The 144,179-nt window shown below is 46.2% G+C and overlaps 1 protein-coding gene across 1 annotated transcript; it reads left to right on the top strand.

Annotated features, from left to right (window-relative positions):
* The first annotated feature begins 23,865 nt into the window (after window positions 1-23,865).
* LOC142302843 (peroxisomal membrane protein 11C-like) lies at window positions 23,866-135,701 on the top strand. The gene is made up of 6 exons (XM_075343986.1): window positions 23,866-23,882; window positions 24,105-24,219; window positions 27,963-28,151; window positions 42,628-42,806; window positions 56,278-56,328; window positions 135,538-135,701. Exons 1-6 carry the CDS (start codon window positions 23,866-23,868, stop codon window positions 135,689-135,691), a joined length of 705 nt encoding a protein of 234 aa, XP_075200101.1. The 3' UTR covers window positions 135,692-135,701.
* Window positions 135,702-144,179: the final 8,478 nt, after the last annotated feature.

Here is a 144,179-nt window from a genome sequence, read left to right as displayed (position 1 = left end):
CGTGGCCCTGGTGGGTGTCAGTTAAAGTGGCTGGTGACTTGGGAGTAATTAAAGTTTTTATTTCGTGACGCCACCTGTGGTTTGCGGCTATTAAGCCGCCGCTGCTGTGTGAGGCCTCCGGGGTGATGATATGGCAGCAATGGTGGTACGGCTCCCCACAGGTGGAGCGGTGCCCCGGGGACACTGTTGGTGCTCGTGAGAGTCTATGGTGTTGTGTGGATAACACGGTGCAGGGCCGACAGGCATGAAAGAAACAGGCACAAACAACAGTCTCTTTACCTTCTCCTCTTTTACTCCACAAACGGTTAGTCCTGGGAGACCGTTACGGGTGGTAGAGGGCTCCGGCCGGCCTGGAAGTAACTGAGCTGTCGTTTTGGCCAGATGAGTATGAGGCCTACTCCTGTTCTTTTTCCTTGCTGTGATAGAACCCTGCTCTCTGGATTTAGCAATGGCCCTCTTGCTGCTGGGACCGGTGGTACGTCCCTTTCCCTCTGTGGTAGGCTGCGCAGGCCCTCTCTGGTGCTTCTCTGCTGGAGTCCACACCGGGCCCTGATGATGCAGCTGTACCTTCGGGCTGTTTATGGGCCAGGTGCTTGCAGCTCTCCTGCCCTTCGGATTCGGCTACCAGGGAATGTTTTAGGCCCTGGAGGCTACAGACTCCGATGTCCGAGTCTCTTCTGTGCCTCTCTGCTCCTCCTGCTTCACTGAGCCAAGCTGCTCCAGCTCTAGGCCCCAGTTCCACAGGACAGCACACTCTGCATCTGCACTCTCTGCTTTCTCCTACAGACTGAACACTAACTCCTCCCTCAGGTCAGACTTAAGGAATGCTCCCTGAAAGTTCAGGTTCAGAGCTCCCCCTGCTGGCCTGAGGGAGAAACTGCGTTGGATGTTAAACTTACTGGCCAATAGACCTCCCACTTACCTCCAGGCTCAGCATTAACCCTTTGGAGGGGCAATGCTGTTGTGACGACCAGGTCCTGGGGCGCCACAGTACCTACAATTATTATGAAATAAAAAAATAACCTCCCCGAAAAGCTGCGGGCGACACGGAAAGTAACAACCTGTTACAGAACTGTAAGTGTTAAGGTCATGTAACTAAGGGAGCCAATCACTGCTTCTAATAGTGTGAGACCTCAGCACATAAGTGTCAGGTGAACAGCATTTCTAATATTGCATTTACATATTTAAGGAGAGTCTGTCAGCAGGATAGTGTAGGGATAGAGACCCTGATTCTTGCTATGTGTCACTTACTGGGCTGCTTAGTGTAGATTTGATATAATCACTGATTAATCAGCAGCAGATTACCATTAAAAGACTACTTGGCATGCTGCCACATGGCTCAACATATTTAAGAGCACTGAATAATCGCACGACCACCACTGATTGTCAGCTTTCTGTATACAGTGCACATGGGCAGAAAGCTGCCATTCAGTGATGTGGGCAGGGTTATACAGAGCTCGGCATTCAGAGAACTACAGCAAACAGTACAGTACAGCAATCAGTAAGTGACATAGCTGGAATCAGGGACTCTGTCTCTACATTATACTGCTCTCAGATGGGGGTAACAAATTCTAGTGACTGATTCCTTCCACTACGTCCAGTAATCCCACTTTCTGCGTTTTACTAGAGCACTGAGCAGCAGCTTCCTTTCTCCATTAAGTACACACACACACACACACACACACACACACGTACGTTTTCTAGGGCACACCTGTTAGGCCATGTGCACACATTGCGTATTTTGTCAGTATTTTACCTAATTTTACACTAATTTTCTTGTTCTCATGAACGGTACCGGTAGAACATAATCTAATACTCTGCCTATAATCCACTCCCATATTTCCCATGTACAGGTATAACACAATCTAATACTCTACCTATAATCCACTCCCATATTTCCCATGTACAGGTAGAACACAATCTAATACTCTACCTATAATCCACTCCCATATTTCCCATATACCGGTAGAACACCATATAATACTTTTCCTATAATCCACTCCCATATTTCCCATGTACCGGTAGAACACCATATAATACTCTACCTGTAATCCACTCCCATATTTCCCATGTACCGGTAGAACACAATCTAATACTCTACCTATAATCCACTCCCATATTTCCCATCTACCGGTAAAACACCATATAATACTTTTCCTATAATCCACTCCCATATTTCCCATGTACCGGTATAACACCATAAAATACTCTTCCTTTAATCCTTTCCTATATTTCCCATGTACCGGTAGAACACCATATATTACTCTACCTATAATCCACTCCCATATTTCCCATGTACCGGTAGAACACCATATAATACTCTACCTGTAATCCACTCCCATATTTCCCATGTACTGGTAGAACACCATATAATACTCTTCCTTTAATCCTGTCCCATATTTCGCATGTACCGGTAGAACACCATATAATACTCTACCTATAATCCACTCCCATATTTCCCATGTACCGGTAGAACACAATCTAATACTCTACCTATAATCCACTCCCATATTTCCCATGTACCGGTAGAACACAATATAATACTTTTCCTATAATCCACTCCCATATTTCCCATGTACCGGTATAACACCATATAATACTCTTCCTTTAATCCTTTCCTATATTTCCCATGTACCGGTAGAACACCATATAATACTCTACCTATAATCCACTCCCATATTTCCCATGTACCGGTAGAACACCATATAATACTCTACCTGTAATCCACTCCCATATTTCCCATGTACCGGTAGAACACCATATAATACTCTTCCTTTAATCCTGTCCCATATTTCGCATGTACCGGTAGAACACCATATAATACTCTACATATAATCCACTCCCATATTTCCCATGTACCGGTAGAACACCATATAATACTCTACCTGTAATCCACTCCCATATTTCCCATGTACCGGTAGAACACCATATAATACTCTTCCTTTAATCCTCTCCCATATATCGCATGTACCGGTAGAACACCATATAATACTCTACCTATAATCCACTCCCATATTTCCCATGTACTGGTAGAACACCATATAATACTCTACCTATAATCCACTCCCATATTTCCCATGTACCGGTAGAACACTATATAATACTTTTCCTATAATCCACTCCCATATTTCCCATGTACCGGTATAACACAATCTAATACTCTTCCTTTAATCCTCTCCCATATATCGCATGTACCGGTAGAACACCATATAATACTCTACCTGTAATCCACTCCCATATTCCCATGTACCGGTAGAACACCATATAATACTCTTCCTTTAATCCTCTCCCATATTTCCCATGTACCGGTAGAACACCATATAATACTCTACCTATAATCCTCTCCCATATTTCCCATGTACCGGTAGAACACAATCTAATACTCTACCTATAATCCTCTCCCATATTTCCCATGTACCGGTAGAACACCATATAATACTCTACCTATAATCCACTCCCATATTTCCCATGTACCGGTAGAACACCATATAATACTCTACCTATAATCCTCTCCCATATTTCCCATGTACCGGTAGAACACAATCTAATACTCTTCCTTTAATCCACTCCCATATTTCCCATATACCGGTAGAACACCATATAATACTCTACCTATAATCCACTCCCATATTTCCCATGTACCGGTAGAACACCATATAATACTCTACCTATAATCCACTCCCATATTTCCCATGTACAGGTAGAACACAATCTAATACTCTACCTATAATCCACTCCCATATTTCCCATATACCGGTAGAACACCATATAATACTTTTCCTATAATCCACTCCCATATTTCCCATGTACCGGTAGAACACCATATAATACTCTACCTGTAATCCACTCCCATATTTCCCATGTACCGGTAGAACACAATCTAATACTCTACCTATAATCCACTCCCATATTTCCCATCTACCGGTAAAACACCATATAATACTTTTCCTATAATCCACTCCCATATTTCCCATGTACCGGTATAACACCATAAAATACTCTTCCTTTAATCCTTTCCTATATTTCCCATGTACCGGTAGAACACCATATATTACTCTACCTATAATCCACTCCCATATTTCCCATGTACAGGTATAACACAATCTAATACTCTACCTATAATCCACTCCCATATTTCCCATGTACAGGTAGAACACAATCTAATACTCTACCTATAATCCACTCCCATATTTCCCATATACCGGTAGAACACCATATAATACTTTTCCTATAATCCACTCCCATATTTCCCATGTACCGGTAGAACACCATATAATACTCTACCTGTAATCCACTCCCATATTTCCCATGTACCGGTAGAACACAATCTAATACTCTACCTATAATCCACTCCCATATTTCCCATCTACCGGTAAAACACCATATAATACTTTTCCTATAATCCACTCCCATATTTCCCATGTACCGGTATAACACCATAAAATACTCTTCCTTTAATCCTTTCCTATATTTCCCATGTACCGGTAGAACACCATATATTACTCTACCTATAATCCACTCCCATATTTCCCATGTACCGGTAGAACACCATATAATACTCTACCTGTAATCCACTCCCATATTTCCCATGTACTGGTAGAACACCATATAATACTCTTCCTTTAATCCTGTCCCATATTTCGCATGTACCGGTAGAACACCATATAATACTCTACCTATAATCCACTCCCATATTTCCCATGTACCGGTAGAACACAATCTAATACTCTACCTATAATCCACTCCCATATTTCCCATGTACCGGTAGAACACAATATAATACTTTTCCTATAATCCACTCCCATATTTCCCATGTACCGGTATAACACCATATAATACTCTTCCTTTAATCCTTTCCTATATTTCCCATGTACCGGTAGAACACCATATAATACTCTACCTATAATCCACTCCCATATTTCCCATGTACCGGTAGAACACCATATAATACTCTACCTGTAATCCACTCCCATATTTCCCATGTACCGGTAGAACACCATATAATACTCTTCCTTTAATCCTGTCCCATATTTCGCATGTACCGGTAGAACACCATATAATACTCTACATATAATCCACTCCCATATTTCCCATGTACCGGTAGAACACCATATAATACTCTACCTGTAATCCACTCCCATATTTCCCATGTACCGGTAGAACACCATATAATACTCTTCCTTTAATCCTCTCCCATATATCGCATGTACCGGTAGAACACCATATAATACTCTACCTATAATCCACTCCCATATTTCCCATGTACTGGTAGAACACCATATAATACTCTACCTATAATCCACTCCCATATTTCCCATGTACCGGTAGAACACTATATAATACTTTTCCTATAATCCACTCCCATATTTCCCATGTACCGGTATAACACAATCTAATACTCTTCCTTTAATCCTCTCCCATATATCGCATGTACCGGTAGAACACCATATAATACTCTACCTGTAATCCACTCCCATATTCCCATGTACCGGTAGAACACCATATAATACTCTTCCTTTAATCCTCTCCCATATTTCCCATGTACCGGTAGAACACCATATAATACTCTACCTATAATCCTCTCCCATATTTCCCATGTACCGGTAGAACACAATCTAATACTCTACCTATAATCCTCTCCCATATTTCCCATGTACCGGTAGAACACCATATAATACTCTACCTATAATCCACTCCCATATTTCCCATGTACCGGTAGAACACCATATAATACTCTACCTATAATCCTCTCCCATATTTCCCATGTACCGGTAGAACACAATCTAATACTCTTCCTTTAATCCACTCCCATATTTCCCATATACCGGTAGAACACCATATAATACTCTACCTATAATCCACTCCCATATTTCCCATGTACCGGTAGAACACAATCTAATACTCTACCTATAATCCACTCCCATATTTCCCATCTACCGGTAGAACACAATATAATACTTTTCCTATAATCCACTCCCATATTTCCCATGTACCGGTATAACACCATATAATACTCTTCCTTTAATCCTTTCCTTTATTTCCCATGTACCGGTAGAACACCATATAATACTCTACCTATAATCCACTCCCATATTTCCCATGTACCGGTAGAACACCATATAATACTCTACCTGTAATCCACTCCCATATTTCCCATGTACCGGTAGAACACCATATAATACTCTTCCTTTAATCCTGTCCCATATTTCGCATGTACCGGTAGAACACCATATAATACTCTACCTATAATCCACTCCCATATTTCCCATGTATCGGTAGAACACCATATAATACTCTACCTGTAATCCACTCCCATATTTCCCATGTACCGATAGAACACCATATAATACTCTTCCTTTAATCCTCTCCCATATATCGCATGTACCGGTAGAACACCATATAATACTCTACCTATAATCCACTCCCATATTTCCCATGTACTGGTAGAACACCATATAATACTCTACCTATAATCCACTCCCATATTTCCCATGTACCGGTAGAACACTATATAATACTTTTCCTATAATCCACTCCCATATTTCCCATGTACCGGTATAACACAATCTAATACTCTTCCTTTAATCCTCTCCCATATATCGCATGTACCGGTAGAACACCATATAATACTCTACCTGTAATCCACTCCCATATTCCCATGTACCGGTAGAACACCATATAATACTCTTCCTTTAATCCTCTCACATATTTCCCATGTACCGGTAGAACACCATATAATACTCTACCTATAATCTACTCCCATATTTCCCATGTAACGGTAGAACACCATATAACACTAGCTATAATCCTCTCACATATTTCCCATGTACAGGTAGAACACAATCTAATACTCTACCTGTAATCCACTCCCATATTTCCCATGTACAGGTAGAACACAATCTAATACTCTACCTGTAATCCACTCCCATATTTCCCATGTAGCGGTAGAACACCATATAATACTCTTCCTTTAATCCACTCCCATATATCCCATGTACCGGTAGAACACCATCTAATACTCTACCTATAATCCACTCCCATATTTCCCATGTACAGGTAGAACACAATCTAATACTCTACCTATAATCCACTCCCATATTTCCCATATACCGGTAGAGCACCATATAATACTCTACCTATAATCCTCTCCCATATTTCCCATGTACCGGTAGAACACAATCTAATACTCTACCTATAATCCTCTCCCATATTTCCCATGTACCGGTAGAACACCATATAATACTCTACCTATAATCCACTCCCATATTTCCCATGTACCGGTAGAACACCATATAATACTCTACCTATAATCCTCTCCCATATTTCCCATGTACCGGTAGAACACAATCTAATACTCTTCCTTTAATCCACTCCCATATTTCCCATATACTGGTAGAACACCATATAATACTCTACCTATAATCCTCTCCCATATTTCCCATGTACCGGTAGAGCACAATCTAATACTCTACCTATAATCCTCTCCCATATTTCCCATGTACCAGTAGAACACCATATAATACTCTTCCTTTAATCCTCTCCCATATTTCGCATGTACTGGTAGAACACCATATAATACTTTTCCTATAATCCACTCCCATATTTCCCATGTACCGGTATAACACAATCTAATACTCCACCTGTAATCCACTCCCATATTTCCCATGTACCGGTAGAACACCATATAATACTCTTCCTTTAATCCTCTCCCATATTTCCCATGTACCGGTAGAACACCATATAATACTCTACCTTTAATCTACTCCCATATTTCCCATGTAACGGTAGAACACCATATAACACTAGCTATAATCCTCTCACATATTTCCCATGTACAGGTGTGAAGGAAAAATATACTTTTTATATTCATGCTTTTATATGCTTTATGCTTTCATACGCTTTGTGTTTATTTCTGCAGAAACATAAGTTTTTCCACTGAAGCTATTTCAACATGGAAACTAGACCAACAGTCAACGGACTATTTTGACACAGAAACTATGCTAACGGCCGACATCCTGTTTACTGGAAACTACGTGACATACGAGAAGAATAATTCCATTTATAGAAGAATAATTGGACCAATGACGAACGACCGGAATTAGACATATATGACTTTAACCCCTCCCTGCTGTTCCTTTTTCTTTCCTCCTCCACGCCTATACATTTATGTATATAAGATTGTGTTCAGGAAATAAAGGGCAGTGTTGCTGAGTGCTGACGCCCGCGTGCACTGGGATTGAACCAGATTCCTTGTCTGACTCTTTCTTATATTGGTACCACACGCTATTAGACTAATTCGGAGTGACGGTGGACGAGGGTATTGTCGTAACGACCCCGACAATTTGGCGCCCAATGTGGGGCGTGGCCAGTGATCCGAGACCCCCCGGACCCATCCTGAGACCTCCACGGACGATCCCGTAGTGGCTGACTTCGAGGACTGATCAACCTCTTTAAACACGGTAAGTGGAGATCATATACCTTGTATGTGTCACCCTTACTCGTGTCTCAGCCATTATTGGTCTAGTTGTGGTGTTTATTGGGTCAGGAGAGTGATTGGTCGAACAGTGAGACCAAGCGTGATCCCGTGCCACGCTCCGAACCAGCAACTGAGAAGCGAGGTGTCGCGTCCCTGCGCGAACTCGTGTGAGCACCGTACTTCCTCCTCCACCTGTCACTGATCAGCCCTCCCGTAGACTCTGACTCCAATAAGTATTTTGACTGTCTAATTGAGTGAAGTAGAAGAAACGTAACCTCTGTGATACTGTGTAGTAGGCTGACAAGTAATTTGTGCTGTGATACTGTGTGGAAATTCTTGACCAAGCTTTAGAAGACCAGTGACCCATTTCTTTGGGAAGACCTGTGACTAAAGTTGTAGGACCAAGTTTTGGAAGATCAGTGCTCTAATTTTTGGCGAGAACTGTGATTGATTTTTGTCGAAAGATCAGTGAGCTAATTTTTTTAGAAACATCTGTGACCAAGTTTGAAAGAGCAAATTCGCCTGGGGAGTGTTTATATTGTGTAGTAGGCTGACAAGTAATTTGTGAAAGGTTCGAATTCGCCTGGGGAGTGCTTCGAGATAAAGAGACGGTTCATTAGGAATCAGTCCTGTTGGTATACCGAGATGGGTCAGTCGTAAGGGAAACCGTCCACGTAGGAGAGGGAAGGGATTGGTCATCTAGTACTCCACCCGTAGTAAAGAGTGAACGCGAAGTTCTGATACTAGGGACGGTTAGGCTGACTGACGTCACCAATATTCTGAGCAGCTGCAGAGTATAGTATACTGGGAGTCATGTTACGTCTTTTGAAGAAGTCGAGGGGTGAGACCCATAGATTAGAGGAAGGAGCAGTTACAGTAAAAGAGATAATGGAGTCACGAGAAGGAAAGAGAGTGTTAAAGAATGTTAACAAGTTGTATAAGTACGTAGGATTGCCTTCGACAGGGAGATTGCAGCCCACTATGTGGACTAATTCCATAAAGGAAAGGAAAGGCAAGTTGAAAGATAAAGGATTGTTGGAACAACCTGAGGCTCACTTGAGAGTAGCTTGTGATTTGAAGGAAGAAGGTAGGAAAGAAGTGTGTGCGAAGGGAGGTTCAGACGGGACTGAAGAATTGTTTGGTTACATTTGTGCAGCCGATTGCAAAATGGCCGCCGCGCCACTAATGTTGAACAACCCGCCACCGCCCTATAATGGCAGCAACACCGGGTCCCCGGAAGCGTGGACATGCCCTGTATGTGGTGTGCAAAATCCACCCTGGGCGGAGACATGCCGCAATTGTGGGGCGGGACGCCCTTGGCACCCCGCCCAGACCTCCCACGGAAGTGGGGCAAGCCCCGTTTCCGTCGGCGGCCATCTTGGTACCCCCGGAAGAGGTGGCCAACCGGTATTTCCGATGGTTACATCTTCCGGCGAGTACTATCAGGGCCCTCCTGCTTCCGCCCCTGTTGTTCCGGTTTCCGGACAAGGCCCGAGCCTGGGGCCTACTACTACACAGGCCCAACCCATATACCCATCACTGCCTGCAGGCGAGAACAATCCTTTCAACTCTCCGGAGTGGCAGGAGACCCTGCGCAGGTGAAGGCAGGCGATCACAGGAGAAAACACGTCTGCCTCGACTACAGCCTCCACCCCCGCCTATGCTCCTGAACCAGAAGAGCTGGGCGCTCCCGAAAGCCAGAATAACCCACCTCCACTCACGCCCCAGATTCCGCCCCCTACTCTCGCCCCAAGGCCCTTACCCAAGAGACCCGCCCCACCGCCCAAGCCTGAAGTGTGGTTTCCCCATCATTCTCAGTACTATCCCACAGCCTCCGGTGGTCAGACACTTCTCAGTGTGGGGTATGGTGACCTTCTTACTCACAAGGTCGGAGCCATAGTTAACCCTGCAAACTCCCGTATGACACACCAGGGTGGGGTAGCTGCCTTGATTGCCCGAGCTGCAGGTCCTGTCCTGACCCAGGACTGCGATGCCCATATAGCCACTCATGGAGAGATAACCACCGGTCAGGTCATGGGGTCTAGACCTGGACTTCTTCCCTGTGATGTGGTCATTCATGCCGCAGGCCCCATCTATAACTACGCCCACCCAGAAGAATCCCGAAGATTACTAAGAGAAGCTCTGGAGAACGCCCTCACCTATGGTGGAAACCTATCCAGAACCCACATGCCTAGACGCACTATATCTTTCCCCTTGATATCCTCTGGCGTCTTTAGGTACCCATTAGGCCCATGCATGAGAGAACATGTCACCATACTAAAGGAAGCCATTCAAAACCTGACCCACGACTTACAGGAAGTTAGGATAGTATGCTACCATGAAGCTGGAATAGAGACCGTCATGCAACTGGTCTCACAACACATGACTCCTCTGATGCACACTAAGACTGAGTCCAAGACGACACCAGCTTCACAGGTTTCACCTCCCCCATCCCCACCTGTCTCTATCCCAGAACCTCAACAGATAGACCCAGTGCCTGAACTGAAGGGGGACCCAGTACCATCACACAAGCTTTTTAATCCAACCCAGACGGACAGTATTGTATCCAAGATACCCGACCCAGACAAGTTTCCCATGCAGTATGCTAGAAGATTGGAACAGATTAGACAAATCTACGGGGCCACCTGGTCCGATCTGTCCGGTATCACTTCCATCAAAGCCTCTGAGTACTTCCTGCCCACCATTTTAAAGGAGATCGATTCCAGTAAAGTCGGACCCCTCAATACATACCAATCGGGACAGGCTTTTATGACCCAACTCACAAAATGGGCGCAGAATCGTCTATGTGACCAGTCAGGATCCATACAGAATGTGTTACAAGAAGCTGGAGAACCCGTTGACAAATATGCTGCACGACTTACTATGCAGTTTGAGGACCTCGGATACTCCATTCACATAAAGACTCAAGCAGCCCTACTCGTCAAAACATTCATTGATGGCCTGGAAGACAACCTTAAAGACCGTGTAATGAATTTGAGGCCTGAGTTGCCTGATGGCCCCATGGATCAGGCACTGATTATTGTCAAAAGCTATCAGAAAGCCCTAAACAAAGAAGAAAAGGAAATCAAGGACAAGGCAAAGAAGAAACCATCCATGTATCTGGCCGAAACGACGGAGGAACCCCCCCTTATGGTATATCAGGCCCAGGAACGATATCAACCACTTCCTCGACCTAGACCCACCTACTCGTATGATCCACAAGGACAATATGTCCCCAGACAGGTTACCCAAGACAGGCCTGATCATGGCCAGAACAGGACCTTACTCTGCTGGGATTGCGGAAGTCCTAACCATCTCCTGAGAAATTGCCCCCACAAGAATCGGGACCGTCATCTCAAATATGATAATCAAAGAAGGAGCATGCCCCCTCAAAGACAATGAAGCTTAGGCCCTCCAGTGCCCACCTTCCCCACCACACATTCCTCCCCATCATGTGGCACAATAATCATGGAAATTGATGAACAACCTCTGAAGTTCCTGGTAGACACTGGAGCAGCCACCTCTGTCATATCCTCCTCCCAGCTGCCACCCACTGTATCTTTATCCACGGATTACCTTACCTGTATTGGAGTAGAAGGGAAAGCCAGCTCATCACCCCTCACTGTACCTGTGCCTGTTGGACCTTTCTCAGGAATTATGGCTAAATTCCTTGTTTTGGATACCTGCCCAGTGAATCTCCTTGGAGCTGATCTGTTGCAAAAACTAAAGGCCACTATTTCCTTTGGAGAGCAAGGTATGGAACTCCTCCTACAGGATCCCTCGTCACAACAAGGGAAGGAAGAAAGATGTCTCCTCAAAGCATTACCTCTAATGATGATGGTGACCCAGGTTGCGCCCCCAGCAGACTTACTTGACCATCTGGATCTGCCAGACACCTTGTGGTCCATGGGACCTGAAGATGTGGGACTTCTCCGAGTACCCCCAGTGCAAGTCCATCTTAATCCTGGACATCCTTATCCAAGACTACCTCAATATCCTCTCAAAGCCATACAAGAAAGGAGCTTGGGAAGCCAAATCGAAGCCCTTCTGAAATCAGGTGTCCTAATACGATGTGTATCTCCCTGCAATTCTCCGCTATTCCCTGTGAAGAAGAAGACAGCTCCTGGAGAACCGGTCAAGTTCCGACTTGTTCAAGACCTGAGAGTAGTTAATCAGGCCACCATCCTGGAGACCCCAGTGGTTCCTAACCCTAACACTCTGCTCTCCCAAGTTCCAGCAGACGCCTCACTCTTCACAGTAATTGACTTGGCTAACGCCTTCTTCAGCGTTCCTCTACAAGAAGACTCCCAATTTCTGTTTGCATTCACCTTCCAGGGAACCCAATTAACATGGGCAAGGACACCACAAGGAGCCCAGAATTCTCCTAATCAGTTCACTAGAGCTATGAAAATGGTTCTGGAACCATGGATTGCCGGAAACCCAGGAGTCACCTTGCTTCAGTACGTAGATGACCTCTTGCTCTGCGGAACCACAGAAACCTTGTCAGCTGCCTCTGCCTCACTACTCTGCTTCTTGCATGGAGCAAACTGCAAGGTCTCCAAGTCTAAAGTCCAATGGTGTCAAGACAAAGTCATATTCCTTGGAAATTGCATATAACAAGGAGCCCGCCATCTCACAGAAGATAGGAAGTCAGCCATCAAAGATATACCTTATCCAAAAACCCATTCTACTATGCAATCCTTTTTGGGTCTTATCACCTACTGCCGTCAATGGATTCCTGAGGCCTCCAGACTTATGCAACCCCTCTATGACAGCCTTAAGAAAGGAGCTCCAGATTGGGATCATGCTGATAACCCTCATATATATATCGGCAGCAGAAACTCTGTTTTGAAATTCTCAAAGAAGCAGTTATCAGTGCCCCTGCTCTGGGCATCCTGGACTACACTCAACCCTTCCATCTTTTTGTCTCGGAGTCAGAAGGCCATGCTGCTGGAGTCTTGGCTCAAAAGTACTCGGACAAATTCCGTCCTCTGGCCTATTACTCTGCAAGACTTGACCCAGTTGCCCAGACGGCACCGACCTGTTTAAAAGCCGTACATGCGGCCCATACACTACTAGATCGATCGGCAGACATTGTACTCGGACATGATGTGATCATCCAAGCGGGACACGATCTCTCCGCTGTCCTTAGCCAGACTGCCCCAAGGCACCTGTCTAGTCAAAGACATCTCAGACTCCAGTGTTCACTGTTACTACCTTCCAATATAACCTTCAGAAGATGTTCCACCATAAACCCTACCACTTTGCTTCCACATTCTGGTGGGGATACAGAAGAACTGAACGAACCTGACGATCCACATGACTGTTTAGCAGTCTTGGAACAAGACAATGTTACCCCTCACAATGTAGTGACTCAACCCATCGACAACCCGGATCTGGAATTATGGACTGATGGGTCAAGATTCGCAGACGACCAAGGGAGGTTCCACACCGGATACTCTGTCATCACCGAGACAGAGACCCTGTTGGCAGAAGCCCTACCAACCCATATGTATGCCCAGGAAGCCGAACTGGTAGCCCTCCAACAGGCCTGCTACCTCTCAGAAGAAAAGATGGTTAATGTCCATACAGATTCAAGATACGCCCACGGGATCTGCCAGGACTTTGGTCTGCTCTGGAAGTCTAGAGGGTTCATTACAGCCACGGGTACTCCTGTCAAACATGCCCTGAGAATCAAAGCCTTGATGAAAGACTTGGAGCTACCTACACGGATCGCAGTTATCAAAGTGAAAGCTCATGGAAGATTGAATTCAAAGGAGGCCAGGGGAAACCATATGGCAGATCAAGCAGCCAGATTAGCGGCATTGAAGAATGTGTCAGCAAAGTGGGAAGAAGAGGAAGAAACATTATCTTCCAACGACCTACCACAGATGTTGATGCCAACCATAACTAGGAGACAAGCCAAGATGCAGGACAAAAAGCAGCTTCTTGAAGACCTGGAAATGGAATACCCTGCGCCTACCTATACTGGCAAGGTTGCCAGACCTCCAGAACAATGCCTATACGAAGAACAAGGAATGACTCCTAGTGCTGAGATTAAACAGTGGAAAGAGGCAGGAGCTACCCTAGAAGGAGATGAGCAGACCAAACGAATTGGGCGATATCTCAGCCTCTACAAGTTAGAAGGAAAACCATGTCTACCCAGAAGCATGTATCCCGCTGTCGCTGCATGGGCCTACCCACAGAGGAAAGAATCAAGCCCTTGCCTGTATCAAGAAACTCTACTGGGCACCAGGGATCTCAACTACGGTCACGGCTTATTCTCAGGCTTGCCCGGTGTGCGCTACTTGCAACCCCACAGCGACAGCTCATGTCCCTGCGCAACACCTTGCTAAACCAGACTACCCATGGCAAAGAGTGCAGGTGGATCATATACAGATGCCCAAGGCTGGAAAATATGAATATGTCCTTGTGGCAGTGGACATGTTCTCCGGATGGCCAGAAGCCTACCCTGTGACCAACATGACAGCCAAAACAACAGCCAAGAAACTGATCACTGAAATTTCATGTAGATTCGGGATTCCCGAGATTCTGGAATCGGACCAAGGTCCAGCTTTTACTGCTAGCATCTACCAAGAACTCATGCACATGTTGGGCACGGGTCTGGGACTGCACACGCCCTACCATCCATCTAGCTCAGCTAAAGTAGAGAGAATGAATTCCACTCTTAAAACTCAGTTGCTAAAAATGACCCAAGACCATCCCTTACCATGGCCAGACCTACTCCCCATTGTACTGTATCACATCAGGCACACCCCACAAGCCAAACACGGGCTGACTCCATTCGAGATCCTTTTTGGAGCTCCTCCCAAAATAGGGGAAATTAGGCCACAAGAGTTATCTGAAAGCCATGATAAAATTGTACAGTTTGTGATTGCTTTGTCTAAAGAACTGTCTAACACGCACTCTACAGTCTCTGCTTCTCTCCCAGAATCCACAGGTGAAGTGGTCCACGACTTCGTACCCGGTGACCTGGTGTACGTGAAGAAGTTTGTCCGCAGAGACTGCCTACAGCCCCGATTTGACGGTCCTTACACTGTAATCTTGGTGACTCCCACGGCGGTAAAACTTGAGGGAAAGAACACCTGGATACACGCCTCTCACTGCAAAAGGGACAAGACTGGAAATGGCACCCGTCATTAGCCTCATAATGATAAGCCTACTAGGGGCGCCTTTGATATTGCCCCTAGAGGGAAAGGTTACCACCTTCTGGGTAACTACGTCTGTATCCGTACAAACCTACAAATTTGATTTTTGTGATGTAGTTGAATGCAAAGGTCGTGGCCTCACTACCAAGAAGTGGTATGAGACAGCGACCAGGGGAGAATTTTACATATGTGTGACCTGCCCCGCTAATGAAAATTGCTACTACTGGTCCGATGTAGGGTGGAATACGGGAAATGACTGGGGATATAAACCCCAGGAGGGGAGGGACCGGAAGGACAAAAATGAGAGATCCCTACTTACCCGAATGACCATAACCAAAGCAAAGGTTTACCCCTGGGGAAGGTGCCATGCCGAAAGAAATTGCTTTCCCTTGTATATAAATATAGAGAACCCGTCATCGGGAGACCTGGGAAAGTATGTTTTGGGTTTACACATGGGAGCCATCAATTATGATGTTGGTCAGTTTGAATTTAAAGATGTAAAGGATAAACCCACTCAAACTCCGCCCACTATTATCCATAACCCGCGTGAGAAACTACAGGCTGCAGTAAACGAAGTAATCCCCATGCCAGGCCTCAGTTGGGAGGAAGTATTCTCCATAGAGACTCAAGCCAACCCCAGGAAAAATGTATTGATAGAATGGGTGAGGTATAATGTGAGAGTTCAAAACATCTCTGTGGGATGTATTGCTTGTGCTGCTGCCAACACACACCTATATACGCATGCTCTCCACCTCCCTGACGACAATACCACCACATGCCTAATGAGTATGTTGAAAGGATCCGAGGTAACAGAGTGTCCAGACTACGCCCCACTAATACATAAGAAACTTAGAACCCGAGTACCTGGAGGAGTAATAATCATAGCAGACAATTACACTTGTTACAATAGGAGTGACACAGGTACCCAAGTAGGGACATTCAAGCCAGGGTTCTGTAAATCCGACCATGCAGTGAACACTGATCTACTCCACAACCACACACATTATATGTATGACATCTATTGGTTATGTGGAGACGATAAGCTCAGGTCCAGACTACCCTCCTCCTGGTCCGGCCAATGTACTCTGGTAATATATATAAGAATAAGGCTGCACATCAAACTTAGATAATGGTATAATGCCTCAAGCATATGGAAAAATATTGGAATATACAATGAAAAATGCTACTTGTTAATTTGAACATGTGAATAATGAATTGCATACCTGCCATGAATATAAGGAAAAAGGAGATATTTAGCAATCGCATTGATCAATGTAACTGAGCCCCAAGGCCTCGTCAAGGCATATCTCTATCTTGGGGTCCCTAGCTCTGTGACCCTAACTGTGTGTCATCTCATTGCAATTAAAAACTGCTATGGGTGGAGAGGGGTAACTAAGGACTTTCTTATATAGGAGATGGAAAAAGCATGGCCGAAAGGGGCGGAGCTGTGTTCACATTCAGAAAAAAACTACATATAACTGAATAGGATAACTGAAGTGAGCACTAATATATATATATATATATGAGTGCAAGCCAAAAATACATACTATATATAAGAATAAGGCTGCACATCAAACTTAGATAATGGTATAATGCCTCAAGCATATGGAAAAATATTGGAATATACAATGAAAAATGCTACTTGCTAATTTGAACATGTGAATAATGAATTGCATACCTGCCATGAATATAAGGAAAAAGGAGATATTTAGCAATCGCATTGATCAATGTAACTGAGCCCCAAGGCCTCGTCAAGGCATATCTCTATCTTGGGGTCCCTAGCTCTGTGACCCTAACTGTGTGTCATCTCATTGCAATTAAAAACTGCTATGGGTGGAGAGGGGTAACTAAGGACTTTCTTATATAGGAGATGGAAAAAGCATGGCCGAAAGGGGCGGAGCTGTGTTCACATTCAGAAAAAAACTACATATAACTGAATAGGATAACTGAAGTGAGCACTAATATATATATATATATATGAGTGCAAGCCAAAAATACATACTATATATAAGAATAAGGCTGCACATCAAACTTAGATAATGGTATAATGCCTCAAGCATATGGAAAAATATTGGAATATACAATGAAAAATGCTACTTGCTAATTTGAACATGTGAATAATGAATTGCATACCTGCCATGAATATTAGGAAAAAGGAGATATTTAGCAATCGCATTGATCAATGTAACTGAGCCCCAAGGCCTCGTCAAGGCATATCTCTATATTGGGGTCCCTAGCTCTGTGACCCTAACTGTGTGTCATCTCATTGCAATTAAAAACTGCTATGGGTGGAGAGGGGTAACTAAGGACTTTCTTATATAGGAGATGGAAAAAACATGGCCGAAAGGGGCGGAGCTGTGTTCACATTCAGAAAAAAACTACATATAACTGAAGAGGATAACTGAAGTGAGCACTAATATATATATATATATATGAGTGCAAGCCAAAAATACATACTATATATAAGAATAAGGCTGCACATCAAACTTAGATAATGGTATAATGCCTCAAGCATATGGAAAAATATTGGAATATACAATGAAAAATGCTACTTGCTAATTTGAACATGTGAATAATGAATTGCATACCTGCCATGAATATTAGGAAAAAGGAGATATTTAGCAATCGCATTGATCAATGTAACTGAGCCCCAAGGCCTCGTCAAGGCATATCTCTATATTGGGGTCCCTAGCTCTGTGACCCTAACTGTGTGTCATCTCATTGCAATTAAAAACTGCTATGGGTGGAGAGGGGTAACTAAGGACTTTCTTATATAGGAGATGGAAAAAACATGGCCGAAAGGGGCGGAGCTGTGTTCACATTCAGAAAAAAACTACATATAACTGAATAGGATAACTGAAGTGAGCACTAATATATATATATATATGAGTGCAAGCCAAAAATACATACTATATATAAGAATAAGGCTGCACATCAAACTTAGATAATGGTATAATGCCTCAAGCATATGGAAAAATATTGGAATATACAATGAAAAATGCTACTTGCTAATTTGAACATGTGAATAATGAATTGCATACCTGCCATGAATATTAGGAAAAAGGAGATATTTAGCAATCGCATTGATCAATGTAACTGAGCCCCAAGGCCTCGTCAAGGCATATCTCTATCTTGGGGTCCCTAGCTCTGTGACCCTAACTGTGTGTCATCTCATTGCAATTAAAAACTGCTATGGGTGGAGAGGGGTAACTAAGGACTTTCTTATATAGGAGATGGAAAAAACATGGCCGAAAGGGGCGGAGCTGTGTTCACATTCAGAAAAAAACTACATATAACTGAATAGGATAACTGAAGTGAGCACTAATATATATATATATATGAGTGCAAGCCAAAAATACATACTATATATAAGAATAAGGCTGCACATCAAACTTAGATAATGGTATAATGCCTCAAGCATATGGAAAAATATTGGAATATACAATGAAAAATGCTACTTGCTAATTTGAACATGTGAATAATGAATTGCATACCTGCCATGAATATTAGGAAAAAGGAGATATTTAGCAATCGCATTGATCAATGTAACTGAGCCCCAAGGCCTCGTCAAGGCATATCTCTATATTGGGGTCCCTAGCTCTGTGACCCTAACTGTGTGTCATCTCATTGCAATTAAAAACTGCTATGGGTGGAGAGGGGTAACTAAGGACTTTCTTATATAGGAGATGGAAAAAACATGGCCGAAAGGGGCGGAGCTGTGTTCACATTCAGAAAAAAACTACATATAACTGAATAGGATAACTGAAGTGAGCACTAATATATATATATATATGAGTGCAAGCCAAAAATACATACTATATATAAGAATAAGGCTGCACGTCAAACTTAGATAATGGTATAATGCCTCAAGCATATGGAAAAATATTGGAATATACAATGAAAAATGCTACTTGCTAATTTGAACATGTGAATAATGAATTGCATACCTGCCATGAATATTAGGAAAAAGGAGATATTTAGCAATCGCATTGATCAATGTAACTGAGCCCCAAGGCCTCGTCAAGGCATATCTCTATATTGGGGTCCCTAGCTCTGTGACCCTAACTGTGTGTCATCTCATTGCAATTAAAAACTGCTATGGGTGGAGAGGGGTAACTAAGGACTTTCTTATATAGGAGATGGAAAAAACATGGCCGAAAGGGGCGGAGCTGTGTTCACATTCAGAAAAAAACTACATATAACTGAATAGGATAACTGAAGTGAGCACTAATATATATATATATATGAGTGCAAGCCAAAAATACATACTATATATAAGAATAAGGCTGCACATCAAACTTAGATAATGGTATAATGCCTCAAGCATATGGAAAAATATTGGAATATACAATGAAAAATGCTACTTGCTAATTTGAACATGTGAATAATGAATTGCATACCTGCCATGAATATTAGGAAAAAGGAGATATTTAGCAATCGCATTGATCAATGTAACTGAGCCCCAAGGCCTCGTCAAGGCATATCTCTATATTGGGGTCCCTAGCTCTGTGACCCTAACTGTGTGTCATCTCATTGCAATTAAAAACTGCTATGGGTGGAGAGGGGTAACTAAGGACTTTCTTATATAGGAGATGGAAAAAACATGGCCGAAAGGGGCGGAGCTGTGTTCACATTCAGAAAAAAACTACATATAACTGAATAGGATAACTGAAGTGAGCACTAATATATATATATATATATATATATATATATATATGAGTGCAAGCCAAAAATACATACTATATATAAGAATAAGGCTGCACATCAAACTTAGATAATGGTATAATGCCTCAAGCATATGGAAAAATATTGGAATATACAATGAAAAATGCTACTTGCTAATTTGAACATGTGAATAATGAATTGCATACCTGCCATGAATATTAGGAAAAAGGAGATATTTAGCAATCGCATTGATCAATGTAACTGAGCCCCAAGGCCTCGTCAAGGCATATCTCTATATTGGAGTCCCTAGCTCTGTGACCCTAACTGTGTGTCATCTCATTGCAATTAAAAACTGCTATGGGTGGAGAGGGGTAACTAAGGACTTTCTTATATAGGAGATGGAAAAAACATGGCCGAAAGGGGCGGAGCTGTGTTCACATTCAGAAAAAAACTACATATAACTGAATAGGATAACTGAAGTGAGCACTAATATATATATATATATATATATGAGTGCAAGCCAAAAATACATACTATATATAAGAATAAGGCTGCACATCAAACTTAGATAATGGTATAATGCCTCAAGCATATGGAAAAATATTGGAATATACAATGAAAAATGCTACTTGCTAATTTGAACATGTGAATAATGAATTGCATACCTGCCATGAATATTAGGAAAAAGGAGATATTTAGCAATCGCATTGATCAATGTAACTGAGCCCCAAGGCCTCGTCAAGGCATATCTCTATATTGGGGTCCCTAGCTCTGTGACCCTAACTGTGTGTCATCTCATTGCAATTAAAAACTGCTATGGGTGGAGAGGGGTAACTAAGGACTTTCTTATATAGGAGATGGAAAAAACATGGCCGAAAGGGGCGGAGCTGTGTTCACATTCAGAAAAAAAACTACATATAACTGAATAGGATAACTGAAGTGAGCACTAATATATATATATATATGAGTGCAAGCCAAAAATACATACTATATATAAGAATAAGGCTCCACATCAAACTTAGATAATGGTATAATGCCTCAAGCATATGGAAAAGTTAGGGTCACAGAGCTAGGGACCCCAATATAGAGATATGCCTTGACGAGGCCTTGGGGCTCAGTTACATTGATCAATGCGATTGCTAAATATCTCCTTTTTCCTAATATTCATGGCAGGTATGCAATTCATTATTCACATGTTCAAATTAACAAGTAGCATTTTTCATTGTATATTCCAATATTTTTCCATATGCTTGAGGCATTATACCATTATCTAAGTTTGATGTGCAGCCTTATTCTTATATATAGTATGTATTTTTGGCTTGCACTCATATATATATATATATATTAGTGCTCACTTCAGTTATCCTATTCAGTTATATGTAGTTTTTTTCTGAATGTGAACACAGCTCCGCCCCTTTCGGCCATGTTTTTTCCATCTCCTATATAAGAAAGTCCTTAGTTACCCCTCTCCACCCATAGCAGTTTTTAATTGCAATGAGATGACACACAGTTAGGGTCACAGAGCTAGGGACCCCAATATAGAGATATGCCTTGACGAGGCCTTGGGGCTCAGTTACATTGATCAATGCGATTGCTAAATATCTCCTTTTTCCTAATATTCATGGCAGGTATGCAATTCATTATTCACATGTTCAAATTAGCAAGTAGCATTTTTCATTGTATATTCCAATATTTTTCCATATGCTTGAGGCATTATACCATTATCTAAGTTTGATGTGCAGCCTTATTCTTATATATAGTATGTATTTTTGGCTTGCACTCATATATATATATATATATTAGTGCTCACTTCAGTTATCCTATTCAGTTATATGTAGTTTTTTTCTGAATGTGAACACAGCTCCGCCCCTTTCGGCCATGTTTTTTCCATCTCCTATATAAGAAATTCCTTAGTTACCCCTCTCCACCCATAGCAGTTTTTAATTGCAATGAGATGACACACAGTTAGGGTCACAGAGCTAGGGACCCCAATATAGAGATATGCCTTGACGAGGCCTTGGGGCTCAGTTACATTGATCAATGCGATTGCTAAATATCTCCTTTTTCCTAATATTCATGGCAGGTATGCAATTCATTATTCACATGTTCAAATTAGCAAGTAGCATTTTTCATTGTATATTCCAATATTTTTCCATATGCTTGAGGCATTATACCATTATCTAAGTTTGATGTGCAGCCTTATTCTTATATATAGTATGTATTTTTGGCTTGCACTCATATATATATATATATTAGTGCTCACTTCAGTTATCCTATTCAGTTATATGTAGTTTTTTTCTGAATGTGAACACAGCTCCGCCCCTTTCGGCCATGTTTTTTCCATCTCCTATATAAGAAAGTCCTTAGTTACCCCTCTCCACCCATAGCAGTTTTTAATTGCAATGAGATGACACACAGTTAGGGTCACAGAGCTAGGGACCCCAATATAGAGATATGCCTTGACGAGGCCTTGGGGCTCAGTTACATTGATCAATGCGATTGCTAAATATCTCCTTTTTCCTAATATTCATGGCAGGTATGCAATTCATTATTCACATGTTCAAATTAGCAAGTAGCATTTTTCATTGTATATTCCAATATTTTTCCATATGCTTGAGGCATTATACCATTATCTAAGTTTGATGTGCAGCCTTATTCTTATATATAGTATGTATTTTTGGCTTGCACTCATATATATATATGTATATTAGTGCTCACTTCAGTTATCCTATTCAGTTAAATGTACTCTGGTAAAGCTGGCCATGAAGTCCCGGATCCTACCCTGGGATCCTGAACCCCCTGCAGACAGGCGTAGAAAAAGAAGCACTGAACAACTTCATCTGGGGTATGAGGAAGACCCCAAAGTCTATATTGATGCCATTGGAGTGCCAAGGGGGGTTCCTGATCAGTTTAAGGCTCAGAACCAGATTGCAGCAGGTTTTGCCTCCATTATCCCACAGGTACAGATCAATAAGAATGTCGACTGGATTAATTATGTGTATTACAGTGAGCAAAGATTTGTCAACTATAGTCGAGATGCCTTCCAGGGTATAGTGGAGGAATTAGGCCCTCACACCAAGATGACCCTGCAGAATAGACTTACGCTTGACATGATCCTGGCCGAAAAAGGAGGGGTCTGTGGAATGATTGGGGAAGAATGTTGTACCTATATCCCACAAAATTCAGGTATAAACGGTAAGACTACAGTGGCCCTTCGGAAGATCAATAAATTGGCGGACGAGCTTAAGAGCAACGCCGGAGTAGACACCTCCTTTTTCTCAGGTTGGTTGGGAGGCCTGAAGGGATTCCTACAACAGCTTTGTCTAGTTATAATTGGTATTGTGGCTTTCGGAATGATTATTCTATGCTGCGTTATTCCCCTTTATAAAAGGATAGCTACCAAAGCCGCCCCAACAGGCGTCTTCCTCTCCGGGGAAGTCGGCTCCCTCATAGCTGAGGTCGAGGAAATGGAACAATACACAGAGCTCAACAAATCCAATCTCACCCCCTATCATAATTTGAAGGATTTAGTTTAGGGAAAGATGGGATAACTCCATGCATTATCTGATAGTGTAGTGTTCGGTTCGTGTGGGGTACTCTACCAGGGAGTTATCCTGACGCGGACGAATGAAAAAGCCCAATTCATCTCCTTTCCCCATGCATGGACAGTCTCAAAGGATGATTTTCAGGGAAAAACTTAGTGTTTAGGGGGGATTGTGAAGGAAAAATATACTTTTTATATTCATGCTTTTATATGCTTTATGCTTTCATACGCTTTGTGTTTATTTCTGCAGAAACATAAGTTTTTCCACTGAAGCTATTTCAACATGGAAACTAGACCAACAGTCAACTGACTATTTTGACACAGAAACTTTGCTAACGGCCGACATCCTGTTTACTGGAAACTACGTGACATACGAGAAGAATAATTCCATTTATAGAAGAATGATTGGACCAATGACGAACGACCGGAATTAGACATATATGACTTTAACCCCTCCCTGCTGTTCCTTTTTCTTTCCTCCTCCACGCCTATACATTTATGTATATAAGATTGTGTTCAGGAAATAAAGGGCAGTGTTGCTGAGTGCTGACGCCCACGTGCACTGGGATTGAACCAGATTCCTTGTCTGACTCTTTCTTATATTGGTACCACACGCTATTAGACTAATTCGGAGTGACGGTGGACGAGGGTATTGTCGTAACGACCCCGACACAGGTAGAACACAATCTAATACTCTACCTGTAATCCACTCCCATATTTCCCATGTACAGGTAGAACACAATCTAATACTCTACCTGTAATCCACTCCCATATTTCCCATGTAGCGGTAGAACACCATATAATACTCTTCCTTTAATCCACTCCCATATTTCCCATGTACCGGTAGAACACCATCTAATACTCTACCTATAATCCACTCCCATATTTCCCATGTACAGGTAGAACACAATCTAATACTCTACCTATAATCCACTCCCATATTTCCCATATACCGGTAGAGCACCATATAATACTCTACCTATAATCCTCTCCCATATTTCCCATGTACCGGTAGAACACAATCTAATACTCTACCTATAATCCTCTCCCATATTTCCCATGTACCAGTAGAACACCATATAATACTCTTCCTTTAATCCTCTCCTATATTTCCCATGTACCGGTAGAACACCATATAATACTCTTGCTTTAATCCTCTCCCATATTTCGCATGTACTGGTAGAACACCATATAATACTTTTCCTATAATCCACTCCCATATTTCCCATGTACCGGTATAACACAATCTAATACTCTACCTATAATCCACTCCCATATTTCCCATGTACCAGTAGAACACCATATAATACTCTTCCTTTAATCCTGTCCCATATTTCCCATGTACCGGTAGAACACCATATAATACTCTTCCTTTAATCCACTCCCATATTTCCCATGTAACGGTAGAACACCATATAACACTACCTATAATCCACTCCCATATTTCCCATGGACCGGTAGAACACCATCTAATACTCTACCTGTAATCCACTCCTATATTTCCCATGTATCGGTAGAACACCATCTAATATCCTACCTATAATCCACTCCCATATTTCCCATGTACCGGTAGAACACCATCTAATACTCTACCTATAATCCACTCCCATATTTCCCATGTATCAGTAGAACACCATCTAATACCCTACCTATAATCCACTCCCATATTTCCCATGTACCGGTATAACACAATCTAATACTCTACCTATAATCCACTCCCATATTTCCCATGTACCGGTAGAACACCATATAATACTCTTCCTTTAATCCTGTCCCATATTTCCCATGTACCGGTAGAACACCATATAATACTCTTCCTTTAATCCACTCCCATATTTCCCATGTAACGGTAGAACACCATATAACACTACCTATAATCCACTCCCATATTTCCCATGGACCGGTAGAACACCATCTAATACTCTACCTGTAATCCACTCCTATATTTCCCATGTATCGGTAGAACACCATCTAATATCCTACCTATAATCCACTCCCATATTTCCCATGTACCGGTAGAACACCATCTAATACTCTACCTATAATCCACTCCCATATTTCCCATGTATCGGTAGAACACCATCTAATACCCTACCTATAATCCACTCCCATATTTCCCATGTACCGGTAGAACACTATATAATACTTTTCCTATAATCCACTCCCATATTTCGCATGTACTGGTAGAACACCATATAATACTTTTCCTATAATCCACTCCCATATTTCCCATGTACCGGTATAACACAATCTAATACTCTACCTATAATCCACTCCCATATTTCCCATGTACCAGTAGAACACCATATAATACTCTTCCTTTAATCCTGTCCCATATTTCCCATGTACCGGTAGAACACCATATAATACTCTTCCTTTAATCCACTCCCATATTTCCCATGTAACGGTAGAACACCATATAACACTACCTATAATCCACTCCCATATTTCCCATGGACCGGTAGAACACCATCTAATACTCTACCTGTAATCCACTCCTATATTTCCCATGTATCGGTAGAACACCATCTAATATCCTACCTATAATCCACTCCCATATTTCCCATGTACCGGTAGAACACCATCTAATACTCTACCTATAATCCACTCCCATATTTCCCATGTATCGGTAGAACACCATCTAATACCCTACCTATAATCCACTCCCATATTTCCCATGTACCGGTAGAACACAATCTAATACTCTACCTATAATCCACTCCCATATTTCCCATGTACCGGTAGAACACCATATAATACTCTTCCTTTAATCCTGTCCCATATTTCCCATGTACCGGTAGAACACCATATAATACTCTTCCTTTAATCCACTCCCATATTTCCCATGTAACGGTAGAACACCATATAACACTACCTATAATCCACTCCCATATTTCCCATGGACCGGTAGAACACCATCTAATACTCTACCTGTAATCCACTCCTATATTTCCCATGTATCGGTAGAACACCATCTAATATCCTACCTATAATCCACTCCCATATTTCCCATGTACCGGTAGAACACCATCTAATACTCTACCTATAATCCACTCCCATATTTCCCATGTATCGGTAGAACACCATCTAATACCCTACCTATAATCCACTCCCATATTTCCCATGTACCGGTAGAACACAATCTAATACTCTACCTATAATCCACTCCCATATTTCCCCTTGGACCGGTAGAACACCATTTCATACTCTACCTATAATTCAGTCCCATATTTCCCATGTATCGGTAGAACACCATCTAATACTCTACCTATAATCCACTCCCATATTTCCCATGTACCGGTAGAACACCATCTAATACTCTACCTATAATCCACTCCCATATTTCCCATGTACCGGTAGATCACAATCTAAGGGTGGCTTTACACGCTGCGACATCGCTAGCCGATTCTAGCGATAGCGAGCCTGATAGCACCCGCCCCTATCGTTATAACGATATGTGAAGATCACTGTCGTAGCGAACATTATCGCTACGGCAGCGTCACACGTACTTACCTGCTCGGCGACGTCGCTGTGACCGGCGAACCACCTCCTTTCTAAGGGGACGATTCGCTCGGCGTCACAGCGACGTCACTAAGCGGCCGCCCAATCAAAGCGGAGGGGTGGAGATGAGCGGGACGAACATCCCGCCCACCTTCTTCCTTCCTCATTGCTGGCGTGTGGCAGGTAAGGAGAGGTTCCTCGCTCCTGCGGCGTCACATGTAGCGATATGTGCTTCCGCAGGGACGAGGATCAACTTCGCCCAAGCGACAGCAGCGATAATTGGGAGAGGACCATGTCAACGAGGAGCGATTTTTGGACGTTTTTGCAACGATCCAAAATCGCTCCTAGGAGTCACACACAACGATATCGCTACAGCGGCCAGATGTGCATCACAAAATCCGTGACCCCAACGAGATCGCTGTAGCAATCTCGTAGCGTGTAAAGCCCGCTTAATACTCTACCTATAATCCACTCCCATATTTCCCATGTACCGGTAGATCACAATTTAATACTGTACCTATAATCCACTCCCATATTTCCCATGTGTTTTTGTTGGTTTCTGACGTGCTATGTGACAGGTTTCTTCCTTATTCCTTCTCGTTGTTAGATACGGACACTGTGCTATAGCTGTCAGCTGCTTGGAGGCGCCATAACACAGAGACATGGAGAAACACAGCCGTGTGGAAGGAGTCTTCTTATTGTGGCCTCTCAGCTGAGTCACTGCAGGACAGTCCTGAGACTCTTTGATGACCTGTCCATGCTGGCGTACTCTCTTCAGTACGGTCTAGGAAACCAGGTCAGTTGGATCAAGGTTCACTGAACCGCTGCTTACAATCCCATAAGTCTCACATATTCTGCTCCCCCCTAATATTAGACTCTTCAAAACATAATATAAATCTTACCACTGACAGCCAAAGCCAATGTTCTTATCTGTTCAGAGGGTTCTTAACCCCGTCAGGTACCATGAAATAAAATCACTAGTTGTACCAATCTGCATGGGGTCACATTGACCAGACAAGTGTGACGCCCTGGGCAAGCCAGGGGTCACAGGTCACAACAACACACACCCCACATTCCCTGCAGGTACACCAGCTAACCCCAAAATCCTTGTTGCCTTCCTCCAGGGGCTGTTGTCCACACCAGGGGGTGGGCCAGGCGGTTGGCTCCGCCCACCGAGGAGTTCACAGCCCTGGAGGCAGGAAGAACCAGGCAGTGCAGTTTAGGAAGTGAAAGTAGAAGGAAGTGAAGTGGTAGTGGAGCAAAGGAGAGGAGCTTGTAAGAGGAGTAAAGAGGTGGAAAGAAACAGTAGTAAAGCCTGAAGTTGGTCCGGGTGTGTGCCCCGGACTGTGACAGCAAGGTCAGCAGACGGCGGTGATAGTCTGCAGGGGGAGAGTGGGGAGGTGCACAGCGCTGCCCCTGCACCTCCACAGGCCCCATACCCGCCTGTCCACCATCCCAACCCCATCACTGGGCCCCGGGAGCACCACAACCCCTACCCACGGAGGGGCACATCAACAACTGGCTGCTCCATACCATCACTCCCGGGCTCCCCATACAGAGCAGCGGTGGTGTTAACAAATCACCACAACCGTGGGTGGCGTCACGGACAATAGACTATCCCAAAACACCCAATCCCCTTTTCACTCACGGGCGAGGAGCGCCGCTCGAGTCCCCGGGATCCGGCCCATCGCTCGAGCCACCGAGCAGCGGCCGCAGCAGCCGCGGTGCCAGCCGGACCAGACCAGCAGCAGGGAGAACGCGGCGTCCCCTCCTCCGCCCGCGACAACTTGGCGTCACGAACAGGATCTTACCGCTCTGCCGTTGGGTAGAGGTGCGCCTTGTGACCGCCGGAGGTATCCGGCCGGAAAATTTCAGAAGTCGCCATCTTTGGCGCGAAAAGTTCCCGCTCGAGCGTCTTCTCGAGTAGTAGAGGCGCGAAGGCCAAAACTCCGCCCCGATAGAGGAGGGGCCGGAAAGAAGCTAAGGGGGACGCGGATGGAGAAATGGCGGCGTCCTCGAATTGGAGTGCGGGAATACCCGCCACCGGAGTACCTAAGCTTTGGGGGAAACGAGGCGGAGTAGCGTTTGAGGACTGCGGCCCGGGTGAACTCCCCGCCGGGACCGCTGCGTGGCTGGAGCGGGAGTTGGGCCGGTTCTGCGTGAAGGTGAGGGCGCAGAGCCTGCAGCAGTTGATGGACTGGAAGGCAGAGATGCGCAGGATGGTTGCCGTAGTGGGGGCCCGTGAGCAAGGGGCGGCTGCGGCCGTGCCGCGTCGCGACCAGTCCACCCAAATCCCAGAACCAGCCCTGATTGAGTGGGAGACGGACGTCAGCGCCGCGGCCAGGGGGCCGGAGAGAATGGCGTTGATGGAGGAAGAGGTCCCAAGTGTGCTGCTTCCGCCGCCGTACCTAACGGCTGTCAGTGGGTCGGGGTTGAACTGCCGATGGAAGGAGAACCCCATGTACCGTTCGGTCCCTGAGTGGGCCGACCCCCTGCGGTGGTAGCCACATCAAGGTCAGCGGAGCACCGTTGCACCGTCCCCGTTGGGACCACCAGTCTGAGGATGTTAAAGTGTGTTTGTTTGTAAAGAATGATAAGAAAATGATTATCGTGAAAGTCACCTGATTCAACCGTGATTTGGAAACCGGCCGTGCTGGCACCGTTGTCCCCGTGGGGACTGTTTAAAAAGGTTGCATGGAGAACTTTCCATGGACAAGCCCGTGAACTTGCAGGGCAACCACAGACGCTAGTGGCTTGTAAATAAAAATCTTTTGTTGCAGCTGACCGTTACCGCCTCCGGAGAGGCAGGTTGGAGGGAGGGCCCGCAGCAGAGCAGGCTGGGGCCCAGCCACCACAGGAACCGGTGGCTACCCTCTGGAGGGGAAGGACAGATCCCGCTCGGGTGACTTGGTGCAGGACTTGGGTCAAGGGGTGCTGCCTGGGTTTTAGGGGCAGCATCAGGGCCAGGTTACTTGGGTGGGAGAGAGCGGCAGCCGCAACCGTTTAAAACCGTAACGTTTAAGCAATGAACCTCCCGCTGTGGGATGATGCCATAATTTGTAAATATGTTACCGTTTTACCGTTTTTCTATTTTCAGAAAACAAAAAGGAAAATAAAACCGGTGTTGGACGGGCAGCCCGAGGACGGTCTGCGTTTTGCTAAGGGGGAATGTGACGCCCTGGGCAAGCCAGGGGTCACAGGTCACAACAACACACACACCCCACATTCCCTGCAGGTACACCAGCTAACCCCAATATCCTTGTTGCCTTCCTCCAGGGGCTGTTGTCCACACCAGGGGGTGGGCCAGGCGGTTGGCTCCGCCCACCGAGGAGTTCACAGCCCTGGAGGCAGGAAGAACCAGGCAGTGCAGTTTAGGAAGTGAAAGTAGAAGGAAGTGAAGTGGTAGTGGAGCAAAGGAGAGGAGCTTGTAAGAGGAGTAAAGAGGTGGAAAGAAACAGTAGTAAAGCCTGAAGTTGGTCCGGGTGTGTGCCCCGGACTGTGACAGCAAGGTCAGCAGACGGCGGTGATAGTCTGCAGGGGGACTGCTCGGAGGTTGCTGGAAGGACCGCGGACGGGTGGTGACCCGGCGGTCTGGAGCAGTATACGAAGAACAGTCAGCACCAGGGCAGGGGCTTTTCGGATCCCAGCAAGGCTAGGAATCGCCATAATTTGCCAAACCCGTCAGTGAAGGGGACGCCTGTCTCCTAACAACCAAGTCCCGATTGAAGGCAACAGTCCGACCATTGAGGGGAGACACCGCCACCGCCAAGGCACCAGTTTCCCAGGGCCAGCGCCTGCGGGCAAGAGAGAGGCTCCTCCGGCCCAGATTGAAGCCGGGGAGCGAGTAACCGGTGGGGACCCATCGCTACCAAATAGACATTCCATAGGTGCAGGGAAGAGACCGTCACCGATAACTGCAGGGAACCGCAGCACCGTGAACCGTCCGAGGGACCCGTCCAACCAGCCGTTTGTTTACCGAGAACTGTGTCGTGGTTACTGGCTGAGTGAGTACCTCCGTGCCGTGCGGCACAGCGCTGCCCCTGCGCCCCTGCACCTCCACAGGCCCCATACCCGCCTGTCCACCATCCCAACCCCATCACTGGGCCCCGGGAGCACCACAACCCCTACCCACGGAGGGGCACATCAACAACTGGCTGCTCCATACCATCACTCCCGGGCTCCCCATACAGAGCAGCGGTGGTGTTAACAAATCACCACAACCGTGGGTGGCGTCACGGACAATAGACTATCCCAAAACACCCAATCCCCTTTTCACTCACGGGCGAGGAGCGCCGCTCGAGTCCCCGGGATCCGGCCCATCGCTCGAGCCACCGAGCAGCGGCCGCAGCAGCCGCGGTGCCAGCTGGACCCGAGCAGCAGCAGGGAGAGCGCGGCGTCCCCTCATCCGCCCGCGACACAAGGGTTAAGAAAGATGTCTTTATTGAAACCAGCATGATTTAGCGTCTTCCTCCATAAAGCCCAACATCCAGCGGAAATCATCCTTCAGTACTACAGTATTTTTATTGGACAAGGAGCCATGCGACCATAGGGGAAACAGTCAGGGTCACTTTATTAACCCTTTCCAATACGGCAATTTTTCATTTTTGCGCTTTAATTTTTTCCTCCTTTTAAGAACCATAATATTTTCTCTAGTCCCTTCCACGACAGCATAGGAGGTTGTCTCTCCATGCCCTAATTAGGACAGGAAGCACAAGAGGTTAAAAGGACCCTCCCACCTCCCATAGCCAGTGTCTTCCTGTCCCCATGGGGCATGGAGAGGTTTTATTTTTTCTCCTATGCTGTGGTGGCCGGCGAACTGCAGTATATGTGTATATTTGTTTTTTTTTTTTCCTTTTCCCCTACCTTAGCTGGGCAGTATCGGTCGGGCCTTCGCCGCTCCTCCCATACTGTTCCCTCACTCTGTGAGGGACCGCTGCTCCAGCCTTCCGGAGCTCCTCTGGGGTGATGCGGGCTGTGTAGCTCCCCGGCCGGCGTCCTCCCTGAGCCGCCAGCCGCCTCCTGTATGCACGCTGCAGTACGAGCCGGAAGTGCTGCCGCGGGCGGGACTTCCAGTCTCGCGACCTTCCGGTATGGGCACTTCCGGTCGCGGAGGCAGCGTGACGGATACGCCGTCGCTTCCACGGCCTGTCAGGGACCTGATGCGGGAGGCGGGGAACGTTCCCTGTCACTGGGGGGGGCAGGCCCTTCTGCATAAAGGCCACCCTGAAGACTTCAGAATCATGGTAAGGACTTCTACTGTGCTCCCTGACATGTCTTCCCCTGCATCTGCATCTGCAGAGCCCAGTGTTCCCCCTGCCGCAGTAAGTAAGGAGGGGGGTGGTCCCTTATGCATGGTCTCAGGCTGGTATTTATGGCTCCTTCTGGTCTGTGTTTTCCAGGAGGACAAGCCTGCTAAGAAATCTGACAAATGTGACAAGTCAGAGAAGTCTGAGAAGTCAGAGAAGTCAGAGAAGTCTGAGAAGTCTGAGAAGCCTGATAAGCCTGACAAGCCTGACTGCTATGAAAGGACTGAAAAGATTAAAAAGTGTCCAGTCTGTATAAAAAAGCTCCCTGCAGTCTGGGATAAGAAGCTTTGCCAACAGTGTACGGACCAGATTGTTAGGGCTGAACAACCGTCCCTGGTTGACGAGCTGCGGTCCATGATGAAACAGGAGATTCAGGCCTCACTAGCCTCCCTCCCTGCTCCTGGCCCTTCTCCCCCAAAGAAAAGGAAACTCCAGTCAGCCCCGTCTGATCATGAGGATGCTGATTCCGCCTCGGAGGGTCCCGATGAAGGTTTTTCCTCCGGGAGGTCTGACCAGTCCTTCCTTTTCCCCTCAGAAGATTTGGGGGATCTTATTGGGGCGGTTAGCAGCACTATGGGGTTAGAGGACGTACAGGTTCTTCCCTCGGTCCAGGATGAAATGTTCGCTGGCCTGAAAACCGTCAAACAATTAGGGTTTCCTGTTCATGCCAATATTCTGGATATTGTCTCTAAGGAATGGGAATTTCCTGAGAAGCGTTTCCGGGGTGACCCCAGGCGCCGATTTCCCCTGGAGGCTTCTGGGTTGCATTGGGAGGTCCCCAAAGTGGATGTGCAGGTGGCCAGGGTCGCTAAACAAACGGCGCTCCCCTTTGAAGATACTTCCCAGCTTAGAGATCAGATGGATAGGAAGGTCGAGGGCCTCATGAAGCGATCCTGGGAGGCATCGTCTTCTACCATTCAGGCCAATATTGCCTCCACTTGTGTCTCCCGGTCCCTACTTAGGTGGCTCGACCAGTTGGAGGCTCATATTTCCCAGGGTACCCCTCGGGATGAGTTGCTAGAATCCCTTCCCTTACTTAGGAAAGCTACCAGTTTTATGGCGGATACCTCGCTGGAGTCGGTCCGCCTGGCTGCCAGGACCTCGGTCTTGTCTAACTCTGCCAGACGTGCCATCTGGCTTAAGGCCTGGAGTGGAGACTCCACCTCCAAAATGAGACTTTGCTCCCTTCCGTTTAAAGGGGATTTGGTGTTTGGGCCTGCCCTGGATGACATTCTGGACAAGGCGAATGATCGTAAGGCCTTGCCGGATCCTAAACCCTCCAGGAAGCGGTCCTTTCGTCCCTCGATGCCTCCGGCCTCCCAGTCCAAGGGGAAAGGGAAGTCGGGCTGGTGGAGCTACCCTAAGGGAAGAGGGAGAAACATTCTCATCCCTTCCCATCAACAAGGTCCTCAGCAGGACAAACCATGACTCGGCTCGGGTAGGGGGACGACTCTCGGCCTTTCTTCCCCAGTGGCGGTCCATCCCCACCTGCCAATGGGTCCTGAAGATCGTCTCAGAGGGTCTATTAATAGAATTCATCTCCCCCCCTCTACCGGGTCTCCGAGTCACGGCTCTGGTATCGCAGGGTTCGCAGGCCCTCCTGTACTCGAAGATTCAGGAGCTAATGCACTCGGGGGTCGTTTCCCCAGTCCCGAGTCGGGAAGGAGGGGTAGGCCACTACTTCCGTCTCTTCCTTGTCAAAAACCCGTCTGGTGATGTCCGGATTATCATCAATCTGAAGCGTCTCAACCGGCAGGTCAGATACCGGCGTTTCAAGATGGAGTCTGTGAAATCGTCTATCCCGCTGATAGGTCTGCGCCACCATATGGCCTCAATAGACCTGAAGGATGCCTACTTCCATGTGCCCATCCATCCGTGTCACAGGCAATAACCCAAGTTTGCGGTTCTGCATGGGGAGGAGGTGCTTCATTTCCAATTCAACGTGCTTCCCTTCGGGATCTCCTCGGCTCCAAGGATCTTTTCAAAGATCATGGCAGAGGTGGTCGCCTTCATACGATTGCAAGGTGTCTGTCTGGTTCCATATTTGGACGACTTTCTTCTCGTGGCTCCCTCCGCTCAGACCCTCCGGTGCCATGTGGAGAAGTCATTAAGCATTCTTCGTTCCTTGGGCTGGATCCCCAATCTCAAGAAGCCCCAGCTGCAACCCTCCTCCACTCTGCGGTTTCTCGGGGTGCTGCTGGACTCCGACAGACAGGCATCCTTTCTCCCGAGAGACCACAGGTTGACCCTGCTAACCAAAATCTCAACGCTTCGCCGACAGGCTCGCCCGACCCTTCGAGCGGCTATGTCGGCTCTGGGTTCTATGACGTCCTGCATTCCCTCAGTCATGTGGGCTCAGGCCCACTCTCGCTGTCTACAGGATCATATCCTGGCGCATTGGGACAGACTCCCTTCCTCCCTGAACAAACGGTTTCGCCTCTCAGGGACCGACTCCTCTTCCCTTCTCTGGTGGCTGCGTCCCAACAACCTGAAGGTGGGGGTTGCCTGGACTCGGACGCCCCTGGTTACACTAACAACCGATGCCAGCCTGCGGGGATGGGGTGCTATGGTGGCAAACTCCCCATTTCAGGGGGTCTGGAGTCCTTATGTCAGCTCCCAATCCTCCAACTACCGGGAACTCAGGGCGGTCAGGGAAGCTCTCCTTGCTGCTCAGGATCTCGTCCGGGACACTCACGTCCTGGTCTACTCAGACAATGTCACCACAGTGGCACATCTCCGCCATCAGGGCAGTACAAGATCGGGCGCCCTGAAGTCTGTGTCCTCCCGGATCTTCCACTGGGCAGAACGGTCCCTGCTATCCCTTTTTGCAGTCCATATAAAGGGATCCCTAAACGTTCAAGCAGATTTCCTGAGTCGTCAGGATGTTCACCCAGGGGAGTGGAGTCTGGACCAAGCGGTGTTCTGCTCTCTGGTGGCAAGGTGGGGTACTCCAGAGGTGGACCTCTTTGCTTCAGCAGGAAATCGCAAGGTCGCAACATTTTTCTCCCTGAACCCTCGGGACAATGCGTTGGGGGTGGACGCCTTCTGCCACAATTGGTCCTTTCGCCTCGCCTACGCCTTCCCACCAATTCCTCTTCTCGCACGAACCCTGAGGAAGATCAGAGACGACGGAGCCGCAACTATCCTGGTAGCTCCTCTGTGGCCTCGGCGGAGTTGGTACAGCCTGATCCTGACTCTCGGGATCGACGGACCGGTCCTCCTGGGTTCAGACCCCAGTTTACTGTCTCAGGGTCAGATATTCCATCCGGACCCCCAGAAACTCAAGTTGGCTGCTTGGCTTCTGAGGCCCGGGCACTGAAGGCCCAAGGACTTTCTGACAAGGTCGTGGCTACTCTACAGAGCAACCGTAAACCGGTGACTAATAGTATTTACAATAAAATCTGGATGAGATTTTCCTCCTGGTGTGGTTCTCGGCCTCCTGACCCGCTCCGGCCTAACATTGCGCAGATTCTCGACTTCCTCCAGAGTGGATTGGACTTAGGCCTTCGGCCCAGCACCCTGAAGGTGCAGGTCTCGGCACTCAGTGCAGTCTTTGACACGGCTCTAGCAGATCATCGCTGGATCCGCCGTTTCTTCGTGTCTGCTAGTAGGCTCTGTCCGCGGCAGAGGGTCCTGACACCTCGCTGGGATCTCAATGTGGTCCTTACCGGACTGTCTCAGTCGCCCTTTGAGCCTCTGTCCTCCTGTAGCATCCGTTCTCTCTCTCACAAGACTGCCTTTCTCGTGGCTATTACGTCCGCTCGGAGAGTCGGGGAACTTCAAGCATTGTCTATTCGGGAGCCTTACCTGACCGTCAGAGATGACAGCATTGTCTTTCAGCTGGACCCTTCCTTCCTTCCCAAAGTGGTTTCGGATTTTCACCGTTCTCAGTCCATCGTCCTGCCTTCCTTCTGTCAGCATCCTAGGACTCCGGGGGAGGAAGTGTTCCATTCTTTGGACGTTCGTCGGATGGTGTTGCGCTACCTAGATATTACTGCACCTTGGCGTATTGATCATAACCTATTTATACAGCCCTTTGGTCAAAATAAGGGCAGGAAGGTGGCTAAGAGTACCATCGCCAACTGGATTGTGCGGGCCATTAGAGACGCCTACCTCGCTCAGCATCTGTCTCCGCCTACCGGATTTACGGCGCACTCCACCAGGACTACCTCTGTCTCCTGGGCTGAACGGGCAGGGGCTTCTCCTGAGCAGATCTGCAAGGCGGCTAAGTGGTCTTCCCTCCATACTTTCACGAAGCATTATCGTTTGGATCTGGATTCCAACAGGGATTTGGCTTTTGGCAGGAAGGTCCTGCAGGCTGTGGTCCCCCCCTAGGTATCAATTCGTTGGTATTCCTCCTATGCTGTCGTGGAAAGGACTAGAGAAATAAGAATTATTCTTACCGTTAATTCGGTTTCTAGAACCTTCCACGACAGCACGTAATTCCCTCCCTTATCCTCGAGATTCCTGGATGTGTTTGTACTTCTCATATGCTATGGGTTCCGAATTAACGGTAAGAATAATTCTTATTTCATCAACAGACGTATGATTGCTTGTTTTTTGCTGGAGGAGTTTTACCATTTAATGTGCTATTGTTTTTTGTTTAGGTTTTTTTTTTTTTTTTTTTTTTAGCTCTTTGTATTTACAGTGTTCATTGTATGGTAAAAAGGACTTGTCAACATGATTCTCCAGGTCAGTACGATTGGAGCACTTCAGAATATATATATAGGAAAGAAAAGGGTCGGCACTATGAGAAGTAAAATCTTCAAATTTTATTAAGAATCCAGTAAAAGTATTCCACCGCAGAGGACAAGTAACATCTTACATGTTTCAAATGCACACTCTTAGCGCTCTTAGTCATAGGCACAGCCATACCAAATATTTGTTAAAAAAGAAAGTATGTATGTATGTATATCTATCTCTGTGTCTGTCTCTCTATCTCTGTATGTCTGTCTCTTTCCCCTGCTGTCTCTATCTGTCTCTCTCTGTCTGTCTCTTTCCCCGTCTGTCTCTATCTATCTGTCTCGATCTCTCTCTCTGTCTCTCTCTCCGTCTCCCCACCGACATCTTATTACCTCACACATAAGCTTATTATACTAACACTGTCCTTTGTTCCTATAGCAAACAATCACAGCTCCTATTAGTAACCTGTAGTTCCAGGCTCCATTCACTTTAATGGAGGCAGGTTTTTGGAAAGTAACTGTAAAGCGCGGGGTTAAATTTTCCTGACAAAACAGTCTACGACGTTCCCTGGGTTATATGAGGAGTGTGTGCAAAATTCCGTGATTGTAAATGCGACGGTGCGTATTCCTTTCGCATACATATATATACATACATACAGTTAGGTCCAGAAATATTTGGACAGTGACACAATTTTCGCGAGTTGGGCTCTGCATGCCACCACATTGGATTTGAAATGAAACCTCTACAACAGAATTCAAGTGCAGATTGTAACGTTTATTTTGAAGGTTTGAACAAAAATATCTGATAGAAATTGTAGGAATTGTACACATTTCTTTACAAACACTCCACATTTTAGGAGGTCAAAAGTAATTGGACAAATAAACCAAATCCAAACAAAATATTTTTATTTTCAATATTTTGTTGCGAATCCTTTGGAGGCAATCACTACCTTAAGTCTGGAACCCATGGACATCACCAAACGCTGGGTTTCCTCCTTCTTAATGCTTTGCCAGGCCTTTACAGCCGCAGCCTTCAGGTCTTGCTTGTTTGTGGGTCTTTCCGTCTTAAGTCTGGATTTGAGCAAGTGAAATGCATGCTCAATTGGGTTAAGATCTGGTGATTGACTTGGCCATTACAGAATGTTCCACTTTTTTGCACTCATGAACTCCTGGGTAGCTTTGGCTGTATGCTTGGGGTCATTGTCCATCTGTACTATGAAGCGCCGTCCGATCAACTTTGCGGCATTTGGCTGAATCTGGGCTGAAAGTATTTCCCTGTACACTTCAGAATTCATCCGGCTACTCTTGTCTGCTGTTATGTCATCAATAAACACAAGTGACCCAGTGCCATTGAAAGCCATGCATGCCCATGCCATCACGTTGCCTCCACCATGTTTTACAGAGGATGTGGTGTGCGTTGGATCATGTGCCGTTCCCTTTCTTCTCCAAACTTTTTTCTTCCCATCATTCTGGTACAGGTTGATCTTTGTCTCATCTGTCCATAGAATACTTTTCCAGAACTGAGCTGGCTTCATGAGGTGTTTTTCAGCAAATTTAACTCTGGCCTGTCTATCTTTGGAATTGATGAATGGTTTGCATCTAGATGTGAACCCTTTGTATTTACTTTCATGGAGTCTTCTCTTTACTGTTGACTTAGAGACAGATACACCTACTTCACTGAGAGTGTTCTGGACTTCAGTTGATGTTGTGAACGGGTTCTTCTTCACCAAAGAAAGTATGCGGCGATCATCCACCACTGTTGTCATCCGTGGACGCCCAGGCCTTTTTGAGTTTCCAAGCTCACCAGTCAATTCCTTTTTTCTCAGAATGTACCCGACTGTTGATTTTGCTACTCCAAGCATGTCTGCTATCTCTCTGATGGATTTTTTTTCTTTTTTTTCAGCCTCAGGATGTTCTGCTTCACCTCAATTGAGAGTTCCTTAGACCGCATGTTGTCTGGTCACAGCAACAGCTTCCAAATGCAAAACCACACACCTGTAATCAACCCCAGACCTTTTAACTACTTCATTGATTACAGATTAACGAGGGAGACGCCTTCAGAGTTAATTGCAGCCCTTAGAGTCACTTGTCCAATTACTTTTGGTCCCTTGAAAAAGAGGAGGCTATGCATTACAGAGCTATGATTCCTAAACCCTTTCTCCGATTTGGATGTGAAAACTCTCATATTGCAGCTGGGAGTGTGCACTTTCAGCCCATATTATATATATAATTGTATTTCTGAACATGTTTTTGTAAACAGCTAAAATAACAAAACTTGTGTCACTGTCCAAATATTTCTGGACCTAACTGTACATACATACATACATACATACACTCAGCTTTATATATTAGATATATATATATATATATATATATATATATATATATATATATATATATATATGTGTGTATATATTTCCTAATTTCTAATGTGCTAATGTTTTTATAATATTTATTAATATACTTTTTTTTCTACTTTTCACTATATTTAATAGTTCCGTTTGGGGGCTTGTGCTATACACATCAGTGCTGTATGTAGCAGAAATCATGGTCTCCTTTTGAACGCCATCCACTGGCTGGTTTTCACAACGGTACTGTCATTACAACCTATCAGCGTCCCATGATCGCTCCCCTGCCACATGTTAAATGCCGCTGACAGAGGTTGACAGTGTTATTTAACAGTTTTAGGCCCTGTGCGCACTTGCCTGTTTTTTACGCGGATTTCCTGCGGTTTTGCTGTTTCGCTGCATGTTATGTTCATAACATCTCTGCAGTGATTCACCAGCAAAACCTATGGGGAAAAAAAATGCTGTGCACACTATGCAAATTTTGACAGCTGCATGTTTTGTCACTTCTTTTCCGAACGTCGCTGCGGCATTTCATTCCATTGACTGCAATGTAATCGTGAAATCCCGCAGGGAGTAACGCAGGCAGCAAATTCTGTGCGTTTTCCTGCATTATTCCCTGCGGTATTTCACGGTTTCGGGGCATAATGTTCATCGCTGCCTGCGGTTTGCAGGGAAGTGATGTCATTATGACAGGAAGAGGAAGCGGAGCAGAGAGTAAACACACACACACACACACGCATCGCACTCACACACATCTCACTCATACACAGACATATAGAATACACATACAAATCAAACGGACATGTAGAAAAAAAAACACGTGGGCTCCGCCGTATTTTTACCGTCTAGCCGTCTACACAGCGGCGGCCCGGTATTCTCAGGCGCGGGGGGGCAGGGTTAATGTCCCCCCCCTCCGAGAATATCAGCCCACAGCTGCCCCGGGACTGTCGCATCCATTATGCGGCAGTCCCGGAGTGTCCCCGGCTCTTCCTGTTGCCAGGATGCGGTGGCAATCCAGGGTAATATAAGGAGTTAATGGCGGCGGATCGCCGCCACTAAGTCCAGGCTTGATCATGGCAGCGTCTATGTGACAGCTGATATGATCAACCCGTAAGTAAAGTGAATAAACACAAACACCAAACAATCCTTTATTTTAAATAAAACACAAAAAAGCCCCTGTTTCATCCCTTTATTAACCCCTCCCAAAACACACAGCTCCGGCGTAATCCACGTCCTGCGATGCTTGCATCCAGCCGCGACTGACACACTACTGAATGCAGCCTCGCAACGAGACAGACTGCAGAGAGGTAACCACAGGGTATTTCCCACGGCCGATAATGTGAACACACATTACCGCTCGGGAGAAATGCAGCGTGTGCTCACAGGGAGTCTATCTATCTATCAATACGTGAACAATACCGCGGTAAAACCGCGGCAAACCGCATGCAGTTTTTGGGTGCGGTTTGCTGCGTTTTTGTACCGCGGGTGCGGTAATCTTTCAGACCCTGCAGAATTTTCTTAAGAAAATTCCGTTTTCCAGTGCGCACAGGGCCTTACTGCCACAGTCTCCACGCTGCTCCACCCATGGCTGTTAGAGGCAGATGATGGCTGATTAATTCAGCCTTCATCTCGGTGTGCATATCAAAGGTAGGGAGACTGCTTACAACGAAGATAGTACATCATAAATCATTAAGGGGTTAAAGAAGCTCAGGCTCTACTGAAGTTTCCAATCTCATAATGGTTACCCCACGGGTACTGAACGCTTGTTCCTGTGGCAGTGACCTCTAAAAGCAGGACCCCGACAGGTAAATTTGCTCTTGGAAGGGGAGTAAAAAAAATAAAATGGCATATTGCGCAGGGGTAAAGAGGTGGGGAGCCCGCGTGCTTGTGCCCTAAGGACATTGCCAGGAACCCTGTGTGACGTGCACAGACCCTGGAGTGTGGGGACCAAAGTAGGAGCAGGGGAGCGAGAAGGCCAGCAGTGAGTACGTCGTCGTCCCTGCCAGGTGGAGGGAGCTGGACAGTGCAGGGACACCGGCGTTACATGCGTCATTGCCCACTTGGAGGTATCGGCAGGTTTTGAGCATGCCTCCTCATAGGACTGGTGCATGATACCTGGTGGTTCTGCATTAACTGGCAGCCAACCAATGGGCACCACACTGGCAGCACCTTTTGTCTCCCAGTATGTTAGATTGACCATCAATGTATATTCTTGAGGACCCCTCCTTAGGCCATGTATTCTTCACACTTTATGAAACTATATTAACTACCTACATGCAGAATGTATCCATAGGGCCCAAGTGACTTGTCAGATGATGAGTGTGTCCTAATATGTATTTTTCTATATTTTGAGACTGATTCATAAAAGTGCAAAATGTTATTTTTTGCACAACGGCAAAGCCGGAGAGGGGGTGGAACAGAGAGTGGCTATGCCCACCCGTCAAATTCAGCTAAAGAGCTGCCGTCTCTTCTGCTAGAAATACTGGTCCAGTCCTTGCCTGGAGTAAGATTTCTGGCGAGGTGCGTGCCACTGAGAGGACACGTCCTTAATGAATTTGGCACAGCATACTCCAGCGAGCCTTTAATGAATCGGCCCCGTAGTGTCCTGTATATAGAGGCTGAAATATGTGTTTATGTGTGAACATTTCAGGCTTCATTTCCTCTAATAGACCAATTATAAGATATTTACAGATCTAATAGTGACCATTAATCCTTGTGTTGCACAAGTTACCATTGTTCTTGTGTATGTGCCTTTTATACTTTGCAGAATTTCTCTCTCGATGTGAACTGTTTGTTGGTGATCTTTTCTTTACGCTTATGCATCTTTTTTCCATCGCATTTATTAGGCATATTTTGGTTATATTACAACAACTTATTAATTGTAATAAAACCCATAAATGACCAGTAAATATTTTATAAATCTCCCTGTGTGTTAGGAGAAAGACTTTCTCATCAGGTGGATCTCTGTATTGGGCAACGTATTTGACCAGCTGTACTATCCATGTGAGCATATGGCCTGGGCAGCAGATGCTGGCGTTATTCACATTAAGTCTGACACGTGGTGGACTGCCAGCACAGCCCTTTGGGGTCTGTCACTCATGGTGGGAATCATACGGTAGGTCATCTCCCAATCTATTGCCTTTTGTGTATGTGTGCTTCTTTCTCCTCCAGGACTGGTCATTCACTTTCAATTCACATGTAAAATCTGTATTCAGTGAAGACACACTTTCCCATTACTGAGATCAGAGATGACGGTCAGTACTTGTAAGAGGCAGTAGCCAGAGTCAGATACAGACATTCTGCTGCAAGTTCCCCTAAAATGACAGTTACGTCTCCATAGAAGTTTGAGCACTTACTGCCATCTCCTATTTCTGTAATGGGAATATCTGTATTCACTGAAGACAGATTTTACCCAGGAATTGAGCATTCTGCGAATATATGATCAGGCCAGAAAGGGAGAGAAGCAGATTTCTCTGATAAGATATATTACAAAGTTTCTTATTTTCACATGTACTATTGATTTATGACATAAAAATTAAAATGACAGTTACTCTTTAAAAGACGTGTGTCATCAGAAAATAACCTATTATTTAACCAGTTCAAGACCAGTCCATTTACTACCATTCCTTATAAAGCACTTTTTATTTTTTCTTAAATCTGCATGTAAGTAATTTTTGCGTCTTTTTTTCATTATGCATGAGGCTTCAATTTTAGGTCAATGTAATGTTCTCTTTCTTTTTTATGCTGAGATTGAGAGATAAAATTAAGAGAAATAAGTGTATTAGGCTCATCTGTTGAGGTGGATCCTCCAAGCCTAAGGTCTGGGTGGGCACACTGGCCACGTGCAGCAGGCAGGTTAGGCACGGGAAAATGGGTAGCAGAAGTACTGGAAGCCACAGGCAGACAGAAGGCCAGTAGCAGAGGCACTGGAAGCTGCAGGAAGGCAGGCGAGAGGTACTGGAAGCCGCAGGAAGGCAGACGAGAGCTACTGGAAGCCGCAGAAAGGCAGACGAGAGGTACTGGAAGCCGCAGGAAGGCAGACGAGTGGTACTGGAAGCCGCAGGAAGGCAGGCAAGTGGTACTGGAAGCCGCAGGAAGGCAGACGAGAGGTACTGGAAGCCGCAGGCACGCAGGCCAGAGGTACTGGAAGCCGCAGGCAGGCCGGCCAGAGGTACTGGAAGCTGCAGGTGTGAAGCCCCACGGGTGTTGTGTCGGTGTCGGCGCGTTACCTTCAGGGACTCCACGTTGCTGGATCTCCGTCACTGGTAGGAAATCTTCTTGTTTTGATCGTGACGCCACTCTCAGTATTGCGGCCAGTAGGGACCGCCACTGCAGGTTGAGGGTCGCCTGGGGCTGATGGTATGTGCAGTTAGATGTAGTAGCCTCCTGAGAGTGAGGCAAGCCCCAGGGCCCTGTGTAGGTTTGTAGTACCACAAGTCGCAGAATGACCACACAGGCAGGATGTCTTTCAGGGTTTTTACTCACATTAGATGGCAGGGTGAGTAGCCCGGGCGTAGCTGAGATGAACCAGATGGGAACCAGGTATCCTTCAGGCTGACTTTATGAGGGTGACTACTGACTCGCCTTCCTTAGCCCTTGGTGGTTTGGGGTAACCCCGACTTTGAGTCCCTATGGGGGTCACCCAGGGAAGATGCTGCAGCCTCTCTCCCCTTGTTGTTTGCCGTGTGCTTGTTCCCCGGACCAGGCCACTCCAGCCTCTTGCCTCCTATGACCTATGGGCCCAAACTTGTGGTTACGTGGCTCCGGCTTTTGTAGTGTTGTGGTGTGGGCTGTAAGAGCCCCACACCGGCAGGTTTAGCAGGGAAAGGTGAATCTATCCTCGCTTCGGGATCTGCCGCCCGGTTGGGCCTGGTGCTCTCTAGAAGTCTCCTTACTTCCCACTCCGTGCACTCTCTAGCTGAAGCTGGCTTTCAGGCAGCACTCCTAGTTGACCGTTCTCCCCCGTCTGTAGTCACTGCGCGGGCGCTGTTAGACAGCAACAGCCCCACAGGTCTGCTCCTCACTGAGCCCTCTGGAGTTCTGCTCTAACCGACTCACTGGTGGGTTTTTCCATCTCTGCTCTTTCTGCTGACATCTCCTCAGTCCGAGCTCCAAGCTCTAACTAACTCCTCCTATCTCTCTTTCCTTCCCCACTTGTGTCTGCCTACGCCACCTAGCAACCAGACTCTCTTACCACACCCCTTGAGAGGAGATGGAAGCTCTCACCCCCTCCACTATTCCAGTGAAGGCGTAGGCTCTGCCCCCTCCTGGGTTCCCCAGGGGTCCTCTCTTAGGTACATGTGTGAGGCCTGATCACTATGCGCCTGTGTTCCACACCCCAGCCAGCCATCTGGATTACCTGTATTGTACTGTCCCCAGCATGGGTGCAGTACTCAGTGGTGCCTGACCAGGTCAGGGGCGCCACATTCCCCCTTAGTTATCACCAGCACGTCCTCGGGCTGCAAGACAACATTTTAAAATGCATAAAACATTAAAACATGTAAAACATTTTTAAAAGCACCAGGTATCAGACATCACCACCCTCCACCCACAAGTCCGTTAACCCACCCAAAACCCTCTCACGTTGGCCGCAACTTCAGCCACTTCTGGCAGGATGTATAGGCGGCTTTCATGGGCTGGTGGTTTCAGGGTATACCTGGCCTGGTGGATCCGCGCCGTCAGCCTCTTCTGGCAGGATGCAGAGGCGGACTCCACAGTTGGTGCTGACCAGGTACCCTCTTTGTGGTGGTGAGCCAAGGCCCCATAAACAGGCGTGCTCTCTGGTCGCAGGTGAGCCAAGGCCCTTTTCTACGGACGGGCCCCCCTGGTTGCAGACGAGCCAAGCCCCTAAACAGGCTGGCCCTGGTGGTGGTGCCACTGGTGTAACTATTTACACTGCGAGAGTTTGTGGCTATAGCAAGTTCATAGCCTTAAGTTTGTTTCTCACAATAGTTTTTGTGGGCGCATTTCTTAAACGTTGCAAACAAAACCTTTCAAAACTGGTCAAAACAGGAACTTCTCTTCTTACTTTACTTTACTTTACTCCTCTTTTTCACTAGGGCGAGGGCACGTTGGGCACTGGCACCTGTGACTTTCCTGCTCTTTGTCTCTGTCTTCATCTGTGGTTGCCTCATCTATAGGTTCCGTGTCTTTCCTTTCTTGGTCTGCATCTGATTCCTTTTCTGTATCTGTTTCTTTATCTCTGTCTTGTCTTTCTTGTCTTTCTTGTCTTTCTTGTCTTTCTTGTCTTTCTTGTCTTTCTTGTCTTTCTTGTCTTTCTTGTCTTGGACATGGTGCTACATCGAGCGCATACAATCCCCTTTCACCTTCATGCAGAGTGAACTGTACTGCTTCTCCAATTTTCAAATTTCTGCCGGAATGTCCTCTGGGCAGGTGGGCTTGAACATCTCTCCTGTTAACAAATATGCCCTCTTTTATTCCTTTCACTACAATGAAGCCGTATCCACTTTTCAGGTTGAAGTCCTCTACTATTCCTCTGTAAAGGGGTCCTCTAGCCTGGGCTTTGGACCTTCTTAGGCACCTTTTCTCCTCCAGATCTCTGGCTGTAACCTCTTTCTGTTCTGGGGACTGTGGTGTCGGAGGACGCTTTGATCTGCTGCGCCGTGTCTTGCGGGCTGGGTTCATGCCTGCAGGCTCCCAGGTGAGGTCTTTGGGCTGATCTTCGTCTGCTGACGGTGTCAAGTCTTCCTCCTCCCAGCGGGAATAGGGCAGCATCTCCGGCTCTGGGTAGGGGTCTGCTGCGGCTGGCGTCGGAGTTAGCCCTTCTGCTTCCTGGCCTCCTCTCCCCCTTAGTTCTTCCTGGCACTCCTCTGGTGGCAGGACTGGGGATGGACTTTCTTCTGCTGGCCCGGGCGGGGGACTCTCCGGCGCGGCTGCAGGGGTTGCCTGAATCTCCTCAGGGGTGCATGGGGGGCGCAGGTACAGATCCACCAACCACTGGGGAAACTTGGCCTCCATGTCAGCCCTCATCTGCCAGTATTCTTCCTCCAGCGTGGGCTTCCTATCAGAGACCTCCGTGGATTGGGGAGCGGTATCAGCTCTGGCCTTGCAGGCCGGGGTAAATGGTATGTCTCTTTTATCTTGGCGGGCCGCGCCCTGTATGGCGGCGGCCTGGTCTTGGCGGGCCGGGCAGGGCATCGCTGCGGCGGCCTGGTCTGTGCGGGCCGGGCAGGGCATCGCTGCGGCGGCCTGATCTGTGCGGGCCGGGCAGGGCATCGCTGCGGCGGCCTGATCTGTGCGGGCCGGGCAGGGCATCGCTGCGGCGGCCTGGTCTGTGCGGGCCGGGCAGGGCATCGCTGCGGTGATCGGAGCTTGGCGGGCCGCACCCGGCGGGGCTGCGGCCTGGTTCAGCATATCACCTGCGGCGCGGACGAGCGTCGCTGCTGCGTTGGAGTCTTGGCGGGCTGGGTTCAGCAGGGTGGCAGCCTGGGTCAGCGTCACACCTGCAGCACGGATGAGCACTGCCGTGGTGGTCGGAGCCCTGCGGGACAGGCGGGGCATCGCTGCAGCGGCCTGGGCTTGGCGGGCTGCTTCTAGCGTGGCTGCGGCCTGGTCCAGCATCGCCGCGCCGGGCGCCTCTTCGGGGACCGCGGGCGTGGCTGCAGGGGTCGGGGCACTCGCGCTGGCCGGGGCATCACTTGACTCACCCACCGGTGGCAGCATCGGGGTCTGCGTCGTCGCCGCTCGGTCTGACATGCGTCGCGCGGCTCCCTCCTCGTAGGTCCGCACCGCCGCAGCCATCCCCAGGAACTCCGCGTACTCTTCTCTGACCTGCTCTATGACCCGGGTCTCCAGTCGATCACAGAACTGGGCCAGCTCCCGATACCACCAGGCAGCGGAGCCTGGTTCTGGGTTCCTGCTGTCAGACGCCATTCCTTCTGCGCCGTCTTCCGCACGATCTCCCAGCGGTGGCCTCGTCGCTGCCTCCTGTAGCAAGCTGTCCAGCTTCTGTTCTGCCTCTTTCAGCAGCTCCTCTCCCAGCAGCAGGCTTGTGGCTCCCCTTCTGCTCCGCCGTTTCTCGACGCTTCCACTCTCATAGCTGGCAAGCTCAGAACTCTGCAGGGGATCTCTGGGTAGCCACACCTCTTCGTGGGCGGTAACTTCTTCCAGCGCGGGCTGCTGTTGTTTTTCAGCGCGCTTTTCATGGTGGCAATATGGCGGCGCTTCCAATTTTTCAAGCGGACCGCCCAGGCACATGGTCACCTGTCTGAACAGGTCTAGTCCTTATCCTGTTCGTGACGCCAGATGTGAAGCCCCGCAGGTGTAGTGTCGGTGTCGGCGCGTTACCTTCAGGGACTCCACGTTGCTGGATCTCCGTCACTGGTAGGAAATCTTCTTGTTTTGATCGTGACGCCACTCTCAGTATTGCGGCCAGTAGGGACCGCCACTGCAGGTTGAGGGTCGCCTGGGGCTGATGGTATGTGCAGTTAGATGTAGTAGCCTCCTGAGAGTGAGGCAAGCCCCAGGGCCCTGTGTAGGTTTGTAGTACCACAAGTCGCAGAATGACCACACAGGCAGGATGTCTTTCAGGGTTTTTACTCACATTAGATGGCAGGGTGAGTAGCCCGGGCGTAGCTGAGATGAACCAGATGGGAACCAGGTATCCTTCAGGCTGACTTTATGAGGGTGACTACTGACTCGCCTTCCTTAGCCCTTGGTGGTTTGGGGTAACCCCGACTTTGAGTCCCTATGGGGGTCACCCAGGGAAGATGCTGCAGCCTCTCTCCCCTTGTTGTTTGCCGTGTGCTTGTTCCCCGGACCAGGCCACTCCAGCCTCTTGCCTCCTATGACCTATGGGCCCAAACTTGTGGTTACGTGGCTCCGGCTTTTGTAGTGTTGTGGTGTGGGCTGTAAGAGCCCCACACCGGCAGGTTTAGCAGGGAAAGGTGAATCTATCCTCGCTTCGGGATCTGCCGCCCGGTTGGGCCTGGTGCTCTCTAGAAGTCTCCTTACTTCCCACTCCGTGCACTCTCTAGCTGAAGCTGGCTTTCAGGCAGCACTCCTAGTTGACCGTTCTCCCCCGTCTGTAGTCACTGCGCGGGCGCTGTTAGACAGCAACAGCCCCACAGGTCTGCTCCTCACTGAGCCCTCTGGAGTTCTGCTCTAACCGACTCACTGGTGGGTTTTTCCATCTCTGCTCTTTCTGCTGACATCTCCTCAGTCCGAGCTCCAAGCTCTAACTAACTCCTCCTATCTCTCTTTCCTTCCCCACTTGTGTCTGCCTACGCCACCTAGCAACCAGACTCTCTTACCACACCCCTTGAGAGGAGATGGAAGCTCTCACCCCCTCCACTATTCCAGTGAAGGCGTAGGCTCTGCCCCCTCCTGGGTTCCCCAGGGGTCCTCTCTTAGGTACATGTGTGAGGCCTGATCACTATGCGCCTGTGTTCCACACCCCAGCCAGCCATCTGGATTACCTGTATTGTACTGTCCCCAGCATGGGTGCAGTACTCAGTGGTGCCTGACCAGGTCAGGGGCGCCACACAGGCAGGCAGGCCAGAGGTACTGGAAGCCGCAGGCAGGCCGATCCAGAGGTACTGGAAGCCGCAGGCAGGCCGGCCAGAGGTACTGGAAGCCGCAGGCAGGCCGGCCAGAGGTACTGGAAGCCGCAGGCAGGCTGGCCAGAGGTACTGGAAGCCGCAGGCAGGCCGGCCAGAGGTACTAGAAGCCGCAGGCAGGCCGGCCAGAGGTACTGAAAGCCGCAGGCAGGCCAGAGGTACTGGAAGCCGCAGGCAGGCAGGCAGGCCAGAGGTACTGGAAGCCACAGGCAGGCCAGAGGTACTGGAAGCCGCAGGCAGGCCAGAGGCACTGGAGGTCGCAGGTAGGCAGACTGGAGACCCATACCAGAAGTACTGGAAATCCGTACCAGAAGTACTGGAAACCGCAGGAAGGCAGACCAGAGATTGGTAGCAGAGAACCTGGAAGCCACATACAGTACTCTGGAACACTAAAGTCTTAATACCAAGACATGGGTGTGTGTTTTGGTGAGCCTTATAAGGGCCCATGCAGAAGATCACTCTGGCCTATCTGCAAAACCCGAACACAACATAGTTTAGTGGACTGGGGTGAGGACGCACAGACCGGATTTGGGAAAAGTGCATAACTGTACTCACCCCTCATAGGGCCCCTCCCAGAAGAGTCCATTATGGAAGAAGGTGGATGCTTTGCATGAAATTTTCTGAGCAATATTGGAGCATTTAAGTCCTTCTTTGGCACCCAACATCCCTCCTCAGGACCGTATCCCTTCCAATCAAGTAGACGAGATTACCGCCAACCTTCTTGCAGCCCAGAAGACTAACCGGGTTTACTTGCTCATTAATTGGGAAAGGACCAATAAACTTGGGTGACAGTTTTTTTTGCAAACATATGTTTTTTTGGTTTGTTTTTGTTGAAAGCCATACCTTATCTCCGGTTGGGAACAGGTCGATGGTGTCTATCAGCATTCTTCTTTGCTCTAGCAGTAAGTACAGCCAAATTACGGTAGCTTGTACCTCAGTCCAGATGTTATGGTGGTCCTGAGAGACGTGGTCACAGCAGGAAGTATGCTTTTAGCTAGAATAGGCAAGGGGATATCGAGGTTCTCGGCTGAACACTGTAACTAATGGTAATCTCCCAGAAGACTCCTAAAATATAATTGTTATGGGTGAATTCGGCCCAAGGAAGCCAGTCTGGCCAGTTATCTTGGTGGGAGCTGGAGAATATTCGTAAATACTGCTCCTTGAACTGATTAATTCTTTCAGTCTGCCTTTTTCTTTGGAGGTGATAGGCTGAGGAGAAGTCCAAGGAAATTAAGTTCTTGCAGAGTGTTATCCAGAACCTGGAAACAAATTGAACCCCACAGTCACAGACTATACGAGCTCAAGGGCCAGGGAACCAGAACATTGGGTAACGTCTGGTCACAAAAGCAGAATGCAGCAGAGCCTTTCCATACCTGCTGACATTATGGGACATACCGTATTTATCAGTACTTTTACTATACCATACCCAATAAGTCCATATAATGCAGAATGTAAAACTGTAAACGTATTTATTCAAGGCACAAGACGGAGGATGGCGCTGCATGACACCAATATGTAATGTTCTGAGGTGAACACTAGGTGGCAGTGAGGTGTCACACTGCAGCACAGCTTATGTTGTTCAATCCAAAGTAATACAGTGTAACATCATTCTGTAACTATTACTATTGGACAATCACCCTTAGGCTACATTCACATGACCGTTCCGTTTTTGCGGGCCGCAAAAAACGGTCCTTTTTTTCACGGATGCATCCGTGTGACTTCAGTTCCGTTCCATATACGGTCCGTGTCATCCGTGTGCCTTCCTTTTTTTGCGGACCACAAAAAACGGAAGCAGCAAGAAAGATAAATAGATGAATAGATATAGAGATAGATAGATAGAGACAGAGAGATAGAGGGATGGATGAATGAATAGAGGGATAGATAGATAGATAGATGAGAAAGAAATATATAATGTCCCACCCTCCTGCATATTCTAAGCTGGCATCCTTTTGTGACTTTCATGTGGCACTAAACGGTGCTTAGCCTTGTATTTAGCGAAAAAATAAATAAATAATTTAAAAAAATAACATGGGGTCCCCCCTATCTTTTGTAGCCAGCTAGGGTAAAGCATACGGCTGCAGCCTTCAAACCACAGCTGGCAGCTTCACCTTGGCTGGTAATCCAAAACAGAGGGCACCCCACGCTGTTATTTTAAATTAAATGAATAATTTAAAAAAACAAAACGGGGTCCCCCCCCAAATTGGATCACCAGCCAAGGTAAAGCAGACAGCTGTGGTCTGGTATTCTCAGACTAGGGAGGTCCACTGTTATTGGACACTCCCCAGCCTAAAAATAGCAGGCTACAGCCGCCCCAGAAGTGGTGCATCCATTAGATGTGCCGATCCTGGCGCTTCGCCCAAACTCATTCCGTTGCCCTGGTGCGGTGGCAAACGGGGTAATATATGGGGTTGGTGCCAGATGTGTAATGTCACCTGGCATCAGGTCCTGGGGTTAGTGATGTCACGCGTCTATCAGATACCCGACATCACCAACCCAGTCAGTAATAAAAAAAAAAAAAATTGACAACAAAAAAAGTTTTATTTGAAAAAACACTCCCCAAACCATTCCCTCTTTCACCAATTTATTGAAAAGAACAATCAAATCTGGGTCTGGCGTAATCAAACAAGGGGGTCCCACGACGATCCATACCATAGTCACTGTCCCAGTCAATGAAGAACAGAATGTTCCCCATTGGCTGGGAGAGTAGTGCAGTGACCTGAGCTAACATCAATAGGTCAGCCCAGGTCACTGCAGGGGATGACGAGCGCTGCCATCAGGAGGTTAGATGAGATCATTACCTGCTGTGACAATCACCTGCACTCCTGACGTCAGCGCTGTCACTGACTTCTATGCCTGCCGCGTTCTCATCAAAGAATCGCGGGAGCCAGTGACGTCACCGCTAATGACAGTCTCGGGCCGCCCGTGAGACGTGACGTAAGACCGCGGCGGGAATAGAAGGCAGTGACTGACGTCGGGAGAACAGGAGATCGTCACAGCAGGTAATGATCTCATCTAACCTCCTGACAGCAGCGCTCGTCATCCCCGCGGCTGCCCGCACTGCTATGTGAGAAGCTGCTGACACTATAGTGCGGGCAGACACTGACACACTGCAGTGCGAGCAGCCGCGGGGCTGGGGCGAGACACAGACTGCACAGGCACCCGACGGAGGTCACACGGAAGTGATTCCATGCGGCTTCCGGGGATTTTGCGGGCCCATTGACTTGTAATGAGTCACGGTCCGTTACTATGGAACAGAATAGGACATGTTCCTAAAAACGGAACGGACATCCGGCATCCAGTGTGTTTTTTTGTAGGATTGGATGCACACAGAAGTTTTTCCATGTGCCATCCGATCCTACACAAAAGACATTGAAAAGATGGTCCTGTCCGTGGGTCCGTAAAAAAACAGGAACTGACCAGGACAAACTGAACGGTCATGTGAATGAGCCCTTACCAGGGGATTCCTTCATGTACAGTATAGCTACATACACAGTGCCTTGTGAAAGTATTCGGCTCCCTTGAATTTCTCAACATTTTCCTACATTTCAGGCTTCAAGCATAAAGATAAAAATGTTAAATTTTATGGTGAAGAATCAACAACAAGTGGGACACAATTGTGAAGGTCAATGAAATTTTATTGCTTATTTTACATTTTTATAAAAAACTGAATAGTGGGGTGTGCAATAATATTTTTCCCCTTTAAGTTAATACTTTGTAGCACCACTTTTTGCTGCGATTACAGCTGCAAGTCGTTTGGGGCATGTGTCTATCAGTTTTGCACATCGAGAGACAGAAATTCATGCCCATTCTTCCTTTGCAAACAGCTCGATCTGAGTGATGTTGGATGGAGAGCGTTTGTGAACAGCAGTTTTCAGCTCTTTTCACAGACTCTCGATTGGATTCAGGTCTGGACTTTGACTTGGCCATTCTAACACCTGGATATGTTTATTTTTGAACCATTCCATTGTAGATTTTGCTTTATGTTCGGGATCATTGTCATGTTGGAAGACAAATCTCTGTCCCAGTCTCAGGTCTTTTGCAGACCTCAACAGGTTTTCTTCAAGAATGGGCCTGTATTTGGCTCCATCCATCTTCCCATCAATTTTAACCATCTTCCCTGTCCTTGCTGAAGAAAAGCAGGCCCAAACCATGATGCTGCCACCACCATGTTTGACAGTGGGGATGGTGTGTTCAGGGTGATGAGCTGTGTTGCTTTTACGCCAAACACATAGTTTGGCATTGTGCACAAATAGTTTAATTTTTTTTTTTTTTTTTTTTTTTAAATCTGTGTTTGAAGCCTGAAACGTGGGAAAATGTTGAAAAATTCAAGGGGGCCGAATACTTTCGCAAGGCGCAGTATATGTAATGTTTAGACAGCAAAAACATGGACTAGACAATCTTAAAATGCACCAAGTTTAACATTGTGATTTATACAGCGTGATACATTTGATTCCTCTTTACACTGTCTCGTCTCAGTTTACACCATCTATTGACTGACTTTGTGCAAAAATTATGATGTATTTTTGGCCCATAGTATTGTATGTTAGACCATACCCTTTTTGCACTAAACCCTTTTAGGCCCCCTTCACATACGTGTGGCGTTCATTTTCACATGTTCACACCCATTATAACGTGTTGAATTTCACACCTCTGTGTTTTCACATGGATCGTATGTCCATGTGACCCATGTCCTCTTTTTGTTTTTGTTTTTTTCCTTGAAGCATGGATCACGCAGATCCATACAGTTCAATGGGTCCATGAAAGACACATACAGCACACAGATGGCATCCATGTGCCGCCCATGTGACACATACTAGAATTCAATGCATTCAAGAAATTATTGATTTTTATGTGCTACACATGTACAAAGATAATAGAGGATATATGATAAATAGATTGTACTAGATGTTAATCAAATAACTGGAAAAACCACATAGGGTACCCCCAATTTGTGAGAACCAGCAAAGGTAAAGCAGACAGCTGCAGATTGATGTTATCAGGCTGGGAAGGCCCATGGTCGTCATGAGACGCTCCAATTCTGGCGCTTTGCCTGGGCTCTTCCCTATGCCCTGGTGCGTGTGCCATTAGTGTAATGGTTTATGGCATTGATGTTAGCTTTGTAGTGTCAGATGGCATCAAGCCCTGGTGATGGTAATGGAGAGGTGTTTATCAGATACCTCCATTATTCACCCACTAATAATAATAAAAAAAAACACAAAAAAGTTATTTATTAAAATAAACACTTCCCAAAACTTTCCCATGTTCTTTACTTTCAAAGAAATGAAAAAAAAAATATGTATCCACACAGGTCCGCCATAGACCATCGAATCCATTGTAGTTCACAGAATCCACTGTAGTCCACAAATGGAAACCTGAAACCAAAACCAGAAACATATAAACACAGAGAAATTACACCAGGCATTTATACAAAAAAAACCATGCAGGTCTAGTGATGCCATTGAAAGTCTTTGGAGCATCGTTCTGACACTCCATAGACTATGCTTACAGACACTTAGGCTGTGTGCCCACGTGTGCGTATTGGATGCAGTTATGCTGCGTTCTGCACCGCAGCGTAACTGCATGCGTCCTGCGTCCCCGGCACAATCTATAAAGATTGTGGATAATCCATGCGCACGTTGCGTTTTAGAACGCTTCGATTTGCATGCTGCCAAATTGCTGCATTCTAAAAAGCAACATGTCACTTCTTTCGTGCACTTTGGATGCAGCCCCCGCTCTGTCTATGGTGGGGGCTGCATCCAGAGCGCATGAAATCGGCTTTTCATTACGCAGTGTTTCTGCAGCGATTTGAAGCGCACAGTGCAGTTCAAATCGCTGCAGAAATGTCTGCAGGTACAGAATGCAACGTGGGCACATAGCCTTACGGGTCCCGCTGCGCTGTTTATGGCTCTGCGTCTCTGAAAAGTGATAACGTTACTAATGTCACCGCTCTTCAGAGGCGTCCGGTTTCGCACAGCATGACTCAGAATAGCCCGTAAGCAAAATCTATGGAGTGTCAGAACGATGCTCCATAGAGTTTGTTCGTCTGAATCCCTAGACTACGTCAGAGCTGCGTGCTTTTTTTAATGTTTTTAATAAAGTAGTGAACACGGATAGGTGTCTTGTTTTATTTCTCTGTGTTTGTATGCTTTGTTTTTGTGTTTCAGGTTTTTATTTGTGGACTGCGGTGGATTTGGTAGACTACGGCGGACCCGTGTGAATTTCTTGGGGAGTAATCAAGTGGGGAATGAGGGAGAGTTTTGAGGAATGTTTGTATGTGTGCGTGTCATTTTTTGGGGATTACTGGGTTAGTAATGATGGGGTCTGATAGACGCCTCTCCATTACTAATCCCTGGGCCTGATGGCAGCTGACATTACACAGCTGACATCAACCCCAACTACTATTACCCCAACTGTCAACGCACCAGGACAATCGCAAAGAGTTGAGCAAAGCACCAGAATTGGTGCATCTGATGTGATGTGTCACTTCTGAGGTGGCTGTGGGCTGCTATTTTTAGATTGGGAAGGGCCCAATAACCATGGACCTTCTTGGCTAATATCAGATTTCGGCTGTCTGCTTTACCTTTGCTGGTTATCAATAATGGGGGGGCCCACATCTTCCTTTTTTTTTTTTTTTTTCTCCCCTCATTTAACTTATTTGATTAAATAGAAAGCTGTTCAATCGATCTATCTCATCCTTGCACATCTACAAACACCTAAAAATCATTCCATTTTTTTAATGTGTCACATGGATGGCACACAGGACACATACGTCCATATGGACGGTCACATGGATGGTCAAAGCGGACAGTACTTTTTTTTTTTTTTATGCGCACGTATGAAGATGGCCATTGTGAAGACATGCAGCCTCATCTGGCAAAGATCACAAAGTGACTCCTATATTGTGCAAATCATACAAGACTGTTAGTTTTATGTAATTGTGCCTCAGTTTTAGCTTTGTAAATTTTCACTCCCACCCTTATAACTTTCAATTACCTTTTTCATTTCTAGCTCTTTAAGAACATTAATAAAGCTAAGAAGAAGCAAAGGGAAACATTCTAAGTAAGTTGCATGTGGCTGGAAGCTGTCTATAGTGTGCCCTCCTTTTTCATCATTAAAATGGTTGCCCCACAAAGAAATTTATATGACTTTGTCATATCCTACAGAACCAGAATGTCTAGATATTGCAGTTACATACTTGGTATGGCGCCCGATGTGGTCTTTTCATTACCTCTCAGACGTTGTGTGTCCAGTGCTCATGAGAAAAAGCCGGGTTCTTCAGCGGGAATCATTCTACCACCTTTGCCCAGGAGGATCCAGATGCCTTAACAAGAGCAGTATTGCAATATGTAGACACAGGATTTTAGGAATTTTTTTATTTATTTATTTTTTTTTAAAAAGAGTAATGTTTTGTCTGATCTAACAGAATACAGCTGGCTATATTCTTCAGCTAAGGCAACTATCTCTTCTGGCTATCCTATAAATGCACCTAGCATGTCTGGCTTCTGATTTTTCTCCTCATCGAATGGCAGTGCCTATCTCTAGAGGAACTAAGAATCAGCAATGGCGAAATCTAACTTTTGGTTCCACTTGAATATTTGTAATTGGATGATAGAGCCGTCCCCACACACTTTACATTGACCCTATTGCACATCCTATTGCCACAGTTGAGGTGCGTGTGTATGAAATATGAAGCGGGCTCGAGCCGCTCTCTGCAGTGCAAATGTTAGTTGTATCACATAGCAATCAGCACCATAAATCTATTGAAGAGCCATACCAACAATACAACTTATAGCAGGGGTCTCAAGCTCAGCTGGGTATATGGGCTGCACATAGAAAAAAATATTCTTTCAGGACACAGTGATAATTTTTTAGTGCCATTTTTTTTGGTTTTCTATACACATTTGGGATCACTGTTTTTGAAAAGTTTTCACTTGTTAATTATAATAAATGTGTACTTTTTTTGTTTAATGTGCCCATCCTGGTCCCCATTCTGTAGTAATGTGCCCATCCTTGTTCCCATCCTGTAGTAATGTGCTTATCCTTGTCCCCATCCTGTAGTAATGTGCTTATTCTTGTCCCCATCCTGTAGTAATGTGCCCATCCTTGTCCCCTTTTACTAATGTGCCCAAGCAGGTCCTCCTATTGTAGTAATGTCTCATCCTGGTCTATTCTGCCATCACACACACGCACACCAAAACAAAATACATTCTTTTCACCTGTCCTTTGTTCTCTCGGCATCCTCATCCATGCTTCTTGCGGCCTGCAGACACGGAAACGAATGCAGCTGTAGGAGGGGCCTCTGCTGTCAGCGCTTCATCTAAAATTCAGAGGAACGTTTTGCTGGAGCTGCACAGAGTTAGGGGTACTTTACACGTTGCGACATCGCTAGCATTGGCTAGCGATGCCGAGCGTGATAGTACCCGCCCCCGTCGCACATGCGATATGTGGTGATTGCTGCCGTAGCGAACATTATCGCTATGGCAGCTTATCACGCACATACCTGCTCGGCGACGTCACTGTAACTGCCGAACTATCCCTCCTTCAAGGGGGAGGTGCGTTCGGAGTCACGGCGACGTCACTAATCGGCCAGCCAATAGAAGCGGAGGGGCGGAGATGAGCGGGACACAACATCTCGCCCACCTTCTCCCTTCCGCATTGCCGTCGGGTCGCAGGTAAGGAGATGTTTGTCGCTCCTGCGGGTTTACACAGCGATGTGTGCTACTGCAGGAGCGACAAACAACATCGTACCTGCGGTCGACCCGACATTATGAAAATGACCGACGCTACACAGATCACCAATTTTATACGCTTTTGCGATCGTTTATTGGCGCATCTAAGATTTAGACGTTGCGATGTCGCTATCTGCGCTGGATGTGCATCACTAACGACGTGACCCCGACGATATTTCGGAAGCGATGTCGCAACGTGTAAAGCCCCCCTTAAGCTCTCTCTGCCCAGCTATTCCAATGGCAGCTGCCAGAAAATCAGAGGCAAGCAGCTGAGTTCATACTCGTCAGCTGCTTGCCTCTGATTGGCCGGCAGCTACCATTGGAATAGTTGTGCAGAGAGAACTTGACTCTGCATAGCATCGGCAAAACGTTCATCTGAATTTTAGATGAAGCACTAACAGCGGCGACCCCCTCCACCAGCTGAAATTGTTTCAGTGTCTGTGGGCTGCAAGAAAAAGCGTGAGGGGCCGCTGTTTGAGACCCCTGCTTTATCGGATGAAAGCAGTCTCTTGTGCAGCAGTCTCTTGTCCCTCATTCAAAAACCACACGGTCAATTGAGGGTACCACATTGCTGGCTCCCTGATACCCACTGGCTTTTACATTAATAGACAGAACTTGACCTTGTAAACTGGGATGCGTATCTGTTTACTTGCTTCTTGTAGTGTAGTAAAATATTCAGCTGCCCCGAGGACACGTTGTACATATCCTCTTATGAATTTTTAATGCCCCTGACTTACCTTGCCTATTGCTCAATAGAGAATGTTATGAAATCTGTCCCAGAGAATACTATTGCTTTATTGGAAGTTGTTTAGTTGCTGTGTGCTGGCTATGACCTGAATGTATTTTGGATATGATGTAATTGGCAGCGGCACTGTGAAAACGTTAAAGGATAGAAATACCTTCATAGAATTTGTATTTTCTTTTTTTTTTCTTTTTACTAAACTGCATACATATTTGGTGAAAAGTAACTTTTGAAATTAGTCTTATTTCACATTTGAAACACGATTTTTCATGTTATCTGTGTACGGTCTGTGTGTCTGTCTTTACCATCAGTGTATCATCAGTGTACAAACCGTGTCTTTTTCCATCAGTGTGTCACCAGTGTATGGTCCTTGTGTCTGTCTTTACCATCAGTGTGTTATCATTATATGGTCTGTGTGTCCATTTTTACCATCAGTGCATAGTCGGTGGATGGTCCGTGTGTCATCAATGGATGGTCCGTGCGTCCGTTTTTTACCATCAGTGCATAGTCAGTGGATGGTCCGTGTGTCCGTTTTTTCCCATCAGTGTATAGTCAGTGTGTCATTGTTGTCTGTTTTCACCGTCATCAGTGTTTCTCGGTCGCTTCATTGGGGACACAGAAGCCTGGGATAGCCTTCTGCCACCTGAAAGCTGTCGCAGATATTACATAGAACTAAAAGTTATTTCCTCCACAGCAGACTACACCTCACCGGGTTGAACTTGCCTCCTCAGTTTTTTTTCTATGTCAGTTGGAGATAGAGTCTGTTCCGTAGACATTTCCTAATATTTTTTCCCCAGAATCTTCAGCGTAACAGGGTGCAATTGAACACTCTTTTACCTGCATGGTGGCAGAGAGTACAGGCTGTAAAATCTCAGGCCAAATCCTCTATCTCCCTCTGGCCGGACTGTGTACCTTGCTGTTAGGTACGGGGTGGTGCTCCGTATGTCAATAGACTTGCCCATTCGCCCCAAATAGCATCCTCGTGTATGTAGCAGAAAACGTGCGATCTTCAAAACTGGTGAGTATAGCCTCTTTTTCTTTCCCGCTCTCCCCTTTTCCTCTCTCACTGTGGTGCTCGTGTGAGGGTAGGGCGCTTGTGTACATGTGCAGGCAGCGGTGACGTGCTGGAGGTCGCAGGTCTCAGACACGTGGGCCGCGGCGTTCACTGCTGCACGCTTCCCCCTGCCTGATGGCCACGATTGCATTCTTGTCTGGGGCCATGGTCTCGCCTTGTCAGTCACCCAGTGGTGGTTGGCCTATCAGCACTGCTGCAGCGGCGCTCTCTGCTCGCCGCCTCACTTAATTTTCCAGCGACAACGCAATTTTTCAGCGCTCACTTCACAGAAAAACTGCCTCTCTGCTGCTGTTGCATGTCTCCTGTGAGCACTAGTTTGGGTGGATCATGGTTTGGGGTAGGACTCTGTCCCTGGGTGGCTGATATTGTTTCAAATACCGAATCCAAAATACTAAAGTAGAATATCAATTATCAAAAACTAAAAACTTGCATTACTTTAAAAAGTTATTTTATTTAACACATATGCCACAAACAAAGAAAACACGTAATTTATTTTTGTTTTGAGTAGAAAGGTGGTAATTATATACATCTAACTCTCACCCTTCCTATCATACGGGTCGGCGTCCTAAATATTCGTGACGCTCCCGTTCCACGTCAACTCGAGTCCTGTACTGACCCTCCACTCAATCTGTATATATCCCGTGCTCCTATATAAAAGTGGGTAAGGTGAAACACCTAGAATAGAGCCCACAGGGATAGTGTGTACCAACAATATAGAGAGATTATGTCCGTCAGTATTTGTCTTTTTAAGTTTATGGGGCGGGCCTGACTCAATCAACTACCAGTAAATATTCAACAATTAATAATGACTTATGCTGTATTATTGTCCAGGATGCACCCTACATGAATGGATCTATAAGGACCAAATGGTATATGTATACCTGATACAGGATGTCAATTTGTGGGCCATAGGTTTTGTAAACTTAACCACTGGTCCGGGCTAATCCGCATCAACAAATTGTCTTTGTGCATAAAAAACACTTTCCACTGAAAATATAGCCTAAAGATAAACATTTAATATGAACACATTGTCCAAAATCAATCCATAATATCTGTCTGTAAATATAAAGCCACCCCAGTCACAGTAAAGAGTATACAATATGACAGGGGTCAGATCCTCATTTATAATCAATATGCCATTTAGTACCAAATAAGTAAGATTCCACCTGAGTGGAGTTTAGAATAATACATACATCATGTCCCAACAATCCAGCACATACTTATATTATATAAACTTGCATCCTGATCCCGGAATGCCAAAATTCACAGACGATGATTACCACTCCTCTGTAATACCAATAATATATCCAACATCACTCATGTATTCGCATTGCACATGCTTAAATCAAATTTGCGAATCAGTATATATCAATCTCCCATAACATACCTGGTTAATCATTATGGTGCTCTCCCAGGTAGCGATATGTAGCCTGTACGGGTGTCTGCTGAGTAACCAGCACAGTCTGCCACCCTTCATCTTTGAATTGCGCGCCAGAATCCCGGCACTCACCGGAGATGGCCACTCCCCCTTTCCGGGCGTGCACCGGGCTAAAGTGTCCTCAACAGTGCCGCTGCTTATGGTTCCGTATGTCTGAGCAGTCCTATGCAGTGCGCACGCGCTCCCTAGAAAAAGCGCGCGTGCGCATAGCCCATCATCGGAACATAGCGTGCTACAGACAAAACTGTCCAACTTGTTGCCGCCATGATTCGTTCTGTTACAGGGACATTCCTACGGCATGCGCATTCGCATCCCAGATATGGCGCTCGTGCGCACAACCCGATGTCACTGTAAGGGGTGGGCAGACCCCTTACAAAGAGGTGCAGTGTTTCCCCTGAAGATACCCCCGCTGGGGTAGACAAAGCTGTTGATGTTTTATTGTAATTGCACTGTATAGCTGGGTTTCCCCTAGTGGCCGAGTGGGACGGCTGTCCCCATAGAAACTGTGCAGGAGGGAGGAGGAGCCGGCAGCTTAAGGGGAAAGAGAGTGTGTGTGTGTGTAAAAGTCAGTTGATAACGGGACGGGGGAGAAGGAACAGCCAGGGGCAGAGTGTGGAGCTGAGTGGGCAGAAAGAAAGAAAGAAGGGAAGAAGAGAAGAAGTGTCCTCAAGGGTGAAGCAGAATTGGTGTGGGTCCAGTCTGTGTTAGCCGGAGTGGGAGCCAGGTGAAGTGGAGTAGCCGGGCACATCCCCACTAGAGGAGACAACAAGGAAAGATTTCCCTGGACAGGAATTGTGACCATGCGCTACAAAATCCGTGCATTGAGCTGTCTGTGAAACTCTGTGCAATAAAGATGTCGTTTGGTTTATCTGATCCCTGCCTGAAGAGTCTTCCTGTGGCTGAAAGTATGCTCTTTTCCACCACACTCTGCCCCACAGAACAATCCCCTGTCCCAATAGTGACGGCGGAGCCGGTGGTTGGCCTGAAAGAAATAGGGGCCACGACTACAAGCCCCGAGGCACCCCTAGCACCCCGTTACATGTGGCGTAGTTGGCAGGATCCGGATTATATGCAAGGGGTCCCGATTCAAGAAGATGGAGACCAAGTGGTGCCCAAGGCGTTGGACCAGGCACAAGACGGCGGTAAGATGGCCGCCGTCTTCACGAGTACAGTGAGCGCGCGAAGAATTGGCGCCAAACGAAAGACCCTGAGTTGGCCGGCGAAGAAAAAGAAGTACAGAGTACGCCGTCCAAAGAGGGGAGGTGCTGGCCCTAAGATGTTACTGAAAACATGTGAAGAGGGTGGCAGTACAGAGAAAAAGAAGAGTCGCCTATGCTGGGTCGATTTAATGTGTGAGACTGGGGGTGGAGCGTATACAAGAGCGGGAAAAGAAGGCCCGCCTCCACCTTCCCCAGCATCTCCACCGTCCCCGGCGCCATTACAGGAAGGTCTGCAAGAGATCGGATGGGAAGAGTGTCAGTACCGGAGACGTACACAGCAGAGACCGGTGCTGGCTGAGATTTCCCCGCCAGAAGTCATGCCAGGACTGAGTGCTGACCCAGAGAAGGGGACACCGGCGGTGTTGGCAATTCACCAGAGTCTGGTCACACACCCGGTGATCGTCGTGGGCAGTCCACAGCCGTCCCGTTCAGCGACCCCGTCACCCCCGTCGGGGGTTGAGGAGGCAAAACCCGAAACAGAGGCGCCAGAACCACCCGTCAACTACGAACTGTTCCGGAGGCTGCGCCGCTTGCCAGGTCAGTCCCTTTCCGATTATGTGAGGGCTCAGCGGGCCGAATGGCAGCGCGCTTATCATCCCGAGTGACCCGTAATGACCGGAGGTAATGGACATGTTCGTGTTGAATACCGGTGTTGTTAAAGAGCTGGAAAAGTTCCACAGTTTGCAACCATGTTTAAGTTACCGAGCCCGGAAGGAGCCTGATGCTGGACTGAGCCAGGGGCTCCCTCCGCGATGTTAAGGAAGACTTTATTGTTTGTCCTCCTATCTACAAAGACCGGGAGTGCTGTGAAAGCCTCCGGTCAGAAGACCAGCAAAGACCGGGAGTGCCTGCTGAAGGCCTCCGGGCACACTGCCTACAAAGACCGGGAGCTCCCAGGAGGGACTCCGGGCGCAGAACTTGGGCGCTCAGTGGTTGACTTTGTTTATGAAGGTTTCAAAGTTTTATCCAAAGTTTGCCTTGCTGCTAAATTGTGTTTTCAGGTTCGAGCCTTGCCGGGAGGCTTAGGCTTAAAGAGGGGAGGAATGTAAGGGGTGGGCAGACCCCTTACAAAGAGGTGCAGTGTTTCCCCTGAAGATACCCCCGCTGGGGTAGACAAAGCTGTTGATGTTTTATTGTAATTGCACTGTATAGCTGGGTTTCCCCTAGTGGCCGAGTGGGACGGCTGTCCCCATAGAAACTGTGCAGGAGGGAGGAGGAGCCGGCAGCTTAAGGGGAAAGAGAGTGTGTGTGTGTGTGTGTAAAAGTCAGTTGATAACGGGACGGGGGAGAAGGAACAGCCAGGGGCAGAGTGTGGAGCTGAGTGGGCAGAAAGAAAGAAAGAAGGGAAGAAGAGAAGAAGTGTCCTCAAGGGTGAAGCAGAATTGGTGTGTGTTCAGTCTGTGTTAGCCGGAGTGGGAGCCAGGTGAAGTGGAGTAGCCGGGCACATCCCCACTAGAGGAGACAACAAGGAAAGATTTCCCTGGACAGGAATTGTGACCATGCGCTACAAAATCCGTGCATTGAGCTGTCTGTGAAACTCTGTGCAATAAAGATGTCGTTTGGTTTATCTGATCCCTGCCTGAAGAGTCTTCCTGTGGCTGAAAGTATGCTCTTTTCCACCACACTCTGCCCCACAGAACAATCCCCTGTCCCAATAGTGACGGCGGAGCCGGTGGTTGGCCTGAAAGAAATAGGGGCCACGACTACAAGCCCCGAGGCACCCCGAGGCACCCCTAGCACCCCGTTACATTACAATACAGTGTTACCGGCCCGCGTTAAAGTACAGGGTTTATGCGCTTATGCATGGGTTGTGCGCACGCGCACCATATCTGGGACGCGCATGGGCATGCCGTAGGAATGTCCCTGTAATGGAACGAATCATGGCGGCAACAAGTTGGACAGTTTTTTCTGTAGCACGCTATGTGCCGATGATGGGCTATACGCACGCACGCTTCTTCTAGGGTGCGCGTGTGAACTGCATAGAACTGCTCAGACATACGGAACCATGAGCAGCGGCACTGTTGAGGACACTTTAGCCCGGTGCACGCTCGGAAAGGGGGAGTGGCCATCTCCGGTGAGTGCCGGGATTCTGGCGCGCAATTCAAAGATAAAGGGTGGGAGACTGTGCTGGTTACTCAGCAGACACCCGTACAGGCTACACATCGCTACCTGGGAGAGCACCATAATGATTAACCAGGTATGTTATGGGAGATTGATATATACTGATTCACAAATTTGATTTAAGCATGTGCAATGTGAATACATGAGTGATGTTGGATATATTATTGGTATTACAGAGGAGTGGTAACCATAGTCTCAATTTTGGCATTCCGGGACCAGGATGCAGGTTTATATAATATAAGTATGTGCTGGATTGTTGGGACATGCTGTATGTATTATTCTAAACTCCACTCAGGTGGAATCTTACTTATTTGGTACTAAATGGCATATTGATTATAAATGAGGATCTGACCCCTGTCATATTGTATACTCTTTACTGTGACTGGGGTGGCTTTATATTTACAGACAGATATTATGGATTGATTTTGGACAATGTGTTCATATTAAATGTTTATCTTTAGGCTATATTTTCAGTGGAAAGTGTTTTTTATGCACAGAGACAATTTGTTGATGCGGATTAGCCCGGACCAGTGGTTAAGTTTACAAAACCTATGGCCCACAAATTGAAAGCCTGTATCAGGTATACATATACCATTTGGTCCTTATAGATCCATTTGTGTGTTCTTTCTGATCTGAAGTTTAAATCAGACCTTATCTATCAATTGCCAGATACATCAGATGAATTAGCTATGATCCTGGAGGAGGAACCCAAGTATCACGAGTTTCTCTACACTTTAACAAAAATGGTCAGTATACTACAATATAAGTGTTATGACCAGAAAACAAACTTTCAAAGCTGGTAACAGTGGCCTATAAATTATGTTTTGTTCTAGGTTTGAAGCTGTGATTCAAAAGTCAAGGATCCATGCTGTTATACCCCTGATGAGCCCCAATTATTAAGAGGGCGAAACGCGTAGGGTGCATCCTGGACAATAATACAGCATAAGTCATTATTAATTGTTGAATATTTACTGGTAGTCGACTGAGTCAGGCCCGCCCCATAGACTTAAAAAGACAAATACTGACGGACATAATCTCTCTATATTGTTGGTACACACTATCCCTGTGGGCTCTAATCTGGGTGTTTCACCTTACCCACTTTTATATAGGAGCACGGATATATATATTGATTGAGTGGAGGGTCAGTACAGGACTCGAGTTGACGTGGAACAGGGGCATCACGAATATTTAGGACGCCGACCCCAGTATGATAGGAAGGGTGAGAGTTAGACGTATATAATTACCACCTTCCTTCTCAACACAAAAGTAATTGTGTTTTCTTTGTTTGTGGCATATGTGTTAAATAAAATAACTCTTTTTTTTTTTTTTTTTAAACCAAATTTTTATTTCTTTTCTTGTAATGGTAAAAAAGGGTACAGAATGAATAAAATAAGGGTCAACAAATCAAAATATCAAATAACATAGTCTCTACAATTTATCGATCAAATATTTGTCACGGTCATCAAATTTGCTCCTCCCCTTCTTCGTCAATGTATATTTCCATTATTCAGTCTCCACTACCCCCCATCAGCATTCCTTCATAACTTGTTACAAACATTACTTATAAACACTATCCCTCCCATCCCCCCTCCCCTCTCCATGCGACACAACCCAGAATTTGGCCAACTATACTTTCAGCTCGCACAGGGACCCTGACAGGTCTTCCTTCATGTACCATTCCGTAGACACAAATGTGGACATTATTTGTATTGTTTCTTCTCTAGAACATATAACTAGAGTTGAGCGCGGTTCGTGGTTCGAGGTTCTCCAGTTCTAGGCTCGAGTGATTTTGGGGCCTGTTCTAGATCGAACTAGAACTTGAGCTTTTTGCAAAAGCTCGATAGTTCTAGAAACGTTCGAGAACGGTTCTAGCATCAAAAAAACAGCTAATTCCTAGCTTGGTTTCCGCTGTAATAGTGTAAGTCACTCTGTGAATCACACTATTATGACATTTCAGTGTATAGTGTGCGTGAACAGCGCCTTCAGATCACTGCTGTTTCTATAATGGCGATCGCCATTTTTTTTTTTTTTCCTTGTCTTCCTTCCCTAAGCGCGCTCGTCTTGTGGGGCGGGCCAGCATGTCAGCCAATCCCAGACACACACACAGCTAAGTGGACTTTTAGCCAGAGAAGCAACGGCATGTGTGATAGGATGTCCATGTCACATGTCCCTGCATTATAAAACTGGACATTTTCCTCCAGGACGCCATTATCTCTTCTGCGTCTTTGGTGTCAGACATCACTGTCGCAGCTCCGTCCTTTGTCCTATCGCTGATACAGCTGTATGCGCTCCATACACAGCGCTGGACAGCTTAGGGAGAGCACTTTCTAGCAGTCCTTTTAAGGGCTCAAACCGGCAGGGTCAGAGAGCCATAGGTGACAGGTCCTGCAAACAGCAACAGCGTCTGTGTAGCCAAGGTCAGGGATTTCCTCCCTGCATTTCCCTATTAGGAGGGAATAGAAAGGCAGGCTTCCATTCCTCTACCCAGAGCCCCACAATCCTGGCACTGTACCCTCCTGTCCTCTGCACACTCCAACTCATTATAACTAAGCCATTATACTAGCAAACACTCAGTGTACCTAGTGGCATCCTAAACGTGGCTATTGGACTTTGCTATAGTCACACTAGTGCAAAGACATTTGCAGAGCACGTCTGCCTGCATTGCACACTCCAACTCATTATAACTAAGCCATTATACTGACAAACACTCAGTGTACCTAGTGGCATCCTAAACGTGGCTATTGGACTTTGCTATAGTCACACTAGTGCAAAGACATTTGCAGAGCACGTCTGCCTGCATTGCACTCTCCAACTCATTATAACTAAGCCATTATACTAGCAAACACTCAGTGTACCTAGTGGCATCCTATACGTGGCTATTGGACTTTGCTATAGTCACACTAGTGCAAAGACATTTGCAGAGCACCTCTGCCTGCATTGCACACTCCAACTCATTATAACTAAGCCATTATACTAGCAAACACTCAGTGTACCTAGTGGCATCCTAAACGTGGCTATTGGACTTTGCTATAGTCACACTAGTGCAAAGACATTTGCAGAGCACGTCTGCCTGCATTGCACACTCCAACTCATTATAACTAAGCCATTATACTAGCAAACACTCAGTGTACCTAGTGGCATCCTAAACGTGGCTATTGGACTTTGCTATAGTCACACTAGTGCAAAGACATTTGCAGAGCACGTCTGCCTGCATTGCACACTCCAACTCATTATAACTAAGCCATTATACTAGCAAACACTCAGTGTACCTAGTGGCATCCTAAACGTGGCTATTGGACTTTGCTATAGTCACACTAGTGCAAAGACATTTGCAGAGCACGTCTGCCTGCATTGCACACTCCAACTCATTATAACTAAGCCATTATACTAGCAAACACTCAGTGTACCTAGTGGCCTCCTATACGTAGCTATTGGACTTTGCTATAGTCACACTAGTGCAAAGACATTTTCAGAGCACCTCTGCCTGCATTGCACACTCCAACTCATTATAACTAAGCCATTATACTAGCAAACACTCAGTGTACCTAGTGGCATCCTAAACGTGGCTATTGGACTTTGCTATAGTCACACTAGTGCAAAGACATTTGCAGAGCACGTCTGCCTGCATTGCACACTCCAACTCATTATGACTAAGCCATTATACTAGCAAACACTCAGTGTACCTAGTGGCATCCTAAACGTGGCTATTGGACTTTGCTATAGTCACACTAGTGCAAAGACATTTGCAGAGCACGTCTGCCTGCATTGCACACTCCAACTCATTATAACTAAGCCATTATACTAGCAAACACTCAGTGTACCTAGTGGCATCCTAAACGTGGCTATTGGACTTTGCTATAGTCACACTAGTGCAAAGACATTTGCAGAGCACGTCTGCCTGCATTGCACACTCCAACTCATTATAACTAAGCCATTATACTAGCAAACACTCAGTGTACCTAGTGGCATCCTAAACGTGGCTATTGGACTTTGCTATAGTCACACTAGTGCAAAGACATTTGCAGAGCACGTCTGCCTGCATTGCACACTCCAACTCATTATAACTAAGCCATTATACTAGCAAACACTCAGTGTACCTAGTGGCATCCTAAACGTGGCTATTGGACTTTGCTATAGTCACACTAGTGCAAAGACATTTGCAGAGCACCTCTGCCTGCATTGCACACTCCAACTCATTATAACTAAGCCATTATACTAGCAAACACTCAGTGTACCTAGTGGCATCCTAAACGTGGCTATTGGACTTTGCTATAGTCACACTAGTGCAAAGACATTTGCAGAGCACCTCTGCCTGCATTGCACACTCCAACTCATTATAACTAAGCCATTATACTAGCAAACACTCAGTGTACCTAGTGGCATCCTAAACGTGGCTATTGGACTTTGCTATAGTCACACTAGTGCAAAGACATTTGCAGAGCACCTCTGCCTGCATTGCACACTCCAACTCATTATAACTAAGCCATTATACTAGCAAACACTCAGTGTACCTAGTGGCATCCTAAACGTGGCTATTGGACTTTGCTATAGTCACACTAGTGCAAAGACATTTGCAGAGCACGTCTGCCTGCATTGCACACTCCAACTCATTATAACTAAGCCATTATACTAGCAAACACACAGTGTACCTAGTGGCATCCTAAACGTGGCTATTGGACTTTGCTATAGTCACACTAGTGAAAAGACATTTGCAGAGCACCTCTGCCTGCATTGCACACTCCGACTCATTATAACTAAGCCATTATACTAGCAAACACTCAGTGTACCTAGTGGCATCCTAAACGTGGCTATTGGACTTTGCTATAGTCACACTAGTGCAAAGACATTTGCAGAGCACCTCTGCCTGCATTGCACACTCCAACTCATTATAACTAAGCCATTATACTAGCAAACACTCAGTGTACCTAGTGGCATCCTAAACGTGGCTATTGGACTTTGCTATAGTCACACTAGTGCAAAGACATTTGCAGAGCACGTCTGCCTGCATTGCACACTCCAACTCATTATAACTAAGCCATTATACTAGCAAACACTCAGTGTACCTAGTGGCATCCTAAACGTGGCTATTGGACTTTGCTATAGTCACACTAGTGCAAAGACATTTGCAGAGCACGTCTTCCTGCATTGCACACTCCAACTCATTATAACTAAGCCATTATACTAGCAAACACACAGTGTACCTAGTGGCATCCTAAACGTGGCTATTGGACTTTGCTATAGTCACACTAGTGCAAAGACATTTGTAGAGCACCTCTGCTTGCATTGCACACTCCAACTCATTATAACTAAGCCATTATACTAGTAAACACTCAGTGTACCTAGTGGCATCATAAACGTGGCTATTGGACTTTGCTATAGTCACACTAGTGCAAAGACATTTGCAGAGCACGTCTGCCTGCATTGCACACTCCAACTCATTATAACTAAGCCATTATACTAGCAAACACTCAGTGTACCTAGTGGCATCCTAAACGTGGCTATTGGACTTTGCTATAGTCACACTAGTGCAAAGACATTTGCAGAGCACGTCTGCCTGCATTGCACACTCCAACTCATTATAACTAAGCCATTATACTAGCAAACACTCAGTGTACCTAGTGGCATCCTAAACGTGGCTATTGGACTTTGCTATAGTCACACTAGTGCAAAGACATTTGCAGAGCACGTCTGCCTGCATTGCACACTCCAACTCATTATAACTAAGCCATTATACTAGCAAACACTCAGTGTACCTAGTGGCATCCTAAACGTGGCTATTGGACTTTGCTATAGTCACACTAGTGCAAAGACATTTGCAGAGCACGTCTGCCTGCATTGCACACTCCAACTCATTATAACTAAGCCATTATACTAGCAAACACTCAGTGTACCTAGTGGCATCCTAAACGTGGCTATTGGACTTTGCTATAGTCACACTAGTGCAAAGACATTTGCAGAGCACCTCTGCCTGCATTGCACACTCCAACTCATTATAACTAAGCCATTATACTAGCAAACACTCAGTGTACCTAGTGGCATCCTAAACGTGGCTATTGGACTTTGCTATAGTCACACTAGTGCAAAGACATTTGCAGAGCACGTCTGCCTGCATTGCACACTCCAACTCATTATAACTAAGCCATTATACTAGCAAACACACAGTGTACCTAGTGGCATCCTAAACGTGGCTATTGGACTTTGCTATAGTCACACTAGTGCAAAGACATTTGCAGAGCACCTCTGCCTGCATTGCACACTCCGACTCATTATAACTAAGCCATTATACTAGCAAACACTCAGTGTACCTAGTGGCATCCTAAACGTGGCTATTGGACTTTGCTATAGTCACACTAGTGCAAAGACATTTGCAGAGCACGTCTGCCTGCATTGCACACTCCAACTCATTATAACTAAGCCATTATACTAGCAAACACTCAGTGTACCTAGTGGCATCCTAAACGTGGCTATTGGACTTTGCTATAGTCACACTAGTGCAAAGACATTTGCAGAGCACGTCTGCCTGCATTGCACACTCCAACTCATTATAACTAAGCCATTATACTAGCAAACACTCAGTGTACCTAGTGGCATCATAAACGTGGCTATTGGACTTTGCTATAGTCACACTAGTGCAAAGACATTTGCAGAGCACGTCTGCCTGCATTGCACACTCCAACTCATTATAACTAAGCCATTATACTAGCAAACACTCAGTGTACCTAGTGGCATCCTATACGTGGCTATTGGACTTTGCTATAGTCCCACTAGTGCAAAGACATTTGCAGAGCACGTCTGCCTGCATTGCACACTCCAACTCATTATAACTAAGCCATTATACTAGCAAACACTCAGTGTACCTAGTGGCATCCTAAACGTGGCTATTGGACTTTGCTATAGTCACACTAGTGCAAAGACATTTGCAGAGCACGTCTGCCTGCATTGCACACTCCAACTCATTATAACTAAGCCATTATACTAGCAAACACTCAGTGTACCTAGTGGCATACTAAACGTGGCTATTGGACTTTGCTATAGTCACACTAGTGCAAAGACATTTGCAGAGCACGTCTGCCTGCATTGCACACTCCAACTCATTATAACTAAGCCATTATACTAGCAAACACTCAGTGTACCTAGTGGCATCCTAAACGTGGCTATTGGACTTTGCTATAGTCACACTAGTGCAAAGACATTTGCAGAGCACGTCTGCCTGCATTGCACACTCCAACTCATTATAACTAAGCCATTATACTAGCAAACACTCAGTGTACCTAGTGGCATCCTAAACGTGGCTATTGGACTTTGCTATAGTCACACTAGTGCAAAGACATTTGCAGAGCACCTCTGCCTGCATTGCACACTCCAACTCATTATAACTAAGCCATTATACTAGCAAACACTCAGTGTACCTAGTGGCATCCTAAACGTGGCTATTGGACTGTTGTCTAGTCACGCTAGTGCAAAGACATTTGCAGAGCACCAATGCCTGCATTGCACACTCCAACTCATTATAACTAAGCCATTATACTAGCAAACACTCAGTGTACCTAGTGGCATCCTAAACGTGGCTATTGGACTTTGCTATAGTCACACTAGTGCAAAGACATTTGCAGAGCACGTCTGCCTGCATTGCACACTCCAACTCATTATAACTAAGCCATTATACTAGCAAACACTCAGTGTACCTAGTGGCATCATAAACGTGGCTATTGGACTTTGCTATAGTCACACTAGTGCAAAGACATTTGCAGAGCACGTCTGCCTGCATTGCACACTCCAACTCATTATAACTAAGCCATTATACTAGCAAACACACAGTGTACATAGAGGCATCCTAAACGTGGCTATTGGACTTTGCTATAGTCACACTAGTGCAAAGACATTTGCAGAGCACCTCTGCCTGCATTGCACACTCCAACTCATTATAACTAAGCCATTATACTAGCAAACACTCAGTGTACCTAGTGGCATCCTAAACGTGGCTATTGGACTTTGCTATAGTCACACTAGTGCAAAGACATTTGCAGAGCACGTCTGCCTGCATTGCACACTCCAACTCATTATAACTAAGCCATTATACTAGCAAACACACAGTGTACCTAGTGGCATCCTAAACGTGGCTATTGGACTTTGCTATAGTCACACTAGTGCAAATACATTTGCAGAGCACGTCTGCCTGCATTGCACACTCCAACTCATTATAACTAAGCCATTATACTAGCAAACACTCAGTGTACCTAGTGGCATCCTAAACGTGGCTATTGGACTTTGCTATAGTCACACTAGTGCAAAGACATTTGCAGAGCACGTCTGCCTGCATTGCACACTCCAACTCATTATAACTAAGCCATTATACTAGCAAACACTCAGTGTACCTAGTGGCATCATAAACGTGGCTATTGGACTTTGCTATAGTCACACTAGTGCAAAGACATTTGCAGAGCACGTCTGCCTGCATTGCACACTCCAACTCATTATAACTAAGCCATTATACTAGCAAACACTCAGTGTACCTAGTGGCATCCTATACGTGGCTATTGGACTTTGCTATAGTCCCACTAGTGCAAAGACATTTGCAGAGCACGTCTGCCTGCATTGCACACTCCAACTCATTATAACTAAGCCATTATACTAGCAAACACTCAGTGTACCTAGTGGCATCCTAAACGTGGCTATTGGACTTTGCTATAGTCACACTAGTGCAAAGACATTTGCAGAGCACGTCTGCCTGCATTGCACACTCCAACTCATTATAACTAAGCCATTATACTAGCAAACACTCAGTGTACCTAGTGGCATACTAAACGTGGCTATTGGACTTTGCTATAGTCACACTAGTGCAAAGACATTTGCAGAGCACGTCTGCCTGCATTGCACACTCCAACTCATTATAACTAAGCCATTATACTAGCAAACACTCAGTGTACCTAGTGGCATCCTAAACGTGGCTATTGGACTTTGCTATAGTCACACTAGTGCAAAGACATTTGCAGAGCACGTCTGCCTGCATTGCACACTCCAACTCATTATAACTAAGCCATTATACTAGCAAACACTCAGTGTACCTAGTGGCATCCTAAACGTGGCTATTGGACTTTGCTATAGTCACACTAGTGCAAAGACATTTGCAGAGCACCTCTGCCTGCATTGCACACTCCAACTCATTATAACTAAGCCATTATACTAGCAAACACTCAGTGTACCTAGTGGCATCCTAAACGTGGCTATTGGACTGTTGTCTAGTCACGCTAGTGCAAAGACATTTGCAGAGCACCAATGCCTGCATTGCACACTCCAACTCATTATAACTAAGCCATTATACTAGCAAACACTCAGTGTACCTAGTGGCATCCTAAACGTGGCTATTGGACTTTGCTATAGTCACACTAGTGCAAAGACATTTGCAGAGCACGTCTGCCTGCATTGCACACTCCAACTCATTATAACTAAGCCATTATACTAGCAAACACTCAGTGTACCTAGTGGCATCATAAACGTGGCTATTGGACTTTGCTATAGTCACACTAGTGCAAAGACATTTGCAGAGCACGTCTGCCTGCATTGCACACTCCAACTCATTATAACTAAGCCATTATACTAGCAAACACACAGTGTACATAGAGGCATCCTAAACGTGGCTATTGGACTTTGCTATAGTCACACTAGTGCAAAGACATTTGCAGAGCACCTCTGCCTGCATTGCACACTCCAACTCATTATAACTAAGCCATTATACTAGCAAACACTCAGTGTACCTAGTGGCATCCTAAACGTGGCTATTGGACTTTGCTATAGTCACACTAGTGCAAAGACATTTGCAGAGCACGTCTGCCTGCATTGCACACTCCAACTCATTATAACTAAGCCATTATACTAGCAAACACACAGTGTACCTAGTGGCATCCTAAACGTGGCTATTGGACTTTGCTATAGTCACACTAGTGCAAATACATTTGCAGAGCACGTCTGCCTGCATTGCACACTCCAACTCATTATAACTAAGCCATTATACTAGCAAACACTCAGTGTACCTAGTGGCATCCTAAACGTGGCTATTGGACTTTGCTATAGTCACACTAGTGCAAAGACATTTGCAGAGCACGTCTGCCTGCATTGCACACTCCAACTCATTATAACTAAGCCATTATACTAGCAAACACTCAGTGTACCTAGTGGCATCATAAACGTGGCTATTGGACTTTGCTATAGTCACACTAGTGCAAAGACATTTGCAGAGCACGTCTGCCTGCATTGCACACTCCAACTCATTATAACTAAGCCATTATACTAGCAAACACTCAGTGTACCTAGTGGCATCCTATACGTGGCTATTGGACTTTGCTATAGTCCCACTAGTGCAAAGACATTTGCAGAGCACGTCTGCCTGCATTGCACACTCCAACTCATTATAACTAAGCCATTATACTAGCAAACACTCAGTGTACCTAGTGGCATCCTAAACGTGGCTATTGGACTTTGCTATAGTCACACTAGTGCAAAGACATTTGCAGAGCACGTCTGCCTGCATTGCACACTCCAACTCATTATAACTAAGCCATTATACTAGCAAACACTCAGTGTACCTAGTGGCATACTAAACGTGGCTATTGGACTTTGCTATAGTCACACTAGTGCAAAGACATTTGCAGAGCACGTCTGCCTGCATTGCACACTCCAACTCATTATAACTAAGCCATTATACTAGCAAACACTCAGTGTACCTAGTGGCATCCTAAACGTGGCTATTGGACTTTGCTATAGTCACACTAGTGCAAAGACATTTGCAGAGCACGTCTGCCTGCATTGCACACTCCAACTCATTATAACTAAGCCATTATACTAGCAAACACTCAGTGTACCTAGTGGCATCCTAAACGTGGCTATTGGACTGTTGTCTAGTCACGCTAGTGCAAAGACATTTGCAGAGCACCTCTGCCTGCATTGCACACTCCAACTCATTATAACTAAGCCATTATACTAGCAAACACTCAGTGTACCTAGTGGCATCCTAAACGTGGCTATTGGACTTTGCTATAGTCACACTAGTGCAAAGACATTTGCAGAGCACGTCTGCCTGCATTGCACACTCCAACTCATTATAACTAAGCCATTATACTAGCAAACACTCAGTGTATCTAGTGGCATCCTAAACATGGCTATTGGACTTTGCTATAGTCACACTAGTGCAAAGACATTTGCAGAGCACGTCTGCCTGCATTGCACACTCCAACTCATTATAACTAAGCCATTATACTAGCAAACACACAGTGTACATAGAGGCATCCTAAACGTGGCTATTGGACTTTGCTATAGTCACACTAGTGCAAAGACATTTGCAGAGCACCTCTGCCTGCATTGCACACTCCAACTCATTATAACTAAGCCATTATACTAGCAAACACTCAGTGTACCTAGTGGCATCCTAAACGTGGCTATTGGACTTTGCTATAGTCACACTAGTGCAAAGACATTTGCAGAGCACGTCTTCCTGCATTGCACACTCCAACTCATTATAACTAAGCCATTATACTAGGCAAACACTCAGTGTACCTAGTGGCATCCTAAACGTGGCTATTGGACTTTGCTATAGTCACACTAGTGCAAAGACATTTGCAGAGCACCTCTGCCTGCATTGCACACTCCAACTCATTATAACTAAGCCATTATACTAGCAAACACACAGTTTACCTAGTGGCATCCTAAACGTGGCTATTGGACTTTGCTATAGTCACACTAGTGCAAAGACATTTGCAGAGCACGTCTGCCTGCATTGCACACTCCAACTCATTATAACTAAGCCATTATACTAGCAAACACTCAGTGTACCTAGTGGCATCCTAAACGTGGCTATTGGACTTTGCTATAGTCACACTAGAGCAAAGACATTTGCAGAGCACGTCTGCCTGCATTGCACACTCCAACTCATTATAACTAAGCCATTATACTAGCAAACACACAGTGTACCTAGTGGCATCCTAAACGTGGCTATTAGACTTTGCTATAGTCACACTAGTGCAAAGACATTTGCAGAGCACGTCTGCCTGCATTGCACACTCCAACTCATTATAACTAAGCCATTATACTAGCAAACACTCAGTGTACCTAGTGGCATCCTAAACGTGGCTATTGGACTTTGCTATAGTCACACTAGTGCAAAGACATTTGCAGAGCACGTCTGCCTGCATTGCACACTCCAACTCATTATAACTAAGCCATTATACTAGCAAACACTCAGTGTACCTAGTGGCATCCTAAACGTGGCTATTGGACTTTGCTATAGTCACACTAGTGCAAAGACATTTGCAGAGCACGTCTGCCTGCATTGCACACTCCAACTCATTATAACTAAGCCATTATACTAGCAAACACACAGTGTACCTAGTGGCATCCTAAACGTGGCTATTAGACTTTGCTATAGTCACACTAGTGCAAAGACATTTGCAGAGCACGTCTGCCTGCATTGCACACTCCAACTCATTATAACTAAGCCATTATACTAGCAAACACTCAGTGTACCTAGTGGCATCCTAAACGTGGCTATTGGACTTTGCTATAGTCACACTAGTGCAAAGACATTTGCAGAGCACGTCTGCCTGCATTGCACACTCCAACGCATTATAACTAAGCCATTATACTAGCAAACACTCAGTGTACCTAGTGGCATCCTAAACGTGGCTATTGGACTTTGCTATAGTCACACTAGTGCAAAGACATTTGCAGAGCACGTCTGCCTGCATTGCACACTCCAACTCATTATAACTAAGCCATTATACTAGCAAACACTCAGTGTACCTAGTGGCATCCTAAACGTGGATATTTGACTTTGCTATAGTCACACTAGTGCAAAGACATTTGCAGAGCACGTCTGCCTGCATTGCACACTCCAACTCATTATAACTAAGCCATTATACTAGCAAACACTCAGTGTACCTAGTGGCATCCTAAACGTGGCTATTGGACTTTGCTATAGTCACACTAGTGCAAAGACATTTGCAGAGCACGTCTGCCTGCATTGCACACTCCAACTCATTATAACTAAGCCATTATACTAGCAAGCACACAGTGTACCTAGTGGCATACTAAACGTGGCTATTGGACTTTGCTATAGTCACACTAGTGCAAAGACATTTGCAGAGCACCTCTGCCTGCATTGCACACTCCAACTCATTATAACTAAGCCATTATACTAGCAAACACTCAGTGTACCTAGTGGCATCCTAAACGTGGCTATTGGACTTTGCTATAGTCACACTAGTGCAAAGACATTTGCAGAGCACGTCTGCCTGCATTGCACACTCCAACTCATTATAACTAAGCCATTATACTAGCAAACACTCAGTGTACCTAGTGGCATCCTAAACGTGGCTATTGGACTTTGCTATAGTCACACTAGTGCAAAGACATTTGCAGAGCACGTCTGCCTGCATTGCACACTCCAACTCATTATAACTAAGCCATTATACTAGCAAACACTCAGTGTACCTAGTGGCATCCTAAACGTGGCTATTGGACTTTGCTATAGTCACACTAGTGCAAAGACATTTGCAGAGCACGTCTGCCTGCATTGCACACTCCAACTCATTATAACTAAGCCATTATACTAGCAAACACTCAGTGTACCTAGTGGCATCCTAAACGTGGCTATTGGACTTTGCTATAGTCACACTAGTGCAAAGACATTTGCAGAGCACCTCTGCCTGCATTGCACACTCCAACTTATTATAACTAAGCCATTATACTAGCAAACACTCAGAGTACCTAGTGGCATCCTAAACGTGGCTATTGGACTTTGCTATAGTCACACTAGTGCAAAGACATTTGCAGAGCACGTCTGCCTGCATTGCACACTCCAACTCATTATAACTAAGCCATTATACTAGCAAACACTCAGTGTACCTAGTGGCATCCTAAACGTGGCTATTGGACTTTGCTATAGTCACACTAGTGCAAAGACATTTGCAGAGCACGTCTGCCTGCATTGCACACTCCAACTCATTATAACTAAGCCATTATACTAGCAAACACACAGTGTACCTAGTGGCATCCTAAACGTGGCTATTGGACTTTGCTATAGGCACACTAGTGCAAAGACATTTGCAGAGCACCTCAGCCTGCATTGCACACTCCAACTCATTATAACTAAGCCATTATACTAGCAAACACTCAGTGTACCTAGTGGCATCCTAAACGTGGCTATTGGACTTTGCTAAAGTCACACTAGTGCAAAGACATTTGCAGAGCGCGTATGCCTGCATTGCACACTCCAACTCATTATAACTAAGCCATTATACTAGCAAACACTCAGTGTACCTAGTGGCATCCTAAACGTGGCTATTGGACTTTGCTATAGTCACACTAGTGCAAAGACATTTGCAGAGCACCTCTGCCTGCATTGCACACTCCAACTCATTATAACTAAGCCATTATACTAGCAAACACTCAGTGTACCTAGTGGCATCCTAAACGTGGCTATTGGACTTTGCTATAGTCACACTAGTGCAAAGACATTTGCAGAGCACGTCTGCCTGCATTGCACACTCCAACTCATTATAACTAAGCCATTATACTAGCAAACACTCAGTGTACCTAGTGGCATCCTAAACGTGGCTATTGGACTTTGCTATAGTCACACTAGTGCAAAGACATTTGCAGAGCACGTCTGTACGCATTGCACACTCCAACTCATTATAACTAAGCCATTATACTAGCAAACACTCAGTGTACCTAGTGGCATCCTAAACGTGGCTATTGGACTTTGCTATAGTCACACTAGTGCAAAGACATTTGCAGAGCACGTCTGCCTGCATTGCACACTCCAACTCATTATAACTAAGCCATTATACTAGCAAACACACAGTGTACCTAGTGGCATCCTAAACGTGGCTATTGGACTTTGCTATAGTCACACTAGTGCAAAGACATTTGCAGAGCACCTCTGCCTGCATTGCACACTCCAACTTATTATAACTAAGCCATTATACTAGCAAACACTCAGTGTACCTAGTGGCATCCTAAACGTGGCTATTGGACTTTGCTATAGTCACACTAGTGCAAAGACATTTGCAGAGCACGTCTGCCTGCATTGCACACTCCAACTCATTATAACTAAGCCATTATACTAGCAAACACTCAGTGTACCTAGTGGCATCCTAAACGTGGCTATTGGACTTTGCTATAGTCACACTAGTGCAAAGACATTTGCAGAGCCCGTCTGCCTGCATTGCACACTCCAACTCATTATAACTAAGCCATTATACTAGCAAATACAGAGTGTACCTAGTGGCATCCTAAACGTGGCTATTGGACTTTGCTATAGTCACACTAGTGCAAAGACATTTGCAGAGCACCTCTGCCTGCATTGCACACTCCAACTCATTATAACTAAGCCATTATACTAGCAAATACAGAGTGTACCTAGTGGCATCCTAAACGTGGCTATTGGACTTTGCTATAGTCACACTAGTGCAAAGACATTTGCAGAGCACGTCTGCCTGCATTGCACACTCCAACTCATTATAACTAAGCCATTATACTAGCAAACACACAGTGTACCTAGTGGCATCCTAAACGTGGCTATTGGACTTTGCTATAGTCACACTAGTGCAAAGACATTTGCAGAGCACCTCTGCCTGCATTGCACACTCCAACTTATTATAACTAAGCCATTATACTAGCAAACACTCAGTGTACCTAGTGGCATCCTAAACGTGGCTATTGGACTTTGCTATAGTCACACTAGTGCAAAGACATTTGCAGAGCACGTCTGCCTGCATTGCACACTCCAACTCATTATAACTAAGCCATTATACTAGCAAACACTCAGTGTACCTAGTGGCATCCTAAACGTGGCTATTGGACTTTGCTATAGTCACACTAGTGCAAAGACATTTGCAGAGCCCGTCTGCCTGCATTGCACACTCCAACTCATTATAACTAAGCCATTATACTAGCAAATACAGAGTGTACCTAGTGGCATCCTAAACGTGGCTATTGGACTTTGCTATAGTCACACTAGTGCAAAGACATTTGCAGAGCACCTCTGCCTGCATTGCACACTCCAACTCATTATAACTAAGCCATTATACTAGCAAACACTCAGTGTACCTAGTGGCATCCTAAACGTGGCTATTGGACTTTGCTAAAGTCACACTAGTGCAAAGACATTTGCAGAGCACGTATGCCTGCATTGCACACTCCAACTCATTATAACTAAGCCATTATACTAGCAAACACTCAGTGTACCTAGTGGCATCCTAAACGTGGCTATTGGACTTTGCTATAGTCACACTAGTGCAAAGACATTTGCAGAGCACGTCTGCCTGCATTGCACACTCCAACTCATTATAACTAAGCCATTATACTAGCAAACACTCAGTGTACCTAGTGGCATCCTAAACGTGGCTATTGGACTTTGCTATAGTCACACTAGTGCAAAGACATTTGCAGAGCACGTCTGCCTGCATTGCACACTCCAACTCATTATAACTAAGCCATTATACTAGCAAACACTCAGTGTACCTAGTGGCATCCTAAACGTGGCTATTGGACTTTGCTATAGTCACACTAGTGCAAAGACATTTGCAGAGCACGTCTGCCTGCATTGCACACTCCAACTCATTATAACTAAGCCATTATACTAGCAAACACTCAGTGTACCTAGTGGCATCCTAAACGTGGCTATTGGACTTTGCTATAGTCACACTAGTGCAAAGACATTTGCAGAGCACGTCTGCCTGCATTGCACACTCCAACTCATTATAACTAAGCCATTATACTAGCAAACACACAGTGTACCTAGTGGCATCCTAAACGTGGCTATTGGACTTTGCTATAGTCACACTAGTGCAAAGACATTTGCAGAGCACCTCTGCCTGCATTGCACACTCCAACTTATTATAACTAAGCCATTATACTAGCAAACACTCAGTGTACCTAGTGGCATCCTAAACGTGGCTATTGGACTTTGCTATAGTCACACTAGTGCAAAGACATTTGCAGAGCACGTCTGCCTGCATTGCACACTCCAACTCATTATAACTAAGCCATTATACTAGCAAACACTCAGTGTACCTAGTGGCATCCTAAACGTGGCTATTGGACTTTGCTATAGTCACACTAGTGCAAAGACATTTGCAGAGCACGTCTGCCTGCATTGCACACTCCAACTCATTATAACTAAGCCATTATACTAGCAAACACACAGTGTACCTAGTGGCATCCTAAACGTGGCTATTGGACTTTGCTATAGTCACACTAGTGCAAAGACATTTGCAGAGCACCTCTGCCTGCATTGCACACTCCAACTCATTATAACTAAGCCATTATACTAGCAAACACTCAGTGTACCTAGTGGCATCCTAAATGTGGCTATTAGACTTTGCTATAGTCACACTAGTGCAAAGACATTTGCAGAGCACGTCTGCCTGCATTGCACACTCCAACTCATTATAACTAAGCCATTATACTAGCAAACACTCAGTGTACCTAGTGGCATCCTAAACGTGGCTATTGGACTTTGCTATAGTCACACTAGTGCAAAGACATTTGCAGAGCACGTATGCCTGCATTGCACACTCCAACTCATTATAACTAAGCCATTATACTAGCAAACACTCAGTGTACCTAGTGGCATCCTAAACGTGGCTATTGGACTTTGCTATAGTCACACTAGTGCAAAGACATTTGCAGAGCACGTCTGCCTGCATTGCACACTCCAACTCATTATAACTAAGCCATTATACTAGCAAACACTCAGTGTACCTAGTGGCATCCTAAACGTGGCTATTGGACTTTGCTATAGTCACACTAGTGCAAAGACATTTGCAGAGCACGTCTGCCTGCATTGCACACTCCAACTCATTATAACTAAGCCATTATACTAGCAAACACTCAGTGTATCTAGTGGCATCCTAAACGTGGCTATTGGACTTTGCTATAGTCACACTAGTGCAAAGACATTTGCAGAGCACGTCTGCCTGCATTGCACACTCCAACTCATTATAACTAAGCCATTATACTAGCAAACACTCAGTGTACCTAGTGGCATCCTAAACGTGGCTATTGGACTTTGCTATAGTCACACTAGTGCAAAGACATTTGCAGAGCACGTCTGCCGGCATTGCACACTCCAACTCATTATAACTAAGCCATTATACTAGCAAACACTCAGTGTACCTAGTGGCATCCTAAACGTGGCTATTGGACTTTGCTATAGTCACACTAGTGCAAAGACATTTGCAGAGCACGTCTGCCTGCATTGCACACTCCAACTCATTATAACTAAGCCATTATACTAGCAAACACTCAGTGTACCTAGTGGCATCCTAAACGTGGCTATTGGACTTTGCTATAGTCACACTAGTGCAAAGACATTTGCAGAGCACGTCTGCCTGCATTGCACACTCCAACTCATTATAACTAAGCCATTATACTAGCAAACACTCAGTGTACCTAGTGGCATCCTAAACGTGGCTATTGGACTTTGCTATAGTCACACTAGTGCAAAGACATTTGCAGAGCACGTCTGCCTGCATTGCACACTCCAACTCATTATAACTAAGCCATTATACTAGCAAACACTCAGTGTACCTAGTGGCATCCTAAACGTGGCTATTGGACTTTGCTATAGTCACACTAGTGCAAAGACATTTGCAGAGCACGTCTGCCTGCATTGCACACTCCAACTCATTATAACTAAGCCATTATACTAGCAAACACTCAGTGTACCTAGTGGCATCCTAAACGTGGCTATTGGACTTTGCTATAGTCACACTAGTGCAAAGACATTTGCAGAGCACGTCTGCCTGCATTGCACACTCCAACTCATTATAACTAAGCCATTATACTAGCAAACACTCAGTGTACCTAGTGGCATCCTAAACGTGGCTATTGGACTTTGCTATAGTCACACTAGTGCAAAGACATTTGCAGAGCACGTCTGCCTGCATTGCACACTCCAACTCATTATAACTAAGCCATTATACTAGCAAGCACACAGTGTACCTAGTGGCATCCTAAACGTGGCTATTGGACTTTGCTATAGTCACACTAGTGCAAAGACATTTGCAGAGCACCTCTGCCTGCATTGCACACTCCAACTCATTATAACTAAGCCATTATACTAGCAAACACTCAGTGTACCTAGTGGCATCCTAAACGTGGCTATTGGACTTTGCTATAGTCACACTAGTGCAAAGACATTTGCAGAGCACGTCTGCCTGCATTGCACACTCCAACTCATTATAACTAAGCCATTATACTAGCAAACACTCAGTTTACCTAGTGGCATCCTAAACATGGCTATTGGACTTTGCTATAGTCACACTAGTGCAAAGACATTTGCAGAGCACGTCTTTCTGCATTGCACACTCCAACGCATTATAACTAAGCCATTATACTAGCAAACACACAGTGTACCTAGTGGCATCCTAAACGTGGCTATTGGACTTTGCTATAGTCACACTAGTGCAAAGACATTTGCAGAGCACCTCTGCCTGCATTGCACACTCCAACTTATTATAACTAAGCCATTATACTAGCAAACACTCAGTGTACCTAGTGGCATCCTAAACGTGGCTATTGGACTTTGCTATAGTCACACTAGTGCAAAGACATTTGCAGAGCACGTCTGCCTGCATTGCACACTCCAACTCATTATAACTAAGCCATTATACTAGCAAACACTCAGTGTACCTAGTGGCATCCTAAACGTGGCTATTGGACTTTGCTATAGTCACACTAGTGCAAAGACATTTGCAGAGCACGTCTGCCTGCATTGCACACTCCAACTCATTATAACTAAGCCATTATACTAGCAAACACACAGTGTACCTAGTGGCATCCTAAACGTGGCTATTGGACTTTGCTATAGTCACACTAGTGCAAAGACATTTGCAGAGCACCTCTGCCTGCATTGCACACTCCAACTCATTATAACTAAGCCATTATACTAGCAAACACTCAGTGTACCTAGTGGCATCCTAAACGTGGCTATTGGACTTTGCTAAAGTCACACTAGTGCAAAGACATTTGCAGAGCACGTCTGCCTGCATTGCACACTCCAACTCATTATAACTAAGCCATTATACTAGCAAACACTCAGTGTACCTAGTGGCATCCTAAACGTGGCTATTGGACTTTGCTATAGTCACACTAGTGCAAAGACATTTGCAGAGCACGTCTGCCTGCATTGCACACTCCAACTCATTATAACTAAGCCATTATACTAGCAAACACACAGTGTACCTAGTGGCATCCTAAACGTGGCTATTGGACTTTGCTATAGTCACACTAGTGCAAAGACATTTGCAGAGCACCTCTGCCTGCATTGCACACTCCAACTCATTATAACTAAGCCATTATACTAGCAAACACTCAGTGTACCTAGTGGCATCCTAAACGTGGCTATTAGACTTTGCTATAGTCACACTAGTGCAAAGACATTTGCAGAGCACGTCTGCCTGCATTGCACACTCCAACTCATTATAACTAAGCCATTATACTAGCAAACACTCAGTGTACCTAGTGGCATCCTAAACGTGGCTATTGGACTTTGCTATAGTCACACTAGTGCAAAGACATTTGCAGAGCACGTATGCCTGCATTGCACACTCCAACTCATTATAACTAAGCCATTATACTAGCAAACACTCAGTGTACCTAGTGGCATCCTAAACGTGGCTATTGGACTTTGCTATAGTCACACTAGTGCAAAGACATTTGAAGAGCACGTCTGCCTGCATTGCACACTCCAACTCATTATAACTAAGCCATTATACTAGCAAACACTCAGTGTATCTAGTGGCATCCTAAACGTGGCTATTGGACTTTGCTATAGTCACACTAGTGCAAAGACATTTGCAGAGCACGTCTGCCTGCATTGCACACTCCAACTCATTATAACTAAGCCATTATACTAGCAAACACTCAGTGTACCTAGTGGCATCCTAAACGTGGCTATTGGACTTTGCTATAGTCACACTAGTGCAAAGACATTTGCAGAGCACGTCTGCCTGCATTGCACACTCCAACTCATTATAACTAAGCCATTATACTAGCAAACACTCAGTGTACCTAGTGGCATCCTAAACGTGGCTATTGGACTTTGCTATAGTCACACTAGTGCAAAGACATTTGCAGAGCACGTCTGCCTGCATTGCACACTCCAACTCATTATAACTAAGCCATTATACTAGCAAACACTCAGTGTACCTAGTGGCATCCTAAACGTGGCTATTGGACTTTGCTATAGTCACACTAGTGCAAAGACATTTGCAGAGCACGTCTGCCTGCATTGCACACTCCAACTCATTATAACTAAGCCATTATACTAGCAAACACTCAGTGTACCTAGTGGCATCCTAAACGTGGCTATTGGACTTTGCTATAGTCACACTAGTGCAAAGACATTTGCAGAGCACGTCTGCCTGCATTGCACACTCCAACTCATTATAACTAAGCCATTATACTAGCAAACACTCAGTGTACCTAGTGGCATCCTAAACGTGGCTATTGGACTTTGCTATAGTCACACTAGTGCAAAGACATTTGCAGAGCACGTCTGCCTGCATTGCACACTCCAACTCATTATAACTAAGCCATTATACTAGCAAACACTCAGTGTACCTAGTGGCATCCTAAACGTGGCTATTGGACTTTGCTATAGTCAGACTAGTGCAAAGACATTTGCAGAGCACCTCTGCCTACATTGCACACTCCAACTCATTATAACTAAGCCATTATACTAGCAAACACTCAGTGTACCTAGTGGCATCCTAAACGTGGCTATTGGACTGTTGTCTAGTCTCACTAGTGCAAAGACATTTGCAGAGCACCTCTGCCTGCATTGCACACTCCAACTCATTATAACTAAGCCATTATACTAGCAAACACTCAGTGTACCTAGTGGCATCCTAAACGTGGCTATTGGACTTTGCTATAGTCACACTAGTGCAAAGACATTTGCAGAGCACGTCTGCCTGCATTGCACACTCCAACTCATTATAACTAAGCCATTATACTAGCAAACACTCAGTGTACCTAGTGGCATCCTAAACGTGGCTATTGGACTTTGCTATAGTCACACTAGTGCAAAGACATTTGCAGAGCACGTCTGCCTGCATTGCACACTCCAACTCATTATAACTAAGCCATTATACTAGCAAACACTCAGTGTACCTAGTGGCATCCTAAACGTGGCTATTGGACTTTGCTATAGTCACACTAGTGCAAAGACATTTGCAGAGCACCTCTGCCTGCATTGCACACTCCAACTCATTATAACTAAGCCATTATACTAGCAAACAGTCAGTGTACCTAGTGGCATCCTAAACGTGGCTATTGGACTTTGCTATAGTCAGACTAGTGCAAAGACATTTGCAGAGCACCTCTGCCTGCATTGCACACTCCAACTCATTATAACTAAGCCATTATACTAGCAAACACTCAGTGTACCTAGTGGCATCCTAAACGTGGCTATTGGACTTTGCTAAAGTCACACTAGTGCAAAGACATTTGCAGAGCACGTATGCCTGCATTGCACACTCCAACTCATTATAACTAAGCCATTATACTAGCAAACACTCAGTGTACCTAGTGGCATCCTAAACGTGGCTATTGGACTTTGCTATAGTGACACTAGTGCAAAGACATTTGCAGAGCACGTCTGCCTGCATTGCACACTCCAACTCATTATAACTAAGCCATTATACTAGCAAACACTCAGTGTACCTAGTGGCATCCTAAACGTGGCTATTGGACTTTGCTATAGTCACACTAGTGCAAAGACATTTGCAGAGCACGTCTGCCTGCATTGCACACTCCAACTCATTATAACTAAGCCATTATACTAGCAAACACTCAGTGTACCTAGTGGCATCCTAAACGTGGCTATTGGACTTTGCTATAGTCACACTAGTGCAAAGACATTTGCAGAGCACGTCTGCCTGCATTGCACACTCCAACTCATTATAACTAAGCCATTATACTAGCAAACACTCAGTGTACCTAGTGGCATCCTAAACGTGGCTATTGGACTTTGCTATAGTCACACTAGTGCAAAGATATTTGCAGAGCACCTCTGCCTGAATTGCACACTCCAACTCATTATAACTAAGCCATTATACTAGCAAACAGTCAGTGTACCTAGTGGCATCCTAAACGTGGCTATTGGACTTTGCTATAGTCAGACTAGTGCAAAGACATTTGCAGAGCACCTCTGCCTGCATTGCACACTCCAACTCATTATAACTAAGCCATTATACTAGCAAACACTCAGTGTACCTAGTGGCATCCTAAACGTGGCTATTGGACTGTTGTCTAGTCAGACTAGTGCAAAGACATTTGCAGAGCACCTCTGCCTGCATTGCACACTCCAACTCATTATAACTAAGCCATTATACTAGCAAACACTCAGTGTACCTAGTGGCATCCTAAACGTGGCTATTGGACTTTGCTATAGTCACACTAGTGCAAAGACATTTGCAGAGCACGTCTGCCTGCATTGCACACTCCAACTCATTATAACTAAGCCATTATACTAGCAAACACTCAGTGTACCTAGTGGCATCCTAAACGTGGCTATTGGACTTTGCTATAGTCACACTAGTGCAAAGACATTTGCAGAGCACGTCTGCCTGCATTGCACACTCCAACTCATTATAACTAAGCCATTATACTAGCAAACACACAGTGTACCTAGTGGCATCCTAAACGTGGCTATTGGACTTTGCTATAGTCACACTAGTGCAAAGACATTTGCAGAGCACGTCTGCCTGCATTGCACACTCCAACTCATTATAACTAAGCCATTATACTAGCAAACACTCAGGGTACCTAGTGGCATCCTAAACTTGGCTATTGGACTTTGCTATAGTCACACTAGTGCAAAGACATTTGCAGAGCACGTCTGCCTGCATGGCACACCCCAACTCATTATAACTAAGCCATTATACTAGCAAACACACAGTGTACCTAGTGGCATCCTAAATGTGGCTATTGGACTTTGCTATAGTCACACTAGTGCAAAGACATTTGCAGAGCACGTCTGCCTGCATTGCACACTCCAACTCATTATAACTAAGCCATTATACTAGCAAACACTCAGTGTACCTAGTGGCATCCTAAACGTGGCTATTGGACTTTGCTATAGTCACACTAGTGCAAAGACATTTGCAGAGCACGTCTGCCTGCATTGCACACTCCAACTCATTATAACTAAGACATTATACTAGCAAACACTCAGTGTACCTAGTGGCATCCTAAACGTGGCTATTGGACTTTGTTATAGTCACACTAGTGCAAAGACATTTGCAGAGCACGTCTGCCTGCATTGCACACTCCAACTCATTATAACTAAGCCATTATACTAGCAAACACTCAGTGTACCTAGTGGCATCCTAAACGTGGCTATTGGACTTTGCTATAGTGACACTAGTGCAAAGACATTTGCAGAGCACGTCTGCCTGCATTGCACACTCCAACTCATTATAACTAAGCCATTATACTAGCAAACACTCAGTGTACCTAGTGGCATCCTAAACGTGGCTATTGGACTTTGCTATAGTCACACTAGTGCAAAGACATTTGCAGAGCACGTCTGCCTGCATTGCACACTCCAACTCATTATAACTAAGCCATTATACTAGCAAACACTCAGTGTACCTAGTGGCATCCTAAACGTGGCTATTGGACTTTGCTATAGTCACACTAGTGCAAAGACATTTGCAGAGCACGTCTGCCTGCATTGCACACTCCAACTCATTATAACTAAGCCATTATACTAGCAAACACTCAGTGTACCTAGTGGCATCCTAAACGTGGCTATTGGACTTTGCTATAGTCACACTAGTGCAAAGACATTTGCAGAGCACCTCTGCCTGAATTGCACACTCCAACTCATTATAACTAAGCCATTATACTAGCAAACAGTCAGTGTACCTAGTGGCATCCTAAACGTGGCTATTGGACTTTGCTATAGTCAGACTAGTGCAAAGACATTTGCAGAGCACCTCTGCCTGCATTGCACACTCCAACTCATTATAACTAAGCCATTATACTAGCAAACACTCAGTGTACCTAGTGGCATCCTAAACGTGGCTATTGGACTGTTGTCTAGTCAGACTAGTGCAAAGACATTTGCAGAGCACCTCTGCCTGCATTGCACACTCCAACTCATTATAACTAAGCCATTATACTAGCAAACACTCAGTGTACCTAGTGGCATCCTAAACGTGGCTATTGGACTTTGCTATAGTCACACTAGTGCAAAGACATTTGCAGAGCACGTCTGCCTGCATTGCACACTCCAACTCATTATAACTAAGCCATTATACTAGCAAACACTCAGTGTACCTAGTGGCATCCTAAACGTGGCTATTGGACTTTGCTATAGTCACACTAGTGCAAAGACATTTGCAGAGCACGTCTGCCTGCATTGCACACTCCAACTCATTATAACTAAGCCATTATACTAGCAAACACACAGTGTACCTAGTGGCATCCTAAACGTGGCTATTGGACTTTGCTATAGTCACACTAGTGCAAAGACATTTGCAGAGCACGTCTGCCTGCATTGCACACTCCAACTCATTATAACTAAGCCATTATACTAGCAAACACTCAGTGTACCTAGTGGCATCCTAAACTTGGCTATTGGACTTTGCTATAGTCACACTAGTGCAAAGACATTTGCAGAGCACGTCTGCCTGCATGGCACACCCCAACTCATTATAACTAAGCCATTATACTAGCAAACACACAGTGTACCTAGTGGCATCCTAAACGTGGCTATTGGACTTTGCTATAGTCACACTAGTGCAAAGACATTTGCAGAGCACGTCTGCCTGCATTGCACACTCCAACTCATTATAACTAAGACATTATACTAGCAAACACTCAGTGTACCTAGTGGCATCCTAAACGTGGCTATTGGACTTTGTTATAGTCACACTAGTGCAAAGACATTTGCAGAGCACGTCTGCCTGCATTGCACACTCCAACTCATTATAACTAAGCCATTATACTAGCAAACACTCAGTGTACCTAGTGGCATCCTAAACGTGGCTATTGGACTTTCTATAGTCACACTAGTGCAAAGACATTTGCAGAGCACGTCTGCCTGCATTGCACACTCCAACTCATTATAACTAAGCCATTATACTAGCAAACACTCAGTGTACCTAGTGGCATCCTAAACGTGGCAATTGGACTTTGCTATAGTCACACTAGTGCAAAGACATTTGCAGAGCACGTCTGCCTGCATTGCACACTCCAACTCATTATAACTAAGCCATTATACTAGCAAACACACAGTGTACCTAGTGGCATCCTAAACGTGGCTATTGGACTTTGCTATAGTCACACTAATGCAAAGACATTTGCAGAGCACCTCTGCCTGCATTGCACACTCCAACTTATTATAACTAAGCCATTATACTAGCAAACACACAGTGTACCTAGTGGCATCCTAAACGTGGCTATTGGACTTAGCTATAGTCACACTAGTGCAAAGACATTTGCAGAGCACCTCTGCCTGCATTGCACACTCCAACTCATTATAACTAAGCCATTATACTAGCAAACACTCAGTGTACCTAGTGGCATCCTAAACGTGGCTATTGGACTTTGCTATAGTCACACTAGTGCAAAGACATTTGCAGAGCACGTATGCCTGCATTGCACACTCCAACTCATTATAACTAAGCCATTATACTAGCAAACACTCAGTGTACCTAGTGGCATCCTAAACGTGGCTATTGGACTTTGCTATAGTCACACTAGTGCAAAGACATTTGCAGAGCACGTCTGCCTGCATTGCACACTCCAACTCATTATAACTAAGCCATTATACTAGCAAACACTCAGTGTACCTAGTGGCATCCTAAACGTGGCTATTGGACTTTGCTATAGTCACACTAGTGCAAAGACATTTGCAGAGCACGTCTGCCTGCATTGCACACTCCAACTCATTATAACTAAGCCATTATACTAGCAAACACTCAGTGTACCTAGTGGCATCCTAAACGTGGCTATTGGACTTTGCTATAGTCACACTAGTGCAAAGACATTTGCAGAGCACGTCTGCCTGCATTGCACACTCCAACTCATTATAACTAAGCCATTATACTAGCAAACACTCAGTGTACCTAGTGGCATCCTAAACGTGGCTATTGGACTTTGCTATAGTCACACTAGTGCAAAGACATTTGCAGAGCACGTCTGCCTGCATTGCACACTCCAACTCATTATAACTAAGCCATTATACTAGCAAACACACAGTGTACCTAGTGGCATCCTAAACGTGGCTATTGGACTTTGCTATAGTCACACTAGTGCAAAGACATTTGCAGAGCACCTCTGCCTGCATTGCACACTCCAACTCATTATAACTAAGCCATTATACTAGCAAACACTCAGTGTACCTAGTGGCATCCTAAACGTGGCTATTGGACTTTGCTATAGTCACACTAGTGCAAAGACATTTGCAGAGCACGTCTGCCTGCATTGCACACTCCAACTCATTATAACTAAGCCATTATACTAGCAAACACTCAGTGTACCTAGTGGCATCCTAAACGTGGCTATTGGACTTTGCTATAGTCACACTAGTGCAAAGACATTTGCAGAGCACCTCTGCCTGCATTGCACACTCCAACTCATTATAACTAAGCCATTATACTAGCAAACACTCAGTGTACCTAGTGGCATCCTAAACGTGGCTATTGGACTTTGCTATAGTCAGACTAGTGCAAAGACATTTGCAGAGCACCTCTGCCTGCATTGCACACTCCAACTCATTATAACTAAGCCATTATACTAGCAAACACTCAGTGTACCTAGTGGCATCCTAAACGTGGCTATTGGACTGTTGTCTAGTCAAACACTCAGTGTACCTAGTGGCATCCTAAACGTGGCTATTGGACTTTGCTATAGTCACACTAGTGCAAAGACATTTGCAGAGCACGTCTGCCTGCATTGCACACTCCAACTCATTATAACTAAGCCATTATACTAGCAAACACTCAGTGTACCTAGTGGCATCCTAAACGTGGCTATTGGACTTTGCTATAGTCACACTAGTGCAAAGACATTTGCAGAGCACGTCTGCCTGCATTGCACACTCCAACTCATTATAACTAAGCCATTATACTAGCAAACACTCAGTGTACCTAGTGGCATCCTAAACGTGGCTATTGGACTTTGCTATAGTCACACTAGTGCAAAGACATTTGCAGAGCACGTCTGCCTGCATTGCACACTTCAACTCATTATAACTAAGCCATTATACTAGCAAACACTCAGTGTACCTAGTGGCATCCTAAACGTGGCTATTGGACTTTGCTATAGTCAGACTAGTGCAAAGACATTTGCAGAGCACCTCTGCCTGCATTGCACACTCCAACTCATTATAACTAAGCCATTATACTAGCAAACACTCAGTGTACCTAGTGGCATCCTAAACGTGGCTATTGGACTGTTGTCTAGTCACACTAGTGCAAAGACATTTGCAGAGCACCTCTGCCTGCATTGCACACTCCAACTCATTATAACTAAGCCATTATACTAGCAAACACTCAGTGTACCTAGTGGCATCCTAAACGTGGCTATTGGACTTTGCTATAGTCACACTAGTGCAAAGACATTTGCAGAGCACGTCTGCCTGCATTGCACACTCCAACTCATTATAACTAAGCCATTATACTAGCAAACACTCAGTGTACCTAGTGGCATCCTAAACGTGGCTATTGGACTTTGCTATAGTCACACTAGTGCAAAGACATTTGCAGAGCACGTCTGCCTGCATTGCACACTCCAACTCATTATAACTAAGCCATTATACTAGCAAACACTCAGTGTATCTAGTGGCATCCTAAACGTGGCTATTGGACTTTGCTATAGTCACACTAGTGCAAAGACATTTGCAGAGCACCTCTGCCTGCATTGCACACTCCAACTCATTATAACTAAGCCATTATACTAGCAAACACTCAGTGTACCTAGTGGCATCCTAAACGTGGCTATTGGACTGTTGTCTAGTCACACTAGTGCAAAGACATTTGCAGAGCACTTCTGCCTGCATTGCACACTCCAACTCATTATAACTAAGCCATTATACTAGCAAACACTCAGTGTACCTAGTGGCATCCTAAACGTGGCTATTGGACTTTGCTATAGTCAGACTAGTGCAAAGACATTTGCAGAGCACCTCTGCCTGCATTGCACACTCCAACTCATTATAACTAAGCCATTATACTAGCAAACACTCAGTGTACCTAGTGGCATCCTAAACGTGGCTATTGGACTTTGCTATAGTCACACTAGTGCAAAGACATTTGCAGAGCACGTCTGCCTACATTGCACACTCCAACTCATTATAACTAAGCCATTATACTAGCAAACACTCAGTGTACCTAGTGGCATCCTAAACGTGGCTATTGTACTTTGCTATAGTCACACTAGTGCAAAGACATTTGCAGAGCACGTCTGCCTGCATTGCACACTCCAACTCATTATAACTAAGCCATTATACTAGCAAACACTCAGTGTACCTAGTGGCATCCTAAACGTGGCTATTGGACTTTGCTATAGTCACACTAGTGCAAAGACATTTGCAGAGCACGTCTGCCTGCATTGCACACTCCAACTCATTATAACTAAGCCATTATACTAGCAAACACACAGTGTACCTAGTGGCATCCTAAACGTGGCTATTGGACTTTGCTATAGTCACACTAGTGCAAAGACATTTGCAGAGCACCTCTGCCTGCATTGCATACTCCAACTCATTATAACTAAGCCATTATACTAGCAAACACTCAGTGTACCTAGTGGCATCCTAAACGTGGCTATTGGACTTTGCTATAGTCACACTAGTGCAAAGACATTTGCAGAGCACGTCTGCCTGCATTGCACACTCCAACTCATTATAACTAAGCCATTATACTAGCAAACACTCAGTGTACCTAGTGGCATCCTAAACGTGGCTATTGGACTTTGCTATAGTCAGACTAGTGCAAAGACATTTGCAGAGCACCTCTGCCTCCATTGCACACTCCAACTCATTATAACTAAGCCATTATACTAGCAAACACTCAGTGTACCTAGTGGCATCCCAAACGTGGCTATTGTACTTTGCTATAGTCCCACTAGTGCAAAGACATTTGCAGCACCTCTGCCTGCATTGCACACTCCAACTCATTATAACTAAGCCATTATACTAGCAAACACTCAGTGTACCTAGTGGCATCCTAAACGTGGCTATTGGACTTTGCTATAGTCACACTAGTGCAAAGACATTTGCAGAGCATGTCTGCCTGCATTGCACACTCCAACTCATTATAACTAAGCCATTATACTAGCAAACACTCAGTGTACCTAGTGGCATCCTAAACGTGGCTATTGGACTTTGCTATAGTCACACTAGTGCAAAGACATTTGCAGAGCACGTCTGCCTGCATTGCACACTCCAACTCATTATAACTAAGCCATTATACTAGCAAACACACAGTGTACCTAGTGGCATCCTAAACGTGGCTATTGGACTTTGCTATAGTCACACTAGTGCAAAGACATTTGCAGAGCACCTCTGCCTGCATTGCACACTCCAACTCATTATAACTAAGCCATTATACTAGCAAACACTCAGTGTACCTAGTGGCATCCTAAACGTGGCTATTGGACTTTGCTATAGTCACACTAGTACAAAGACATTTGCAGAGCACGTCTGCCTGCATTGCACACTCCAACTCATTATAACTAAGCCATTATACTAGCAAACACTCAGTGTACCTAGTGGCATCCTAAACGTGGCTATTGGACTGTTGTCTAGTCAGACTAGTGCAAAGACATTTGCAGAGCACCTCTGCCTGCATTGCACACTCCAACTCATTATAACTAAGCCATTATACTAGCAAACACTCAGTGTACCTAGTGGCATCCTAAACGTGGCTATTGGACTTTGCTATAGTCACACTAGTGCAAAGACATTTGCAGAGCACGTCTGCCTGCATTGCACACTCCAACTCATTATAACTAAGCCATTATACTAGCAAACACTCAGTGTACCTAGTGGCATCCTAAACGTGGCTATTGGACTTTGCTATAGTCACACTAGTGCAAAGACATTTGCAGAGCACGTCTGCCTGCATTGCACACTCCAACTCATTATAACTAAGCCATTATACTAGCAAACACTCAGTGTATCTAGTGGCATCCTAAACGTGGCTATTGGACTTTGCTATAGTCACACTAGTGCAAAGACATTTGCAGAGCACGTCTGCCTGCATTGCACACTCCAACTCATTATAACTAAGCCATTATACTAGCAAACACACAGTGTACCTAGAGGCATCCTAAACGTGGCTATTGGACTTTGCTATAGTCACGCTAGTGCAAAGACATTTGCAGAGCACCTCTGCCTGCATTGCACACTCCAACTCATTATAACTAAGCCATTATACTAGCAAACACTCAGTGTACCTAGTGGCATCCTAAACGTGGCTATTGGACTTTGCTATAGTCACACTAGTGCAAAGACATTTGCAGAGCACCTCTGCCTGCATTGCACACTCCAACTCATTATAACTAAGCCATTATACTAGCAAACACTCAGTGTACCTAGTGGCATCCTAAACGTGGCTATTGGACTTTGCTATAGTCACACTAGTGCAAAGACATTTGCAGAGCACCTCTGCCTGCATTGCACACTCCAACTCATTATAACTAAGCCATTATACTAGCAAACACACAGTGTACCTAGTGGCATCCTAAACGTGGCTATTGGACTTTGCTATAGTCACACTAGTGCAAAGACATTTGCAGAGCACCTCTGCCGGCATTGCACACTCCAACTCATTATAACTAAGCCATTATACTAGCAAACACTCAGTGTACCTAGTGGCATCCTAAACGTGGCTATTGGACTTTGCTATAGTCACACTAGTGCAAAGACATTTGCAGAGCACCTCTGCCTGCATTGCACACTCCAACTCATTATAACTAAGCCATTATACTAGCAAACACTCAGTGTACCTAGTGGCATCCTAAACGTGGCTATTGGACTTTGCTATAGTCACACTAGTGCAAAGACATTTGCAGAGCACGTCTGCCTGCATTGCACACTCCAACTCATTATAACTAAGCCATTATACTAGCAAACACTCAGTGTACCTAGTGGCATCCTAAACGTGGCTATTGGACTTTGCTATAGTCACACTAGTGCAAAGACATTTGCAGAGCACGTCTGCCTGCATTGCACACTCCAACTCATTATAACTAAGCCATTATACTAGCAAACACTCAGTGTACCTAGTGGCATCCTAAACGTGGCTATTGGACTTTGCTATAGTCAGACTAGTGCAAAGACATTTGCAGAGCACCTCTGCCTGCATTGCACACTCCAACTCATTATAACTAAGCCATTATACTAGCAAACACTCAGTGTACCTAGTGGCATCCTAAACGTGGCTATTGGACTGTTGTCTAGTCAAACACTCAGTGTACCTAGTGGCATCCTAAACGTGGCTATTGGACTTTGCTATAGTCACACTAGTGCAAAGACATTTGCAGAGCACGTCTGCCTGCATTGCACACTCCAACTCATTATAACTAAGCCATTATACTAGCAAACACTCAGTGTACCTAGTGGCATCCTAAACGTGGCTATTGGACTTTGCTATAGTCACACTAGTGCAAAGACATTTGCAGAGCACGTCTGCCTGCATTGCACACTCCAACTCATTATAACTAAGCCATTATACTAGCAAACACTCAGTGTACCTAGTGGCATCCTAAACGTGGCTATTGGACTTTGCTATAGTCAGACTAGTGCAAAGACATTTGCAGAGCACCTCTGCCTGCATTGCACACTCCAACTCATTATAACTAAGCCATTATACTAGCAAACACTCAGTGTACCTAGTGGCATCCTAAACGTGGCTATTGGACTGTTGTCTAGTCACACTAGTGCAAAGACATTTGCAGAGCACCTCTGCCTGCATTGCACACTCCAACTCATTATAACTAAGCCATTATACTAGCAAACACTCAGTGTACCTAGTGGCATCCTAAACGTGGCTATTGGACTTTGCTATAGTCACACTAGTGCAAAGACATTTGCAGAGCACGTCTGCCTGCATTGCACACTCCAACTCATTATAACTAAGCCATTATACTAGCAAACACTCAGTGTACCTAGTGGCATCCTAAACGTGGCTATTGGACTTTGCTATAGTCACACTAGTGCAAAGACATTTGCAGAGCACGTCTGCCTGCATTGCACACTCCAACTCATTATAACTAAGCCATTATACTAGCAAACACCCAGTGTATCTAGTGGCATCCTAAATGTGGCTATTGGACTTTGCTATAGTCACACTAGTGCAAAGACATTTGCAGAGCACCTCTGCCTGCATTGCACACTCCAACTCATTATAACTAAGCCATTATACTAGCAAACACTCAGTGTACCTAGTGGCATCCTAAACGTGGCTATTGGACTGTTGTCTAGTCACACTAGTGCAAAGACATTTGCAGAGCACTTCTGCCTGCATTGCACACTCCAACTCATTATAACTAAGCCATTATACTAGCAAACACTCAGTGTACCTAGTGGCATCCTAAACGTGGCTATTGGACTTTGCTATAGTCAGACTAGTGCAAAGACATTTGCAGAGCACCTCTGCCTGCATTGCACACTCCAACTCATTATAACTAAGCCATTATACTAGCAAACACTCAGTGTACCTAGTGGCATCCTAAACGTGGCTATTGGACTGTTGTCTAGTCACACTAGTGCAAAGACATTTGCAGAGCACCTCTGCCTGCATTGCACACTCCAACTCATTATAACTAAGCCATTATACTAGCAAACACTCAGTGTACCTAGTGGCATCCTAAACGTGGCTATTGGACTTTGCTATAGTCACACTAGTGCAAAGACATTTGCAGAGCACGTCTGCCTACATTGCACACTCCAACTCATTATAACTAAGCCATTATACTAGCAAACACTCAGTGTACCTAGTGGCATCCTAAACGTGGCTATTGTACTTTGCTATAGTCACACTAGTGCAAAGACATTTGCAGAGCACGTCTGCCTGCATTGCACACTCCAACTCATTATAACTAAGCCATTATACTAGCAAACACTCAGTGTACCTAGTGGCATCCTAAACGTGGTATTGGACTTTGCTATAGTCACACTAGTGCAAAGACATTTGCAGAGCACGTCTGCCTGCATTGCACACTCCAACTCATTATAACTAAGCCATTATACTAGCAAACACACAGTGTACCTAGTGGCATCCTAAACGTGGCTATTGGACTTTGCTATAGTCACACTAGTGCAAAGACATTTGCAGAGCACCTCTGCCTGCATTGCATACTCCAACTCATTATAACTAAGCCATTATACTAGGAAACACTCAGTGTACCTAGTGGCATCCTAAACGTGGCTATTGGACTTTGCTATAGTCACACTAGTGCAAAGACATTTGCAGAGCACGTCTGCCTGCATTGCACACTCCAACTCATTATAACTAAGCCATTATACTAGCAAACACTCAGTGTACCTAGTGGCATCCTAAACGTGGCTATTGGACTTTGCTATAGTCAGACTAGTGCAAAGACATTTGCAGAGCACCTCTGCCTCCATTGCACACTCCAACTCATTATAACTAAGCCATTATACTAGCAAACACTCAGTGTACCTAGTGGCATCCCAAACGTGGCTATTGTACTTTGCTATAGTCCCACTAGTGCAAAGACATTTGCAGCACCTCTGCCTGCATTGCACACTCCAACTCATTATAACTAAGCCATTATACTAGCAAACACTCAGTGTACCTAGTGGCATCCTAAACGTGGCTATTGGACTTTGCTATAGTCACACTAGTGCAAAGACATTTGCAGAGCATGTCTGCCTGCATTGCACACTCCAACTCATTATAACTAAGCCATTATACTAGCAAACACTCAGTGTACCTAGTGGCATCCTAAACGTGGCTATTGGACTTTGCTATAGTCACACTAGTGCAAAGACATTTGCAGAGCACGTCTGCCTGCATTGCACACTCCAACTCATTATAACTAAGCCATTATACTAGCAAACACTCAGTGTACCTAGTGGCATCCTATACGTGGCTATTGGACTTTGCTATAGTCATACTAGTGCAAAGACATTTGCAGAGCACGTCTGCCTGCATTGCACACTCCAACTCATTATAACTAAGCCATTATACTAGCAAACACACAGTGTACCTAGTGGCATCCTAAACGTGGCTATTGGACTTTGCTATAGTCACACTAGTGCAAAGACATTTGCAGAGCACCTCTGCCTGCATTGCACACTCCAACTCATTATAACTAAGCCATTATACTAGCAAACACTCAGTGTACCTAGTGGCATCCTAAACGTGGCTATTGGACTTTGCTATAGTCACACTAGTACAAAGACATTTGCAGAGCACGTCTGCCTGCATTGCACACTCCAACTCATTATAACTAAGCCATTATACTAGCAAACACTCAGTGTACCTAGTGGCATCCTAAACGTGGCTATTGGACTTTTGTCTAGTCACACTAGTGCAAAGACATTTGCAGAGCACCTCTGCCTGCATTGCACACTCCAACTCATTATAACTAAGCCATTATACTAGCAAACACTCAGTGTACCTAGTGGCATCCTAAACGTGGCTATTGGACTTTGCTATAGTCACACTAGTGCAAAGACATTTGCAGAGCACGTCTGCCTGCATTGCACACTCCAACTCATTATAACTAAGCCATTATACTAGCAAACACTCAGTGTACCTAGTGGCATCCTAAACGTGGCTATTGGACTTTGCTATAGTCACACTAGTGCAAAGACATTTGCAGAGCACGTCTGCCTGCATTGCACACTCCAACTCATTATAACTAAGCCATTATACTAGCAAACACTCAGTGTATCTAGTGGCATCCTAAACGTGGCTATTGGACTTTGCTATAGTCACACTAGTGCAAAGACATTTGCAGAGCACGTCTGCCTGCATTGCACACTCCAACTCATTATAACTAAGCCATTATACTAGCAAACACTCAGTGTACCTAGTGGCATCCTAAACGTGGCTATTGGACTTTGCTATAGTCAGACTAGTGCAAAGACATTTGCAGAGCACCTCTGCCTGCATTGCACACTCCAACTCATTATAACTAAGCCATTATACTAGCAAACACTCAGTGTACCTAGTGGCATCCTAAACATGGCTATTGGACTGTTGTCTAGTCACACTAGTGCAAAGACATTTGCAGAGCACCTCTGCCTGCATTGCACACTCCAACTCATTATAACTAAGCCATTATACTAGCAAACACTCAGTGTACCTAGTGGCATCCTAAACGTGGCTATTGGACTTTGCTATAGTCACACTAGTGCAAAGACATTTGCAGAGCACGTCTGCCTGCATTGCACACTCCAACTCATTATAACTAAGCCATTATACTAGCAAACACTCAGTGTACCTAGTGGCATCCTAAACGTGGCTATTGGACTTTGCTATAGTCACACTAGTGCAAAGACATTTGCAGAGCACGTCTGCCTGCATTGCACACTCCAACTCATTATAACTAAGCCATTATACTAGCAAACACCCAGTGTATCTAGTGGCATCCTAAATGTGGCTATTGGACTTTGCTATAGTCACACTAGTGCAAAGACATTTGCAGAGCACCTCTGCCTGCATTGCACACTCCAACTCATTATAACTAAGCCATTATACTAGCAAACACTCAGTGTACCTAGTGGCATCCTAAACGTGGCTATTGGACTGTTGTCTAGTCACACTAGTGCAAAGACATTTGCAGAGCACTTCTGCCTGCATTGCACACTCCAACTCATTATAACTAAGCCATTATACTAGCAAACACTCAGTGTACCTAGTGGCATCCTAAACGTGGCTATTGGACTTTGCTATAGTCAGACTAGTGCAAAGACATTTGCAGAGCACCTCTGCCTGCATTGCACACTCCAACTCATTATAACTAAGCCATTATACTAGCAAACACTCAGTGTACCTAGTGGCATCCTAAACGTAGCTATTGGACTTTGCTATAGTCACACTAGTGCAAAGACATTTGCAGAGCATGTCTGCCTGCATTGCACACTCCAACTCATTATAACTAAGCCATTATACTAGCAAACACTCAGTGTACCTAGTGGCATCCTAAACGTGGCTATTGGACTTTGCTATAGTCACACTAGTGCAAAGACATTTGCAGAGCACGTCTGCCTGCATTGCACACTCCAACTCATTATAACTAAGCCATTATACTAGCAAACACACAGTGTACCTAGTGGCATCCTAAACGTGGCTATTGGACTTTGCTATAGTCACACTAGTGCAAAGACATTTGCAGAGCACCTCTGCCTGCATTGCACACTCCAACTCATTATAACTAAGCCATTATACTAGCAAACACTCAGTGTACCTAGTGGCATCCTAAACGTGGCTATTGGACTTTGCTATAGTCACACTAGTACAAAGACATTTGCAGAGCACGTCTGCCTGCATTGCACACTTCCAACTCATTATAACTAAGCCATTATACTAGCAAACACTCAGTGTACCTAGTGGCATCCTAAACGTGGCTATTGGACTTTTGTCTAGTCACACTAGTGCAAAGACATTTGCAGAGCACCTCTGCCTGCATTGCACACTCCAACTCATTATAACTAAGCCATTATACTAGCAAACACTCAGTGTACCTAGTGGCATCCTAAACGTGGCTATTGGACTTTGCTATAGTCACACTAGTGCAAAGACATTTGCAGAGCACGTCTGCCTGCATTGCACACTCCAACTCATTATAACTAAGCCATTATACTAGCAAAACACTCAGTGTACCTAGTGGCATCCTAAACGTGGCTATTGGACTTTGCTATAGTCACACTAGTGCAAAGACATTTGCAGAGCACGTCTTCCTGCATTGCACACTCCAACTCATTATAACTAAGCCATTATACTAGCAAACACACAGTGTACCATAGTGGCATCCTAAACGTGGCTATTGGACTTTGCTATAGTCACACTAGTGCAAAGACATTTGTAGAGCACCTCTGCCTGCATTGCACACTCCAACTCATTATAACTAAGCCATTATACTAGCAAACACTCAGTGTACCTAGTGGCATCCCAAACGTGGCTATTGTACTTTGCTATAGTCCCACTAGTGCAAAGACATTTGCAGCACCTCTGCCTGCATTGCACACTCCAACTCATTATAACTAAGCCATTATACTAGCAAACACTCAGTGTACCTAGTGGCATCCTAAACGTGGCTATTGGACTTTGCTATAGTCACACTAGTGCAAAGACATTTGCAGAGCATGTCTGCCTGCATTGCACACTCCAACTCATTATAACTAAGCCATTATACTAGCAAACACTCAGTGTACCTAGTGGCATCCTAAACGTGGCTATTGGACTTTGCTATAGTCACACTAGTGCAAAGACATTTGCAGAGCACGTCTGCCTGCATTGCACACTCCAACTCATTATAACTAAGCCATTATACTAGCAAACACACAGTGTACCTAGTGGCATCCTAAACGTGGCTATTGGACTTTGCTATAGTCACACTAGTGCAAAGACATTTGCAGAGCACCTCTGCCTGCATTGCACACTCCAACTCATTATAACTAAGCCATTATACTAGCAAACACTCAGTGTACCTAGTGGCATCCTAAACGTGGCTATTGGACTTTGCTATAGTCACACTAGTACAAAGACATTTGCAGAGCACGTCTGCCTGCATTGCACACTCCAACTCATTATAACTAAGCCATTATACTAGCAAACACTCAGTGTACCTAGTGGCATCCTAAACGTGGCTATTGGACTTTTGTCTAGTCACACTAGTGCAAAGACATTTGCAGAGCACCTCTGCCTGCATTGCACACTCCAACTCATTATAACTAAGCCATTATACTAGCAAACACTCAGTGTACCTAGTGGCATCCTAAACGTGGCTATTGGACTTTGCTATAGTCACACTAGTGCAAAGACATTTGCAGAGCACGTCTGCCTGCATTGCACACTCCAACTCATTATAACTAAGCCATTATACTAGCAAACACTCAGTGTATCTAGTGGCATCCTAAACGTGGCTATTGGACTTTGCTATAGTCACACTAGTGCAAAGACATTTGCAGAGCACCTCTGCCTGCATTGCACACTCCAACTCATTATAACTAAGCCATTATACTAGCAAACACTCAGTGTACCTAGTGGCATCCTAAACGTGGCTATTGGACTTTGCTATAGTCACACTAGTGCAAAGACATTTGCAGAGCACGTCTGCCTGCATTGCACACTCCAACTCATTATAACTAAGCCATTATACTAGCAAACACTCAGTGTACCTAGTGGCATCCTAAACGTGGCTATTGGACTTTGCTATAGTCACACTAGTGCAAAGACATTTGCAGAGCACGTCTGCCTGCATTGCACACTCCAACTCATTATAACTAAGCCATTATACTAGCAAACACTCAGTGTACCTAGTGGCATCCTAAATGTGGCTATTGGACTTTGCTATAGTCACACTAGTGCAAAGACATTTGCAGAGCACGTCTGCCTGCATTGCACACTCCAACTCATTATAACTAAGCCATTATACTAGCAAACACTCAGTGTACCTAGTGGCATCCTAAACGTGGCTATTTGACTTTGCTATAGTCACACTAGTGCAAAGACATTTGCAGAGCACGTCTGCCTGCATTGCACACTCCAACTCATTATAACTAAGCCATTATACTAGCAAACACTCAGTGTACCTAGTGGCATCCTAAACGTGGCTATTAGACTTTGCTATAGTCACACTAGTGCAAAGACATTTGCAGAGCACGTCTGCCTGCATTGCACACTCCAACTCATTATAACTAAGCCATTATACTAGCAAACACTCAGTGTACCTAGTGGCATCCTAAACGTGGCTATTGGACTTTGCTATAGTCACACTAGTGCAAAGACATTTGCAGAGCACGTCTGCCTGCATTGCACACTCCAACTCATTATAACTAAGCCATTATACTAGCAAACACCCAGTGTATCTAGTGGCATCCTAAATGTGGCTATTGGACTTTGCTATAGTCACACTAGTGCAAAGACATTTGCAGAGCACCTCTGCCTGCATTGCACACTCCAACTCATTATAACTAAGCCATTATACTAGCAAACACTCAGTGTACCTAGTGGCATCCTAAACGTGGCTATTGGACTGTTGTCTAGTCACACTAGTGCAAAGACATTTGCAGAGCACCTCTGCCTGCATTGCACACTCCAACTCATTATAACTAAGCCATTATACTAGCAAACACTCAGTGTACCTAGTGGCATCCTAAACGTGGCTATTGGACTGTTGTCTAGTCACACTAGTGCAAAGACATTTGCAGAGCACCTCTGCCTGCATTGCACACTCCAACTCATTATAACTAAGCCATTATACTAGCAAACACTCAGTGTACCTAGTGGCATCCTAAACGTAGCTATTGGACTTTGCTATAGTCACACTAGTGCAAAGACATTTGCAGAGCACGTCTGCCTACATTGCACACTCCAACTCATTATAACTAAGCCATTATACTAGCAAACACTCAGTGTACCTAGTGGCATCCTAAACGTGGCTATTGTACTTTGCTATAGTCACACTAGTGCAAAGACATTTGCAGAGCACGTCTGCCTGCATTGCACACTCCAACTCATTATAACTAAGCCATTATACTAGCAAACACTCAGTGTACCTAGTGGCATCCTAAACGTGGCTATTGGACTTTGCTATAGTCACACTAGTGCAAAGACATTTGCAGAGCACGTCTGCCTGCATTGCACACTCCAACTCATTATAACTAAGCCATTATACTAGCAAACACACAGTGTACCTAGTGGCATCCTAAACGTGGCTATTGGACTTTGCTATAGTCACACTAGTGCAAAGACATTTGCAGAGCACCTCTGCCTGCATTGCATACTCCAACTCATTATAACTAAGCCATTATACTAGCAAACACTCAGTGTACCTAGTGGCATCCTAAACGTGTCTATTGGACTTTGCTATAGTCACACTAGTGCAAAGACATTTGCAGAGCACGTCTGCCTGCATTGCACACTCCAACTCATTATAACTAAGCCATTATACTAGCAAACACTCAGTGTCCTAGTGGCATCCTAAACGTGGCTATTGGACTTTGCTATAGTCAGACTAGTGCAAAGACATTTGCAGAGCACCTCTGCCTCCATTGCACACTCCAACTCATTATAACTAAGCCATTATACTAGCAAACACTCAGTGTACCTAGTGGCATCCCAAACGTGGCTATTGTACTTTGCTATAGTCCCACTAGTGCAAAGACATTTGCAGCACCTCTGCCTGCATTGCACACTCCAACTCATTATAACTAAGCCATTATACTAGCAAACACTCAGTGTACCTAGTGGCATCCTAAACGTGGCTATTGGACTTTGCTATAGTCACACTAGTGCAAAGACATTTGCAGAGCATGTCTGCCTGCATTGCACACTCCAACTCATTATAACTAAGCCATTATACTAGCAAACACTCAGTGTACCTAGTGGCATCCTAAACGTGGCTATTGGACTTTGCTATAGTCACACTAGTGCAAAGACATTTGCAGAGCACGTCTGCCTGCATTGCACACTCCAACTCATTATAACTAAGCCATTATACTAGCAAACACACAGTGTACCTAGTGGCATCCTAAACGTGGCTATTGGACTTTGCTATAGTCACACTAGTGCAAAGACATTTGCAGAGCACCTCTGCCTGCATTGCACACTCCAACTCATTATAACTAAGCCATTATACTAGCAAACACTCAGTGTACCTAGTGGCATCCTAAACGTGGCTATTGGACTTTGCTATAGTCACACTAGTACAAAGACATTTGCAGAGCACGTCTGCCTGCATTGCACACTCCAACTCATTATAACTAAGCCATTATACTAGCAAACACTCAGTGTACCTAGTGGCATCCTAAACGTGGCTATTGGACTTTTGTCTAGTCACACTAGTGCAAAGACATTTGCAGAGCACCTCTGCCTGCATTGCACACTCCAACTCATTATAACTAAGCCATTATACTAGCAAACACTCAGTGTACCTAGTGGCATCCTAAACGTGGCTATTGGACTTTGCTATAGTCACACTAGTGCAAAGACATTTGCAGAGCACGTCTGCCTGCATTGCACACTCCAACTCATTATAACTAAGCCATTATACTAGCAAACACTCAGTGTACCTAGTGGCATCCTAAACGTGGCTATTGGACTTTGCTATAGTCACACTAGTGCAAAGACATTTGCAGAGCACGTCTTCCTGCATTGCACACTCCAACTCATTATAACTAAGCCATTATACTAGCAAACACACAGTGTACCTAGTGGCATCCTAAACGTGGCTATTGGACTTTGCTATAGTCACACTAGTGCAAAGACATTTGTAGAGCACCTCTGCCTGCATTGCACACTCCAACTCATTATAACTAAGCCATTATACTAGCAAACACTCAGTGTACCTAGTGGCATCCCAAACGTGGCTATTGTACTTTGCTATAGTCCCACTAGTGCAAAGACATTTGCAGCACCTCTGCCTGCATTGCACACTCCAACTCATTATAACTAAGCCATTATACTAGCAAACACTCAGTGTACCTAGTGGCATCCTAAACGTGGCTATTGGACTTTGCTATAGTCACACTAGTGCAAAGACATTTGCAGAGCATGTCTGCCTGCATTGCACACTCCAACTCATTATAACTAAGCCATTATACTAGCAAACACTCAGTGTACCTAGTGGCATCCTAAACGTGGCTATTGGACTTTGCTATAGTCACACTAGTGCAAAGACATTTGCAGAGCACGTCTGCCTGCATTGCACACTCCAACTCATTATAACTAAGCCATTATACTAGCAAACACACAGTGTACCTAGTGGCATCCTAAACGTGGCTATTGGACTTTGCTATAGTCACACTAGTGCAAAGACATTTGCAGAGCACCTCTGCCTGCATTGCACACTCCAACTCATTATAACTAAGCCATTATACTAGCAAACACTCAGTGTACCTAGTGGCATCCTAAACGTGGCTATTGGACTTTGCTATAGTCACACTAGTACAAAGACATTTGCAGAGCACGTCTGCCTGCATTGCACACTCCAACTCATTATAACTAAGCCATTATACTAGCAAACACTCAGTGTACCTAGTGGCATCCTAAACGTGGCTATTGGACTTTTGTCTAGTCACACTAGTGCAAAGACATTTGCAGAGCACCTCTGCCTGCATTGCACACTCCAACTCATTATAACTAAGCCATTATACTAGCAAACACTCAGTGTACCTAGTGGCATCCTAAACGTGGCTATTGGACTTTGCTATAGTCACACTAGTGCAAAGACATTTGCAGAGCACGTCTGCCTGCATTGCACACTCCAACTCATTATAACTAAGCCATTATACTAGCAAACACTCAGTGTACCTAGTGGCATCCTAAACGTGGCTATTGGACTTTGCTATAGTCACACTAGTGCAAAGACATTTGCAGAGCACGTCTGCCTGCATTGCACACTCCAACTCATTATAACTAAGCCATTATACTAGCAAACACTCAGTGTATCTAGTGGCATCCTAAACGTGGCTATTGGACTTTGCTATAGTCACACTAGTGCAAAGACATTTGCAGAGCACGTCTGCCTGCATTGCACACTCCAACTCATTATAACTAAGCCATTATACTAGCAAACACACAGTGTACCTAGAGGCATCCTAAACGTGGCTATTGGACTTTGCTATAGTCACGCTAATGCAAAGACATTTGCAGAGCACCTCTGCCTGCATTGCACACTCCAACTCATTATAACTAAGCCATTATACTAGCAAACACTCAGTGTACCTAGTGGCATCCTAAACGTGGCTATTGGACTTTGCTATAGTCACACTAGTGCAAAGACATTTGCAGAGCACCTCTGCCGGCATTGCACACTCCAACTCATTATAACTAAGCCATTATACTAGCAAACACTCAGTGTACCTAGTGGCATCCTAAACGTGGCTATTGGACTTTGCTATAGTCACACTAGTGCAAAGACATTTGCAGAGCACCTCTGCCTGCATTGCACACTCCAACTCATTATAACTAAGCCATTATACTAGCAAACACTCAGTGTACCTAGTGGCATCCTAAACGTGGCTATTGGACTTTGCTATAGTCACACTAGTGCAAAGACATTTGCAGAGCACGTCTGCCTGCATTGCACACTCCAACTCATTATAACTAAGCCATTATACTAGCAAACACTCAGTGTACCTAGTGGCATCCTAAACGTGGCTATTGGACTTTGCTATAGTCACACTAGTGCAAAGACATTTGCAGAGCACGTCTGCCTGCATTGCACACTCCAACTCATTATAACTAAGCCATTATACTAGCAAACACTCAGTGTACCTAGTGGCATCCTAAACGTGGCTATTGGACTTTGCTATAGTCACACTAGTGCAAAGACATTTGCAGAGCACGTCTGCCTGCATTGCACACTCCAACTCATTATAACTAAGCCATTATACTAGCAAACACTCAGTGTACCTAGTGGCATCCTAAACGTGGCTATTTGACTTTGCTATAGTCACACTAGTGCAAAGACATTTGCAGAGCACCTCTGCCTGCATTGCACACTCCAACTCATTATAACTAAGCCATTATACTAGCAAACACTCAGTGTACCTAGTGGCATCCTAAACGTGGCTATTGGACTTTGCTATAGTCACACTAGTGCAAAGACATTTGCAGAGCACGTCTGCCTGCATTGCACACTCCAACTCATTATAACTAAGCCATTATACTAGCAAACACTTAGTGTACCTAGTGGCATCCTAAACGTGGCTATTGGACTTTGCTATAGTCACACTAGTGCAAAGACATTTGCAGAGCACGTCTGCCTGCATTGCACACTCCAACTCATTATAACTAAGCCATTATACTAGCAAACACACAGTGTACCTAGTGGCATCCTAAACGTGGCTATTGGACTTTGCTATAGTCACACTAGTGCAAAGACATTTGCAGAGCACGTCTGCCTGCATTGCACACTCCAACTCATTATAACTAAGCCATTATACTAGCAAACACTCAGTGTACCTAGTGGCATCCTAAACGTGGCTATTGGACTTTGCTATAGTCACACTAGTGCAAAGACATTTGCAGAGCACGTCTGCCTGCATTGCACACTCCAACTCATTATAACTAAGCCATTATACTAGCAAACACACAGTGTACCTAGTGGCATCCTAAACGTGGCTATTGGACTTTGCTATAGTCACACTAGTGCAAAGACATTTGCAGAGCACCTCTGCCTGCATTGCACACTCCAACTCATTATAACTAAGCCATTATACTAGCAAACACTCAGTGTACCTAGTGGCATCCTAAACGTGGCTATTGGACTTTGCTATAGTCACACTAGTGCAAAGACATTTGCAGAGCACGTCTGCCTGCATTGCACACTCCAAATCATTATAACTAAGCCATTATACTAGCAAACACTCAGTGTACCTAGTGGCATCCTAAACGTGGCTATTGGACTTTGCTATAGTCACACTAGTGCAAAGACATTTGCAGAGCACGTCTGCCTGCATTGCACACTCCAACTCATTATAACTAAGCCATTATACTAGCAAACACTTAGTGTACCTAGTGGCATCCTAAACGTGGCTATTGGACTTTGCTATAGTCACACTAGTGCAAAGACATTTGCAGAGCACGTCTGCCTGCATTGCACACTCCAACTCATTATAACTAAGCCATTATACTAGCAAACACTCAGTGTACCTAGTGGCATCCTAAACGTGGCTATTGGACTTTGCTATAGTCACACTAGTGCAAAGACATTTGCAGAGCACCTCTGCCTGCATTGCACACTCCAACTCATTATAACTAAGCCATTATACTAGCAAACACTCAGTGTACCTAGTGGCATCCTAAACGTGGCTATTGGACTTTGCTATAGTCACACTAGTGCAAAGACATTTGCAGAGCACGTCTGCCTGCATTGCACACTCCAACTCATTATAACTAAGCCATTATACTAGCAAACACTCAGTGTACCTTGTGGCATCCTAAACGTGGCTATTGGACTTTGCTATAGTCACACTAGTGCAAAGACATTTGCAGAGCACCTCTGCCTGCATTGCACACTCCAACTCATTATAACTAAGCCATTATACTAGCAAACACTCAGTGTACCTAGTGGCATCCTAAACGTGGCTATTGGACTTTGCTATAGTCACACTAGTGCAAAGACATTTGCAGAGCACCTCTGCCTGCATTGCACACTCCAACTCATTATAACTAAGCCATTATACTAGCAAACACTCAGTGTACCTAGTGGCATCCTAAACGTGGCTATTGGACTTTGCTATAGTCACACTAGTGCAAAGACATTTGCAGAGCACCTCTGCCTGCATTGCACACTCCAACTCATTATAACTAAGCCATTATACTAGCAAACACTCAGTGTACCTAGTGGCATCCTAAACGTGGCTATTGGACTTTGCTATAGTCACACTAGTGCAAATACATTTGCAGAGCACGTCTGCCTGCATTGCACACTCCAACTCATTATAACTAAGCCATTATACTAGCAAACACTCAGTGTACCTAGTGGCATCCTAAACGTGGCTATTGGACTTTGCTATAGTCACACTAGTGCAAAGACATTTGCAGAGCACCTCTGCCTGCATTGCACACTCCAACTCATTATAACTAAGCCATTATACTAGCAAACACTCAGTGTACCTAGTTGCATCCTAAACGTGGCTATTGGACTTTGCTATAGTCACACTAGTGCAAATACATTTGCAGAGCACGTCTGCCTGCATTGCACACTCCAACTCATTATAACTAAGCCATTATACTAGCAAACACTCAGTGTACCTAGTGGCATCCTAAACGTGGCTATTGGACTTTGCTATAGTCACACTAGTGCAAAGACATTTGCAGAGCACGTCTGCCTGCATTGCACACTCCAACTCATTATAACTAAGCCATTATACTAGCAAACACTCAGTGTACCTAGTGGCATCCTAAACGTGGCTATTGGACTTTGCTATAGTCACACTAGTGCAAAGACATTTGCAGAGCACGTCTGCCTGCATTGCACACTCCAACTCATTATAACTAAGCCATTATACTAGCAAACACTCAGTGTACCTAGTGGCATCCTAAACGTGGCTATTGGACTTTGCTATAGTCACACTAGTGCAAAGACATTTGCAGAGCACGTCTGCCTGCATTGCACACTCCAACTCATTATAACTAAGCTATTATACTAGCAAACACACAGTGTACCTAGTGGCATCCTAAACGTGGCTATTGGACTTTGCTATAGTCACACTAGTGCAAAGACATTTGCAGAGCACCTCTGCCTGCATTGCACACTCCAACTCATTATAACTAAGCCATTATACTAGCAAACACTCAGTGTACCTAGTGGCATCCTAAACGTGGCTATTGGACTTTGCTATAGTCACACTAGTGCAAAGACATTTGCAGAGCACGTCTGCCTGCATTGCACACTCCAACTCATTATAACTAAGCCATTATACTAGCAAACACTCAGTGTACCTAGTGGCATCCTAAACGTGGCTATTGGACTTTGCTATAGTCACACTAGTGCAAAGACATTTGCAGAGCACGTCTGCCTGCATTGCACACTCCAACTCATTATAACTAAGCCATTATACTAGCAAACACTAAGTGTACCTAGTGGCATTCTAAACGTGGCTATTGGACTTTGCTATAGTCACACTAGTGCAAAGACATTTGCAGAGCACGTCTGCCTATATTGCACACTCCAACTCATTATAACTAAGCCATTATACTAGCAATTTTTGCTGCCAGTTTAAGGGCCGTAGTTGCATTGTCAGGGATATTTATTCTTTATTATTCTGCTGTTAATAAAGCTAGACCACCACTGCAATCTACACCACCTCTCAATTTTTACTACCACATTGTCAGTCCACAATCTTGTCGCAATCAACATGAGTGGCAAAATGACAGATGCTGGTGGAAAGGGGAAGAGGCGTGGTGGAAAAGGCAAAAAAGGTTTTGTCCGTGGGGAAGGTGGCAAAGCTCCATTATCATCTGCTGAAGATAGACCATCTACCAGCAAAAGTAATATGTCTACTACTTACCGTGGACAATCCGATGTGCTCCCTTTTTTACGGACACGAACAACAGGAACAAAGGTAGATGATGGGCAAAAAAGGAAAATGCTTGAATGGATCTCAAGTGGTCCAACAAGTGCCCTCTCAGCCACTTCAAGTACCGCATCCAAAAAACACCAGTCCTCTGAGTTGTCATCCCAATCAAACTTGCTTTCTCCCAGCTCTGAAGTCTCCATCAGCCCTGCACAGTATGGTGGAACTGAGATGGCTGAGTCTGCAGAGCTGTTCAGTCACACTATAACCTGGGAATCAGAGGTCTGCTCCCAAGCTACAGTGAGTACAGAACAGGAAATGGTCTGCAGTGATGCCCAGAACCTTTGTGACTCTGATTCAGGCCGTGAGGACCAAGTTTCGGAGCATAATGTTGACCCTTTGTCACAAACTGTAACACCTGTGGTTATAGACAATGAGGAACATACTGATGAAGATGAGACTCAGATACCCGATTGGGATGACAACTTAAATATTCGGTCAGGGCAAGAAGAGGCTCGGTCAGAGGGGGAGGGGAGTGCAAACACAACAATTGATGATGAAGTTCTAGATCCCACCTACTGTCAACCCACAGTCAGGCACTCGAGGAGGTCAACAGAGGTGGTGGAGGAGGATGCAACTGATGACGAAGTTACCTTGCGCCTTCCTGGACAGAGTCGGAGTACTGGTAGCACGTCTACAACTGCATCCTCAGCCACCACTCTGCCTCTGAGCATTATTCGGGTGGATCAACAGGTCGCATGGCCTCTAAGCCTTGCCTAGCCTGGTCCTTTTTTGACATAGAAAAAGATCGCCAAAATTATGTGATCTGTAAAATTTGTCATGGTTCTCTTAGTAGAGGTCAAAACCTCAGCAGTTTGACAACTTCTTCCATGAATCGTCACATGAATAAATATCATATGGCCTGGTGGGAAGCTCACCGTGCTGCAATGCGGCCTAGCGGAGTGAACCATCCACCGCCTGCCCCTTCCAGTGCATCCGCACGCTCGTCATCTTCTAGGACTGTGGGGACAGCTGTCACACCTGTTTTTCCACCCACAACTTCCACCACTGTAACCGCAACAGGCAGTTTGCTTGGTAGGTCGTCAGTTGTTTTGGAAGGGGAAACAAGTGAGTGTGTACAGCTCTCTCAGACATCGATAGCACCAACTTTGGATGAAGGCAACATCATGTCTCCGCCTGCACTTTCCTCACAAACCTGCATTTTTCCAGGGACACCCTACTCAACACCGTCTACACACAGCAGCCAGATCTCTGTCCCTCAGATGTGGACAAATAAAAGGCCATTTCCTGCGACCCATGACAAAGCTAAGAGGTTGACTCTATCCCTCTGTAAGCTGTTGGCTACCGAAATGCTGCCTTTCCGCCTAGTGGACACACAGGATTTTAGAGACCTTATGTCTGTCGCTGTGCCCCAGTACCAGATGCCTAGTCGCCACTACTTCTCTAAGAAAGGTGTGCCCGCGCTACACCAGCATGTCGCACACAACATCACCGCTTCCTTGAGAAACTCTGTGTGTGAACGGGTGCATTTCACCACCGATACTTGGACCAGTAAGCATGGACAGGGACGTTACATGTCGCTGACTGGGCACTGGGTAACTATGGTGATAGATGGTGAAGGGTCTGCTGCACAAGTCTTGCCGTCCCCACGACTTGTGTGTCAATCCTCTGTCTGTCCAAGTTCCGCCACTGCTTCTGCATCCTCCACCTCATCTGGGTCCTCCACCTCCGCCCCAAGCCTGCCTGGTCAGGCCACCAGCGTTCTCACTGCGCAGAAGGAATCACGCACCCCTCATTACTATGCTGGCAGCAGAGCGCAACGGCATCAGGCGGTCTTTAGCTTGACATGTCTTGGGAATAAGAGTCACACAGCTGAGGAGTTGTGGTCAGCTCTGCGGTCCGAGTTTAATAAATGGTTGTCTCCACTCAACCTGCAGCCTGGTAACGCCGTGTGCGACAATGCTGCAAACCTGGGTGCGGCCCTTCGCCTGGGCAAGGTGACACACGTACCTTGTATGGCTCACGTGTTGAACCTTGTCGTGCAGCAATTTTTAACACAGTATCCCGGCCTAGATGGCCTTCTGAACAGGGCACGAAAATTGTCTGCTCACTTCCGCCGTTCAAGCGCCGCAGCTGAGCGACTTGCATCGCTCCAGAAGTCTTTCGGCCTGCCGGTTCATCACCTGAAATGCGATGTGGCGACACGCTGGAATTCAACTCTCCACATGTTACAGCGACTGTGGCAGCACCGCCGTGCCCTGGTGCAATACGTCATGACGTATAACCTGGGCCAACGAGATGCAGAGGTGGGGCAGATCACCCTGATGGAGTGGTCTCAGATCAAGGACCTATGCACCCTTCTGCACAGTTTCGACATGGCGACGAATATGTTTAGCGCTGACAATGCCATTATCAGCATGACGATTCCAGTCATTTACATGCTGGAACACACGCTAAACACTATTCGTAGTCAGGGGGTGGGACAACAGGAAGGGGATGAACTACAGGAGGATTCATATGCGCAAGACACAACAACATCACCAAGGTCCAGACGTTCATCATCACCAAGGCGCCAGGCATGGGAGCATGGGGGACAGGGATCAACAAGGGCGCATGGTAGCAGGCGAGATGTTGAGGAAGGTGCAGGAGGACATGAAGAAATGGAGGACGAACTGTCCATGGACATGGAAGACTCAGCAGATGAGGGAGACCTTGGTCAAATTTCAGTTGAAAGAGGTTGGGGGGAGATGTCAGAGGAAGAAAGAACGGTTAGCACCTCTATGCCACAAACACAGCGTGGACTTGGTCCGCATGGCTGCGCAAGACACATGAGTGCCTTCTTGTTGCACTACCTCCAACATGACCCTCGTATTGTCAAAATTAGAAGTGATGATGACTACTGGCTTGCCACACTATTAGATCCCCGGTACAAGTCCAAATTTTGTGACATAATTCCAGCCATAGAAAGGAACGCACGTATGCAGGAGTATCAGCAGAAGCTGTTACTCGATCTTAGATCCGCTTTTCCACCAAACAACCGTGCAGGTGCAGGGAGTGAATCTCCCAGTTGTAACTTGACAAACATGGGACGGTCTCGTCATCTTCAACAGTCTACACGTACCAGTAGGACCGTATCTGGTGCTGGTAACAGCAATTTTATGGAATCTTTTCATAATTTTTTTAGACCCTCCTTTGCAAGGCCACCAGAGACAACAAGTCTGACACATAGTCAACGGCTGGAGAGGATGATACAGGAGTATCTCCAAATGAACATCGATGCCATGACTGTGCAACTGGAGCCTTGCTCCTTTTGGGCTTCAAACCTAGAAAAATGGCCAGAGCTCTCAACTTACGCCTTGGAGATTTTGTCGTGTCCAGCTGCCAGTGTTGTCTCTGAACGTGTCTTCAGTGCTGCTGGGTGTGTGCTGACAGATAAGCGCACGCGTCTGTACAGTGACAATGTGGACAGACTGACGTTCATCAAAATGAACAAGTCATGGATCCAGAAGGAATTTACAACCCCTGTGTCATCCTGGGGAGAGTAAATGCTTGTGAAGTGTACAACTAGGGCACAAGTGCTGCCACTGAATGGGTGGGTGTGTGTGGGGCACAATTTTTGGAAAAAAGGGAGACTCCGCTTGGAGTAACCCTTGCTTGCTGTGTTTTTAAAAGAAACCAAGATGAACAGAGCTGGGATCAGGAAAGACTTTGCTACCTACCCTGGTGTCATCCTGGGGACGGTTAATTATGGCGTATTTTGGAATGTGCTTGATGCAAATCTAGCTGTGAAGTGTACAACTAGGGCACAAGTGCTGCCACTGAATGGGTGGGTGTGTGTGGGGCACAATTTTTGGAAAAAAGGGAGACTCCGCTTGGAGTAACCCTTGCTTGCTGTGTTTTTAAAAGAAGCCAAGATGAACAGAGCTGGGATCAGGAAAGACTTTGCTACCTACCCCGGTGTCATCCTGGGGACGGATAAGAATGGCGTATTTTTGAATGTGCTTGATGCAAATCTAAACATCCTGTTTGCAACTAGGGCCCAAGTGCTGCCACTGATGGGGTGGGTGTCTGTGTGGCCCAATTTTTGGAAAAAAGGGAGACTCCGCTTGGAGTAACCCTTGCTTACATTGTTTTTAAAAGAAGCCAAGATGAACAGAGCTGGGATCAGGAAAGACTTTGCTACCTACCCTGGTGTCATCCTGGGGACGGTTAATTATGGCGTATTTTGGAATGTGCTTGATGCAAATCTAGCTGTGAAGTGTACAACTAGGGCACAAGTGCTGCCACTGAATGGGTGGGTGTGTGTGGGGCACAATTTTTGGAAAAAAGGGAGACTCCGCTTGGAGTAACCCTTGCTTACATTGTTTTTAAAAGAAGCCAAGATGAACAAGTCATGGTTCAGCAAAGACTTTATCTACCTACCCCGGTGTCATCCTGGGGACGGATAAGAATGGCGTATTTTTGAATGTGCTTGATGCAAATCTAGCTGTGAATTGTACAACTGGGGCACAACTGCTGCCACTGAATGGGTGGGTGTGTGTGGGGCCCAATTTTTGGAAAAAAAGGGAGACTACGCTTGGAGTCACCTTGCGGTGTTTTACATGATTGTAGAAGGGCGTGCCATGCCTATATCTGTGTGTCCTCCTCTTTTTCCTTGTCCAGCTGTTTTGTTTTCGCATGAGTATATGTCCTTGTCACTTTCCCATATGTTTGTGTTGTGTTGTGAGTCATTTGTCACCTTTTGGACACCTTTGAGGGTGTTTTCTAGGTGTTTTTCTGTGTTTGTGATTGCCTGCCATTGTTTCCTATGCAGTTCGAGTTCGGTTCGTCGAACGTTCGACGAGCCGAACTCGAACGGGACCTCCGTTCGGCGAACCGACCTCGAGCCGAACCGGGACCGGTTCGCTCATCTCTACATATAACGCTTATGAACTTTCTCCATTTACTGAAAAATTCTGCTGTCATCCTTTCTTTACACCTCTCCACCATCACCTTCTCCAACATGAGCGTTTTTTTCAATTGATTAACAAGTTCTTCTTTTGTTGGTATTTCCTTCACCAGCCACTTCTGAAGAATAGCCCTTTTACTTATCATTCCTATATCATGGAAAAGATTCGGTAACTTGTCTCCCCCTTTCTCGCCCTCCTCCCGATGCTGATAGTGAAATAACCAGACCATTGGATCTAACTCTACATTTCTATTCCAGATTTTCCTCACTACCCCTTGGACTTGTTTCCAAAATCTTTCAATCCTTTCGCACTGCCATATCCCATGATATAGATCTGTTTTTTCCGTACCACAATTTGGACAACTCATCATCTTATCTGGATGTCTTGCATTCAGTATATTAAATCCATAGATAGCTCTATGTATGATCCTGAATTGGGTATCTCTTAAGTTCTCATTCACAATCTTCTTTCTCATCACCATCCAACCATTCAAAATCTTCGCCTCCACTTCTTGATCTCCCAACTGCTTTGCCCACCCTTCCAACATTCTTCCTGATATGTTAGGGACTAACACTTCTCTCATATTTCCATAAAGACTTGATATATTTGTGGCATGGATGTCCCTTAATATGATCGCATCCATCTAATTTGCCTCATATTCGTTATTTATGTTGTATAGTTTCTTCATTATCCCTTGTTTCACCTGTTCAAACTGGAGAGTCTGGAATGGGCGCAAGTCATACTTTGCTCTCAACTCCTCACACGTCATCCATCTCCGTTCTGTATCATGCATCAGGTTTTTTAGAGTTCCAATCCCTTTTTCCCTCCATTATTTAAAGAGATAATTTTCCCTTCCCTGTGGAAAGTCAGGACAAGCCCATATATTAAGGAATTTGGAGATGTTCCAGGCTAACCCGAACTTTTTCCTAACCGCCTTCCAAGTCATCACTGTGTCTCTACAAATCAGTGAGTGTTTAATGTTGGGCGGCAAATTTGGAATGGAGGTATGTAGGATTGAACTCAGGTCCCAAGGTTTACAAAATTCTGCCTCTATATCCCAGTCAGAATACCTACTTGTTCGTCTAATCCAATCGACTACATGTCTTAAGATACAGGCCAAATTGTACCCCCTGATGTTAGGTAGTCTGATCCCTCCATTTTCTGTTGATAACATTAGCTTTTTGGCACTAATAAAATAACTGTTTTTAAGGTAATGCAAGTTTTTAGTTTTTGATGGCTGATATTGTTTCCCCAGTAGCATTCCTACGTGGCTCTGGCTCTCTCATTCTGTCAGCACGATGTCTGAGGCCAGGGAAGATCGCGCCCCTCCTGAAGGCTAGTCAGCAGTAGTCACCTATTATTCTTGTGCGGGCTGTAGTAATACGTTTTCTTCTGGGCAATCTGTACCTTATTGTTCTGCCTGTACTCCTCCCTGCTTTCAGACTTTTGCTTTGGGGACCTCAGTGGTATCAGAAGCAAATGTGCCTCCCCGCATTGGCTCATGAACTCACTCAGACTGTGACTCAACTAACTGGGCTGTTCAGTACCCTTGTTACTGCTGTGGATTGTTTGCCTGTGACCTTTGCCACCTCCCCCCACTCTGCAAAGCGTGTTCCGGACGCATGCGCCCGGCAGGGCCATTTACTGTAATGGAGCGCACTGTGTTAGCGTGTGCTCTGTTTTGTGCCATTTTTACACATATACGTTTTATGCAGACGGACACCCGAATGTAGTGGACTAGGTCTCTATTTTGGGATTTGTAACTCTTGCAATGAGTCAGACTCTCCTGTGACTGCTTATCAATATCAAAGACCTTGGATGTGCTCTAAGGGGTACTTCTCACATAGCGAGATCGCTGCTGAGATCGCTGCTGAGTCACGTTTTTTGTGACGCATCAGTGACCTCATTAGCGATCTAACTGTGTGTGACACTAAGCAGTGACCTGGCCCCTGCTGTGAGATCGCTGATCGTTACACACAGTGCTGGTTAATTTTTTGCTCGTTGCTCTCCCGCTGTGAAGCACACATCGCTGCATTTGACAGCGAGAGAGCAACAATCTGAATGTGCAGGGAGCAGGGAATCGACGTCTGGAAGCTGCGGACGCTGGTAACCAAGGTACACTTCAGGTAACCAAGCGAAGTGCTTTGCTTAGTTACCCGATATTTATCTTGGTTACTAGCGTATGCCGCTCTCAGGCTGCCAGTGCTGGCTCCCTGCTCCCTGCACACGTAGCCAGAGTACACATCGGGTAACTAAGCGAAGCGCTTTGCTTAGTAACCCGATGTGTACCCTGGCCACGAGTGCAGGGAGCCAGCGCTAAGCGGTGTGCGCTGGTAACCAGTGTAAATATCGGGTAACCAAGCAAAGCATTTTGCTTAGTTACCCTATATTTACCTTGGTTACCAAGCGCAGCATCGTTTCCACGAGTCGCTGCGGACTGGTTACTGGTGAGATCTGCCTGATTGACAGCTCACCAGCGACCATGTAGCGATGCACCATAAATCCTGACCAGGTCATATTGTGGTCGGAATCGCTGGTACGTCGTTTAATGAGACGGTACACTAAACACCCTCCAGTATCCTCTGCCTCCAGATTGCCATCACTGAGAGTGACTTGCAGCTTCTCCTTCCCTGCATAGATTATTGTCTGTGGAGCAATCAGACTCTAGCTCTAGTGTGGAGTTGGTGTTTTATCCTTATCAGGTGGGAAGGATGAGTGATTTGGTTGTCTAATTACAGCTGTTGCTTCTGTCCCAGTAATCAAACCAGCAGAGATCCGTTATCTAAAGAAAGGAGTCCCTCCTTTCAGTCATCGCATCCATAGCGGTCGGCTTGTTTCTGTCATCAGTAGACATTCTGGACACTTACATGTGCCGATAGTCCCAGTTCATCAGTGTTACCTGCGGTTTGCGATAGGCTGGGATCATGATCAATTCAGGGCTCTACCTTTTGGGTGTACGAAGGTCTTGGCGCCAATTATGGTGCTTTTCTGCTCCGGGGAAAAGTGGTAATAACCTATCAAGATGACATTCTGGTCAAGGATCCCAGCCAACCTGGAGATAAGTTTACACACTGTGGACCAATTCAAATGGATTGTCAACCAAACAAAATCCATGCTAGTTGCTGCTCAGCTTCTCTGCTTTCCGGGGATGACCTTCAACACGATTCAGGGATTGTTTTTTCTTCCAGAAGAAAAGAGTGATTCTGCAGTTTTCTATTCGGGTTGTGAGACGCTTGGGGAACTACCCTCTCCAGTTTTGCATGAGAGTGTTGGGTCAGATTATGGCGGCTTTTGAAGCGGTTCCCTTTGGTCAGTTCCATTCAAGGCCATTATAGAGCACAGTTCTATCACTTTGGGACAGGTCCTTACAGCCCTTGGATCGGCCTCTTGCCTTTCACTTCAATACCGCAGGTCCCTTAGGTGATGATTTAACCCCCTCTTCGCTGTCCCAGGGGCACTGTTTCCGCCCAACCAGTGGCAGATATTGTCCATGGATGCCAGCCTCTCCAGTTGGGGGGGCAGTGTTTTGACGGTTTTCGGCACAAGGAATTTGGGATGATCAGGAGAGACTTCTCCGATCAATGTTCTGGATATCAGAACAATCCATTGGACTCTCCTGACAACACCTACTTAGGAGGCTGTTAGTCAGAATCCAATCAGACAACTCCTCGGTGGTAGCATTTATCAATCATCAGAGGGGAGCAAGAAGTCATGTTGGAGATGTCGAGGATTCAAAGGTAGGTAGATGACAGAGTTCCGCTGATTTCAGCAGTTTACGTTGCCGGGGTAGACAATTGGGAGGCGGATTGGGAGGTAGAAAGTAGACCCACGGGAATGGACCCTTCACATAGTAGTGGTCAGACCTTCACTGGTGCACTCTGGACGTCGATCTGATGGTTTCCAGATTAAACCACAGAGTATCAGCATTTGTCATGAAAGCTGGGGGCCCACAGGTGGTTTTTGTTGATGCGTTGGCAATTCCTTGGTCCCAGTTATTTCAAGCTTATCTGTTCCCACCTATTCCTCTTCTTCCCAGACCTCTCTGCAAGATCAGGGGAGAAGAGGCTCCCATGATCCTGGTGGCTCCGAACTGGCACATGAGGGTTTGGTATTCAGACAACATCAGTCTATTAGGTGATTCTCTGTGGCCCATTCCGATCTGCCCGACCTGTTATCTCTGGGTCCATTTTATTTCTAGAATTTACAACTGCTTGCTTTAACAGTATTGCTGTTGAAGCCTCGATTCTGAGGAGGTTTGGGCTTTAAGAGCCCCAGTGATCCAGACCATGATCAGGGCTAGGAAGAAGTCAATTTCCCCATTGTCTTTTGTCTTTTTTTTTTTCTTTACTGTGCCTACTTTCTTTTTTGCAGTCTGGACTGGAGGCAGACCAGGTGCTTAATTCTCTCAAAGGCCAGTTTTCCTCCTCTGCTCTTTTTTTCCCCCAGAGGAATTTGGCTGCAGAACCGCATGTCAGAACTTTTTTCCAGAGACTAGTGCTTATCAGGTTTCTTATCGGCCACCCTTAACCTAGTTCTAGAGGGTCTTCAGGGTTTCCCTTTCAATACTCTCAGGGAGATCCCAGCTCTTTTACTATCGCAGAATGTGGTGTTTTTATAGCCATCACCTTTATTAGAAGGGTATCTGAATTGGCACCCCTTCCTTGCCTGCTCCTTATCTCGTTGTTCATCAGTACAAGGTGATGTTAAGTCCGATTCTGACTTTCCTTCCTAAGGTTTATGCCTTCCACCTTAATGATAGCATTGTGTTAAGGCCCCTTTACACACTGAGACTTTCTAGTGATCCCACCAGCGAACTCGACCTGGCCAGGATCGCTGGAAAGCCTCTAACAGTCGCTGGTGAGCTGTCAAACAGGCAGATCTGTCCAACGACGCAGCAGCGTTACGGACCTGCAGAACGACCTCGCTGGAAAGGGAACGCTAGCACACCTATGGGCTGGGTCGCTAACGATGTAGTTATAACGGTGACAAACACACCGATACATGCTGCGCAGCGGGAAACAAAGTACCAAAGAATGGTCCTGAACGACTTGTAGCGATCAGCGACCTCACAGCCGGGGCCAGGTCGCTGATGCGTGTCACACACTGCAATGTCGCTGGGGAGGTCGCTATTACGTCACAAAACCGGTGACGTTACAGCGATATCGCTAGCGATGTTGCAGTGTGTAAAGGGGCCTTTACCTTCATGTTGTCCTTTTCCACTTCATCCATTGAAAAGATTACACAGTCTGGATGTGGTTAGGCCTGTACGATATTAGTTGTCTGCCACTGTGGTCCGATTCCTTATTTGTTCTGGATTAAAGCGAACGTCATTCAGGCGTACAAGTTGAAGGACAGGGTTCCTCCTTTCAACATCAGGGCACACTCCACTAATGCGGTTGGCTTCGGTCTTTCAGCTCTGTAAGGCTGCTACCTGGGCATCTGTATATAGTTTTCTAAATTCTAAAGGGTCCATATCTTTGCTCTGACTGGTGTGGCTTGGGCTGGAAAATTTTACAGGTAGCAGTTAATGAGCCTTCAATTTGAACTACACTAGTAAGTTCTGTGATGTTAACAGAATTGTTGCTTATACTGTATGTGCCTTCTCACACCCCAGGGACCGCTTTTGAATGTCTAGGGATTTTGTGTCCCCCAATGAAGCGACTGAGAAAATCAGATTTTTGTTACAAACCGTAAACTATGTTTCTAATAGTCTTCATTGGGTTACACAGGTCTCATCCATTTTTGCCAGTGATATATATTTGAGTTATTCTTCTTAGGTTTCTTATTCTTACTTCTAGTGCTTTCTTACTAAACTGAGGAGGCCGATTCCTGCAGATCAAGGTATAGTCTGCTGGGGAGAAGCTAACTTTTAGTTTTATGTAATATCTATGTAAACCTCCAGGTGGCAGCAAACTATCCCAGGTTTCTGTGTCCTGCAATGAAGCCTATGAAAAACAGATTTTATGGTGAGTACCAAAAAAAAATCAAATTTTTTCACGGATGGCTAAAGAAATAAATCACAAAGCTTCTGCTATACGTTGCAATGTTAAATATGTAAAGCGTATGGATTGTACATCGATGTCCTCTCTGTGCTCATCGTGTTTTTCACGGACCCACAGACTTGTATTGACCTTTTTCATCCGTAATACCGTACAAAAAAACGACGTCTCTATGGGTTTTACATGGACACACAATCCGTGTCAAACCACGGACATGAGAATAACACCATAGATTATAATGTTACAGAGAGGGGGGAGCCAGCACTCCCTTTGAATGGCATGCAACAAATAAAAAGCGTAAAATTCACAAATTCATTCCTACTGTACTATAATGCAAAATGAGATTTTTAGCAAGCAATTGATGAATAATTTGAGCCGCCCCTGCCCCATCACGGCAAATCTCAATAGGGATCCATTGATGCAGAGAAGGCCTTTGATAGAGTCAGCTGGGAGTTTGTGATGGCCTTTCTGCGGCAGGTGGGACTGGGAGACAAAATCATTGAAAGGGTCTCTTCCCTTTATAGGAATCCCTCTGCCAGGGTCAAAGTCAATGGGTTTCTCTCATCACCAATTGCAATACATAATGGTACACGTCAGGGGTGCCCCCTTTCCCCCCTACTTTATGTCCTGGTTATGGAACACCTTGCCGTGGCCATAAGAAACAATTCCAGTATCCACGGGATAGGGGTGGGGGGTGGGGAATGCAAGGCAGCTCTTTACGCAGATGATCTACTTCTGTTCATTTCACAGCCTCGCCTTTCCTTCCCCTCACTTATTCAAGAGTTTGAAAAATTCAGTCACCTCAGCAACTTTAAGGTCAATTACTCCAAATCCGAGGCATTAAACATATCTCTCCCTGATGCTGAGGTGGATCATATCAAGAAAAATTTCCCCTTCAAGTGGCAGGACTCCGCCATTACTTACCTAGGGATAACAGTCCCCATGGATCTCTCAAAACTATATCAGCTTAACTACCTTCCCCTTCTCAACAGGACAAGAAAGGATCTTACCTCATACAATAGTAAAAGACTATCCTGGTTTGGACGAATAAATGTTATCAAAATGGACGTTTTGCCTCGCTTTTTGTTCTTGTTCCAGACGGTCCCCTTGGTTCCTCCTGCAGTTTTTTTCTCCAGCCTGCAGTCAGTTATCACGCGCTTCATGTGGGGAGGTAAGCGCCCGAGGATAGGCTTCACTACCTTTTGCAGACTTAAAAGCCAGGGGGAAGCTGGATTGCCCAACCTTAAACTCTATCATAAAGCGGCTCTACTGATGCGATTACTAGATTGGCAATATCATGGGGCCACAAAGCAGTGGGTAAGCCTAAAAGAAATGGACCACGAGATCCCCTTGCGTTACCTCCCTTGGATTAGCTCGGGCTCCAGGGGCCAGCCTCTCTCTGAGGCTGATCTCTTGAGGGCGACATTGAGGACGTGGGATTTAGAAACCAAAAGGGGTCGTCTGTCCAGGGAGCATGGTCCCCTCTCCCCTATCTTTTCAAACCCAGATTTTGCCCCGGCAGTTGGCCGATGTTTTCCTGTGCCGGAGGAGGAGCGGGGACGTGCGCTTCTTTCACATACTTCAGGGATCCCCATTGCCCACATACGACTTGCTCTCTGCCTTGGGAGGGGCCATACCCTGGTTTGAATACTTCCAGATCAGGTCTTTTTTCCCTGGATCAGGCCGGGAGGCACTTTATGCTGCCCTCCCCCCCTCCTCGTTTGAAAAGCTCTTTCTTTTGGAAGATGCTCCGGGACATACCCTGTCCCTTATCTATAACCTTTTGATCCAGAAGGGGGATGTGGACGAGCTCAAATTTGTGGGGGGATGGAGTAGAGACTTGGGCGTGACTATCCGGGTTGAGGAATGGAGTACTGCTTTTCTTTTCACTCACAAATTTTCTAGGGCTTGTTCGGTCCAGGAAAAGGGTTATAAAATTCTCACCCGCTGGTACCGCTGCCCTCATGCCCTACACACAATCTTCCCTTCAGTGTCAGACAGATGTTGGCGGTGTAAATGTGGCGCCCCTGACCTGGTCAGGCACCACTGAGTACTGCACCCATGCTGGGGACAGTACAATACAGGTAATCCAGAAGGCTGACAGGGGTGTGGAACACAGGCGCATAGTGATCAGGTCTCACACATGTACCCATGAGAGGACCCCTGGGGATCCCAGGAGGGGGCAAGCCTTCACCTTCACTGGAATAGTGGAGGGGGTAGAGCCTCCATCTCCTCTCAAGGGGTGTGGTGGAGAGTCTGGTTGCTAGGTGGCGTAGGCAAGAACAGGAGAGGAGGAGCAGTGAGTCAGTTAGAGCAGAACTCCATAGGGCTCAGTGAGGAGCAGACCTGTGGGGCTGTTGCTGTCTAACAGCGCCCGCGCAGTGGCTACAGACGGGGGAGAACGGTCAACTAGGAGTGCTACCTGAAAGCCAGCTTCAGCTAGAGAGAAAGCACGGAGTGGGAAGTAAGGAGACTGCTAGAGAGCACCAGGCCCAACCGGGCGGCAGATCCCGAAGCGAAGATAGATCCAGCTTTCTTCTGCTAAACCTGCCGGTGTGGGGCTCTCAAAGCCCACACCACATCACCACAAAAGCCGCAGCCACGTAACCGCAGTGAGGGCCCATAGGTCATAGGAGGCAAGAAGCTGGAGTGGCCTGGTCCGGGGAACAAGCATACGGCGAACGAAGGGGAGAGAGAGGCTGCAGCATCTTCCCTGGGTGACCCCCATAGGGACTAAAAGTCGGGGTCACCCCAAACCACCAAGGGCTAAGGAAGGCGAGTCAGTAGTCACCCTCATAAAGTCAGCCTGAAGGATACCTGGTTCCCACCTGGTTCATCTCAGCTACGCCCGGGCTACTCACCCTGCCATCAAATGTGAGTAAAGCCCTTGAAAGACATTCCTGCCTGTGTGGTCATTCTGCGCCTTGTGGTACTACAAACCTACACTGGGCCCTGGGGCTTGCCTCACTCTCAGGAGGCTATTCCAACTAACTGCACACACCATCAGCCCCAGGCGTCCCCTAACCTGCAGTGGCGGTCCCCACTGACCGCGATACTGAGAGTGGCGTCACGATCAAAACAGAAGATTTCCTACCAGTGACGGAGATCCAGCAACGTGGAGTCCCTGAAGGTAACGCACCGACACCGACACACCACCTGTGGGGCTCCACATCTGGCGTCACGAACAGGATAAGGACTAGACCTGTTCAGACAGGTGACCATGTGCCTAGGCGGTCCGCTTGAAAAATTGGAAGCGCCGCCATATTGCCACCATGAAAAGCGCGCTGGAAAACAACAGCAGCCCGCGCTGGAAGAAGTTACCGCCCACGAAGAGGTGTGGCTACCCAGAGATCCCCTAGAGAGTCCTGACCTCGCTGATGAAGAAAGCGGAAGCGTCCAGAGACGGCGGAGCAGAAGAGAAGCCAGCAGCTTGTTAGAGAAAATGGAGTCCAGACGCGGATACCCAGAACCAGGCACTGCTGCCTGGTGGTGCCGGGAGCTTGCCATCTTCTGCGACCGGCTGGAGGCCGGGATTGTGCGACAGCTCAGGGAAGAACGCACGGAGCTCCTGGAGATGGCTGCGGCGGTGCGGACCTACGAGGAGGGAGCCGCGCGACGCATGTCAGACCGAGCGGCGACGACGCAGACCCCGATGCAGCCACAGATGGGTGAGTCGAGTGATGCCCCGGCCAGCACAAGTGCCCCGACCCCTGCTGCCACGCCCGCGGTCCCGGAAGAGGCGCCCGGCGCGGCGTCACCGAACCAGGCCGCAGCCACGCTAGATGCGGCCCGCCAAGTCCAGGCCGCTGCAGCGATGCCCCGCCTGTCCCGCAGGGCTCCGACCACCACGGCCGTGCTCAGCCGTGCTGCAGGTGTGACGCTGACCCAGGCTGCCACCCTGCTGAACCCGGTCCGCCAAGACCCCAACGCAGCAGCGACGCTCGTCCGCGCCGCAAGTGATATGCTGAACCAGGCCGCAGCCCCGCCGGGTGCGGCCCGCCAAGCTCCGATCACTGCAGCGACGCCCGGCTCAGCCTGCACGGACCCCATCGAGGCTGCGACGCCAAGTGAGACCGCGGCTGCAGTGTCCAGTCCGGCCCGCCAGGAACCGGCCGCGACAGAAACGCCAATCCAGGCCGCCGCCATACAGGGCGCGGCCCGCCAAGACCAGGCCGCCGCCATGCCGGGCGCGGCCCGCCAAGACCAGGCCGCCGCCATACAGGGCGCGGCCCGCCAAGAGATTGCATCACTATTTTCCCCGGCCTGCAAGGCCAGAGCAGACACCGCTCCCCAGTCCACCGAGGTCCCTGCTAGGAAGACCCTGATAGGAGAGGACCCCGAATACTGGAAGCTGAAGGCTGATCTAGAGGCCCAGTTCCCACAAGAGATGGTGGATCGGTACCTGCTCCCTCCGTATACCCCCAAGGAGATTCAGACAACCCCTGCAGCTGCGCCAGAGAGTCCACCGCCCAGACCAGCTGAAGAAAGCCCATCCCCAGCACTGCCACCAAAGGAGTGCAGCGAAGAACTAAGGGGGAGAGGAGACCATGAAGCAGAAGGGCTGACTCCGACGCCAACCGCAGCAGACCCCTACCCAGAGCCGGAGATGCTGCCCTATTCACGCTGGGATGAGGAAGATCTGACCCCGTCTGCTGACGAAGATCAGCCCAAAGACCTCACCTGGGAGCCCGCAGGCATGAACCCAGCCCGCAAGACACGGCGCAGCAGAACAAAGTATCCTCCAACACCGCAGTCTCCAGAGCAGAGGGAAGTCACGGTCAGAGACCTGGAGGAGAAAAGGTGCCTAAGAAGGTCCAAAGCCCAGGCTAGAGGACCCCTTTACAGAGGAATAGTAGAGGACTTCAACTTGAAAAGCGGATACGGCTTCATTGTAGTAAAAGGAATAAAAGAGGGCATATTCGTAAATCGGAGAGATGTTCAAGCCCACCTGCCCAGAGGACATTCAGGCAGAAATTTGAAAATTGGGGACTTAGTACAGTTCACCTTGCATCAAGGAGAAAGGGGCTACTATGCCTTGGACGTAGCACCATGTCCCAGACAAGAAAGACAAGAAAGACAAGAAAGACAAGAAAGACAAGAAAGACAAGAAAGACAAGAAAGACAAGAAAGACAAGAAAGAAAAGACAGAGATACAGAAACAGATGCAGAAAAAGAAACAGACGAAGATCAAGAAAGGAAAGATAAAGAACCTACAGATGAAACAACCACGGACGACGACGGAGAGCAAGAAAGTCACGGGTGCCGGTGCCCTACATGCCCACGCCCTAGTGAAAAAGAGGAGTAAAGTAAAGGAAAGTAAGAAGTTTTGACCAGTTAAAGTTTGAAAAGTTTTGTTTGCAACGTTTAAGAAATGCGCCCACAAAAACTATTGTGAGAAATAAACTTTAAGGCTATGAACTTGCTATAGCCACAAACTCTCGCAGTGTAAATAGTTACACCAGTGGCACCACCACCAGGGCCAGCCTGTTTAGGGGCTTGGCTCGTCTGCAACCAGGGGGGCCCGTCCGTAGAAAAGGGCCTTGGCTCACCTGCGACCAGAGAGCACGCCTGTTTATGGGGCCTTGGCTCACCACCACAAAGAGGGTACCTGGTCAGCACCAACTGTGGAGGCCGCCTCTGCATCCTGCCAGAAGAGGCTGACGGCGCGGATCCACCAGGCCAGGTATACCCTGAAACCACCAGCCCATGTAAGCCGCCTCTACATCCTGCCAGAAGTGGCTGAAGTCGCGGCCAACGGGAGAGGAAGATTGGAGGAAAGGTCTGGGGAAACGGATGGCCCAGACCTGGTTACCAACAGGACTGGTGACCTGCCTCCTGAGAGGGTTTTGGGTGGGTTAACGGACTTGTGGGTGGAGGGTGGTGATGTCTGATACCTGGTGCTTTTAAAAATGTTTTACATGTTTTAATGTTTTATGCATTTTAAAATGTTGTCTTGCAGCCCGAGGACGTGCTGGTGATAACTAAGGGGGAATGTGGCGCCCCTGACCTGGTCAGGCACCACTGAGTACTGCACCCATGCTGGGGACAGTACAATACAGGTAATCCAGAAGGCTGACAGGGGTGTGGAACACAGGCGCATAGTGATCAGGTCTCACACATGTACCCATGAGAGGACCCCTGGGGATCCCAGGAGGGGGCAAGCCTTCACCTTCACTGGAATAGTGGAGGGGGTAGAGCCTCCATCTCCTCTCAAGGGGTGTGGTGGAGAGTCTGGTTGCTAGGTGGCGTAGGCAAGAACAGGAGAGGAGGAGCAGTGAGTCAGTTAGAGCAGAACTCCATAGGGCTCAGTGAGGAGCAGACCTGTGGGGCTGTTGCTGTCTAACAGCGCCCGCGCAGTGGCTACAGACGGGGGAGAACGGTCAACTAGGAGTGCTACCTGAAAGCCAGCTTCAGCTAGAGAGAAAGCACGGAGTGGGAAGTAAGGAGACTGCTAGAGAGCACCAGGCCCAACCGGGCGGCAGATCCCGAAGCGAAGATAGATCCAGCTTTCTTCTGCTAAACCTGCCGGTGTGGGGCTCTCAAAGCCCACACCACATCACCACAAAAGCCGCAGCCACGTAACCGCAGTGAGGGCCCATAGGTCATAGGAGGCAAGAAGCTGGAGTGGCCTGGTCCGGGGAACAAGCATACGGCGAACGAAGGGGAGAGAGAGGCTGCAGCATCTTCCCTGGGTGACCCCCATAGGGACTAAAAGTCGGGGTCACCCCAAACCACCAAGGGCTAAGGAAGGCGAGTCAGTAGTCACCCTCATAAAGTCAGCCTGAAGGATACCTGGTTCCCACCTGGTTCATCTCAGCTACGCCCGGGCTACTCACCCTGCCATCAAATGTGAGTAAAGCCCTTGAAAGACATTCCTGCCTGTGTGGTCATTCTGCGCCTTGTGGTACTACAAACCTACACTGGGCCCTGGGGCTTGCCTCACTCTCAGGAGGCTATTCCAACTAACTGCACACACCATCAGCCCCAGGCGTCCCCTAACCTGCAGTGGCGGTCCCCACTGACCGCGATACTGAGAGTGGCGTCACGATCAAAACAGAAGATTTCCTACCAGTGACGGAGATCCAGCAACGTGGAGTCCCTGAAGGTAACGCACCGACACCGACACACCACCTGTGGGGCTCCACATAATCACGAAAGGGGGGATATGTTGCATATATGGTGGAGCTGTAGCCTCATTAAGCCTTTTTGGAGTGGGGTCTTCTCGGCATACAATAGCATTAGTGGGGAGGCCCTCTCTGGTTCTCCACAAATCGCTCTCTTATCTATCCTACCGGGGTCTGTTAAATCTCAGAAAATGGGACTATTGCGGTTTTGCCTAGCGGCTGCCCGAGCCGTGATCCCCAGACACTGGAGGTCCACCCGTGCCCCCGCCTTGGATGAGTGGCTTGAGGAGATGGCCTCCCTTTACAGAATGGAGGGTCTCACTGCTGAAATTCAGGACGCTACTGAAAAATGTATTAAGATCAGGAGTCCCTGGGTCATTTTTTTGGATTCTCCGGACTTCAGGTCCCTCTTTGGGGTGAGTTGAGACTCTACCTAGATTTTTCCTGCTAGTTATTCCCAGCCCTTTCTTGCCCTTCCCCATGATCCTTTTCCCCGTCATTATTCACTTTGTCTACTTCCCTCTTTATTTCTTTTCCTTCGACTGACCATTATGTGCCTCTATGGTATGAATGGTAAATCTTTGCTGTTTATGGTATAGTTTATGGATTTTATACTTTTATAATGGTTCAAGACAGATTGATATAAATGTTCTTAAATGTTCTTTATTGTAACAAACTGTATATGGCTACAACCTTGCAAAGCCTTTCATGTTTCATTGCATCCTTGTTTGTTTTTTTGTTTTGTCTCTATTTGGGGGTTTGCCTTGGTCTGCAGCCCTGCTTATTGTAACCAACCTTAATTTTTCAATAAAAAAAGAGATTAAACATAAATCACAATAGGGGGGTCCAACTCTATATTATATAATTTACCATTGTGCCATACGGCCTCCTAAATATTTTAATAAGCAGAACCATATAAAAGCAACACATATACCTGTGACATCTCAGAACCGCTCCCATGTTGCAAAAACAGATAACTGCGAATAAAGGCAGTCCAGGTGCCAGTATATGCAGCAAGGCCACACACACCAGCACAATGTCAAAACTGGCCCTCACAGTGTCTGACCAGCAGCCATGGATAAAGGCGGAGCAGGCCCAAGTAAATGGTGCTTAATTAATCATGCCTGTAGAACAGGGTGAGGTAGTTCAATGTGAACAGACTCCAACATTAGTTTTAGGAATTTGCAAACCACACTGGGCATGCACGGCCTGGTGGGGGTCAGCTCCAGACCAGTAAATCATTACAAAGATGAGGGAGCCAGCACTGCCTGTGAATGGCATGCAACAAATAAAATGTAAAATTTACAAATTCATTCCTACTGTACTATAATGCAAAATGAGAATTTTTGCAATTTCCTTCTGCTACTATCAAAACTAATGTTGGAGCTTGTTCACATTGAACTACCTCACCCTGTTCCACAGGCATCATTAATTAAGCACCATTTACTTGGGCCTGCTCCGCCTTTATCCATGGCTGCTGGTCAGACACACTGTGAGGGCCAGTTTTGACATTGTGCTGGTGTATGTGGCCTTGCTGCATATGCTGGCATCTGGACTGCCTTTATTCGCAGTTATCTGTTTTTGCAACATGGGAGCGGTTCTGAGATGTCACAGGTATGTGTTGCTTTTATATGGTTCTGCTTATTAAAATATTTCGGAGGCCGTATGGCACAATGGCAAATTATATAATATAGAGTAGGACCTCCCTATTTAGATTTGCCGTGACGTGGCAGGGGTGGCTTAAATTATTGATCAACTGTTTGCTAAAACTCTCATTTTGCATTATAGTACAGTAGGAATGAATTTGTGAATTTTACACTTTTTATTTGTTGCATGCCATTCATAGGTAGTGCTGGCTCCCCCCTCTCTGTAATGATAGATTATAATGGGTATGTGTTGTTTCCGTGAAACAAAGCGTATAAAACGCGTACGTGCCACACATACATTTGAATGAGGCCTTAGGCTATGTGCGCACGTTGCGTACAGTCACTGCAGAAATTTCTGCAGCGATCTGAAGAGCACATGTGCGCTTTAGATCGCTGCAGAAATGTCCGTAGTGAGCGACGATTCCATGCGCTCTGCCTGCAGCTCCTGCCATAGACAGAGCAGGAGCTGCCGGCAAAGCGCAGGAAAGAAGTGACATGTCACTTCTTTTTACGCAGCGCTTCGGCAGTAGCCAAAGCGCTGCGCTCTTAAACGCCACGTGCGCACGGCCCCTGCACAATCTCCATAGACTGTGCAGGGGACGCAGGACGCATGCAGTTACGCTGCGCTGTAAAGCGCAGCGTAACTGCATGTATTTACGCAACGTGCGCACATAGCCTTACAGTTAACCTCAGAATGAGTTAACAGTGGATCCTTCAGTGAGCTTATCTGCCCACAGCTATCTCTCTCCAATTCACATGAACGGTTTATCTTGACTGATTGTGCTTTCAATGCAGACACTAAGCAAGATATCTCTAGCAGCGGCTTATCTCCCCCTAGTGCAAGTGTAAGGGTACCTTCACACTTAGCGATGCAGCAGCGATCCGACCAGCGATCTGACCTGGTCAGGATCGCTGCTGCATCGCTACATGGTCGCTGGTGAGCTGTCAAACAGGCAGATCTCACCAGCGACCAGTGAACAGCCCCCAGCCAGCAGCGACGTGCAAGCGACGCTGCGCTTGCACGGAGCCGGCGTCTGGAAGCTGCGGACACTGGTAACTAAGGTAAACATCGGGTATGGTTACCCGATGTTTACATTAGTTACCAGCGCACACCGCTTAGCTGTGTGTGCAGGGAGCAGGGAGCCGCGCACACTGAGCACTGGCTCCTTGCTCTCCTAGCTACAGTACACATCGGGTTAATTAACCCGATGTGTAAATGCAGCTACATGTGCAGAGAGCAGGGAGCCGCGCACACTGCTTAGCGCTGGCTCCTTGCTCTCCTGGCTGCTGTACACATCGGGTTAATTAACCCGATGTGTACAGCAGCTACATGTGCAGAAAGCCGGAGCCGGCAGCACAGGCAGCGTGAGAGCTGCAGAGGCTAGTAACTAAGGTAAATATCGGGTAACCACCTTTGTTACCCGATGTTTATCTTGGATACAGCTTACCTCAGCTGTCAGACGCCGGCTCCTGCTCCCTGCTCGCTTCATTTGTCTCTCTCTCGCTGTCACACACAGCGATCTGTGTGTCACAGCGGGAGAGCGCCTTTGCAGAAAACGAACCAGGGCTGTGTGTAACAAGCAGCGATCTCGCAGCAGGGGCCAGATCGCTGCTCATTGTCACACACAGCGAGATCGCTAATGAGGTAACTGCTGCGTCACAAAAAGCGTGACTCAGCAGCGATGTCGGCAGTGAGCTCGCTGTGTGTGAAGCACCCCTAAAGGCCCAGTCACACACAACGACTTATTTGCGTTCCCGAAAACGATACGACCTGATAGAGATCGCTAGTAAGTTGCTGGGAGGTCGCTGGTGAGATGTCACACAGTCAGACCTTACCAGCGATGCAGGAACAATACAGGTCGCAGTAGCGACCTGTATAAGATCTCAGCAGTCACTGTGACCCTGTCACTTAAGCTGGGTTTACACACTGCAACATCTCAAACGACATCGCTGTAACGTCACCGGTTTTGTGACGCAATAGCGATGTCGTTTGCGATGTTGCAGTGTGTGAAACACATCAGCGACCTGGCCCCTGCTGTGAAGTTGCTGATCGCTACAAATCGTTCAGGACCATTCCTAGGTCCTTTGTTTCCCGCTGTGCAGCATGCATCGCTAGAAAGTTTCAGTGTGTGAAAGACTTTGCAGCGACTTTGTTAGCAACTTCTCTTTCAAAAAGCTGCTTATCAACGTCCCCAACAGCCAGCTAGGTCGCTCTGCAGGTCCGGATCGCTGTTGCGTTGTTGGCCAGGTTTGCCTGTTTGACAGCTCACCAGCGACTCAACAGAGACTTAGGGAGGTCGCTGTTACGTCACGAAACCGGTGACGTTACAGCGATGTCCTTTGCGATGTTGCAGTGTGTAAACCCAGCTATAGTGTCAAACATAGCGATGGGTCCTGCCCAGCAGGATATCGTCTTTGAAGAAAATGGCCTGGACCATTCGGCAACGACTAGAGATCTCACAGCAGAGGCCTGATCGCTGGTAGGTGTCACACATAACAAGATCTCTAACGGGATCGCTACTGCGTCACAGAAACCGTGACTCAGCTGCGATCTTGCTAGCGATCTCGTTATGTGTGACGGTACCTTTTAGATGTTTAATTTGAACCTGTCCGACTCATAGCCTCAATAAACCGTCATACACATCAGATGGTTGACTGATAACAGCAAAATTGGCAAGTTCGGTCTAGTAAGATAGGTTCACTTCCGTCAGATGGTTGTCACCTCTTTAGTCCCATAGAAGTGCATGGAGTGGTGATCATGCATGTGGGCTACTGCTTTATTTGCGTGGGAGTCCCAGAAGTTGTACCCCCAATGATTATCCTTTGGATAGGTGATGAATGTATTTTGTGACATAACCCCTTTAATTCTACAATATTTCATATTCTTTTTATTTTGCGTCCCAGTCAGTTGGAGGACTACTGGTTGCCTTTCTTTTGACAGTTCTTTTGTTTTTCAGGGACGATCCTCCAAGGAGCCGAGGAGAACTTAAGTTCCAGATGAGATCAGAACTTTTGAGCATTATGAGCTGTTTCTCTGATCTAGTTAATGCTGTTCACTGGATGCCACCCGGTTTTCTATGGGGGGGATGCTTGTTACGGGGGGCTGTCTGATAATAACTTAAAGGAGTATCAGACAGTCAGGGTCCACCGTGCAAAGACTCTGCTGCAGACTATGGCAGAGTGCAATACCTCTGTTAACTCACAGAAGGATATAATAAGTAAGTAAAGCAATTCCTCCCTTACTTGGAGGGTGTGTGGAATGATCTCTGTTAATAATCACAGAGACAAAGGCAATGTGTGCGAAATGGCACCTACCTAGGTCCGCTCTTCTAGTGGTGCAAAAGAGACGAACAGCAGCGTAAGCCGCACAAAGCTCCTACCTGCGTTCGCTCCACTAGTGTGCGAGGACACGAACCACTAGATATGGCACCTGCCTAGGTCCGCTCTTCTAGTGGTGCAAAAGAGACGAACAGCAGCGTAAGCCGCACAAAGCTCCTACCTCTGTTCGCTCCCCTAGTGTGCGAGGATACGAACAACTGCCAGACGCAGTATAAGGAACGTTACCCTAGCGGCAACGTCCACCTACGAGTCGAACCACAAGGCCCAGCCAGACCATGTGCCTCAGGCACCTGCCTATGTCCGCTCCCCTAAGAGGTAAGGATACGGACAGCAGCCGAAGCTGTAAGGTATAAGAACGCTACCCTGCCGGTAGCGCTCACCTAGCATAGACAGAGGAATGCCTAGAGGAACGCGCACAGAGCGTCTACTCTTATGCATGAACCAAGAGGACTGAGCGCCATGCGGCGTGTGTCAGGGTCTTATATAGACTCTGTGCCTCATCCAAGATGGAGGACACCAGAGCCAATCCGCTGCCAGAACGACAGGAGTGATGTCATGCTGGCCTATCACCGAGCAAGGCATCACAAGCACATGACCAGCGACCAATTGGCATAGAAGGTGTCAGAGACATGTGACCTCGTGTCAGCGATGATGTCACCCGCACATGTGCAATGGCTCCAAGATAGGACTTAGTCTCCGGCGCTCGCACATGTGCAGTAGCAAGAAATCTGGACTTAGTCTCCAGCGCTCGCACATGTGCAGTAGCAAGAAATCTGGACATAGTCTCCAGTGCTCGCAGCAACCGTAACAGTACCTCCCCCTCAAGGGCCCCCCTCCCGGCGACGCAGGTAATCGGCAACTAAGTCGGGAGCATGGACAGCCTCCTCAGGCTCCCAAGAGCGATGTTCCGGGCCGTAACCCTCCCAATCTATCAAGAAGAACCTGCGCCCTCTAACCATCTTAGAACCAACTATGGCTCGTACCTCATAGCTAGAGCGAGAGGAATCAGAGGCAGGAGAGTGCACTTCACTAGCGTGAGGTAAAATAGCCGGCTTTAGCAGTGAGACATGGAATTTGTCATGAATCCTAAGATGGACGGGTAACTTCAATTGGTAGACTACAGGATTTACCTGTCGAAGAACCTCATAAGGACCCAGGAAGCGAGGAGCAAATTTGACAGAGCTCACTCTAAGTCTCACTTGTTTTGCAGAGAGCCACACAAAGTCCCCTGGAGAAAAGACAGGAGCCGGGCGACGAAACCGATCGGACACCGTCTTCATACGGTCCTTAGCTGCTTGGATCGACTCTTGAGTCCGATCCCAAACCTCTCTGGCATTAGTTGCCCAGTCGGCCACAAGAGGAGGAGGTGCAGCAGCGGGAAACGGTACCGGTACCCTAGGGTGTTGCCCATTATTGAGTACGAACGGTGTCTGCCCAGTGGCCTCAGACAGCGAATTGTTAAGGGCAAATTCTGCCCAGGGTAGGAGGGAGGACCAGTTATCGTGGTTCTCAGCAACAAAGTGTCGAAGGTATATAATCATAGATTGATTGGTACGTTCAACCAAACCATTGGTCTCTGGATGGTATGCCGAAGAGAGATTCAACTCAATTTGCAGAAGGCTACAAAGATCTCGCCAGAAACGGGAAGTAAATTGCGGGCCTCTATCACAAATGATACGATCTGGCATCCCGTGAAGCCTAAAGACATGCTTGAGGAATAGTTTGGCTAGTACCCTGGAAGATGGGATTCTCGATAACGGTACGAGATGAACCATCCGGGAGAAATGGTCCGTAATGACCCACACAAATCTATGTCCCTGTGAACATGGAAGATCACCCACAAAGTCCATGCCTACCACCTCCCATGGTCTACCTGGCACTGGTAAAGGATGCAAGAGCCCAGCCGGTCTCTGCCGTAATGGACGGTTGCGAGCACATGAGTAGCAGGAAACGACATATCTCTTGACGTGGCTGGCTAAGTGTGGCCACCAATACCACCTCTCCAGTAACTCTCGTGTCCGCCTAATACCAAAATGCCCACCCACCTTTGAGGTGTGGGCCCATGACAGTATATCATTCTGTCGATCAGGCGGAACAAAGGCCTTGCCCGGTGGGATTTGGTCTAACGTCACAGGGGAGAGCGTATGAAAAACCCTGGAGGGAAGGATAAGACGAGGTTCGTCAATCTCTTCCTGGGTAGAAAGCATAGAGCGAGACAGGGCGTCTGCCTTGTTATTCTTACTCCCAGACAGATAGTTGATGGAGAAGTGAAAGCGGGAGAAAAACAAGGACCAGCGGGCTTGGCGAGGATTCAGACGCTGAGCGGTTTGTAAGTACGTCAGATTCTTATGGTCTGTATAGACCTGGAAAGGATGTTTCGCTCCTTCCAGCAAGTGATGCCACTCCTCCAAGGCTAATCTCAAGGCGAGCAGTTCCCTATCCCCAATGGTATAGTTTCTCTCTGCCGGTGAAAAGGTTTTCGCAAAGAAGAAACACGGCCTTTTTCTACCTGCACCGTTCTTTTGATACAAGACCGCACCAGCACCCACTGAAGAGGCATCAACCTCTAAGAGGAAGGGCTTACTCTCATCGGGTCTTTGAAGAACGGGTGCAGTTGAAAAGTGTCTTTTTACTGCCTCAAAAGCCTGAGATGTCTCAGTAGACCAGGCTTTGGGATTAGCACCTTTCTTAGTCAAGGCCACCAAAGGGGCCACCAAAGTAGAAAAATGGGGTATGAACTGCCTGTAATAATTTATGAATCCTAAGAAGCGTTGCACCGCCTTCAAGGAATGAGGTTCGGACCATTGCAGGACAGCAGAGAGCTTCGCAGGATCCATAGCCAGGCCCTCTTGTGAGATAATGTAACCCAAAAAAGGCAATGAGGACTGCTCGAATACACATTTCTCGAGTTTAGCAAACAATGAGTGCTCCCTTAAACGGGAAAGGACACGAACGACATCCTGACGATGAGTCTCCAGATCAGGAGAAAAAATCAGGATGTCGTCCAGATACACCACTACTGAGGATAACAGTAAATCCCTGAACACATCGTTTACGAAGTCCTGAAATACTGCGGGTGCATTACATAACCCAAAAGGCATGACGAGGTATTCATAGTGACCGTCTCGGGTGTTAAAAGCGGTCTTCCATTCGTCACCCTTTCGAATTCGTACCAAGTTATACGCACCCCGCAGATCCAACTTCGTAAAAACTTGAGCTCCTCTCAGTCTGTCAAAGAGCTCCGAAATTAAAGGTAATGGGTATTTGTTCTTTATTGTGATTGCGTTGAGACCCCTGTAATCTATGCAGGGACGCAAATCACCCTCTTTCTTCCGAACAAAGAAAAACCCAGCTCCCGCGGGAGAGACAGACTTACGAATGAACCCCTTCTCTAAACTCTCTCTTATATAGGTCGACATGGCCTCCGACTCAGGTATCGACAGGGGGTAAACCCTGCCTTTAGGTGGAACCGAACCTGGGATAAGGTCTATGGCACAGTCATACGGCCTATGGGGTGGAAGAACCTCAGCACCCTGTTTGGAGAACACGTCAGCGAAATCCAGATAGGGTGTAGGTATGGGAGAGAGATCAGTAGATGCAACTGCAATGACCTTAGGTGGTAAGGGAAGACATCGGGACTGACATTTCGAACCCCAACTAATAATGCTGTCAGACTCCCAGTCAATGTGAGGAGCATGAGTCCGAAGCCATGGGAGACCCAGAAGGACGTCGTCTATACCCTCAGGCAAAACAAGAAAAGAAATCTCCTCTATGTGACCCTGAGACAGGGAAAGGCGCAAGGGAACTGTCCTCAATGTAATGGAGTCAGACAACATAGTTCCATTAACAACACGGACAGGAATAGGCGCCTCTAACATGATAGAGGGAATATTGTGTCCCTTTACAAATCCTGAGGACACAAAAGTCCCGTCAGCTCCGGAATCCACAAAAGCCATAATAGGCCATGTATTCTCAGATAACGAGAGCTGACCTGGGATACAACACTTAGAAGGTTCACACACAGAGAAACAAGGGCAATGCAGTCAAGGGTCACTAAAGGACCACTAGATCAAAAAACAATGTACCAACCTTTGCAAAAATATCAAAATTTATTAAATTTAAGTATATAGCAAAAGGAGTAGTATTACATGCACATTAAAAGAATCGTGAACACTGATCAGGCTTACAGTAGAATCACAGATGAAGCAGATCACCAGACCATATGGGGAGTGCAGATAAATTCATATTATCAGAAACAAAGAGTTCCTCAGAGTAATAAATGCAAAGGACAAAGTTACCCATTTATACATATATATAACTCATATGCAAATCAAAAGGGCATTGCGGCACATATATAAGGTAACAAACATAGTGACCTTTCATTATTCATCACTCCGAGGGGCAAAAAATCATTAGAGGGGAGGGCCAGCTACGAAAGAAATACCATATAGCTGGAGACCATTCCCATCAGCGCACTCACCCATAGGTAGCCGGGACCGAGGAAAACGTGCCCCGACGCGCACGTTTCGATGACTTCTTCGGGGGGCCGTGAAGTGGTGTGAGTAAGGCTAAGAGGCATCTTTAAATATCCCGCTGCCAGGGCCGCTAGACAGCCATTGGCCGCGCGTGAGGCGGGACTCCGATCAGAGGCCGCGTCATCGGGCGCTCCCGGAAGTGACCTTTCCCAGCACTTCAAGAATAGGGGGTATAGTACACGTAGTATCAAGCAAGGTTATTCCAGAGCCAAGGCCGCCTCCAGAGATAAATTACTATCTACATCGTATAAGACCGAATCGTCCTTTGGACCGATTCGGTTTATTTCCACCTTCAGTAACCAGTGGGGGGGTATAAGACGCATCTTGGACAAGCACTGGTCGATACTTAAAACTGAACCAACATTAGCCAAAGCCCTCCCTGACCATCCTCTCATGACAGCAAGGAGAGGTAAAAACCTGCAAGATATGCTGGTACACAGCCACTTTGTCCATCGGGACACCCTTCCCTTTAATATTGGGAAACCTAAATGGGGATGTTTCCCCTGTGGCTCGTGTATATCATGTGATAATATCGAAAGAGCTTTCTCTTTCTCCTCGGCGGATGGGAAAAGGGAATTTACTATCAGACATTTTGATTTGCATATGAGTTATATATATGTATAAATGGGTAACTTTGTCCTTTGCATTTATTACTCTGAGGAACTCTTTGTTTCTGATAATATGAATTTATCTGCACTCCCCATATGGTCTGGTGATCTGCTTCATCTGTGATTCTACTGTAAGCCTGATCAGTGTTCACGATTCTTTTAATGTGCATGTAATACTACTCCTTTTGCTATATACTTAAATTTAATAAATTTTGATATTTTTGCAAAGGTTGGTACATTGTTTTTTGATCTAGTGGTCCTTTAGTGACCCTTGACTGCATTGCCCTTGTTTCTCTGTGTGTGTGCTCATATATATTGGGTGCAGTCTTTTTAACATGATAAGATTGGTCAGACATCTAGTCCATGTCTATTTGACTTAGAAGGTTCAGAAGACGTCTCTAGTAACCCCCCTCTAATGGTTACTAGGCCAGGGAGTTTCCCTGACGACTAGGACACTTGTTGGCATAGTGCCCAGCCTGACGACATACGTAACAAATAGGAGGACCAGACTTGCGTAGTCTAGAAGACGTATGACCTAACTCCATAGGAGTGGGAGATGTTTCAGATGCTGAAAAAAATGGTAGTGGACCCTCAACAACTGGAATAGCCCGATGCTTAGGGCGTGAGGAAGAGACCTCGAGTCTACGTTCCTTATGGCGTACATCGATCCTCGTTGCTACTGTGATCAAGTCCTCCAGAGAAGCAGGGACCTCACGAGTAGCAAGAGCATCCTTGACATAGCCTGCCAACCCTCTCCAGAAGATAGGAATCAACACCTTCTCTGGCCAATCTAGTTCTGCCACCAGAGTTCTAAAAGCAATGGCATAAGAACTAGTGGATAACGAACCCTGAGATAGATCTAACAGTCTCAGGGCTGCATCATGGGTAACCTGCGGACCCATGAATACCGCCTTAAGAGCATCAAGAAAGTCTTGATGTCTCAGAGTAACCACATCAGAGCGCTCCCATAGGGGAGTCGCCCATTCTAAGGCTTTGTCCTGAAGTAAGGAGATGATAAAGCCTACTCTGGACCTCTCCGTAGAGAAGCGAGAAGAGTTGACCTCTAGGTGTATCTGACACTGACTAATGAAACCACGATATGATCTGGCATCCCCAGAATATCTGTTTGGCAGAGCAAGTCGAGGATCATGTGCAGATGTCACCATGGTCTGAGGTTTATCCTCTATACTCTTGAGCCGTGACTCAAGTACTTGTATGTAACGGTGTAACTGCTGATATTCTGCCATAACTGCCAGACCCTTGGCTCAGTCCTAATGTTACGGGGGGCTGTCTGATAATAACTTAAAGGAGTATCAGACAGTCAGGGTCCACCGTGCAAGGACTCTGCTGCAGACTATGGCAGAGTGCAATACCTCTGTTAACTCACAGAAGGATATAATAAGTAAGTAAACCAATTCCTCCCTTACTTGGAGGGTGTGTGGAATGATCTCTGTTAATAATCACAGAGACAAAGGCAATGTGTGCGAAATGGCACCTACCTAGGTCCGCTCTTCTAGTGGTGCAAAAGAGACGAACAGCAGCGTAAGCCGCACAAAGCTCCTACCTGCGTTCGCTCCACTAGTGTGCGAGGACACGAACCACTAGATATGGCACCTGCCTAGGTCCGCTCTTCTAGTGGTGCAAAAGAGACGAACAGCAGCGTAAGCCGCACAAAGCTCCTACCTCTGTTTGCACCCTAGTGTGCGAGGATACGAACAACTGCCAGACGCAGTATAAGGAACGTTACCCTAGCGGCAACGTCCACCTACGAGTCGAACCACAAGGCCCAGCCAGACCATGTGCCTCAGGCACCTGCCTATGTCCGCTCCCCTAAGAGGTAAGGATACGGACAGCAGCCGAAGCTGTAAGGTATAAGAACGCTACCCTGCCGGTAGCGCTCACCTAGCATAGACACATAGACAGAGGAATGCCTAGAGGAACACGCACAGAGCGTCTACTCTTATGCATGAACCAAGAGGACTGAGCGCCATGCGGCGTGTGTCAGGGTCTTTGTTAGGGCCAGGTGGACGGGCAGACCCAGGAGGTGGATCCACTGGGCCGAACTCCTTGATGAAGGTAAGGGGTCCGGTAGCTGGAGCACTACGAGTAGCAGGACAGTCCGTGCACAAGAGTAGAATGGAGAAGTCCCTGGGACCACGGAGTCACTGATGGTAGTCCGGGTGACGGAGCTCAGGTTCGGAAGCCGAGATGTTGTCAGGCGGAGTCCGGAACCGATGGAGCAAGAGGACGGGTCACCACAGGGATCTGAGATGGTACGGACTGACGGGATGGCAGATAGTCAGCGTTCGGGGTTCGGGAATCGGCAGGACCGGATGGCGAGGCAGGATCGGCTCTGGAAGAGAGAGAGGTGAGTATATCACAGGAACACAAGGAGACCTGACTCCTAGCTTGGGAAACACGAAGAACAGGCCCCGCCCACTTGGACACTAACCCCCTTTATACCCTGTACCTGTGTGCTCAATTTCCTGTCAGTGGACGCTGGCCCTTTTAGAAAGGGTCAATGACCGCGCGCGCGCCCTAATGCGCATGCGCGAGGCCCGGGTGCCAGAAGCCAGGGCAGGGAGCGGTGAGGAGGAAGCAGGAGAGCCGGGCTGGGGCTGAGTAGCCGACGGGCGCCGGGAGCGGGGACCAGGACGCCTGGGAACCGCAGGCAATGGAGGCTGGAGACCGGGGAGTGGCGGACGCCGGACAGAGGAACCGGGGAGCGACGCAGGGAAGCCGGGGAGCGTGGCAGGTGAGCCGGGGAGCAGAGCAGGGGACCCGGGGAGCGTGACAGTCTTATATAGACTCTGTGCCTCATCCAAGATGGAGGACACCAGAGCCAATCCGCTGCCAGAACGACAGGAGTGATGTCATGCTGGCCTATCACCGAGCAAGGCATCACAAGCACATGACCAGCGACCAATCGGCATAGAAGGTGTCAGAGACATGTGACCTCGTGTCAGCGATGATGTCACCCGCACATGTGCAATGGCTCCAAGATAAGACTTAGTCTCCAGCGCTCGCACATGTGCAGTAGCAAGAAATCTGGACATAGTCTCCAGTGCTCGCAGCAACCGTAACAATGCTCTCCAACATGGCTGGTTGGTCTGATGG

The sequence above is a fragment of the Anomaloglossus baeobatrachus genome, chromosome 1 (genome assembly GCF_048569485.1).
Source record: "Anomaloglossus baeobatrachus isolate aAnoBae1 chromosome 1, aAnoBae1.hap1, whole genome shotgun sequence".
Classification (NCBI taxonomy): domain Eukaryota; kingdom Metazoa; phylum Chordata; class Amphibia; order Anura; family Aromobatidae; genus Anomaloglossus; species Anomaloglossus baeobatrachus.
Note: the sequence above shows the minus strand (reverse complement) of the source record. Positions and strands in the feature narration are given on the sequence as shown.

Bases quoted from the DNA above. Each gene is read 5' to 3' on its own strand.
- LOC142302843 (XM_075343986.1), top strand. The intron at 24,220-27,962 runs GTGACATACGAG...TCTCGTTGTTAG, and splicing joins TCCTGTTTACTGGAAACTAC to ATACGGACACTGTGCTATAG. The intron at 42,807-56,277 runs GTAGGTCATCTC...TTTCATTTCTAG, and splicing joins CTCATGGTGGGAATCATACG to CTCTTTAAGAACATTAATAA.